The sequence below is a fragment of the Oncorhynchus tshawytscha genome, linkage group LG06, assembly GCF_018296145.1.
Source record: "Oncorhynchus tshawytscha isolate Ot180627B linkage group LG06, Otsh_v2.0, whole genome shotgun sequence".
Taxonomy (NCBI): domain Eukaryota; kingdom Metazoa; phylum Chordata; class Actinopteri; order Salmoniformes; family Salmonidae; genus Oncorhynchus; species Oncorhynchus tshawytscha.
Window position 1 is genome coordinate 50,950,572 of NC_056434.1, and position 144,179 is coordinate 51,094,750.

The following is a 144,179-nucleotide window of genomic DNA, read 5'->3' on the forward strand; positions in this document are numbered from 1 at the left end:
AATGTCAACTCGAGGTTAGCTACATTCTAATTATTTCAAGACATTTCATCAGATAAGCTATGATAGAATACTATATATTCTGCACTTAACAATCTTGTGTGTCAATCGCACAAAATGGCGTGCGAGAGGAAGCAAAACGATGCCAACACAATAAAATGAATGAAGCGGACCATCTTGACTCAACAGGCTGGGCAACACAGGTCCATGCTCACCCTTCCTGTACAGAGACTGAGTCAACATACAGCCACAAATAAAAAGGAGAGCAAATGGAGAGAAGTCCCTTGTTAAAGACCATACTAGCAAATACCCTACGTAACCCGGCAACCAGAAGCATTCCCACCACCAAGTTAATAACCAAGTGTGCTCATCTACCCTAACTGTCAGATTAGAATAATCAGATGGAGGTTCTAAACCAGGTGAAAACAACCACAGTGCACGGTAACAGCTTGATGTTTTCATCTGTTTATTGTTACGGTATGCACTATGCAATATATAATATAGTTGTACATCATATCTATGAAATATGCAGAGGGGAGATTCAGTGTTGATGAATGCTCCATTCCCACCACCACTGTATCTGGGTCCAGACTGAATCCATTGTTGCAGGCTTGACTTTAAGGCACGATGAAGCTCAGCTATTGTCGTAGCTAGACTCACACCGGAAACTTTCTCTCAATGAATAATGGAAACACACACAGAGAGTGAGAGAGCGATGGAGAGCTCTTTGCTTGAAGGGCAAAGCCTGCCCAGTGACATAGAGAGAGGGAGAGAGTAGCATAGTCACAGAGTTCTTATTGAGGGCTTGTGTCTGAGGGCTCAGAGCTCCAATAGGAAGTGTTCCTGAGGAAAACGATATCTTCCTTCTAATTGGACCAGGTTTGCTGGAAAGAGAGAGAGAGAATAATCTCTGCGGGGGACTGCCCTAAAGCTCCCAATCTTGTTAAAAGGATTAAAGATTTAGCCCAATAAAAGCGTTCACTTCTGTTCTGTCACAAAACCCAACAAACACAATACACAGCTGCAATGGAAAGTGTTTTTTTCCTCAAATGAAATTATGCCTCTCCATAGCGCTGTCCACTCACTGATCAAGTCATTTCAAAACCAGCCGTATATATTGGAACTGCTTAGCTTGGATATGAGTGATTGCTTAACTTGTCAAAGTGGTCCCATTGAAATTATTTGGGCTTGTCGGAGCTATTGCAAATGGAGCATTTTAGTCCAAGGCTTCATTTGTTTATGTGAAACCCTGTATGTAGCAGTGAAGAAGTCTCGCCGACATTCACACACCGTGAAACACTGCAAACTATGTAAGCCATCCTAATGGTTGACAGCCCAGTGATGCTGCGTTGTGAGAGCCTTTTTTTTTTTTACAACACTGCCATAAATATTGCATTAGATAAGCCAAAGATAAGCATTAAGAGAGGGACAAGATAAATGTTAGGAAAAAGGGTATGACATTCTGATCGAACCCGTCGTAGAGTTTGACATTCTGGTCGAACCCATCGTAGAGCATTAGGGCAGTTGTAAATCATATGGTAATCTTCTTCAGTGACCTTTCTGGAGACAGCATGCATGGCCAAGCAACACAGAACATTAAGAGGATCTGTGTGACTAATTTACAACCTTCACTGGTCGAACTCAACAGTTTCTTAACTTCAAGATACTGTAGAAATAATAGTTATGTGGAACTTGTTCCACTGTTTGTTCATTTTACCTCCCAGTCCACACTAAAATACTTTGAACATGGTTGGGTGGAGCTCTTTAGTATGTATCGCTGTTGTTTTTCAGAGGAAGAGAAATGGGGAAAAGAAACACACAGACAAAATATATTTCATTGAAGTGCAACGCCATGGAGAAATAGGCTACACATCCATCTGGTCCAGATGAAATCTGTCAGAGCGATGCACTCCCGTCATTGAACTCTGCAAACTGTGTGTGCACACGGGTCGAGATTGATTGACAGGTTTCGGCTTGCAGAACCTGGTCTCACTTATGATGCTTTCACACCGGCTGAGACGTGACGGTCAGTGGGTCATGACCTGGGTCAAACAATGACGGAGCTCCTTATTCCAATGTTAGGGTCAAAGGTCCTCCAATCAGAATCAACCATTTGTCACACGTATAATACACATCTAGTTTTTAGCTTTGATGTCCCATTTTGGAAAAGCGATGTGGTCACAAAGACCTTAATGCTGACCTAACGTTTGACCTTTTGGGCGTTATTTTAGAGTCAGCCTAGCTCCAGTCATTTTGGTGTATGCTAAGTGATAACAATCAATTATAAGATATTGCACTTATGCAGTGCTTTTGCAGATGCTAGTCAACGGGGTGGAGAATGCTGGAAAAGGATGGGCAGTAGTGGGAGTGAGTTCACTTACCAAGAAAGAACTGTCCTGCGGGTTTCATAAGAGAGTGAGGGAGAGAGAGACAGAGTTGAAGATTATTTTTTAATTTAATTGCAGGCCAATTCATAGATTAAACGATTTAATCAAATAAACAGCCTACATTTCGAATGACTAACCATTTATGATATGCTATAACAAACACTCTGGAAGAGTCCCAGTAAATGGAAACAGGGTAAACTCGCGGTTAAACCTTCAATGTTTTCCACACTACCAAGAATTCCATCCGTTTCTCTCTCTCTCTCTAGAATTGGTGGGGGTTGCTTGTTTAAGCCAATTGGCAGAGAGCAACGCTAATGTCATATCGGTGTTGGTCGTGAGCTGAGATCATTACGAACCGGAGATACGGTGACATTCGTAGGTGAACTTTACAAAGTAGACCCTTCACTCGTTTTGCCTACAACATGCAGTCGACAACATTTGGACGAATCTAACCGCTCAGTTCGGGACAAGTCTACCGGACAGCGGTGCGCTTTCTGGACATTTCATCATATGCCAATGCGACGTAACGTGAATCGTTTCTACAACTCAAGGAATATTGGTTCTGAACTCTTTGGGGGTAAGGTTAACATTTATATTGCGTCCTTGTATCAGTGTATTTCAAGTATCAAATGATCGCCTATAGATGGCATAATGGCAACTGTTTTTATATTGCCATTTCGTTGAACTTTTAAGAGCCTGAATTGAGCTCCCCGGTGAAATGTGTTTATTTGAATTATATATCACGAGTAGCATCGCTTTATTAGGCTACTATTCACAAGAACCATTGGGCAATTTTTCCTCTAGAGAAGTGAATTTTCGATTAGATGCTCTATCATATCTAGATGCACTGCTGTTGGCTATGCACGCTTGCCGGGCATTTTTTTTTTAGCAAGGGTCTGAGCGAGGGCTTTCTATATCCTATTTTACATATCAGATATGTCATTCATAATGTTTTCATAATCCCCATGGTCTGTTAATCATTATGAATGCTTTCCAGAATTGAAATAGCCTAGCCTAACCGCTTAATAAGATCACAAATACTTTCCTTCTCAGCGGTGGTCACAGGAACAAACCCTTTCTGTATGTACTTGTGGCTATGCGGTCTAAAATATAGTGTGTGTATGTGTCGAGCTTCGAGGTGTGGAGGCCCCCTGGGTTCCAGATGTATGGACTCAGCTGTTGCCTGTCAATTTCGTGACAACTGCTCGGCCAGGCACTGTGACTGTGGCCGCTGCTGCGCTGTCTGTCCGTCTCTCCTTGCGCAATTCCATCCCCGACTCGAAGCGAGCCGCCGTGCGCTCTGCTCAACTAGTGAAGTGAGATTGTGTTCGCGCTCTGTTCACAGTGTCACTTTTCAGTCCTTTTCTGTGGTTTCGTGTGTTTGACATTCTTGGTGGATGGATATACTGTTAAACTAGACTCTCTCAATGAGGGAATGCTGACACACGCACACACTCATCACAATATTTTATGGTAGCCAAAGGCACCAACACATGGACGTTTATGTTGTATTTAATTGACAAAAGCTTTCCTTAAATAATATTTGCTCCCAACGGGAGACAGTCAACATCAACATAAGCCACTAAGCACTGTATGTATGCTCTCTCTGGAGGCTTGTAGTGTATGGAGCCTAGTGTGGCTCTGTGGCAATCCCTGGGTTCAGTTTCTGCCAGAGGGAGAGCAGGACGACACACGCACGCACGCACGTGTGGGCAAGCACACTGACATGAACGGACCCAGGCAGACTGGCTTGAAATCTGTCACTGTGACCACAGCTGGTAGGCTGCATGGGGGAAAGAAAAACACAGATAGCTTTATTGGCATTGGAAACATGTGTTTACATTGCCAAAAAAAAATGAAATAGATAAGAACAAAAGTCAAATGAACCATCAGAAATGAACACTAAACATTACATTCACATACCTTTCAAAATAAGAGAGACATTTCAAATGTCATATTATGGCTATGTACAGTCTCTCGCTCTCTCGATCCATCTGCTGATCCCCTAGCACAGCCCTGTTTAAACCCTGTCAGCTTGGAGAGGTGAGAAAAGACGTACCAGTTCTCACACTTCAGATTGGTGTCTCGCAGTGTTATGCATGAGCAGTTTTAACTGAAGGTCTTATTGGACACTTGGTCAGTCAGTGATGGGGTACAATCCATTTGGGGTTGAGTTAGTGTAATCTCTGTCCATGTGAAAGTTATTAGTGAATCTGAGAGCAGAAACATGTGTGTTTGAAACACTATGGCATGCTGTGTGTGTGTATGTATGTATGTATGTATGTATGTATGTATGTATGTATGTATGTATGTATGTATGTATGTATGTATGTATGTATGTATGTATGTATGTATGTATGTATGTATGTATGTATGTATGTATGTATGTATGTATGTATGTATGTATGTATGTATGTATGTATGTATGTATGTATGTATGTATGTATGTGTTTCTTGGATAAAATAGGGCAGGGAGGGCTCAGAGCAGAAATCAAGGTAGGGGTGTCACCTAGTGGCCAGAAGAGCCACTCACTGCTTTGGTTGGCAGCTTTTTGGTCAGCTCATCAATGGCATTTAACTATGACATAATTACACTGAACAAAAATATGTCTTAGGTCAGTTAGGATCACCAATTTATTTTAAGAATGTGAAATGTCAGAATGATGTCTTGAGATGTTGCTGCAATATATCCACATCATTTTTCCTGCCTCATGATGCCATCTATTTTGTGAAGTGCACCAGTCCCTCCTGCAGCAAAGCACCCCCACAACATGATGCTGCCACCCCCGTGCTTCATGGTTGGGATGGGGTTCTTCGGCTTGCAAGCCTCCCCCTTTTTCCTCCAAACATAACGATGGGCATTATGTAATTTTCCAAGTTGTTTAAAAGGCACAGTGTGTAAACTTCTGACCCACTGGAATTGTGATACAGTGAATTATAAGTGAAATAATCTGTCTGTAAACAATTGTTGGAAAAATTACTTGTGTCATGCACAAAGTATATGTCCTAACCGACTTGCCAAAACTATAGTTTGTTATTAACAAGACATTTGTGGAGTCGTTGAAAAACAAGTTTTAATGACTCCAACCTCAGTGTATGTAAACCTCCGACTTCAACTGTAACACCATACACCAACGAATGTTGTGATTTCCTGTGATATAATATACTAAGTTGCTTATATATGAAGTATTCTATACATTTCCTCACAAGCACATCTCTTTAGGCCTAGACTGAACAGCAGGGTTCATTTAGCTGTTTAGATCATCTAGGAGGAGAAATTAAATCTGTAGAAACCAAGCTTGCTTACAATGGTTTGCAGAGGGTGCAAATCCTCTCATGAATATGTCGTTATTTATGGAGAAAATATTAACTAAGAAAATGCCCAGGAAAGGGTTTCTGGACCAGCCCCAAACGTCTAGTAATGTTTGAATGTCTCATTTTGGAAGATTTAGCTGAATACCATGAATATATTTATTTTTTCATTTTTCCATCTAATATGAATCAGAATATAATCCAAGAAGGAAAATAAAAGTTTGGGTTTGTTATAAATTCTCATGGACATGGCCTTGGAAACATTGTAGATGCACCATGGCCAACTGAGTGCCAGCTCAATAAATCTTAAGTTTGTAGAATAGATGGTTCTTCATTAGATTTTTATATGCAGCAGTGTATTGTTCAGTCCTCACAGGATCAGGATTGTGTAGTTTATAACCCTGCCTGCTTATTCTCATACGAATACCCCAAATTACAGTATATTAGGCTGGTCCCAGATCTGTTTGTACATTATTGGCCTATATAGCCAACTCCTATGATCTTTATTAATCGCCTGGTCCCATATCTGTTGGCGCAGTATAACCAATTCTTAAAGTCGTTGTCAATGCCAGTAGGAGTTGGCTATACAGCACAGACAGATCTGGGACCAGGCTACTCAACTCAAGTAGACCTTTCATCCTGTGAAAGTGACTGGTTCCATAACATTAGTGCTGTGGTGTGCCAGTGCATTAGTGTGTCATCAGCTAGAGGTGTGGAGAACTGAGGACTGATCACAGACATGAATCCAATCTTAGACATAAAGTCAGACACGTCGGCGTGTGTGTGTGTGTGTGACAGACCCACAGAAAAGTGTGTTTGTGCACTTTTGTTTGTGTGTGTGTGGGTGTGAGTGTGCTGCTCACGTGTGTGTGTGTGCGGCTGCCGTCTAGCCGAGTGCGAAAGAGCAGAAATGTAAAGCCCCGGTGCCTGTATGTGTATACGTTTCCTCTGTTGATTTAATACCCCTAGCAGTGAAATGTACACAGAGCTGTGTTTGTGCAGGACTGAATGAATCACCCTCACGTCCGTGTAAATCGCTCTCAAGTCAAACACTCTGGCACTGGGCTGGCAGGCTTTTATCCCCAGACAGAGTGTGTGTGTCTGTGTGTGTCTGTGTGTGTGGGCTCGGCCAGCTCTCTGCATGCCTGTCGAATGGCCTAAAAGCAGTAGGGTATTTCCATGTAAAAATCCCCATGAGCACTAACATGTGAAGTTCATAGGTTCATCACATTTGGTGTCAAATGAAATCTGAGAGTCAAAATTTTTGAGATAGTGAGCCATATATATATATAAGTTGTTCAACCATTTTCCATCCAAAAAATGTGTAATACGCAATGGCTTTGATTTCTGGTAAAACATATGGCAAATTGGTCTTCGATAAACATCTAGCAGAAAACGTCTAAAAAGGTAGAAATACATCAAAACACAATAATGTTGAAGTAAAGACTCTTGCCAGCTAATATCAACATTTACATTTAGCTTGGGAGAAATGATTTGCCGTCTTTAAGTTTAATAAATATTGCCTAGTGTCTTGTCATTCTGTTACCAAAACCCCACATATGTTTAAGATATATTCCAAATTGTCTCTCCCTCGTGAAGAGAAAGGATAACGCAAGTTCACAGAAGTAACAAGTAAAGGGAGACCTACCAATTAGTTAGTGTTTTTACTGATAACAATTTGGTTTAGGATTTATTAAATGATTAAAAATGCATCATTCTGTAGCCAAATCATAACGGTTTTCTTTCTCTTTCTGTTGCATGGTGGTCAAAGCAAGAGTGTGAAAACAGTCTGGACAACCCCTCCCTCTCTCTCTCTCTCTCTCTCTCTCTCTCTCCCTGTCCCTTCTCGCTCTCCAGTTCATGTAATCTCTTATTTTGGAAAGAGGGACCATCAACAGGGAAGAGAAAGGAGGTACTAGATAGAGCAGCAATATTTAGATGTTGACTCGCAATTAATTTATTTTAGTCTTAACAACATTATTCATTTTTAAAAATGTTGCAAAACCTTGTCAAATGTGAAAGAAATGCAGAGGTCCGGACCCCGGTGTCCTCATATGTAGCTACGGCCCTGAGAGAGAGAGAGAGCGATAGGCTGTGAGCTGTGGGGAATAACCCAGTATTTCATGGCCAGACTAGGGAGAGGTGGAAGTCAAACCATGGCAGTCAATACTGCAGAGTGACTGCAGAGCCCGTCGGTGGCCTCGGCCATAAACAGTTTGTGGTAGGATGGCGGGGAGCTGAATGAATTGTGACTTGTTTAAACGCTGGTGGTCCCTACACACACGGTCACTCACAAACTCACTCCATGTAAAACTGCTTGAGTTATCATTTTTAGGGCAGTGCAGCCAGAGTGTGCTCGTTCGAAGAGAGGCGATTAAGATACACTATTATCACCGATCTTCTGTAGTAGTTTAATCACAGGTTCGCCTCATGTTTTGTTTGTGCTGAAGATGTTCCTCTTTAACTTTGAACTCAAACAGTTACACTAGCACAAGGTCCTCTATAGGAGTTTTATCATAAATGTATGTTTTCTTTGCGTTTCTTTCTCAAACTTTCATCTCCCAACCTGCTAAGGCTAAGGCCATGTGAGATCTGCCTGCCTAAGCTGTGCCCCACATTGAATTGACATGCTTAGCATTTTTGTAAAGTGATTAAAGGTAGTTAGTGATTTAGCACTTCCAGACACAACTCTGTTTATTAGGAGTTGCAGGATGATGTGGGGGGGGGGGAAGAGACCTGGCACACACATTGGAGTTTTATGCCCTACCAGATCTGTGGTGCTCTAACCACACACACACACACACACAAAGTTTAATGCCCTACCAGATCATCTGTTGCTGCTAGAACCACACACCCAGCGTAATTGTGGGTATAAACATCAGACCACCACGATGATGAAAGTCATACTCCAGCCCACACACACATATTTCATTATTTCCCTATACATACTCAAGATGCCCAGCTCTGAGGGTGGAATCTTAACCCTTTGACGCGTACAATCTTGTATTTGTGATCATTGTTGAGTGGTCCCTGCAGCGTACGATCTCAAATGTGTGATTGGAGCAGTAACAATGGAACGTATGACGCAGCAAACACATCTAAAACACCATTGTTGTCTGAACAGCATTTTTATATATTTTTGTACCGATGGAAAATAAATGTCTTAACTTTATTCCTCAATTTGACCTTTTATTGTAAGAGATAAAAGCAAACTTCATCATCCAAGCATCACACGGAACACATCCACAGCCAAACTCATTCCATAATCCAATTTAAATAACAAAACATAAGTTAGCGACCTAACAGCGAGACTAGTTTACAATGTACCACATCTCTGGTGAGCACAAGAGACTAATGTAATGTTGTTTAGAAAAGAAATGCGTGTCAGCTAAGCTAACAGCAGCTAAATTCTTCATGATGGCAGCCATGTTTGTTTATGTTTGACTTGGCGAAAACTCCCTAGTTCCAGAATGCGATTCACTATAAAACACAAATAAACAAAAAGTCAAAGATGGCTGTGCTCATTGCCTGAAAATATTAACTTAGTTTTGCCACTTTTTAGCATATTACAAAGTGTCAATGTACTTGCTACATTGTATACAAGAACCGGAGCACATGACTTGACAAGTCGTTTACAGTTTTTGACAAATCACAAAGCAAATACATTTTTTCACCTCGCAGATCATCACACCAAATACAAGCCTGCTGCCTAGCCTAACTGTAGTGCGAAAGATAAACGGGGATGAAAACATTTTAGGGGGTTTTGTGTGTGTGTGTGTGGGGGGGTTCAAGTCCATAGGGGGTAGAAATGGGGGAAGGTATCGGAGGGGGACATGATGCAGGAAATATTACTATCATGGGGGATTTATCAATAAATGGAGGGCAAACACAAGAGAAGTTTATATGCTAAATAAAAATGCAACCCCTGGAAAGGGGGGTCTGAGCTGGCAACCCTGAGGTACCAAAGTTACAATCTGATGCCGCTTTCAAAACAACTGGGAAATCTCCGACTTCAGTGCATTCAAGACAACTGGCAACTGGAAGAAACGGTCATCCAACTCAGATTCCAACGCGGGAACTCTGGCCTCTTTTTACAGCTCTGACTTTCCGACCTGAAGATCATTGACGTCATGATTTTACCAAGTTTCTTTCAGAGTTCACAGTTGTCTTGAAAGCACCATAAGTCATTAGAGTGAACTATCCCTTGTTATAACATCTTTGGTCTGACAGACGCTTACGTGACAACCCGGCCCGCCACAAGAGTCGCTAGTGCGCGATGGGACAAGAACATCCCTGCCGGCCAAACCCTCCCCTAACCCAGATGCCGCTGGGCCAATTGTCCACCGCCCCATGGGTCTCCCGGGTCGCGGCCAGCTGCGACAGAGCCTGGACTCAAACCAGGATCTCTAGTGGCACAGCTAGCACTGTGATGCAGTGCCTTAGACCGCTGCGCTAGTTGGGAGGCCCATCAAAAAAGCATCTTACACACATCACATGTGTGTCCATTAAAATCTATTCAATAATCGGAATGCATGATTTGTCACCAGTACTTGAAAACATGTGAATAAAACAGTAAATGCATTATGATCCATACATACATATGGTGTACTACAGCAGAAACGACAACACGATATACAGAAAATAAGGCACAAACTCTGATAGGAATACACACAATTTGTAGGGAAAACAACCAGGAAGGCAATGCGGGAGCCAGCCAGAAAATGTGCTGGGGCAAAACGTTGTTCTGTTCTGACTAGAGATGCGCAATGTCTTCATACTTGATCTGGGGAAACACTAGGGAAGTGTTTGGACTCTCATTGAAGAGAGAAGTTTGTCCGGCTCGGTAAAGCCTCAAACATAAATTGTACGCAACAGTGAAATGGGCTACTTCTTATGTGAATTATTGAGGAGGCGGAACACACCTCAATTCAAACTGTTGTTAGAAAATAAAACTTGTTCGAAAATCATTTCAAATTGACAAGTTAAAACAGCCTATAGATAATTAGCAGGCAGCTTGCCTTGCTTTAACTTCTTATGGACGGTAGCGTCCCACCTGGCCAACATCTGGTGAAATTGCAAAGTGCTAAATTCAAACTACAGAATTATAAATATTTAACTTTCATAAAATCACAAGTGTAATACATCAAAATAAAGCTTAATTTCTTGTTAATCCAGCCACTGTGTCAGATTTCAAAAAGGCTTTATGGCGAAAGCACACCATGCGATTATCTGAGGACAGCACCCCGCATACAAAAGCATGAAAAACATATTTCAACCAGGCAGGTGCGCCACCAAAGTCAGAATTAGCGATATAATAAATGCCTTACCTTTGATGATCTTCTGTTGGCACTCCAAAAGGTCTCAGATACATCACAAATGGTCCTCTTGTTTGATAATGTCCTCCTTTATATCTATAAAACTCAGTTTAGCTGGCGCGCTTCAGTCAATAATCCACCATAATCCACAAAAATGCATAAAAAATGACGTTATCAACGTTTATAATCAAACCTTAGGTACACTAATACGTAAATAAACAATACAATTTAAGACGGAGAATCGTTATTGTCTTTACCGGAGAAAAATACCAAAGGCCGCGCTCTCTTCCACGCGCTTGGAAACACTACAGCCAAAATGGGAGCCACCTAGAAAAACGTTACATTTTTTCCAAAAACCAGCCTGAAACTCTTTCTAAAGACGTTTGACATTTAGTGGAAGCCCTAGGAACTGCAATCTGGGAGGATTTCGCCTTATAATAAAAGTGTCAGCCATTGAAAACAGTGTAAGGCTAAAACATTTTTTGGGAGGGATGGTTTGTCCTCAGGGTTTCTCCTGCCATATCAGTTCTGTTCTATACATCATTTTAACAGTTTTAGAATGTTTTCTGTCCAAATGAACCAATTATATGCATATCCTTGCTTCTGGGCCTGAGTAACAGGCAGTTTACTTTGGGCACGCTTTTACTCCGGATGTGAAAATACTGCCCTTTACCCAAGAGAGGTTAAGGGCAGGGCTGGTAACTGTCCTGTTGCATAACAATCACATTTTGGAACAGTGAGCGCATTCTGCCATCACGCACATGAAAAAACTCACTTTGGGGCAACGGTATGAGAGATTTGGAACTCACATGTGAAACTGTTAACCTGATATGCGCACACTTAAGTTGATGATAGCATAAATCATGTGTTGATTGCAATGGAGCATTTGCGCATAAACTTAGATGGAAAGTTGGTCCTGTCCAACCTGATCCAGACTACACACTTAGACAAAACGGTGCGATCTAGAACATTAAATGGTCCTTTGGCTGTCCCCATAGAGGAACCCTACGAAGAACACTTTTTGGTTGCAGGTAGACGAACCCTTTTGGTTCAATGTAGAGATTTTTCTACACAGGGTTCTACATGAAACCCAAAAGGGTTCTCCTATGGGGACAGCCGAAGAACCTTTTTGGAACCCTTTTTTCTAAGAGTGTACTAGCCCCATAGGAGGGCCTGTTTTTCCCTTCTCCTCATCTATGGGGTTCCGAGTCTTACGTGGCCATTCTTACAAATCTTGTCTTGGTATGTGAGAAGCCTGGGCTTCAGAGGTTATGGGGTTCCTACTAGTAATCACAGTAGCATCACAAGGATAGGAGAGGAGAAAAGAAAACATCACCCTGAGACATGGTCATTAAAGAACACAGCTTATTTACCTGGACCCCAACAGGAAAGTAATCTAGAGCCTTCTGTCCCTGCCGGACCCCTGGCTGGAAGTATGCAAAACACTCTTCCCCTCCCCTGGTCCTTCCTGTGTTTCTCATTCCAGACCCGCCGGCCTGTAGTCCAGCCCCCAGTCTGTTGTCATTGTCAGGAGAGGTCATGCCAGGGAGAATTGATGATATGGAAAAGGTCAGGTATTTAATGGATTCTATTGGGTGTGGGGTTTTATACATGCTGCAGTGAATGTATTTTCTGGGATTTACTAGGTTGCGAGCTCTAGTAGACAATACAATACTTTTATCTAGAATTTGGGTGTTATTAGAACTTATGTGAGACATTCATTTTGCCTATAGGCCTAAAGTAAGTGTTGATGAGGTGTCTTCAGTGGCTGGTAACATACATAGTGGTCTGGTCACATTGTCATTATTTAGCTAAAACGCATAACCACAAATGCCAAAAATGGTAAGGCATAGAATGGAATGATATTCAGTAATTCTAAATGGTTCTGAGAAAGAATCATTAGATTAAAGCCCTAAAATGAGCAGACTCAGATAAATTCTCCTTCTTCAAGATTTAAAGCGGCCTCTTCTCATGCATTCCTCCAAGGTCTAATACTGCTACTCATGTGAGATCATCTCTATCTCCTGGTCCAGAGATAATTCTCTAGTGTGATCTTCAAGCACACGCCTGCTGATAGCCTCAAGTGTGTGTGTGTGTGTGTGTGTGTCTAGCCTCCAGCGCCAGAAGGCCATAGCATGCTTATATAGCCACTTGACCTCATTCACCATTCTCCATGTGAACCTCTGAATTAGATTACAGTCCAGAAGTGTGGTTCACTGATGTGTGTTGCGTGGATAAACAAACATAGAACAGTAGTGACTGAGGAGAGGTTCTCACAGGCCCTGCACGGGAGGAGAAGATACAAAGACAGAAAACTGTCCCTTACTTCCTCCCTTAATGTCTTGCATGGTCCCATATCCTCCTGACATAAGTGAGTTCTCTATCTCTCACTGCACATCAATTAAGTAGCTTGCTCTCTCACTTTCTTTCTGTTACGGGTCATTTTCTCCCGAATCAAAGAGCACGACACCATTGAGGGTGTCAGCTGATCCAGGGCGAGAGCGACGGTTTAGTCCATCCCCTCCCTGCCTTCCCCTTCAAAGTAGTTGACGGACAGTGAGATGGAACAAGGGAAGGCCTGTGTAAGATCTCGCGCTCTCTCTGTGTGAATTATCAATAGCAGCCCATTCAGGGCTCCCTAACACTTGTTGTGGAGCTAACATCTTGCCTTCCAGTTGATCATTTATGCAGGACATGAATCATCTCATTGCAGTAGGCTTCATCCTCCATGTGTATTTTCCTTTGTGTGCTAACTAGTGTTTACACCCATGTTGTGAGTAGACTTATCTTTTGTCATCTGGTGGAAGTGACTATAAGCCACAGTTGAAGGTGGGCTGGAGGCTAACCTAGAGGTGGGTCAATATTGACACGAGACTAACCGAGGATGACATACCTAGCAGAGTAAACCCCAGGGCCACAATAGCCCCAGCCAGATGACAAAGAGAGGTTTGTTTGCCCTGCTACGACCTCCATGGCAGCTCCTAGAGTGTAGAAGAGCGAGAGAGAGAGAGAGAGAGAGAGGAGTTCAAAGAGCTGAGGCTTTGTTTGGTGTGCTCACACTGTCTTCCTGTTCTGACTGTTAGGGTGGTGGCAGTGGCACTAGCTCCAGATGTAGATGTAATGCGTGGGGTGTGTGTGTATGTATGTGTGGTTGTGTGTATGTGCACGTGTGCATTTGCACAACCACAGTACAGTCAGCTCAGAAGATGACTCAACAAAGCAAAGAACATAACATTTCTTGAAGGCAAATGAATAACAGTTTGTTTTTAATCGAATTGCCATTAAAATGTTACGAAATCCTTCAGCATGTGTCCACAAAGCACATTCCCACATGGTAGACCATGTCATTCCTTAAAGTTGATTGAAACGTTTAGATGTCATTAGTGACCTTAGAAGGTAGCAGTTCCAACAATAACACAGAGACGCTGACAGAAGAAAACATACATAGCCGGTGTCCCAAATGGCACCCTATTCCCTACGTAGTTCATTCTAAAGGGGAATAAGGTGCCATTTGGGATGCAGTCATAGTGGCCTGGGTTCTAAGAATAAGAAGCCCCGTGCCATGGGAATGACATGTGTAATCTGTGAGGTGATAAGACAGGGTCTGGTGTCCTGTTTTCCATTCCTCACATAGCCTAGCCTGCACACTGTTAAAGCTGTGCGTTCAGTTTAACCTCCCGGGCCCAGGGCACTATAATGGTTATAGCTTGGCCTCCGTCGGCTATGTCTGTTCCTCTGTAATCTCCCAGAATCTAAATCTTGTGTGCACTAACTAGCTAGCTACACACTTTGAGTCAGCATAATATTTATTTTAACAGTCCGTAATGTTCTTCTGACTCAGGGTTCTGTGGGCTTTCAGCAGACTTCAGAATGGCTCTCTGAATGGATCTCTCTTAAAGCTCAGACACACCGGTAGGATTGTCCAACGTTTGCCTGCCGACCGTACAAAAGTATGTGGACAGCCCTTCAAATTAATGGATTCGGCTATTTCAGTCACACCCATTGCTGACAGGTCAAGCACACAACCATGCAATCTCCATAGACAAACATTGGCAGTACAATGGTCTTACTGAAGATCTCAGTGAACTTTCCAATAAGTCAGTTCGTCAAATTACTGCCCTGCTAGAGCTGCCCTGGTCAACTAAGTGTTATTATTGTGAAATGGAACCATCTAGGAGCAACAATGGCTCAGCCGCAAAGTGGTAGGCCACACAAGCTCACAGAACTGGACCGCCGAGTGTTGAAGCCGGCAGCGTGTATCGTCTGTACTTGGTTGCAACACTCACTACCAATTTCCAAACTCCCTCTAGAAGCAATGTCAGCACAATAACTGTTCGCCGAGAGCTTCAAGAAATGGGTTTACATGGCCGAGCAGCCGCACACAAGCCTAAGATCACCACTCACAATGCCAAGCGTCAGCTGGAGTGGTGTAAAGGTTGCCGCCATTGGACTCTGGAGCAGTGGAAACGCGTTCTCTGGAGTGACGAGTCACGCTTCACCATCTGGGAGTCTGACAGAGTAATCTGGGTTTGGTGGATGCCAGGCGAATGCTACCTGCCCGAATGTGTAGTGCCAGCTGTAAAGTTTGGTGGAGAAGGAATAATGGTCTGGGGCTGTTTGCCATGGTTCAGACTAGGCCCCTTAGTTCCAGTGAAGGGAAATCTTAACGCTACAACATACAATGACATTCTAGACGATTCTGTGCTTCCAACTTCATGGCAATAGTTTGGGGAAGGCCCTTTCCTGTTCCAGCATGGCAATGCCCCTGTGCACAAAGCGAGGTCCATACAGAAATTGTTTGTCGAGATCGGTGTGGAATAATTTGACTTGCCTGCACAGATCCCTGACCTCAACCCCATCGAACAGCTTTGGGATGAATTGGAACACCGACTGCGAGCCAGGCCTTAATCGCTCAACATCAATCCCCGACCTCACTAATGCTCTTGTTTTTGAATGGTAGCAAATCCCCACAGCAATGTTCCAACATCTAGTGGAAAGCCTTTCCAGAAGAGTGGAGGCTGTTATGGCAGCAAAGGATGGACCAACTACATATTAATGCCCATGATTTTGAAATTAGATTTTTTTTCGACAAGCAGGTGTCCACATACTTCTGGTTATGTAGTGTATCTACGCAAATGTTGCTATTTTGTAGAAAGCCTGTGTTGATACTAGCCAGATGGCCACAGCTAGATAACTACCTAGCAAGATGATGAGGAAACAATTTAATTCAGTCTCCATAATCCCATACTGCCAGTGCCAGCCCATAGCCAAATGTTTAACAAGCTAACATTAGCATATTTGCTAGCCAGCGCAACATCGCTAGCTAGCTAGCTAAGGACTGCACTAACTCAGAAGCTAACACAGACAACTGTTTCATGGAAACTAGATAATCCTTTGTCATTTAATTATAATGTCAATACTAGCTACAGTGGTTAGCTACCTTGGAGGAATTATTTAGTGTTGTGTGCATTGCGTCTGTGCTAGCTACCAACCCATAGCCTACAATACATATGAAATGTTTCTGGCTCATCCGTGGATATCACTGGCAGCCGGTCCCATTTAAGATGAGGGAGGACAAATACATTTTTATGAGCATGGCCTTATTTCTACTACAGCATATTCTATTCACCTAGCTCAATGTAACATTGACAGGTTTAGGCTACTACATGATACTAAAATGTTCCCTATAACCCACCATGAGGTTGATACAGCCTAGCCAAGGAATGAAAGTTTACAACGCAGGTGCACAGGTCAAGATAAATAAGAGTAATCAAGGTGATAGGCAGTGACATCTAGCTGCTGATCTAGGTTTTAATCATTAGTACAACAGTTGCAAACAAGAGTTTCTATTGGATAAAGCCAGGTATGTTTATCCCCGTTTCGCCCCATTTAATTCCGTTTAAGAAATGTTTTTCAACAGAATCGGCAGAATGATTAGACCCCTGATCGCAAGCAAACACAGAACTAGCCGCCACATATAAACCGCATGATAACTTTGCTCGTTGTATATATAATTCCTTCTCGCATCTACGCTCTCTCCTCCTCTCACCTTTTCCCTTCACTTGTGGACTTCCGTGCACAATACAACAGCTGTATGTGACCAGGCGAAAAAACCTTACGAAGCCAAACTTTCATACCATGACGCTAACTGTTAAACACAGCCTACATAGTTTTCACCATATTAACGTCATAGTCAACATAGCTAATAGAACTATAGCTTCATAAAAAGCTGCTTCTTGGGACTGACCCCAATTAGTCGACTGGTCAATATCACTTCCCTATTAAATACATCGCCAGTAGTACATTTACCGTTAATCCCTGTCATTTCTAATCTACAATGTTTGTTTGGTTATGGTAATTTCTGTTAATCCATTCAATATATTATTATTCCAGTCTTACCTTTCTTATTGTCAGAGTGGACACATTATTTGCAATGTTGAATAAGGACTCACACCTGAGAACGTATAGGCTACCTGGCCAGCGTGCAAATACAGGCACAAATGTGCCCATTTGTGGATCTGATAGTATTTCTGATTGGTATAATGCACCACCACTAATGAACTGTGGAGATTCTCAAAGTTATGTTTTCTTCACCTCAAAAAGCAAGCAACAAAGTCTGTTTTTACATCTGTTGAGAATGACAATAGTTCCTCGATGTATTTGAAAAATCTTTCCAGCTCTCGTCCTTTCGATAACAATTCAGTGTGAAAGTGAAAGATGTCATGCTCTGATCCAGTGGAAACGTCATAAAATAGGCCTACCTGATTTACTTATCAGTGCTTGACTTGGACTGAAATAGGTTCCAGTACTCATTTTGGGTGCTGCTACTGTTTATATTTAGGTGCAGGAGCTCCACAATACTTTTGAGCTAATATTCTATAAGAGGAACAGGAGCTTAAGCAGTAGAACATTTTAGGTGCTGGTACTCAGCTCCGGTGAGCTCCTGCCCAAGTCAAGCACTGCTTCTTATCCCTTGCACAAATAGCCTACAGCTGTGTCTGTCCCGAGCTCACTGGCACAGGAAACTCTGAGGGCCTAGAATATTTAATACAATGTTGCAAGTTCGGCAGCAGAAACTTCACTTCAGGCTGGACCCAAGTTAATAGTTGATCAAATGTTTCAGGTTTGTTGCAGACAGGCCATACGCATGTGATTTGTAGGATTTTTTAAAATCAGGATATTATCGACCTGCAGGCTGCAATGTTTTTATTTGTTGGCTTTAAGTAGGCTATTTTTTTACATAGTTGGCAATGGCAATAGAAGTAACTTTTAAGGTTTGAATCATTTTCATTTAGATTTGGATAGAATTTTGATTATCTACATGACAATGATTTTGAGAAATGAAGACATTATTATAAGTGAAATAAAACTGTTCCACGAAAATGTGCATATGAAAACCATAACTGGCACGCAGATCGGAAGAAATGGCAAGATAAATTGGCATTCCACATGAGAAAGGTTGAGACTACTGTAATCTATCACTGGCAACTTCTGGAGAGTAATTGCAGAATCTGCAAAAGCCAGCAGGAGTGTTTTTCTTCAGGTTATCTAGATCTCTGGCTCCCTCTTGAGTCATTTGTGTGTTATTTCATCAAACCGTAAGCTTGAAGCATCAGACAAGCTCAATACATATAGTTGATTTCATTAAAACACGTAGGGTGTGTCTATATATGGAAATTGATCGAAAGAATAGACAACTTTCGGTCGAACAAGATTTTTTTTAGTCGGGGACCGCCCTAAACCAACTACAATCATGCAGTACAGTGTACAGCAAGCAGTTTAGCAGTTACACCGACGGGCCCCGATGGCAATAAATTAATAAAACCAAAAGCTTACCTTACTTGGAAGAGTTCCAGTGTTGGATAGCCATAGCCAGCTAGCTAACATAGCATCCCTCTCTGTTTAAACCAGGTGTTTGAGTATTCTAAACTAGCTAGCTGCATTCTGTAGCTAAGTAAGTGAAAATAAAAGTTTAAAAAATACTCATACTATGAAATATAGCTCTCTCTCTTGCTTCTCCTTAATTTGGGAATAAATGAATTTGTTCAAATCTGTTCAACTATTGTCTCTCTCTCTTTGAGTCAACTACTCACCACATTTTATGCACTGCAGTGCTACCTAGCTGTAGCTTATGCTTTTAATACTAGATTCAATGTCTGATCCTTTGATTGGGTGGGCAACATGTCAGTTCATGCTGCAAGAGCTCTGATAGGTTGGAGGACGTCCTCCGGAAGTTGTCATAATTAGAGGTAAATACAATATAGCAATTAAAACACTGGAATGGTAGATTTGACTGTAGATGAGTGTGCAAAGTAGAAATACTGGGGTGCAAAGGAGCAAAATAAATAAATAATAAATACAGTAGGGGAAGAGGTAGTTGTTTGTGCTATTTATAGCTGGGCTATGTACAGGTGCAGTGATATGTGAGCTGCTCTGACAGCTGGTGCTTAAAGCTAGTGAGGGAGATAAGTGTTTCCAGTTTCAGAGATTTTGTAGTTCGTTCCAGTCATTGGCAGCAGATAACTGGAAGGAGAGGCGGCCAAAGGAGGAATTGGCTTTGGGGGTGACAAGTGAGATATACCTGCTGGAACGCGTGCTACGGGTAGGGGCAGCTATGGGCAGGACTTTACCTAGTAGGGTCTTGTAGATGATCTGGAGCCAGTGGATTTGGCGACGAGTATGAAGCGAGGGCCAGCCAACGAGAGCGTACAGGTCGCAGTGGTGGGTAGTATATGGGGCGTTGGTGACAAAATGGATGGCACTGTGATAGACTGCATCCAATTTGTTGAGTGGGGTGTGGGAGGCGATTTTGTAAATGACATCGCCGAAGTCGAGGATCGGTAAGATGGGCAGTTTTACGAGGGTATGTTTGGCAGCATGAGTGAAGGATGCTTTGTTGCAAAATAGGAAGCTAATTCTAGATTTAACTTTGGATTGGAGATGTTTTATGTGAGTCCGGAAGGATAGTTTACAGTCTAACCAGACACCTAGCTATTTGTAATTGTCCACATATTCAGAACCATCCAGAGTCAAAACCATCCAGAGTAGTGATGCTGGACGGGCGGACAGGTGCAGGCAGCGATCTGTTGAAGAGCATGCATTTAGTTTTACTTGTATTTAAGAGCAGTTGGAGGCCACAGAAGGAGAGTTGCATGGCATTGAAGCTCGTCTGGAGGGTTGTTAATACAGTGTCCAAAGAAGGGCCAGAAGTGTACAGAATGGTGTCGTCTTCGTAGAGGTGGATCAGAGACTCACGAGCAGCAAGAGCGACATCATTAATATATACAGAGAAGAGAGTCGGTCCAAGAATTGAACCCTGTGGCACCCCATAGAGACTGCCAGAGGCCCGGACAACAGGCCCTCAGATTTGACACACTGAAGTCTGAGAAGTAGTTGGTGAACCAGGCGAGGCAATAATTTGAGAAACCAAGGCTGTTGACACTGCCGATGAGGATGTGGTGATTGACAGAGTCGAAAGCCTTGGCCAGGTCAAAGAATACACCTGCACAGTATTGTTTCTTATCGATGGCGGTTAAGATATTGTTTAGAACCTTGAGCGTGGCTGAGGTGCACCCATGACCAGCTCTGAAACCAGATTGCATAGCGGAGAAGGTATGGTGGGATTCGAAATGGTCTGTGATCTGTTTGTTAACTTGGCTTTCGAAGACCTTAGAAAGGCAGGGTAGGATAGATATAGGTCTGTAGCAGTTTGGGTCAAGAGTGCCCCCCCATTTGAAGAGGGGGATTGAAGGTTTTGTGTTGAGGAATGTACACAGAGGAGGACAGAAGCTAGCTCTCCTCCGGCTACATCATGGTGCTACCCTACAGAGTGCTGCTGAGGCTATGGTAGACCTTCATTGCAAAATAGTGTTTTTTAATCTATTATTTGATTACATGAACATATTTAGAATAGTGTTATCTAAAAAGGATCACTTTTTTAATGTTTCACTATTTTTATTTTAATGAAATTCTCTGAGGATGGTCTTCCCCTTCTTCTGAGGAGGAGCTTACACTGGTGGATATATACGTAGAAAATGTATGTAATTGCTCCCCCATGTGGGGGTTTGTGCTCTCTGATTGGCTCAAAGTCAAGTTGTTGGCCACTGATGAGCATTGCGATTCTACAAGTATAATCGGTAGATCGCTACCGGGTCAGAACACAGCAGGTACCGCTTTTGTTATAGTAAGAGAAGGAACGGCCTCCCCCTGTGATAAGTACCCATCAGCAGTCTATCGGCAGTGAGATTCTTGGTGTGTTTCATGAATTTCCCCTCTGTGGCGACCTCTGACCTCTTCTGTTGTCCACAATGCGACCCCCAGCTACAGACAGGCCTGGACACTGGTCCCCCGAGCCCAGCCCAGGGCCATGGTCAAACATAGCTGTCTACTCAATCAGCGCAAACTGTCTGGTGACGATGGACGTCTCATACTTCACCCCTGTCCCCTGGACAGAAGTCTAATAATGGGGTCTGGGACTTCTATGTCCCCTGAAGCTTAACTCTAGGCTACCTGTGACCGCTAGCTAGCCATCCACATTTAGAGGTGAAGAGGTCAACATCAGAGTCAGGGGAGGAAGGCCATGGGGGCTATGGAAGGAGGGGTATAATTCAGCCTCTTTTCCTTTCTCTTCTTCTTTCTGTTCTGTTTTTTTTTTACTACCACCTTAATGAGAATGAAGCATCCTTACTGACTGTGTCAGAGTTCCCTCTGTGCAGTGGTACTGGAGCATGTTAAATTAGCCTGTTATAAAATACTGTAGCTAACAGAGCCAGTGTTCCTCCAGGAATGTTAATGATTGTGTTAAGAATGGCGCCGGAGCTATTATATGGAAGAGTAACACTCCGCCAAGCAAGCAGATGTGGCTAAAATAGCTAAATTCCTATATTCCATCTGAAAAAATTACATACAATTTACATAATAAACTCTTTGAACTTACTGATGTCTGGGGGGGACTTTCAGCAGTTTCTAGAGACGTCACCTTAGCTGCCTCATTATTATTTTCTTCATTAATGCATTGTTATTATTATTTGTTTTTGCGTTGAATAATTTATTTTCTAGCATTGGATGTGAAGGTCATTCTGTCTCATTTTTTTCTTGTTAATCATTGAAGCGTGTGTTGGGGAGGGAAGGGTTTTGCACGATGTGCTCCCATGTAGCATGCTGTGTAGGTGGAAGGAATAACAGGGCATTATCTGTGTCCTGTTTTTGCTGATGATTGTAAAAAATGACAATAAATATGTTGTTAAAAAACAGAATAGCGCCGGAGGGGATGACCGCCGCTTTATGGGCTCCCAACCAATTGTACTATTATGTGTGTTTTTTGCACAGTTTAAAAGAAATGTTGTAACATAATTTGTCTGCCATCGTTTCATATAACGGAAAGGAGCTTCTGGACATCAGAACAGCAATTACTCACCTCTAACTGGACAATGATTTTTCTTTAATGTGTTGGGCGCGAAGGAAATACTGCTCTTCCCAAACCAGGCCCATATCCCTGACATTCGTATGAAGAGGAGACGCTGTTACAGAGGTCGAAGAGCCGGATGCCTGGTGAGACTGCATTGATGAGTGGATAATCCGCCTTTACCCTCCAATCTACTGGCGACCGTGTAATAACTGGAAAATAAACTGGATGAGCTCCATTCGAGACTATCCAATCAATGAAAAACAGTAATATCCTATGTTTCACAGAGTCGTGGCTAAACAAGAACATGGATAATATACAGTTAGCGGGGTTTTCTGTGCATCAGCAAGACAGTACAGCAGCCTCCGAGGGTGGTGTGTGTTGCATTAGCCAGAACAGCTGGTGCGCAATCTCTAATATTAAGGAAGCCTCAAGGTTTTGCTCGCCTGAGGTAGAGTACCTCATGATAAGCTGTAGGCCACACTATTTACCAAGAGAGTTTTCATCTATATTCTTCGCAGCTGTCTATTTACCACCACAAATCGATGCTGATCACAATCAATGAGCACACTCAATGAGCTGTATAAGGCCATAAGAAAACAAGAAAATGCTCAACCAGAGGCGGCGCTCCTAGTGGACAGGGACCTTAATGCAGGAAAACTGAAATCCATTTTAAGTCATTTCTACCAGCATGTTACATGTGCAACTAGAAAGAAAAAAAATCTAGATCACCTTTACTCCACACACAGAGACGTGTACAAAGCTCTACCTCGCCCTCCATTTGGCAAATCTGACCATAACTCTATCCTCCTGATTACTACTTTTAAGCAAAACTCAAACGGAAAGTAACAGTGATGCGCTCTATACGGAAGTGGTCAGATGAAGTGGATACTAAGCAAACAGGGCTGTTTCACTAGCACAGAATGGAATATGTTCCGGGATTCAATCGATGGCATTGAGGAGTAATACCACATCAGTCACCGGTTTCATTAATAAGTTCATCGACGACATCGTACCCACCGTACGTACATATCCCAACCAGAAGCCATAGATTTCTGGAAACATCCTCACTAAGCTAAAGACCAGAGCTGCCCAGATAATGCCAAGAGTGTGCAAAGCTGTCATCAAGACAAAGGGTGGCTACTTTGAAGATTTTCAAACATAAACTATATTTTGATTTGTTTAGCACTTTTTTTGGTTACTACATGAGTCCATATGTGTTATTTCATAGTTTTGATGTCTTCACAATTATTCTACAATGTAGAAAATAGTAAAAAATAAAGAAAAACCCTGGAATGAGTAGGTGTGTCCAAACTTTTGACTGGTACTGTAGACTAACCCGTACCCCTTCCCATTGACTCGGTACTTGTATATAGCCTCGTTATTGTTATTTTATTGTGTTACTATTTTACTTTTAGTTTATTTAGCAAATTTTTCTTACTTTACTTTTTTTTAATACACCTGTTATATTCAGCATGTGACAAATGCAATTTTATTGTATTTTATTTGTGCGTTTGATGGGATCCCTGACTGTGCTGAGAGAAGAAGTGTTTAACTGTTTCACTCAAGAGTATTGTCGAATGCCATAGTTTGCCTTTTGAAGGCCTTGTGGGTCGTCGGGGAAACGTTTCCATGTGTGGGAAGGAAGGGAATGGATTTGAGTTATTTATTTCATGGCCTCCTTCATTACAACGACTAGCCACGGAGCGCTCACACCCTGGCGGGTTCAACTAGGCGGTCCAGAAAATGTGCCAGTTTAGCTTTGGGCTAGAAACGAACAGGAAATGGTTTCCCTCCTCCTTGGTGTGTGGTGTGTGTGTGTGTCCCTCACCATGCAAGTGGATAAAGTGTTTAACTCTGAGGAGAGCTGGAGGAAAAGTAAGTCCCAGATGTGTTTAGTTGCAGTTTTTTTTGTGTCTTTTTGTGTGTCAAAATGTTGCGGGTGGTGTATCCTTCTGACGCTGAGTTCAGCTAGAAGTCTGGTCAGAGGTTAGAGGTCATTCTCAGAGAGCAGGAGTCACATCCTGAACCTGGATGTTGACCTACTGAGTGCTGTTCCAACAGGAACAGAAGCAGGAAAATTAAAAGTTGTCTCTCAGATACGGAAAGAAATAGCCTTTTTCAAAAGAAAGACATTCGAATTGAACAAAGTTTCAAGTTCACTTGCTATATGTAATACTGTATACATTTTTACTCACCAGAGTTCTCAGAAACTCACCAGAGATCTCAGCTTAACCTTAACCAAACTGTTGAACTGTCATTTTAAAGTTAACAAGAGCAGGACCACACATGACAGGCTTTGCTCTGTTACTATGGCAGCAGCTTTTATGCTAGTAAGTGTGTAGTATACTTCCCATTTAGCTTTAGTCTCTGCTGTGTGTAGTATAAGACATTTCCTTTCAGCCCTAGTCTCTGCTGTGTGTAGACTGCCATGGTCCTTTGTTCAGTGATAGTGTCCTCAAATAAAGGTTATTCCTCCCTTTAACAGCCCTGAGGAGCTCTGTCGCTCTATACTTCCCATTGTATCCAATGAGCTCCCCACTTTACAACTGGGTGAGAGGGTGTCAAATTGAGGGTGAAATACGATGACCAACCTATCCCTGACTATCCTAGGATACATCCCGAATGGCACCCTATTCCCTATTTAGTGCACTGCTTTTGACCAGGGCCCAACCATTAGTGCACTATATAGGGAATAGAGTGCCATTTGGGATGCAGAACCTAGATTGTACTGTAACAGTGTTGGTGATGCAGTTAGACAGGAGTGTTGTCGTTATAAAGTGGCGGCACATCTAGACTATGTGATGTTTTGACAGGCCACTCACAGATGTGTTATGTGGGCATTGCTTTTGCGATGCAATTAAATGCCATTCAATGCCATTCAATGCAATGCATGGAGGAGTTCCATGATTGGAACAATATTCTGGTACTCCAGTTACATCTAAATATAATGGAATAGAATATACCTGTACATTCCATTCCTTTACATACTTAATTAAATTAAGCAAATTAATTTGTTACATATTCCCTCACACTGTCTGACATCATATACTAGAAACCTTATTTTGCTTGTATAACTTAATACCATTATGGAGCGTAATCCATTTGCAGTCAAGGTTTAAAAGTTCAGATGCAGCTATTGCAAAATAGAAATAAAAAAATGATTTTAGAATATTTTTCATTATGATTAATGATGGAGTGATGAATCACACAATAATCCCTTTCAGAAAGGTTAAGTGTATAACACATTTGTAACGATTACTTAACCAAATGCCCAATCCCAACATGACATTAATACCAATGTAGTTTGACATTAAAATAGCCAGGCAGCGATGTGTTCTCACTGTTCTCAATGCTCTGTATTCAAATGCACCGGCGACGTGCCTGCCCAGCTGTGTGAACTGTTAAAATGGGTTATCTGAGGGTTAGAAGGCTAACAAGCCTCTAAGCCCCATCCCACCATGGTCTGTCTGACCTGGGTTTGTCAGCACCAATCTAGCTAAGTCAATATCAACGCTGCCTGTTCCACCAATGACTGTTCTGCTACTGTAGCTCCACCACCACTACCAGTTGACCTTTTTCTCCCCCCCTCTTTCTGACCCCTTTTCTCCCACTCTTTCAGTGCGTCAAATGGATTGTTATTACAGTAGAGTGATAGGGGTTTATAGGGTTTATTTATCTTTATGACTCTGGGGCTTTGTGTCAGGCTCCTCTCCTGGTGATACCCTAGGTGCATTGGCAGGTCATTAAAAGCCTCGAGAATGAGACAGTCAGGCTTCTAGCTTTTATGATAAGGTAACTCACACATCACTGGGTGCTATTCTCAACAATGGACCCTGAACGACGACAGTAAACTGTAAACTAACCCTAACCCTAAACTGCCAGGGTATACTACACTGTGCTGTGCACTGCGGGGGAGAGGAGTCCCATAGCTGAGATTGTCATGACCTTCTCGTTGCCCCTACACTGTTTCCGCTTTATAGCCTCGGTGATGGGGTAGAGTTGAGGATATATGATAGGCTATATGCCACTTAGCAGACGTTTCTATCAAAAGAAGCCTACAAGAAAAGCAGTGCACGTTGTTAGTATGTGATCCCTGCGGGAATTGAACCCACGACTTTACCAACTGAGCCGCACATGACCACTAGTGTGATGACGTGAATTGCGATACGTAGGCCATGAACTCATACAACTGCACAGTTGTGAAATATTTTACTGGGCATCTTATAACCCCGTGGGATTGTGCTTGCTACCCCAGACTTTTTGGTTTTGCGAGTCCGTGTTCAAGGGCGAGGCCTGTTTGACCACTGAAGAATGTTGTGTGTTGTTTTATTATTGTTTGGTGTTGGTCCCGCCTCCTGACTCTTGTCGTTAGTCCTGTCCTGTCATTGTCGAGGCATGCTATAGCTAGACTCTAACTGGAGGGCAACGACAGCGAGGTGAGCTTGTGGGGTTTCGTTTAACTGCATTAGAAGGTGATACGGACCAGAGACCAGGTGTGAGGTGCAGCTTGGTCGTGTGTGTGTGTGTGTGTGTCTGTGTGTCTGGGGCTGTAAAGCCCCCGGTGGTAGACATTTATGGATGACCCCTAAGGGTCACAGGTCAGGGGTGTGTGGAACACATACACAAGTGAGGGATGTTGGGCTTGTCTTGTGGTCAAACCTTGAACTGTGAAATTGTCAGAGACCCCTTTCTAACAATAGAGTTGTACCGCAGCCAGCTTCAGAATGGAAGACAATGTTTTTCTTGTTTATGTACTGTGTCTGGTAGAGTGGAATAAGAAACATATGCATGAAACACATGATGAACACATGGCCGAAATGGTTGACGTCTTTTGACATTGACTTGAAATTATGTATTGATAGATTCAGTCATCAAACTTAAAAGAGTTGTATAATTGATGAAAGATTGGGCTCACGAGTGACACAGCGGTCTAAGGCACTGCATCTCATTGCTGGAGGCATCACTACAGACCCTGGTTCGATTCCAGGCTGTATCACAACTGGCCGCGATTGGAATTCCCATAGGGCGTCACACAATTTTCCCAGCGTCGTCCGGGTTTAGCCGGGGTAGGCCGTCATTATAAATAAGAATTTGTTCTTAACTGACTTACCTAGTTAAATAAAGGTTAAATAAAAAATGTAAAAATTCAAATGTGTGGGATAAGATTCAATTGAATGTATATGGATTCAGGCAAATTTCAGATCCGCATTGAAGTGACTTGCAATCCACGAGTGCCACTGCAACACTCTTCCATGTGCATTGGTCCTTTGAACCAGTTAGTCAACTTTCTTCCAATCACGATGAGAAGGAAGTCTGACAATTTCAATATCACCACATAGCCAACGTAGAAATCTACAGTCAGATTTCCATAGTTTGTAGATATTACATCCCGTTTAGTGACTTTCTGTTAAAACCACTTAACAATTTGTATCTGTTTCTTATCGCTATTCTATAGAATTTCTGGAACTGATGTTTTTCCAATTCAACCTTGTCTTGGCCTGAATAGCCTGCAGGCAGGATGAAGAGTTGTCCCTCCCTCTATGACTTGCTAATGAGGCAGGGGCAGAAGGTCATTTGGGTCGGTACAAAGGGCTGTGGCCTGCACTGGGACCTGCTATGTGGTGTGTCAGTGGGGCTCCCCGGCCTTGGCTGCAACAATGGCATTGTCCACAGACACACACACACAGTACACACACTCAAACAAAAGCATACACACAATATTATGTTCAGTGAAATCAACAAGCATCCATATTAGGATACAGCCTGATATTTCCCTAACTCTGAGGTGGCTAGGCATGTGGTGTCCCCCATAATGATGTCCCCAGAGTAGCTAGGAAATTTGTTTAGACATGGACAGATCTCCAGCCACCACAGAGGAAGCACAGGGTGACAGTCTCCACAACCTCAGCCTCTGCCTGAGGCAATAGACAACAGGAAGACCTTCTACACCTTTTACACATTCCTTTCCTCAGGACAGGAAGGAGACGGGGAGGTCAACTGTCCTGTGAAGTTGGGTTCAATTTCATTTCAATTCAATTCAGCCCAGTCAGGGAGTTTGGAATTTAATTGTACTTCCTGAATTGACTGAATTAAAATGGAATTGACTCCAGACCTGCTGTCCTGCTTGCTCATATCGGGGGGAGTTTCTGTCAGTAGTTCCTTAGTCAAAGGCCACTGAACAGGGGCAATACACAATACTCAACACATCATAAATTCGGTACAATGGTTCCAGCACGTTTGTCAGTGAACTGGTGCCAATGTGACCTTTCAACCCTACACAGATTTCAGAGATGAAATTGTAAGTTTATGATACTTAGAAAAGTGTATTATCCTCTCTCTGTCTAAAATGTCTGACCTCCTACCCCCTGAGACTAGCTGATAATAGAGCTTCCTTGTGGAAGTGGTTCATTTGTATTGAGACTATAGAGACTACTTCTGTTATTGTTATGTAAAGCACCCCTGTGGATTGAATCCAGAGTTGCATTATTCTTTCTCTGTGATGCGGTCTTGCTGACGTCATTGTTGACTGGGAACGTAAGGGAGGACTTTCAGCAAGCAGTTCAGTATCGTAGGGGACAGGGAGAAGTGGTCAATGGTCATGTGATGGAAAATGTTTTCTTAGCACACTCAAACTGAGACTGCCTGCATCTTACAAGACTACCCTCCTTAAAGAAGCAGGTCACATTGTATCACATCAGGAAATACAAGACGTGAGGTTCTAATAAAAGAAGATTAACAACACTGAACACTTCCCACAGTTCCTGCAACAGTTTAATAGGGGAAGGAGAGAGGAATGTCATGTGAGAGCCATTGTCGTAGTGGGGTTGACCACCATCAGTCTGGTGGTAACCCAAGCTGTGGCATTTGTCGCTGATGTGATGTGATGCGCTCGTCAGTGAAAGAGTTCCTGTGGGGAAGGCTCACTGGTGGTTCTCATTTGATGTGTGTTTGAAGTGTGAGAGGAGGGTCACCAAAGGGCGGAGACACCCTGAGCCTGGCCCTGCCTCTGAGTGGCTGGGTTAGGGGGTGGGAAGAGGGGTTAGGGTGTGGGATACGGGGATTTACGGAGGTGGAAGAGTGTGGGAGTAGTGGGATGATCATCTGGTTGAACAGTCCTCCACACACACCCTCAAACATTCAGTTTACACACACAGAACACACACCTCTCTGGTTTTACACTCTTTCCCTACTTTGATATGGAATGTGGCTGTGCTGACAGCTCTGGAAGAGGGAGAGAAGGCAGAGGAGGGGGGGCTAGGCTGCTGTGAGCCTGTTACTGTCCTGGATTTAGTAGAGCTACAGTAGAGGGAAACTGGAGAGAGGAGAGGAGGCTCCTGTCTTGGATTGTGAGTTACAGTAGAGGGAGACTGGAGAGGAGGCTGAGCCAGCAGAAGCTGAAGGAGGAGAGGTTGCTGTCCTGGATCTTTGAGCTACCGTAGAGGGAGATTGAAAGAGGAGAGGCTGAGCCGAGAGCCATGTAGCCCAGAGCCAGTGGAGAATAACGGACAGGATTTAGTAGTGATAAGAGCCTGCTCAGGAGAGCTTTCTGCACAGAGGTAAGACCACTAAGGGCTCTGCCAAAGGAACTTTACAGTAGTGGATTTTTAAAAAAAACAGATTTTCAATGGCATGTATCCTAGTTGTACCGGTATGGCAGAAAGAAAAAAAAATGACATTTAAAATGGGACATTTTGACATTTTTAAATGTCTCACATTTAGCAGTGACTTCTAGGTTTAAACTGGATTTAAATAGTGATTTTAACTGTTTTATTGGTAAGATGGTCGCATTTATTTTTTATGTTTTGTACTCAGTCCCTTCTTTTTAAGGAAAAAAATATTTAATATGAATGCATTCTATCTAAGTGGTGTGCTAGTATGGACATTGGTAATCAGAATTTAGGCTTACTGAGTCTGAGATTTTGGGTCCTGTAATGCTATATGTATTTGATCAGTAGTGTGGTTGATGTTGAGCTAGCTGTGTGACAGCTGCATGTGTGTTGAGAACCGGGTGCAGGCCAGGCAGGCTGTCGCGTGCAGGTGGTCCTTCTCTCAGTCCATGGCAGGCAGGGTTAGAAGTTCTGAGGGTTAGGAGTTCCCTCTCTCACACCCATTTGATCTTGGAATAACACCCCCCCCCCCTGCGATGGCGGGAGGCACAGAGGTCAGCCAAACTGTAGCCTGCCGGCAACTCTTTGATATGGGACAGACAGAGTTGTGAGGAACTTGTCAAGTCATTTGGACAGTTCTTTCTGCTCATGTTTTCCGTACATTGGATAGTTGTATAATGGATGTATTGGATGACACATTTTTATTTCATTCATGTGAAAGAATTGCGGAGTTGATTCCCAAAGATCCAATTGTTTCAAATCTGAATACTTGTACCTTTTCCAAATGGTTTATATGTAGGCTAGTGTTTCTTTATTTAAGTGCCAGGTATCGTACATGGGGCTGGTTTTATCAAGTGCCAACAGGTGACAAGTCGTAATCTGAGTACACGTGCTCATTTGATTTGAAATCATCTGTTCTGCACATCTTGATTAGAGAAACATCTTGTTCGACAGACGGAGGGGGAAAAAAAAGAGACTTGTCTGAATATGAACTGGAGAACCTGAGACTTTTGAACGGAATATAATTGTTTTCTCTGCAAGTAGACCAAGGGTCCATCCTTACTGACACCATATTCCCTGTATGGTGCACTACTTTTATTGGCCCTGGTCAAAAGTAGTGCACTAAATAGGTAATAGAGTGTCATTTGGGACGCACGGGTAGACCCTATCCAGAATGAGTCTGTGGGTGAGTCTGTGGGTGAGCCTGCGCCAAATCAGACATGTACAGTCCAGACCCGCTGACAGAGACACATGTGATCAGTGTGCTTGTTGGGTTGTGGGCTTGTCCGTCACGCGTCTCTTTGAGGAATTATGACAGTAATTCAGACCAGCAGCTGGTTATCTTCCCTCTTCCTCTCACAAAGGGTTGTTTATCTAACGTAGTAGACTATTTTAGTGTGTGTGGTAACAGAATAGTTTCCTTATTTGGAGGACACCTTTTCAACCGATGAGTTTAGACAGGGGGATGTCATTGAAGTGAGTGGCTGCCAATCATGACTCGTGGTTTAAATGATCTTGCGAGACTGTCACTGTCAGGTGGTATCGCCTCTCTATGCTGGCTGTATGGCAGTAACACAGCCCCTGTCATTTTCCTCATACCATGACGGAGGTTTACTCTTCGTTGTAAATCATAGCGCATTTAGCATTTCCATAGGAGTCAATAGTCACTGGTTAGCATGGTCTACCTCTACCTGCCAATCCCCCCTCCTCCCATACTACCCAGACCCCTGCAGTCTTGAATGTTTAACAGCCTTTGTAAAGATGCTTGTTAACAGGGCTTTACTCTTTCTTTCTTTTTTGCCTCGGATGCATTTCTGACTGATTTGCCAAAACAGAGACCTTGTAGCCCCCAGCCGGGAGGGACTGGGTGGGGGGTGAGCGAGAGAGGGCAACAGGAACTAACCACAAGTCCCTTGTGGGAGCTATCTTTTCAACTCAGCCCGTAAAGGTTTGAGAGTTTGTCAGAATTCCGTGTGTGTACGATGGCCTGTACAGTCAGTCAGTAGATTGAAACAAAGTTGGCTGACATCTGAGGTGAGAATTAGCATACTTGCCGATGTGGTTCAAGGAATGGCATTGCTAAACACATGAGGTATTGTCTCAGTATCCTGTATTCATGTTTCACCTATCTGGATCTGGCTATATCTCCGACTTGACATTCTGCTGAGGGAGGTTCTGCTCTGAGAGATCAGTGAAGAGAGGCTTCGTCTCTGACATGTGAAAGCAAACATCTCTCTCGTTCCCTCTCTTTCTCTCTAATGAAAGTCATATGTAACCCCCCCCTCATAAAGCAAAGCCCATGCTGCTAGTCATCATGTTCTCTCTCTACTCTGCTCTACGCTCTGGCTGAACTTTCTCTATAGTTAGCCTCTATCTCCCCAAACAACTACACTCTCGCTCCTCCAACAAGGCCACATATTGTAAAGTTATTGCAGTCTCATTTGCTAGTCATCTGCAAGTCAATAGATGTGAATAGAACAAGAAGTGTCTTATTTCGCACCTCTGACTCTGACACGTTATCTTGGTTTTGAAAGACTCCAACCGCCATGAATGCAGCAGAGATAACAGAGATCAACAGACGGAGAGAGAGCGAGACACAGAAAGAGAGACTGTAGAGAGAACCAGGCTCTTGATGGAACATGCCTTCCACAGTTGATTCACTATGAAAGGCTCTATTGTTGAAGGCTGAAGCTGCTTCGCAAGGTGTTTTAAAGTGGGAGGTGTCTATCGTACCAACCCCATCTGCCTGACTTGACACCTCCTAGCACAAGGCAGACATGCATCATGGTACAACGCTGAAGCATCCACTTCTACAGGCGTCATCCATCATGCTCGTGTCTGAGTGGATGCACTGTGTGTCTTGTTGTGTGTGAGCAGCCTTGTGGAGGGCAGGCATGCCAGGTGTTGGCATGAGTGAGATATGGGTTATTGGAAGGAAGGGTGTTCAGGCAGGCAGGCTGTCCTTAAGTGGAGTGCCTCTTCTGTGGGTATGAATAGCTGTTTGGTAGCTGCCAGTCTGGCTGCCCTGTGTTGGGCAGTTAATCACTCATTCCTCAGGAGGTCCAGGCACTAGGCATGCGGACTGTGCTGCTCTGTGTGTGTGTGTGTGTGTGTTCTGCTGCTGCTATCTCACAAAGAGTCGTAACTAAACGAGAAACAGGACGCAGGGCATACAGCTGACACTTAAACAGTTTGGCCTCTTGTCAGAGGAGGGGTGTGTGTGACTGCTTGCCTGCCTGCATATCTGTCTTTGTGTGCGAGAACCACACTCAGGCATTCATGCATATATGCCATTCTGAGAGAGAGACTATATATGACATTTGAAATGTCTTTATTCTTTTGGAACATCTGTGAGTGTAATGTTTACTGTTAATTTTAATTGTTTATTTCACTTTTATTTATTATCTACTTCACTTGCTTCGGCAATGTTAACATATGAAACACATGTTAAATTTGCCATTAAAGCCATGGAATTTAATTTCATTTAATTGAGAGTGAATTCTGGCCCACTACTGTCATGCCTGACTTCTTCAAAGGCACCAGTCAAGTGTGGCTGGTTTTCTCAGCTGTGTCCCCACGGCCCTCCCCAGCCCTGTGTGCCTGCCCAGCCGTGGGGGGGTGGAAGCAGGGGTACAAGGGGGGTGTGCTGACCACTGGCTGGGGAGGGATGTGGAGTCTCACAGTCAGAGCTGTAGAGCTGTGGCCCTTCCTTTGAGAAATGGCCACAACAGCCTATTCATTTACTCCATGCCTATATGTCATACAAGGCCTTTCAGCATGACTTGTACAGCTCAGAGTAGCATTTGTATAGTATGTAGTAGTTGTAGTCGCCTCCACCTCTGCAGCAGTAGTAGTATTGGCAGAACTGTACTACTGCTACTTGAGCGTTGTATGAATGTGTTTTCCTTCGATCCTCACAGAGCAAAAATGTCTTGTATGTCAAAGCTGTTTTGTCATTGCTCTCTTGAAATGTAGGCTACACGCAAAGAACTGAGGAGGCCCTGAAACCTTCTGCTGCCTCAGCTCAGTGATTTCAGTGACAAGACAGATTAGTCCCCTTGCTTTTCCACTTCTCAATGTATCTCCCTGGACACACACTGCTCTCCTGTGTGGCCCGGTCAGCTGTGTGGGTGAGTGTGGGTAGGTTTGTGCATGCGGGTGCAAGCCTGCGTGCGTGTGGTGGGTCAGCGTCGTGGCGAGTCATTCTTTGATCCATCTGCCCTATTTGTGTCTCTCCGTGTCAGGGTCCACTCTTCTGTCATCCCCATCTTTCCATCCATCCCTGACTTCCTCCCCCGAATCCCCTCTGTCTCTTCCCTATATCCATTCCAAAGAATAAAGGATGATCAGAGAGACAGACAGACACCCTTCTTCCCCCTCTCGCTGTGGCAGGTTGAAAAACAAAACAGCTGAGGAGAAGAAGAGAGAGGGAAGGAAAGAAAAAGTAGAGCGAGGGGGAAAAGAGCAGGGGCTTTGGACGTTCCCCATATGGCTCTGGGATCCACAGGGATTTGTGCCTCCTAAGGCCAGGGTACTGTTGTTTATACAGAGCTACAGTGAGGGAACCCTTTTATCTTGAGATCTTTTTTCCTATTCATTAGCCTCATACAGAGAGATCCCATTTGATTTGTCACATGCTTTGTCAACAACCGGTGTAGGCTACCGGTGAAATGCTTACTTTTACGGGCCCTTCCCAACAATGCGGAGAGGGGGGAAAAAAAGAAATAATAGAAAAACAATAACACAAGGAATAAATAAGAAATGAGGAACGATAGCTTGTCTATATACACAGGGTACCAGTAGAGTCATTGTGCAGTGGTACGAGGTAATTGGGGTAGATATTTACATATATGTAGGGATAAAGTGACTAGGGCAACAGGATTGATAATAAACAGTAGCAGCAGTGTGTGTGATGAGTCAAAAGAGAGTTAGTGCAAAAAAGGTCAATGCAGATTGTTAAGTAGTTAACCAATAGCTACCCGGACAAACTATTTAGTAGTCTTATGGGTTGGGGGTTGAAGCTGTTGAGGGTCCTGTTGGTTCCAGACTTGGTGCATCGGTACTGCTTGCCGTGCGGTAGCAGAATGAAGAGTTTTTAGGGCCTTCCTCTGACACCGCCTGGTATAGAGGTCCTGGATGGCAGTGAGCTTGGCCCCAGTGATGTACTTGGCTTTACGCACTACCCTCTGTAGCGCCTTGCGGTTGGATGCCAAGAAGTTGCCATACCAAGCGGGGATGCAGCCAGTTAAGTTGCTCTCAATGGTGCAGTTGTAAAACGTGTTGAAGATCTGAGGGCCCATGCTAAATATTTTCAGCCTCCTGGGGAGGGAAGAGACGACTGTGTTGATGTGGGTGGACCATGATAATTTCTGAATGATGTGGACACCTAGGAACTTGAAGCGCTCAACCTGCTCCACACTACAGCCCCGTCGATGTGGATGGGGGCGTGCTCTGCCCTCCGTTTCCAGTAGTCTGCGATCAGCTCCTTTGTCTTGCTGACGTTGAGGTAGAGGTTGTTGTCCGGGCACCACACTGCCAGGTCTCTGACCTCCTCCCTTTAGGCTGTCTCATCGCGTCAGTGATCAGGCCTACCACCATAGTGTCGTCTGAAAATGTAATGATGGTGTTGGAGTCGTGCACGGCCACACAGTCGTAAGTGAACAAGGAGTACAGGAGTGGACTAAGCACACCCCTGAGGGGCCCCCATGTTAAGGGTCAGTGTGGCAGATGTGTGGTTGCCTACCCTCACCCCCTGGGGGTGGCCAGTTAGGAAGTCCAGGATCCAGTTGCAGAGGGAGTTGTTTAATCCCAGGGTCCTTTACTTAGCGATGAGTTTGGATGGGAACTATGGCATTGAACACTGAGCTGTAGTCAATGATCAGAATTCCCACATGTTCCTTTTGTCCAGGTGGGAAAGGGCAGTGTGGAGTGCAATATAGATTGCATCATCTATGGATCTGTTGGGATGGTATTGGAGTGGGTCCACAGTGTCTGGGATGATGTTGTTGATGTGAACCATGACCAGCCTTTCAAAGCATTTCATGGCTACAAATACGAGTGCTACAGGGCGATAGACATTTAAACAGGTTACCTTAGCGTTCTTGGGCAAAGGGACTATGGGAGTCGGCTTGAAACATGTAGATATTACAGTCTGGGTCAGGGGAAGGTTGAAAATGTCAGTGAAGACACTTGCCAGCTGGTAAGTGCATGCTCTGAGTACGCGTCCTGGTAATCCATCTGGCCCTGCGGCCTTGTGAATGTTAACCTGTTTAAAGGTCTTACTCACATCAGCTATGGAGAGTGTGATCACAGAGTCGTCCCGAACAGCTTGTGCCCTCATGCATGGTTCAGCGTCGCTAGCCTCAAAGCAAGCATATAAGGAATTTAGCTTGTCTGGTAAACGCGCTTCACAGCTTGTAATCCATGATAGTTTGCAAACCCTGCCACATCTGCAAGCATGAGAGCCAGTGTAATAGGATTCAATCTTGGTGCTGTATTGATGCTTGGCCTGTTTGATGGTTCGTCAGAAGGTGTAGCGTGATTTCTTAGAAACTTCCGGATTAGTTTCACGCTTCTTGAAAGAGGATGCGGATGTTGCCTGTAATCCATGGGTTCTTGTTGGGATATGGACGTACGCACACTGTAGGGATGACATCGTCAATGCACTTATTAATGAAGCCGGTGACTGATGTGCCTTAATGCCATCAGATGAATCCCAGAAACATATTCCAGTCGGTGATAGCGAAACAGTCCTGTAGCTAAGCATCTGCTTCATCTGACCGCTTCAGTCATCTGGTACTGGTACATCCTGTTTGAGTTTTTGCTTGTAAGCAGGAATAAGGAGGATATAGTTATGGTCAGATTTGCCAAATTAAGGGTCAGGGAGAGCATTGAATGTCTCTGTGTGTGGAGTAAAGGTGATCTAGTTGTTTTGCCTCTAGTTGCACAGGTGTCATGCTGGTAGAAATGAGGTAAAACGGATTTTAAAGTCACCGGCCACTCGGAGCAATGCCTCTAGGTGAGCATTTTCTTGTTTGCTTTTGGCCCTATACAGCTCGTTGAGTGCGGTCTTAGCATCGGTTTGTGGTGGTAAAAATTTGGGGAAATAACATGGTCCACAACTTATGAGGTATTTTAACTCCGGCGAGCAGAACCTCAAGACTCCAGAAGCTCTTTTCGGTCATAGGAAACGATGGCGGAAACATTACGTACAAAAAAGTTGATCGGCAAAATAGAACAATTGGTCAGGAGCCCGTAAAACTGACACTATTCCCTCCAGCTCCATTCTTCAGCTGTAGAGAATATCCCCTATATAGTGCACTACTTTTAAACATGGAGTGTATACTACACTATATACTCTAGGGTGCCATTTGGGATGTAACCATTGCTTTAGCCTAACATTTGTTAAATGTAATTATGCAGCATTGAAGGTCCCCAAGAACACAGTGGCCTCCATCATTCTTAAATGGAAGAAGATTAGAACCACCAAGATTCTTCCTAGAGCTGGCCGCCCGGCCAAACTAAGCAATCAGGGGAGAAGGGCCATGGTCAGGGAGGTGACCAAGAACCCGATGGTCACTTTGACATTGCTCCAGAGTTTCTCTGTGGAGATGGGAGAATCTTCCAGAAGGAGAGCCATCTCTGCAGCACTCCACAAATCAGGCCTTTATGGTAGAGTGGCCAGACGGAAGCCACTCCTCAGTAAAATACATGACAGCCCGCTTGGAGTTTGCCAAAAGGCACTTAAAGGACTCTTAGACCATGAGAAACAAGATTCTCTGGTCTGATGAAACCAAGATTGAACACTTTGGCCTGAATGACAAGCGCCACGTCCGGAGGTAACCTGGCACCATCCCTATGGTGAAGCATGGTGGTGGCAGCATCATGCTGTGGGGATGTTTTTCAGTGGCAGGGACTGGGAGACTAGTCAGAATCGAGGGAAAGATGAACAGAGGAAAGCACAGAGAGATCCTTGATGAAAACCTGCTTCAGAGTGCTCTGGACCTCAGACTGGGGTAAAGCTTCTCCTTCCAACAGCGACCCTAAGCACATAGCCAAGACAACGCAGGAGTGGCTTCGGGACAAGTCTCTCAATGTCCTTGAGTGGCCCAGCCAGAGCCCGGACTTTAACCCGATCCAACATCTCTGGAGAGACCTGAAAATAGCTGTGCAGCGACACTCCCCATCCAACCTGACAGAGCTTGATGGGATCTGCAGAGAAGAATGGGAGAAACTCCCCACATACAGGTGTGCCAAGCTTGTAGCATCATACCCAAGAAGACTCGAGGCTGTAATAATCACTGCCAAAGATGCTTTAACAAAGTACGTGGAAAAGGTTTAAATACTTGTGATATTTCAGTAGATTTTTTTTATGGGGCAAAAAATCCCAAAAAACTGTTTTTGCTTTGTCATTATGGGGTATTGTGTGTAGTTTGATGAGGGGAAAAAAACAATTGTATACATTTTACAATAACGCTGTAACAAAATGTGGAAAAAGTCAACGGATCTGAATGCATTCCGAATGCACTGTGCATTCGTGGCCAAAGGTTTTGAGAATGACACAATTATTCATTTTCAAAGTCTGCTGCCTCAGTTTGTATGATGGCAATTTGCATATACTCCAGAATGTTATGAAGAGTGATCAGATGAATTGCAATTAATTAAAAAGTCTCTCTTCACCATGCAAAATCAGTTGCACTGCATTTCAGCCCTGCCACAAAAGGACCAGCTGACATGTCAGTGATTCTCTTTTTAACACAGGTGTGAGTGTTGACGAGGACAAGGCTGGAGATCACTCTGTCATGCTGATTGAGTTCGAATAACAGACTGGAAGCTTCAAAAGGAGGGTGGTGCATGGAATCATTGTTCTTCCTCTGTCAACCATGGTTACCTGCAAGGAAACACGTGCCGTCATCATTATTTTGCACAAAAAGGTCTTCACAGGCAAGGATATTGCTACCAGTAAGATTGCACCTAAATCAACCATTTATCGGATCATCAAGAACTTCAAGGGGAGCGGTTAAATTGTTGTGAAGAAGGCTCCAAGAAAGTCCAGCAAGCGCCAGGACCATCTCCTAAACTTGATTCAGCTGTGGGATCGGGGCACCACCAGAGCTTGCTCAGGAATGGCAGCAGGCAGGAGTGAGTGCATCTTCACGCATAGTGAGGCGAAGACTTTTGGAGGATGGCCTGGTGTCAAGAAAGGGCATCAAAGAAGCCACTTCTCTCCAGGAAAAACATCAGGGACAGACTGATATTCTACAATAGGTACAAGGATTGGACTGCTGAGGACTGGGGTAAAGTCATTTTCACTGTTGATTCCCCTTTCCGATTGTTTGGGGCACCCGGAAAAAAGCTTGTCCGGAGAAGACAAGGTGAGCGCTACCATCAGTCCTGTGTCATGCCAACAGTAAAGCATCCTGAGACCATTCATGTGTGGGGTTGCTTCTCAGCCAAGGGAGTGGGCTCACTCACAATTTTGCCTAAGAACACAGCCATGAATAAAGAATGGTACCAACACATCCTCCGAGATCAACTTCTCCCAACCATCCAGGAACAGTTTGGTGATGAACAATGCATTTTCCAGCATGATGGAGCACCTTGCCATAAGGCAAAAGTGATAACTAAGTGGCTCGGGAAACAAAACATCGATATTTTGAGTCCATGGCCAGGAATCTCCCCAGACCTTAATCCCATTGAGAATTTGTGGTCAGTCCTCAAGAGGCAGGTGGACAAACAAAACTCTAAGCATTGATTATGCAAGAATGAGCTGCCATCAGTCAGGATGTGGCCCAGAAGTTAATTGACAGCATGCCAGGGCGGATTGCAGAGGTCTTGAAAAAGAAGGGTCAACACTGCAAATATTGACTCTTTGCATCAACTTCATGTAATTGTCAATAAAAGCCTTTGACACTTGTGAAATGCTTGTAATTAGACTTCAGTATTCCATAGTAACATCTGACAAAAATATCTAAAGACACTGAAGCAGCAAACTTTGTGGAAATGTATATTTGTGTCATTCTCAAATCTTTTGGCCACGACTGTATATCTGTGGTCTTGCCTGTTCACCCTCTGAGTGGCACACATACACAATCCATGTCTCAATTGTCTCAAGGCTTTAAAATCCTTCTTTAACCTATCTCCTCCCCTTCATCTACACTGATTGAAGTGGATTTAACAAGTGTCATCAATAAGGGATCATAGCTTTCACATGGATTCACCCTGTCAGACTATGCCACGGAAAGAGCAGGTGTTCTTAATGTTTTGTACACTCAGTGTATAACTCATCGGTCTCTGAAGCATGTGCTGTACAGATAAGGTGATAAGGTGAAATTTTAAAGTGTGAGTCTGCTCGGCCTGGTTTTGCTCTCACGTCTGTGCTGAAAGGAAAAGTAATTACAGTATGAAGGTGGAATGTGCAGTCCGTTGTTGAAGTCGATGTAGAATTCAGGTACTGTAATACAAGCAGTCTGTAAAGGTCTCACAACAAGTCAAGACATCACCTCGTAAAATGAACTTGCGAAACTGGGGGAGTTTTATAATGGTTTTCGACCCAAGCCACATGAGGGGGACCCATCATGATGAAACACTGCCACAATGGCAAAAAAATAGTACCATTGTGATTTGTGAATCGTAAAGGCAAATCGTCACCAGAAGAACTTAAGTGTTACCCAGATCCCCTCTCAGTGCCTTTCGGGGAAAACATCCCACATGAAAGTGGTGGTATAGTGACTCAGTGACTGCTGAGACTAAGATTCCTGGAACGATAAGGGGAGAGGGGTTCAGCGTGTTTTATAGCTTCTATCGTGGATGGGTTACCAGTCCATATCAGCACAGCTTGGTTCGGCTCGACTCAGTAGTGTGAAAAACTTAATACTATCGCCCTGACGTAACACATCCCTCTCTCTCTCCCGCTCTCCTTCTTTCTCTCTGCAGTAGAAGGCGTGGTGTGTGATGAACCCGGAGAGTGCGTGTGGTTACCAGGTCGGGGTGCGGGGCCCACGGTCTGTGATGGAACAGAAGGTCAAAAGTCGACTGAACTATGGCTTCCAGAGGAGCTCCACGTCCGATGACGACTCCGGATGTGCCCTGGAGGAGTATGCCTGGGTGCCGCCCGGCCTCAGACCCGAACAGGTGAGACGCGCCAAAATCTACACAGCACCCCCCAGTTCTAATGCATGCCCCTTAAATTCAACACTATATGCCACTAATATGCCACATATGGAATACAACCGCTGTTCCCCTGTTCCACAAAATGACAAAGCAGTATGTGATGATTATTTGTGGGAATTGAACCCACCGACCTTGCCGTTTCTAGTGTCATGCTGTTACCAACTTTTATTTTAATTTGACCTTTATTTAACTAGGCAAGTCAGTTAAGAACAAATTCTTATTTTCAATGACGGCCTACCAGGGAACAGTGGGTTAACTGCCTTGTTCGTGGCAGAACGACAGATTTTTACCTTGTCAGCTCGGGGATTTGATCTTGCAACCTTTCGGTTACTAGTCCAACGCTCCAACCACTAGGCTACCTGCGCAAAAGCCCAGAAGCAGATTTGCTTGTTTAGATAGGAGCTGAAAAATACCACAGTAGCTTTCTCTATCATTATTCTCCTTGTCATAACTCCATTAGGTAAATTACCAGGCCTCCTCAGGTTTTTGTGGTGGTGGGCAGTGCAGCGGGAGGGCTTGTCAACCTGAAGCAGGACAAAGCTGCCTGTCTAACTGTCACCGTGGCACTTTGACCCTTGGGGCGACTGGGCTGGTTACTACTTTGCCCCTCTAGGCCGTTGACCACCACTGAAGGCTACTTTACGGGGAAGGGTCATTACAGACACCAGATAAAAAGGTGGGATGTTCTTGTCTCCTGTTTAGAGGGGGCTTCCTGCTGCTCTATTGCCCCCTATATCCACCTCCCCAGGCCAAGGGTTACAGAACAGTACACTGACAGACGCCCTTCCTCCGGGGCTGTGTGTTTCTCCACTGTAGTGATCACCCCATAATGTGCACTACAGGGCCATTCCACAGAATAGCTGCTGTAAAGGCATTACAGTTAACCCATGCATTTACACACAAAGGGGAGGCTTTAGAGGCAGGGTTCTCCCTGTTGCTTCGGTCCCTTCTCTCCCCTTTATCTTTCTCTCCCCCGATCACCCTTCATTGCTTCCATGTGTGCTTTTTAAAAGGGAGGGAGAGGGGGATAGGGTGAGGGGAGTAAGGGAAGGGAGGGAGAGAGTGAGACCGATGAGAGAAGGAAGGGAAGGAGGCCTCCCCGGTACTTGGGAGAGTGCCACATAGCACAAGTGGACTCTGTTTGTGACAGGTCTGTAAAAGGCAGCCGTGGCAATGCCCGCTCCGAGCCGAGCCTGGTGTTGCCAGCAACCAGCAGGACGGGGTGAGCAATGGGGTCCTGATCCACGACTAAAGGCCTTCTCCAGCCTTCTCTGATCTGCCAAGATTTCTACTAATCACTAGCAGACTTTTCCATGCCCGAGTGTGTAAATAAAAATATACACATCCTGTCTCTAAGTGGCTTTGGGGTGGTGCTTGGTGCTTGACAAGTCACAAGAAAGGAGCCCGCGATGTGCTAACTTTTAGGGTAGGGACACACAAACGCACGCACATACACGCACGCAGCCCATTATCCAGGGGCAGTCTGGGTAGGTATATTATTATTCCTAGTGTACTGAATAACATCTAATCTGGGACAGTGAAATAGGTTAAGATAAATCTGTGACGGTGCTCTTCTTTCAACAGGGAGCTAGAAAAAGGTCAGGGCTGTTTTCATGTTCTTAGCCAAGAACATTTGATTTCCGTGTTACTTCACAGTATAGGCAACCCTCCGAGCTAATTTGTTTGTGTGGTAGGTGGAAGCATGGCGCTACCAACGCCAAGGTTCAATTCTCGCAAGGATCAAATACACATACTAAAACAAAGATGAATTTGTTACTGTCTCTAAACATCTCTCTTTTGCTGTCTATGGTCCAGGTCCAGCTATACTTCTCCTGTCTGCCAGAGGACAAGGTCCCATATGTTAACAGTCCCGGAGAGAAGTTCAGAATCAAACAACTCCTCTATCAACTGCCTCCACATGACAATGAGGTAAGACTCCAAAGAGTTTGTATGTGTATGTGCATGCATGGGTGTGTGTAGTTCATAAACTGTGAGTGTGTGTGTTTATGCAGGTGTCATAAAATGCATCTCAGTGAGCCCTCTCATTAAAGGCATCGTAACAGGGCAGGTCTCACAGAAGGATAGCACCCATTTCCCCCAAATCCATCCCTCCCATCCCCTTTTTTTGGACTCAATGTTGTTTGAAGGGCTGTGTCCAACCATTGTCCTTCACTGCCTTTCAGTGAACCTCTGTTTAACACCACCTTACTACCTACCAGGGTTGGTGTCAATTCCATTTAAATTCAGACTAAAAATAAACTTCCAAGTCCAATTCTCCAAGCAACAAACATTTTATTTAACTTCCAGTTGATTTAAGTTGAAATGGAATTCACTCCATCCCAGTCACCTATATCTCCACGCCATTCTGGTCATGTGTGGGAGGACAAGACATTCACGTTGCCGGCGTCACAGAGTTTAGTCCCTTGGTCCCACACTGGGTCACAGACTGAAATGGCGTGGGCACAATACATCTTTTGACTTAATGATGTGCTGGGAGCCCCCGCTAGCAGGATTCCTGTCCTAGATGTGGTCTTTATGGGGACAGAACTGTGGGACGGTGAGGTATTATTGGGACGGAACTGTGGGACGGGGGACACTGCTGAAAGAGAAAGTCTTTCTTTATGCCACCGCCACTAACAGTGGCACCACTGCCCGAGCCGCCTACTCTGTGTCTCTTTGTTGCTCGCCCTCTCGTGATTTCACTCTAAACACAACCCTTGTTTGTGTAAATTGTTAATGTCTGCCTTCCCTAGTTAGCGGTTTAGGAGGGAGACATCAAAAAGGGGGTGTTAAAATAGTTCTGTCAGAGCTAAGCCAGGCTTAGGTTTAGGGTGGAGGATTGGAGTGGGGATGACGGAGGTGGGAGGGCAAGAGGAGGCTTTGTTGAACATGCCCTGGTATGCAGCTCAACGTTCTCTCTGTCTTATGATGATTGAAGGACTGACCTGTGTGCGTTTTACTAAAACACTAAAATATTGGTTGTCACTCTTTGCTCCATTTGTGGTTGTACAATAAAAAGTCCACTTTCCCTGTGTTTGACTGTTTCTTCTATCCCTCTCCCTCCCCCCAGGTGCGGTACTGCCAGTCTCTCAGTGAGGAGGAGAAGAAGGAGCTCCACATGTTCAGTGTCCAGAGGAAGAAGGAGGCACTGGGGAGGGGCTCCCTCAAACTGTTGCCGCGGGCCCTGCTACACAGTGTCTGTGAACATGTACGTCCCCGCTCTGCCTCTCTCACCTTACCTCAGTCCCTAACAGGACACACTGATCCACATTACTCAAGTAACTTATGTATACTATTGAGAAACCGATTACAGAGAGATGTAGCCTTTTTGTTTATCCCATTGTGAATAGAAGGCTAAAACCCAGACAAGAAGCTCCAGGTCAACCATGCCATGCCAGAGATCCCTAAACATATGCTGGATTTTCAGCCATGCAGTCGATAATCTAAAAAGCCTCTCAGTGGCTTGGAGAGTCGTTAGAAGGTTGGCGGACTGTGCTGTGCTCCACATTCAGTGTTTTATTTAGTGAATTTAAAATGGGTCCTGAGCAGCCTGAGGTTGGCCACCATTTTTATTTAATTTCTTTCAATTGAACCTTTATTTAACTAGGCAAGTCAGTGAAGGACAAATTCCTATTTACAATGACGGCCTACCCCGGCCGACGCTGGGCCAATTGTGTGCCACCCTATGGGACTCCCAATCAGGGCCGGATGTGATACAGCCTGGATTCGAACCAAGGACTGTAGTGATGCCTCTTGCACTGAGATGCAGTGCCTTAGACCGCTGCGCCACTCGGGAGCCCTCTTGTCAAAACACAGCTCTCTGGTGGCTCTCCCTCCAGTCAACATCACTCACTCCACTCCAAGATAAAGGCTGTTTTCTCATCAACGCTGATGCTTGTTCACTGCCCGCTTTAGCTTTTGCCGTGTGTGAGAGCGAGAGAGAGAGCGAGAGTGCATGTTAAAAAGCAAGGCCTGTGTGTCCCCACATGGCATACAGAGACAAACAAACAAGAGCCTGACAACCTGACCGCAGTGGGACCGTAGTGGACCACAGTTAGCCTCACGGTCATAATTCCCATAACAACACCAGATGCCATGTTCTCAACACAGATGGAAGGGAATTGGCCACGTCTCCCCCTTTTCTCCTCAGTCCTCAGTAGGGCATGGAAGCTACTCTGACAACACTGTATAGTTTAACAAGCTACACTAAAGCTACCCTTCAGAAAAATATATTTTACTTAGCTAAAGTTACTTTGAAAAAGTAAGAGAAGACATCAAAACTAGGAAATAACACATATGGAATCATGTAACAAAAAAAAAGTGTAAAACTAATCTAAATATATTTGAGATTCTTCAGAAGTAGCCACCCTTTGCCTTGATGTTGAGATGTGTCTGTTACATGAACTCTGTGAAGCATTTATTTGGGCTGCAATTTCTGAGGCTGGTAACTCTAATGAACTTATCCTCTGCAGCAGAGGTAATTCTGGGTCTTCCTTTCCTGTGGCGGTCCTCATGAGAGACAGTTTCATCATAGGGCTTGATGGTTTTTGCAATTGTACTTGAAGAAACTTTCAAAGTTCTTGACATTTTCCAGAATGTCTTAAAGTAATGGACTGTTTTGTTTCTCTTTGCTTATTTAAACTGTTCTTGTCATAATATGGACTTGGTCTTTTACCAAATAGGGCCATCTTCTGAATACCACACCTACCTTGCCATAACACAAGTGATTGGCTCAAACGCATTAAGGAAATAAATTCCACAAATGTACTTTTAAAAAGGCACACCTGTTAATTGAAAAGCATTCCAGGTGACTACCTCAAAGCTGGTTCAGAGAATGCCAAGAGTGTGGAAAGCTGCAATCAAGACAAAGGGTGGCTACTTTGAAGAATCTCAAATAAACTATATTTTGATTTGTTTAACACCTTTTTGGTTACTACATGAGTCCATATGTGTTGATGTCTTCACTATTATTCTACAATGTAACAAAGTCAAAATGAAGAAAAACTCTTGAATGAGTAGGTGTGTCCAAAATATTGACTGGTACTGTATACCGATTAATTCTAAACTAAAATGAATGTATAAATATTTTATGAGCTTAGTAAAATACTACAGTATACAACCTCTAGTTTGAGAGTGAAACTCTGTTCCTGTCCGTGTTGTTGTTTTCATTACAGTGTGGGGAGAGCGTCAACGGTGGAGAAATGGCGGTGTTTGCCTCCAGAGCGGGTCCTGGGCTGGTCTGGCACCCAGCATGCTTTGCGTGCTCCATGTGTAGCGAACTGCTGGTGGACCTCATCTACTTCTACCAGGACGGAAAGATCCACTGTGGCCGACACCACGCTGAACTGCTCAAACCACGTTGCTCAGCCTGCGACGAGGTGAGACGTTTGTGTGTGGGGTGTGAAGAGCCATTGTGGCGGCACACCAAGCATTGTTCCTAAAAACCATGCTGGGTCGGAATTGAACTCACACCAACACTGACATATGTTCTCTGAAGGCAACGGCAATAACCGCTAGACCAAACCAAGCCGCACTTCTCAAGCTACTTGTTTGTGTGTCTGTCTTCAGGTTATCTTCTCTGATGAGTGCACAGAGGCGGAGGGGCGTCATTGGCACATGAAGCACTTCTCCTGTTTCGAGTGTGAGACGGTGCTGGGGGGACAGCGTTATATCATGAAGGACGGGCGGCCATATTGCTGCGGCTGCTTCGGCTCGCTCTTCGCCGAGTACTGCGAGGCCTGCAGAGAACACATCGGTAAGCCCTGACCACTGCAGACAGACCTGCTTCTGCCATTGTAAAATAAATGCCAGAAACTACAATAAACTGAAATCGTGTTAGTCATCCAATGCAAAAGATCCAAGTAAGGTAACATGTCATTATTCTCAGCCAGTATAAACATGTTATATGACATATGCCTAGGAGGAACTTGACAATGATCCAGGGAATCGCACCACAAAAGTGTTTAAAAAATACACAAATTTTCCTCTCCGCTAGGGGTGGACAATCCCCAGATGACGTATGACGGTCTCCACTGGCATGCCACCGAGGGTTGTTTCTGCTGTGCCCAGTGTAAGAGCTCTCTACTGGGCTGTCCCTTCCTGCCCAAGCAGGGCCGCATTTACTGCTCCAAGGCCTGCAGTCTGGGAGAGGATGTCCACACCTCAGACTCCTCCGACTCCGCCTTCCAGTCTGCTCGCTCCCGCGAATCCCGCCGCAGCGTCCGCATGGGCAAGAGCAGCCGCTCGGCTGACCAGTGCCGCCAGTCACTCCTCTTCTCGCCCTCCGTCAACTACAAGTTCCCTGGGTTCACCGGTGATTCCGGCAACACAGACACCCTCACCAACAAGCTGGCCCACCTGGGTATAACCAACGAGGAGCAATTTTGGAAGGGGAGGGAGGGCACTGAGGCCCCCGAGGACCGGGAGGAAGAGGAGTGGGCCGAGCACGAGGACTACATGACACAGCTGCTGCTCAAGTTTGGGGAGCAAGGTATCTTCCAGCAGGGTGAGACAGTCGACTCCAGACCCCCAACAGATCTGTGGATGACCGAGGCAGAGGTCAAGATGAAACAGTGTGAGCCTCAGGGCTCAAGGGCTGGGAGAGGTGGAGGAGGGTCAGGCAGCCAAAGCCTGGCCAGTAAGAAGTACCAGGCAGATATGTACTGGGCTCAGTCCCAGGATGGGTTAGGGGATTCAGCCTACGGTAGCCACCCAGGCCCTGCTAGCAGCAGAAAGCTCCAGGAGCTGGAGATGGAGCACAGAGCTGGTAGCATCGGGGATAAAGGCTTCCAGAGGGAGGAAAAACAGTGGTATGATGACTCTCTGGAGTGTATCACAGATGGGCTGAAACAGACGGATCAGAGCGTCAGGGACTCGATGGACTCACTGGCACTGTCCAACATCACCGGTAAGACATGTTACATCTCTATTGGAATAGCCTTTTAGTCCAGGACTAGGCTTAACCAGGTTTTGATCTGTGTAGCATACTACGTTTCAATGTTCTGTGAGGGCAGATTGTTATTTGAAACAGCATTGTGGTGAATAGACACCTTGTACAAACATATTTTCTCATTCTCTCTCCTTTTCTTCTTCTTACAGCAGCATCAGTAAACGGAGACAGTAAAGAGCACCCTCTGGTCTACTCCTTACAAAACTTCCAGGAGCTTGAGGCAGAGAACTGTGAGAACACAAGCAACATGGGAACTCTCAATTCCTCCACGTTACACTGCAGTGCCAATTCCCTGAAGAGCCTTACATCCGAGCTGGAGCAGGTGGAGGAGAATGTACCAGAGGAAGAGGCGGCTCCTCTTCCCTCTCCCCCAAAGCCACCCCACGTCCCAGAGTTGAGGAGGACTCGCTCCCAGTCCCGACCCCAACAGGTCAAGTTCTCCCCAGACGTCATTGACAACAGTCACTATGGTGACCTGCCAGTGCGCCAGCCCCCCATGAGCGAGCGGACGCGGCGGCGTGCCTATCACTTTGAAGAGCAGGACCCGGAGCTTCTTGGTTCAAGCTCCGGCCGCCATCACAACCACCACCATCACCACAGGAGGCGCCGCAGCCGCAAGTCCCGCTCCGACAACGCTCTCCACCTGGTGCCCAAGGAGAGGGCCAACCGCATGTACTTCAGAGAGGACCATAGAAGCCATAGGAGCCACGGCCACAAGGGTCCTCAGCAGCAGACCTTCCTGCCCAACCAGCAGAGGTATGGCCAGGGCCAACCTGGTCACCCCCATCCCCACCACACCACCTCAGATTACGGGCTCCAGCAGGGCCCAGCCATGGAGAGGTTCCTGGGGATGTGTGGGGACAGGGGCGAGGATGACTGGTGCTCCACCTGCTCGTCTTCCTCCTCAGAGTCTGAGTCTGAGGAGGAAGGCTTTTTCCTGGGGCAGCCCATCCCCCAGCCACACAGACACTACTATGATAACCTGCCCAACACTAGCCACGTGGCAGGCCTGCTCTCCCCGCCTTACGGGGGAGTCCCGCGGACTAAGTCCAAAAAAAAGAAGGGGCACAAGGGGAAAAACTGTATAATTTCATAATAAGTTTTTGTGGAGTACCCTTTTAAATTATACTCTGTCTGCATTGCAACCCCCCTCTAGATCTCTCGTTGTCACTGTTCGGAATATGGAAATGGCCTGCCTGCTTGCAACAAATGCCCAAATTCTTTTGCCAACAGACATGTTTGTCAGTGGAATGGCATTGAAAGACTAAACAGATTGCATTTTTTTTTTTTTACCTTTACTTAAGTAGGCAAGTCAGTTAAGAACAAATTACAATGATGGCCAAACCCTAACAACGCTGGGCCAATTGTGCACCGCACTATGGGACTCCCAATCACATCCGGTTGTGATACAGCCTGGAATCAAACCAAGGTCTGTAGTGACACCTTTAGCACTGAGATGCAGTGGCTTGGACCGCGGCACCACTCGGGAGCCCCAGTTATTAAAGAATCTACTATTTTGCTAACCAGGGTTTTAAAAATGAAAGTATGATAGTTTCTGCCAGCAAAGGTATTATAGAATACAGTAGGATGACATCAGCTATTTCCATGTATGTGCTTCTTTTGTATTTAGGCTTACCAGTATGCATTTGCAGCCCTGACAAGTGGGGATAGCATATGTACTATAAAGGGCCTGGTTGGGTTGACTATTTTATTTATGGGTCATATTATATTGTAAACAGAGCACAGTCATCTGTATAAATGTAAAAACTGAAATATAAAAGGCTAAGATAATAATTGTAATAAAAAAAACATAACATGTCAGGTTTTTTGTTTATTTTAAAAGGAGAGCAATGTCCCCCCAAAAGTTTGTACAGAACGAGTATGTGTATGAAGAATGAATATAGTGTAGAGGAACAGAAACTCCAGAAAGCTTGTTAAATACTTTATCTGTTAGGTAATAAAAGTTAAACAAAGAGAACATATACAGTATCAGTCAAAAGTTTGGTTTGCGCTTAGTGGGACTATCATTTGTTTTTCAACAGGACAATGACCCAGGGAACTCCTTCAAGACGATTGGAAAAGCATTCCAGGTGAAGCTGTTTGAGAGAATGCCAAGAGTGTGCAAAACTGTCAATGCAAAGAGTGGCTACTTTGAAGAATCTCAAATAGAAAATATATTTTGATCTGTTTAACACTTTGTTTACTACATGATTCCATAGTTTGTCTTCACTATTATTCTACAATGTAGAAAATAGTAAAAATAAAGAAAAACCCTTGAATGAGTAGGTGTGTCCAAACTTTTGACTGGTACTGTATGACAGTAAACACCATAAAATATGCAAAACATTGGTTTTCGGACAAGTTTTCTGGAGAGAACTAAACGGTATTGAAACAACTCAAAACTCTTCATTACGGTACACAAATGTTGATGACTGAACTCCAAAAAGCGTATTCTTTCCATTCCTTCTGTGTACACACACACACAGTGTACCTTTAAAAAAATCTGTGTGATTTGGTTGTTTAACAGTTGGTCAGAAAGCCAGAAGTGGAGTTCTTGCAATGTGTCTAACTAAGGAGTGAAGAAATTACTGCTGGACATGAGGTTTAAAGGAACGACACCTGAAATCTATATAAACAGCATGGAAAAAAACAAAAATATTCTTTCAAATATTAACACCATAAAGTGACCTCAAATAAGCATGTTTCCAATAATAAAATATTTTTTAGTGAACAATTGTTAGTGTTTTTTCTTGAAAATGTACTTCAATATCTTGGCAGGGTCGTGTTTCAGAGGATGCATGGCTCTCGACCTTTGCCTCTCCCGAGTCCGTACGGGAGTTGCAGCGATGGCGACAAGACTAACTATCAATTGAATATCACGAAATTGGGGAGAAAAAAGGGGTACCATTCTTTTTCTATGAATATGATTTCTTCTTAATCACAGTGTGGAGAGGATGCCATACTAGGTTGCCTCCTCTCACAGTCTTCTATGCCACCACACAAACGCCACCTCTGGTCCATCAATACCTGCACGTAATAAGGGCTTTGTGGTTCCCCCTCATGTTGACGGTTCTGGCTTCATGACCTGGTCCAGCTCTATGATAAAGTGTCGGAGGTCGTCAAGGCAAAGCTCCCTGATCTCAATCAGGTTGTCCTTCAGAGGGTTCTGGAGCAGCTTCTCCAGACTGGGCTCCTTGACCACCAGCATCTTGACAACCGTTCCAAACGTCTCGCAGTCCTGCTTGTATAGCTATAGACACACACACACACGGCAACAAGTCATTACATTAGAAATGTGTACAAACCATAAAGTGAACACTGTTCTGAAACATAGTAGTTAGTATTAGTAAAATAACTCCATTGATATCAAGAAAGGAAATTGCCTGATCGCCACCACAGAATCGACAATACGAAGTACAAAGACAGACATCAATCAATACTAAATGATAAACACATCGAACTATGAATAAAACAAATCAACACGTGCACTATTAGAAGCAGGGGAAGCCGGCGTCCTACACAAATAGAAGTGAACATGAAGTTGTGCAGTGACACCTTTGCTTCAAAGTGTATTTAATAGCTGTAACACAGTTATGGGTTCAGACTTAGTCCTTGCTCCAACACTTCACTGTGAACTTCATGAACCCACATTTCTGGCAAGTAGGTGTATTCAACAAAACAGGTGTGCGAGCGAGCCTGTGTGTGTCCAACTATTCCATTGGAACAGAAGGGAGTGAAGGTGTTATATTAACAGGCTGTTAGCATTAGCTGCTCAGTTCTTTCACACCACATGGTAACAAAACAGGCCCTCAGGTCCAGGAGGCAGCTCTGGTTTTACTACCACACTAGAAAAAGGGCTGTTAACCTCTATTAAAGCAGGGCTGGGGTCCCAGCCAGGTGCTCGCCCATTGGGCACTAGGTCTTTAACACCTGGGGGTTGACGTGAACAGACCCACTATGTGTATGTGTGTGTGTATATATATATATATATATATATATATATATATACACACACATACACACACACCCTAATTTGATCCTTCCTGGAGGTCAGCACTCAGTAGGTCTGGCCCTGGCTTTCACACCAAAGTGCCTTATGAAGTGCCCTTAGAAAGGGAGCAGCCTGGGAGAAGGGTTCAGCTCCAGGGTTCAACGAGTACTGCCAATCTTTCTCTGAAGTGCCCTATAAAGTGCCCTAACAAAGGGAGGGCATGGGGAGCAGGGAGCAGTCTGGGTTCAGCTGTAGGGTTCAGTGGATTCTAACAAACCTCTGAAGTGTACTATACAAGTGCCCTATGGAGTGCTCTTCCAAAGATGGCACAGGGCACTCAAGGGTTCAGCTAATCTAATCCTGCCAAGTTTCCACCATCCTCACCATAGCGAAAACGCTTGATGAAAGTTCACTGGAGCTGGCTGGTGCCAAGTTGAGCTTTACTGTTCCTTTTTACCACCAATAAACTCTTTGTACCGTGTGTGTAATGTGCCTTGAATTCATGTCTCGGCGATTTAGTCTCTCTAAAATAATCACAATAACTGTATGCTAGCTTCATTAAACATTATGGAGATAGTGACTACAAAACACTGAGCTGCAACAGTCTCAAACTATTTTTAGTCAGTGGCAAACTTTTTTCCCCCCAGTGGTAAAAGCTGTTTCATCACAGGAACAGACTTCAATTACTTTGTCGTCAGACAGTGCCATTCTCCACATCAATTTCACGAAACAGCAAGAGATTCCTGTGACCTATTTCTTTAGAGTAGTGTTCTAATCAAGAAGTCCCAGGAAGCTTCCTTAAGAGGTAAAAGTGTGTCATGTTAAGACCCTGTAGCCATTTTGGGAATCTGGGCTTTAGTAGTATTTTTTCCTACTTTAGAACAGCTAAGCAGATTCGTTATCTTCGGACTGTGCAGACTAAATATATTAGTGTGTTTGCGGCATAAAGAGGAGTTGTTGAGTGGTCTAAGGACAAATGGACTTATACAAAAAAAATATATATATATATATATATATATATAAAAAAACTGGCCTTGTTGCAGGACACTTTCAGCTAGGAGCAAAACAGTGTGTGTGAGGGTGTGTGTGTGTCTCTGTCTGTGTGGGAGGCGAGACTGACAATGCGGTACAGATAAAGAGGAGGATGTGATGTTTAAGATGCTGTAACTCACAGGTTCGGCACAGGACAGAGCCTGTCATACTGCATCCTGGATGAAACTTGAACTGCCCCATGGTCACTCGCAAACAACCACAAGGTTCTCAGAAGGACAAACTCTGACACAGAGAGACTTCCTGCTGGGTGGGCCAAGCAAAGCCATACAGAACTACAGTACTTTCAAAAGGTCAGGGGAACCGTGAAACAATAAGTATATGACAATAAACCAAGCTAGATGCAAGGGAAAAAACCCTCTGTTGTATAAAACGCCTAACAAGCACATTCCAGGTAGAGTAACTACAAAAGCACAGAATTAAGTCATACTGCTCGTTAACTGACCATTTGGTCTACATTGTGGTTTAAGCGCATCTTGAGCCATATGCTACTGAAGATTCCTGTTCATGAACTGTCACAACTACCACCTGAGGGATTCTTTAGGGTAGGGTGGGGGAATCGCAAAGTGGGGCAAACTAGATGAAGATGGTTAGGTGAAATGACATACACTCCACCATACTCTCCAGAGAGACTAAATGAGGGGTCTCCTCTGCTCTACCTGCCAACTAACTAAATGAAAAGAGAATCAATGACTCCAAATGTCTCAAGGTCTCCAGTAGACTTCTCGCTCTCTCTCTTGTTTGAGTCTCTCCTCCACCCTGAAAATACCCCCAGCTCAGCTCAACTAGCTGCAGCATGTTGAGGTAGTTAACACAGACACAGCTATCTGCTCATTCCCGCATCTCTAACCCACATTCTCCTCCCTGTAGACTGCTCTTCGAACTGCTATGACCTGCAGAGGTGTTTGCTGATGTAGACAAGGATCTAGAACAAAGAACCGGGTTCAATTCTAGAGAGAAAATTCGACACGATTGTCGAGTAAAACCTGCGCACAAAGTACCAACAACAAAAAAATTGACAAAATGTGGCATATGTTGGCCTGAGAGACCGATGCTTTAATGTCTGTATCCCATCATGTCAACCGTAGCTACTGGGCCACATAATGACAGTGTTGGACAGGCACCAACCACAGAGAAGTGAGAGACCAGGAACACACTGTGTGGCCAAGGAAGCCCCGGGTCAAGTTCCTCTTCAAACAACTTTCTCCTGCAAGTTAAAGAGGGATAAATAATTTCTACTTCATTTGGAACAATTTTTACCAAAACATGGAATACGCACAGTTTACAAAACATTGGGAACACCTTCCTAATATTGAAAGCTTTCCTCGTTTAACTCAGCAGGAATAAGCATAACTGTGAAGAGAGAGAATTGGTGCCATGTTTAAAGGTGCATGAAGAAACCAGTAACATTAACAAGACAAAGGCATGCAGCGCAGGGTCACGTCTCATAGTACCCACTACTCACCATTAGGGCAGTGATTGTCAAGCAAATAACTGCCGACAGACATGACAGCTCTGCTTCTAGCTCCTAAGCAACTTTGTTGTATGTTATTTCTTACATTATTAGAAAGTTTGTGTTACCACATACAGCCGGAAAGAACTTTTGGATATCAGAGCGGTGGTAACTCAGCAGCATTATGACCAGGAATAAGACTTTCTCGAATTGCATCCTTTGTTCGTACCCCCCAATTGAACTTATCCCAAACGCTGCTCCAAGACGCCGCCGGCAGAGAAGAGGTATTCGGAGGCGACTAGTAGTCTGACTGAGGAGGCGTGCACACCATCCACCGCGTCAGAGTATATTACTCGCTAATGTTCAGTCTCTGGACAATAAAGTATACAAGCTTAGGGCGAGGATCTCCTTCCAGAGACATCAGGGACTAACATACTCTGTTTCACAGAATCATGGCTCTCTCTGGATATACTGTCACCGTCCATACAGCCAGCTGGGTTCTCAGTACATTACGCAGACAGGAATAAAGAACTATATGAGAACAAGAAATGCAGGGGTGTATGTTTCATGATTAACTACTCATGGCGTTAACATTGTTAACATTATGCATGTTAACATTAGAAGCCTCCTCCCTAAGTTTGTTTTATTCCCTGCTTAAGCACCCTCCGCCAATCCTGATGTCATAGCCGTGTCTAAATCCTGGTTTAGGAAGAGGACACCAAAAATCCTGACATGTCCATATATACATATACACATAAATGCTTTGAGGCTTTGAGGAAGAAGTGGGAATGGGTGAAAAAAGGGTCTCAAAACGAAATAATTTCCCTCGACATCACTAGAGTTTCAAAAATACTGTTTCTTAAGGACGCACACACAGTTGGGAGTGAGCGTTTCAATGCATGTGTGAGGAAGTGTCACGCTGGATTTGTAACAATAGAGAGTATTTAGGGAGTAGTGTTTCCTCAAACTGTACTGTGAACTCTCAAGACAGAACCGGTCCCTGGTTACTTAATCAAACAGGAAGGGTGGTTTGACCTGAACCTGCTCTGTGTGTGTGTGTGTGTTTTTTCTCTCCCCTGGGTTCCCTCCCTATCTCCCAGCGGAGGGAGCCAGGGACAGATCTCCAGACCTGATACTAGAGAGAGGTAGGGCCACACAGGACGGGTTAAAAAGCCATGGCTGAGAAAAGGGAAGAAGGGATGAGGGGGCGTTTGGAGCGGACATGGAGGTCTGAATTAGAGGGGTACAGTGGGTGTGTGTCTGCTTGCTTGTGTGTCTGCATGCGTGTAAGCGTAACGGAGACAGAGTTGGGGGTTTCGTCTTTAGGAGATTATACATACAAAGCTGTGATTCTATACTGGAGCTCTGCTCAAAAGAGCCCTGATGTAGGCAGAGAGGCAGGGGTCCTGAGTTAATAAGGGAAGTGGAGTAATGAGTGGATGTAATGACTGGAGGGCCTGGTAGACAGAGGATATCATTAAAACAGCCATTTAATCATTCAGCCTGGACTGGATGCAGACCGGACCGCTTAGTCTAGGTTCCAAATGGCACACTATTTCCTTTATAGTGTACTGCTCTGGTAAAAAGTAGGGCACTGTAAAGGGAATAAGGTGCCATTTGGGAAGCAGACTTCATGTAATGGACTAATAGGGAAGAAATGGATAAGTTTAGCTTACACTGATTGAAATGATGAATGGAGGGACTCCTCAGAAAATCACTGCCAGCAACTTTTCGATACTCCCATTACGTTAAATAGTTTCTCTGATACTTAATCTAGGTTTCCAACCAAAAATGTAAATAGTCGTACATCCATCCTCCAAAAATCGGAGAAAAACATGTAGGCTAATGCTTTACAGTGTAGTACCATCAACCAAATCGGAGAAGATGGGATACAGGCTTACAAGTTCAAGGGTTGCTGCTTGCTTGTTTTCTGATTAATTTGATTGTCGTTTCAAGAGTAATTCCTCTAATGTAACACAGGAGCCTTTCAAGAGGAAGTTACTGGAACATAGCATTAATAAATGTCTTGGCTTTCTCATTTGCTTTCCTAGCCCGTAATCGGCCCCATATTAAATGGGTACGGTAGCTCTAGAGTAAGGTATTTTTAGAACATGAACCAGACAAACAGCTACCGACCTGACTGACCCCACTGAGTATCCAAATAATATGGAGAGTTGTGTATATTTCTAGTCCTCATCCTTCAGCATTACTGCAAATGTGCTCATTCAAACCAGCCTCCTCTGAAGATCAGTATTGGATAGAGGAGTGAGTTCTCATGGCTCAAGGGTAGTAAAGGACAGTCTCCTCCCTCCACGTAGAGTTGAATAAACAGCTATTGACAGGAGCCATCACACTAAATCAGCCTCAATGGAGGTATGAACCTCGTGCCAACGCCCAGCCCCAGCCACCTAGCACCAGCTCTATCCCAAACACTATCCCCATGCCCAGCTCCAGACTTTCTGCCCCAACCACATCCCTGGTGTTAGCCACATCTCTATTCCAATCCCCATCTCCAGCCGTAGCCCTGTACCCCCAGCCACATCCCCATGCAAACCCAGCTCCATCCCCATGCATCGTGGTTTCCATTTGGTCTGGTGAGTTTGGCTTGGCCCTCCACTGTACAGGGATGGGGATCAGACTGCATTTGGCTAAGGTCAATATCGATGTTACAAGCCAGTGCCTCTCCACACAACTGCTGCTGTGAACTGGTTAGGAAATGGCAGGGTAAGCATGTGTGCTATGTGTGCGTAAGCATGTTTGTAATGCCAAGAGAAGTACCCACACCGTGGGTGGCCCCCCCAGAACCCTGCAGGGCAATTCCTGCCCTGGTTTAACGGGAACAGATAAGTGGTAGTGTAGTGCAGTGTGTGTGTGTAGGGAAGGGCCGGGCAGGCAGACTCAAATAGCAGGCCCTGTGTAGAGCGTCACAACCTGAGATGCTTAAGTCCTTCCTGCCAACTCATCCTCCCTCCCTGTGCTCGCTCTCTCAAATCAAAATGACATGTTTCCCAAGCCGCCATATGCAGGCAATAGAGCTTCAGAGAGCCACTAATCCAAATGGAGGGAAGGTTCAGGCCTAGGAGTTGGACAAGAGATAGCATTCTTGCACGGGTCAGTTCTTTGGAGTCACACCCGCCCCACGCCGGCCACATCAATTCCAAGCCCCACCCGATATCCGACATCAGGACAATGGCTGCAAATGTGTAAATTTGGCTACCGCCAAATTTGGCTGCCGGTCAATAAACGGTTACATTTTTTCAGTAAAATGTAAAACAGTAAAATGACGTGACCAACAGAAAAGTACTATTTGAGATCTGTATATAATGACGCAATGCTTATGTTTCCGCGCTAACAGTGGGAAGGCGGCCCTAGGCGAGAAGGCAGGCGACAAGCTTAGGCACAAAACAAGCCCATAGAAAAGTATTGGGCTTATTTTGGACAGATTTTGGCGAAAGAAAAACCTCTCGCTTTGCCTCTTCCTCGCTGATACTATGCATGCATACACGGACAGGACATTTTTCATTAAGAGCTTACTGGGAACATGCAACAATAGCAAGCCTTATCGTATAACAGTTCAAAAGGCTATAGTCCATTGTTGAACATGCAACCTCTGTGATGAAGCAGCTAATAAAACATTTTCCAAACCGCAATTTGCGGGAAACACCGCTCTTAACCTAATGCGAACAGTTGTGACAGAGATAAATAATCTCTGTTAGAAATGTAGAAAGAGGGGAAATCTAATGGTTGTTGCAATGATGGGTTGCTAATACGTTCGAGGGTTGTAGCTTTGGCTTCTGGACAACAAAATGAAGTTGATATGAAAATCAATAGAACAGGAGAGAAATGCTGGTTAAATGGCACGAGGAAGTCTTTATAAAATAATTGCCTCCATGTTTCTACAGGTGGATTTTTCGCAAGACTACTTTGAAGCAAAGTAAGACATGTCTCATTATTTGAAGTAAAGTAAATCGTTTCAAACAATTCCACTGCCTCAAGCACACATTGCAAAGTGGTGGGTGACGTGCTGGTAGTCAACGCTAAGCAGGCTATAGCCTACACACCCGAATGGGAGGCGAGCTTTAATTACGAGTTGAGATTGAGAAACAAAAATAGCTCCTTTTAAAATCGTGGCCACCAAAGTTAACACGCGATTGCATTCAGAATTGTTATTTGTTGCGCAATGACTGGGCATGCAAAAGCAGGTTTCACTCCAGTAGCCAACAGACTGAGGAGCTACTCTCACACTGTCTGACAGTTTGTAGGCTATTCCACTCCTCAAACTAGGCTCTGTATGCTGTGTGATAAATTAGATGCATGGCCAGTAACGAAAATACAAACGCGCCAATTGAATTCCACAAAATTATGCAAATGATCCTATAGACTGATAAGGATGACCGGTCAAATGTATTTTCTGCAGCTAACCGATTAACAGTCAGCATCCCTAAATCAGGACAGATTTTTCTACGCAACCTGACCCATCTGCATAGAATTGTTCCGGAGAGCCGATCAGTGACCCGCCAAATAACACATTTCATTAATTGTTTTTATGATTCCAGAGTAGTAGGCTATTATTCCCCTTCCTGCATGAATTAATTTGTCTGCATGTCTACATTTGGATAAAAGGCTACCTTTACCAGCATACCGTTTTTAGACATATGGCCTGCATATGGTCTAAATGCACAAAAGCCTGAATTAACCTAGCAATTAACTGATATTAAACTGAATTTACCTATCGTAAACAAATACCTGCTTGCACTTTTTGCTGGCTGTATAGCCATCTAGCGGCTTGTTGTCCTTGTCCACAATGACACAAAAATCCTTCCAAATCAGGTGATTTTTTTTGCGGGTCAACCGCTGGGAACCGTTGGTATCCAACCCTATGCAGGACTCTACCACACAGCCAGCAGAGAATGACTAGCTAGCAGTTGAGTGTTGTTGGATAGTGGGATCTCTATTACCTTCTCAATTTCGAGGGCTTTAGCTGCGATGGCTTGAGAGCGCCGTGTCTTGAAGTTGGCCTTCTGTGTCTGGTCGGTCTCATCCTTGGCCGGCACTGTGTCCTCAGGCTCTGCTAGCAGGGCTGGGGTGGGGTCAAGTTCCTCCTGGGAGGGTAAAGGTTACAGCTAATGGGTTAGCGCGCCAGGCAGGACACAGCAGTTCAAATGGCTTAACTGATTCAGGTTTCAAATTCAAAGCGTGTGAGGGCAACACTGATTAGAGTCAACGAGGTTGTTGTTGCTGTCATTTTTTTTCAGCACATCAAACGCTTTAAAATGCATGCAGCATCTCAACAACGATCTAGAATGTTTTTCCTTCAACATCTTTGATCAAAGACCGTCGACAGCTGAAGATGAAGGCCCACGCCCACCGACGTCAGCGCATCATACTGCATCATTTAGTGTTAAAAGGGAAATGAGACACAAAAACATAACATCTCTGAATGTCAATTTGAACAAGAGGAGGCCTTTTGTGACCGCGTTAGCATTGAAAACAAACAACTTTTTGAAACGCCCATTACTTTTAGTTTACAGAAATCCAGAAAGCTTTCATCCATGGCAAGGAAATGGGTCACGCATGGTGAACGCAGTCTTCATCTATCGTGACCTCATCAGACCACAAGAAAGAGACAGGCCACTTAAGGTACATCAACTGTTCCTCTGCGATGTGGGTTCTAGAATGAATGACATGAACAGGGATTTGCAACAGATTCCACACACCATGACAGGGCAATGAATTGTGTTGATAAACTGTGTATCCATAGGAAGGTAGGTAAAATGTGATGGTCAGACAATGTTGAAACGATGACAAAAGAAAAAAAAATAGTCTGTATGATAACAAATCGGATTTCGACTATGTATCGAGTCTCATGGAATTCCATCATCCAACCAAGTAATGTAAAACAGTTGTGCAGGTCTTTTCTACCTTTTAGGACTAGTACAACGCTAGTAAAGGGTATGCTACTACTATGACAGGTAGCCTATCGTTTTGATATAGGCCTAATGAATAAATGATCATATCAACTGAGAGGCTGAACTGAATCAGGAGCAGCGAGCTATGTCTGACAGTTACGCAGCCGTACCTTGATTGAGACAGCGCTGTGTGGAGAACCGTCTATGGAGGCAGTCTTTGTGTGGCCTAGCAACCTGGGCTTATCTGTGAATTGAAGGAGAAGAGGAATGAAGAAAGAGACGGGGGACAGAAGGAGAAAGAGAAACACTCGCAACTCATGCATACACAGTAAACTAAGAAGCATTGTAAAACAAAAAGGAAACATTTAAGAAAAAGGAGGGCACTCAAAATAAAATCAGGGCCACCAGGCGCCTAGCAACCTGGGCTTATCAAAAGGCTATAGTCCATTGTTGAACATGCAACCTCTGTGATGAAGCAGCTAATAAAACATTTTCCAAACCTTAGTTTGATGTACAATTCCATTTAAATCCTCTCAGTATTAAAAACACACTGGGGAACTACCACCCCTTATTCTATATTGTCATCCACCGTGCAATCACTCATTGCACTCGTACAGTGAACAATGGATAGGACAAGATGCTGTGGGACTGACGACAAGCAGAGCCCAGACAAATCGCTGTTAATTTTACGTTCTTGTTGGAATAGCTTGCACAATAGAGGTCGACAAGTTCAGCTGTGACTAAATTGAAATATTGTGCTCCGCCGGCTCCAATATGTCTATAAAAAAAACAAATATGGCTGGGTGGAAATGTTTGTTTTTATTCCCATGGCGATGAGACTGAGCCAAGGTGAAATTAAAAACACACGTCTTCCAGGAAGTTATGAAAAAAATTCCAAGTAAACCATGAAAAAGTAGTTTGTTAGTTCAAAATGCAGCAAAATTCAAAATTGATTGAGTGCTGGATTTCCTATGATACTATTAACAGATGATTCTTTGAATGAGAGATGTTTACTTAGGCAAAAATGTCTGTAGGCTGAATTTATAATAAAATGGATATTTGCCATATTAAAAGAACAGAGTAGCACAGACATAGAACTCTGTATGGCAGACCAGGCCTTTGCATTTTGAGGAAAACCTGGTTAACTTGGAAAGACACTCACTCGCCAGACACACTTGAATCTGTGGAGAAGAAACTAGGCTGCTGTTTTAACTTAAATGATTAGTGACAGATGCTCGTGAATTGCAAATCCAGAAGAGGAGCATCCAGAAGATTGTGTGTGTTCCATCAAAGAGACACGTAATGGCATTAGTTAAACAGCAGCAAAGGAATCTAAGCAGATTAAACATCAAACCTCACTAACGGGTAATGAATGAATGAAAGTCAGAAACAGAACCCTGCGGATAAGAAGTCTAATCCCTACCAACAGTCAATGTGCTAGAGCAGGGTATTTCTGCCAACTTCAATTGGCTAATTGTTCGTGTGTGTTATCAAGCCAAACAAAGAAAAGTTAGGATATATTGTACAGTTTAATCATTAGGGCAGGGAATTGCCAGGGACGTCACGGTACGATATTATCACGATACTATATGTAATTGCGGTTCGAGACCGCAATTTTATTGCGATTTGATGCTCCAAATACATTGCTTACTATATAAGTAAGTCTGCTGCAGAGAGAAAGGGACCGTGAGAAAAATGAGCTTTAAAATCAGTAATGGAAGTTTTTTTTAAAGTGCTAAAAACATGTTGGCTCACTATTTCATAAGAAGATGGAGAACAAGCTATAGAATGTTAAATACTAGGCGTTGCACAGGTTCAGCATACAAACCCACTTCTTATTTTACAAATCGATACTTGGAGTCAAAGTATCAATATAATATTTGACCAAAATAATATTGTAAACATATTCAGTTTATCCCCCTCCACTACTAATCATGAAAGCTAGGCTATACTTCACCAAAACATTGTGGACACATGCTCTTCAAAACATCTCATTCCAAAATCAAGGGCATTAATATGGAGTTGGTCTCCACTTTGCTGCTATAACACCCTCCACTCTTCTTGAAAGGCTTTCCCTTTCCACTAGATGTTGGAACACTGCTGCGAGGACATCCTTCCATTCAGTCACAAGAGCATTAGTGATGCTGGGTCTTGTGCTGAAGCCGCTTCCAGAGGCAGCTTGGAACTTGGTAGTGTGTTGATTTTTACATGCTCCAGCACTTGGCGGTCTCGTTCTGTGAGCTTGTGTGGCCTACCACTTCATGGCTGATCCGTTGTTGCTCCTAGACATTTTCCACTTCACAATAACAGCACTTACATTTGACCAGGGCAGCTCTAGCAGGGCATAAATTTGACAAACTGACTTGTTGGAAAGATGGCATCCTATGACGGTGCCACGTTGAAAGTCACTGAGCTCTTCAGTAAGGCCATTCCACTGCAATGTTCGTCTATGGAGATTGCATGGCTGTGTGCTAGATTTTATACACCTGCCAGCAACGGGTGTGGTTGAAATAGCTGAATCCACAAATTTTTCCACATACTTTCGTATATATAGTGTAGAATAAATAGTCTTCTTCAAGAGGTACTTAAAAAAAATACTATTTGGGAACTAAAAACCTGAACCATAACCTATAGGCAGCAGGCTTTCTCTAAGCCATTGTATTCCAAATGCTCACTCAGAGACATTGTACAGGATTCTCTACAGTAAAACTAGGCCTACAACTAGACCCTGTGTGGTGTGCATTCCTTATATCGTCCCTCCCAAACAGTTTCTTTCTGTGCACTTTGATGTGTTGACCTAGCCAAATTAGTGTTCCAGACAGGGGTGGTGGACAACTGTTTTCTACCTGTTTTACTGCATCTTCAAAAGGGGTTAGAATAAGCAGCCCAAACATAGGGGTGGGGGGAGGGGGGTTCTTCAGGCTAAACTGAAGGCTTCCTCTGTGCTCTCTTTACACCGTAGCATAACGGAGAAAAATAAGGGATTTAAAACCCCTTTGCAGTGATTATGAGAAAGGACTTCTTAAGTCAAAAAACAATATGTGAAATGGCTGCATTAGACATAGGGATATTTAAGGACACTCCCTGTTACTTTCCTTTATTCTCCTACTATCCCAATATTCTTAATCTCAAAATCTCCTCACTTCAATTGAAGGTATGCCTAACTTAACCTACGCAGATTCCTGGTAAATCCACACAGAGAAAAGGTAATAGCTTACCCAGGTTGTCCATTGAGGTCAGAAGACCTCTATGACAAGGGAGACCTGGCAAGACCTGACTGAATCATTTTGAAGCTCATAAAGAAAGTTAGGCTACAACATAATGGTATGCATGCACCACTCAAAGGGGAAGGTAATGGGACTGGGAGTGAGTGCTGGTTTGATCTTGAAGACATCTGCTGGCTCAGTGCGCAAGCCAAGCAAAGGTTAGACCTTGAATCAAAAGCCAAATCATCTCAATAAAACAAGGCTATTCTTTTCCCAGCCTTATAGAACCTGCGTGTGTGTGTGTGTGTGTAATTAAAAATGTTCCAGCACCTCCATTTAATACACACCTCCACTGAAAACAGATGCTCCTCTCAGAGAGCGGCCGGGCCTCTACATATTAGTTTAAGCATCACTTCAAAACATGCCAATTTTCTTTTAGGGATATGAAGTGTAGACTTACCAGGCTCTCTGCTCTGGCTGTGAGGATCTTCTTTATACCCTGGAGAGGGGCGAGAAAGAAAAAGGTCACCAAAATAACTGACAGCAGATAAACACCAAGGTTACAGTATCCACACTAGTGGATGCATGTCCTTTACATTGCATCATTCCAAGTGATATGCTAGAATGGACACTGGATCAGAGCCAGACTCTAAAGTGATTGATTAAATGTGATATTATTAAATCATTGACAGCTGAACTAAATGCCTCAGTAGAGAAACCAAAGGAAACTTAGGATGCTTCCCTATGAGACTTGGTCAAAATAAGTGCGCTACATAGGGAATATGGTGTCATTTGGGTTGCAAAATTACTCTTCTGATGGTAGGGGAAGCCCGTCTGGTCCCTGTCTGGGGAGTAGCTCCTTCTGCTGGTGTTGGACCCGGAGCGCATGAGAACGGAGCCTGTTATTGGTGGAGTATCCCTTCTGATAGGAGAGCGGTCCCGTAATCTAGTGTAGGAGTCCCCGGAAGGGCTTGCAGGGTAGGGGCCCAGGACTCTCCGCCTGATACCCTCAGGGTTCTCCCTGAGAAAACAGAGAGCGAGAGAAGGGGATTCAAGGGCCCATCCATTCAGGTCCACTCAATGACAGAACTAAAGCCACGGCTCTACACGATGAGAGCCGGGATTCTAATTACCTAAGTGTAGAGTGAAAGAAGAAAACCACTTGATATGAAATAATGAAGTTGATGGACATAAAACAAAATAAGTAGTGCCTTGGATCTTGAAAAACAGTATACAACAACTGAAGTCACCATGTCAGTCCCATTGGTGCTTGGCACTTTGGTCTAATAACTAAATGCACTAGAAAGAATGGGCCTACCCTCGGCCAAAGTACACGAGGGCCTACCTCAGGTTGGGGTAGGCTGGAGACATGGTCCTCGAGAGAGGAGCTATCACTTGAACTCTGCTGCTGGGATGGGAGCCCACTCTGCTGCTATTCCTAAAATTTCAAAATAAAATAGACTTTGGAAACACTTTACTTGACACCCTGCGTCAAAACCATGTCATAATATGTCAACAGCTGACATAACCTGTCATTGCTGGACTTAGAACAAAATAAGTAGTGCCTTTTATCTTGAAAAACGGTATACAACTGAAGTGTAGTGTCATTCCACTGCTACATCCGCAATAATCTGCTAAACACATGTATGTGACCAATACAATTTGATAACACATTTAGACCGGTTGTGACATTGATCGCATTATTTTATGGCTGGTTAAAAGACACCTACATAAGAGTGTCAAAACCCACAAAACCACACCAGGCATTTCATTACACGATAGCCTACTTGTCAACAGTATGTTCGTTAAATAACGTTTTCTTAAATGGACCATATTAAATCATCATTGTAATTGTGCATTAATGGTTAGGTCAGACATGCACCGAATCCAATGCTCTGTTGCTGATAACTGTGTTGAACGCAGGAGCAGATTTCAGGTACAGGACAAGACACCCTCTTGATTGATGACTGACATAAGGACATGTATGTGATATGGCATATCTGGCATATTTGATGAAATCTGTCATAATGCTTCATGACAGTGTCAAAGTGTATTTTCTTAGTCCAAGTAAAGTGACATAGGATGGTCATAACGCTTCCTGTCAGTGTATTTTCACAGTCCGAGTGACAGAATCGTCATAATGCTTCATGACAGTGTAACAAAGTATATTTTCTGCAAGTTAATTCAAATATGAAAAAAACATGACAAAAGAATTCATTACAACAGACTTAAGAAACAAACTTTCAAAATGAAACAAAACCTATTGGCAGGGAAAAATAAATTTGAATAAATGTGGGTTGACACTTATGTACGTGTCATTATCAGCCATAAAAAAAACAATATGTAACAGCTGTAAATATACTGATCATGACAGTGTTATGACAGGTTATTTGTATTTATTATGGTTCCCCATTAGCTGCTGCTTTGGCAGCAGCTACTCTTCCTGGGGTTTGGCTTAATGAAGGTAGTTAAACAATTTAAAAAAACATTACAATACATTCATTACAGAATTCACAACACACTAAGTGTGCGCCTTCAGGCCCACACTCCACTACCACATATTTACAACACAAAATCCATGTGTACGTGAGTATATAGTGTGTATGTTATCATGTGTGTGTATGCATGTGTCTGTGTTTGTGTTGCTTCACATTCCCCGCTGTTCCATAAAGTGTATTTTTATCAGTAAAAAATAATAATCTCATTCTACTGCTTGCATGAGTTACCTGAAGTGGAATACAGTTCCATGTAGTCATGGCTCTATGTAGTACTGTGCGCCTCCCATAATCTGTTCTGGACTTCGGGACTGTGAAGAGACCTCTGGTGGCATGTCTTGTGGGGTATATGAATGGGTGTCTAATCTGTGTGCTAGTCGTTTAAAACAGACAGCTCGGTGCTGTCAACATGTCAATACCTCTCACAAATACAAGTAGTGATGAAGTCAATATCTCCTCCTGAGCCAGGAGAGATTGACATACATATTATTAATATTAGCTCTCTTTGTACATCCAAGGGCCAGCCGTGCTGCCCTGTTCTGAGCCAATTGCAATTTTCCTAAGTCCCTCTTTGTGGCACCTAATCACACGACTGAACAGTATTACAGGTGTGACAAAACTAGAGCCTGTAGGTCCTGCCTTGTTGATAGTGCTGTTCAGAAGGTAGAGCAGCGCATTATTATGGACAGACTTCTCCCCCTCTTAGCTACTGTTGTATCAATATGTTATGACCATGACAACTTGTTCAATTTCCACATTATTTATTAACATATTTAGTTGGGGTTTAGGGTTTATTGAATTTGTCCCAAATAGTTTTTGAAATATTTAGGACTGACTTATTCCTTGCCACCAATTCTGAAATTAACTACAGCTATTTGTTATGTGTTGCAGTCATTTCAGTTGCTGTAGTAGCTGACATGTATAATTTACTCAAAGCCAGTGGCATGTCGTTAGTAAAGATTTACCTTTTTCAAGGGGCCTAGACAGCTGCCCTGAGGAATTCCTGATTCTACCTGGATTATGTTGGAGAGGCCTCCACAAATACAGGTGTGCCAAGCTTGTATCGTCATACCCAAGAAGACTCAAGGCTGTAATTGCTGCCAAAGGTGCTTCAACAAAGTACTAAAGTAAAAATTTAGTTTATTAATACATTTGCAAAAAATTATATTAGTCTGTAACGTAACAAAATTTGAAAAGGCCAAGGGGTCTGAATACTTTCCAAATGCACTGTATTAGAGGTGGACCAATTATGATTTTTCAACACGATACAGATAATTGGAGGACCAAAAAAAGCCTATAATGATTAAAAATCGGCCGATTTTAAATATACACACACAGTTGAAAATCGGGAGTTTATATACACCATAGCCAAATACATTTAAACTCAGTTTCACAATTTCTGACATTTAATCCAAGTAAAAATGCAGCTGTTATTTCTTTCACACATTCCCAGTGGGTCAAAAGTTTACATACACTCAATTAGTATTTGGAACACACAGAAATACGAGCCCTTGGTCATTAATATGGTCAAATCCGGAAACTATCATTTAGAAAACAAAACGTTTATTTTCAGTGAAATACAGAACCGTCCAGTGTTTTATCAACCAGGTGTTAACCCTAAGTCTAAATATTGCTGTTACATTGCACAACCGTCATAATTATGTAAAATTCTGGGAAATTAATTGCGGTCTTTGTTAGGAAAAAATGGGCTTCACACAGTTCGCAACGAGCCAGGCGGCCCAAACTGCTGCATATACCCTGACTCTGCTTGCACTCAACGCAAGAGAAGTGACAATTTCCTTAGTTATTATTTCCTATTAACATTCATTTATTTTAACTACATACGCAGGTTTAAAATAATATACTTGTGTACTGATTTTAAGAAAGGCATTGATGTTCATGGTTAGATACATTTGTGCAACGATTGTGCTTTTTTCGCAAATGAGCTTTTGTTAAATCACCTGTTTGGCAAAGTTGAAGTAGGCTGTGATACTTATGCAGTTGTAAAACCCTTTGCAAAGATTGAATGATAACAGTTTATAGGATGCTCTCGCCCTCAAGTTAGGACTAGATAAACCTAATAACATCCACAATCAATTGTAGGGACAAACAACTTCAAAAATGTATTCCAAACCAGGCACTTGTGTGTGCGTGTGTAAGTGAGTAGTATTCTTCTGCCTACAGCGTCTATGCCTGCGGGGAACCATGGTCGTCCAGGCTATGGGCTCCTCCACAACCTCTTTCTCTAACTCCTAGGCCTCTTCCTCTGCAGGCTAGAACTTGATCAGGATCTGGGTGGATCTTCTCCAAACAGTCCCTTAAGGCTGACCGGGGCATCCAGAAGGCCCAACCTCTCCTAGTTTGGCAGCTCAGTCAGCGAGCCAAAGGTGGCGCTCTGCTGCTCCCATGGCACATCCCAGGTCCTCAGCTATCAACTGGGAGCCTATCATCGCTTTCTCTGTGGCCTTGCTGAACTCAATGATCATGTCCTGGTCGATAGGTTTGACGATCTTAATACCAGTGTCCTTGTCATTTGGTTTTGGAGGGTGTTCACTTTCCTCTGGCTATGTATCCTTCCTCTGTCTTTTTGTCCATGACCATACAGGCACTATGGATGATCCCAGGAGCTTATGGTTACCTCATGGAGGTCAGGGAGGGAGGGCTAAGGGCCCAGGGATTGCCTTTGCAATGGGGGTTCGAGGTCAACACTGTCCTTTCTGGTTAGGACAGCGGGAGGAAGATCTGGCGATGTCTCACTTCTCTCCCTCTCCATGGACATTACAGTGGAGAACGGATCCTCTTTTACAGCTAGCTAGAACTTCTTAGGCAGTATCTGCGGTGCTTCTTCTCCAAAGTGTCCCGGTGCGCTGGAGTGCAGTACAGTCACATCAAAGGTCAGACTGGGATCTGCTCGACACTCTTTGGTGACAGTACAGGGACCAGATGGGGGCAGACCGTTTGCAGCGCAAGGGTGTGTTTCTTCTTTCCCCGTGTACACTTGGTTCAGCAGACACTGTCACCATACAGGGACCAACTACAGAGGTCATGGTTAACCGTTTGCGGTGCAACAGTGCCTCTTCTTTCTCCTTGTGGTATACACTTCCCTTATTTATGGCACCCTGACAGTTCATCTCAACAACTGTTCAGAGGAGACTGCATGAATCAGGCGTTTTGGTTCCAACCACTGTGTCTTTGTGAGACAGAGTAGGTAAACGGATGATCTCTGCATGTGTGGTTCCCACCGTGAAGCATGGAGGTAGTGTGATGTGTGGGGGTGCTTTGCTGTTGACACTGTGTGATTTATTTAGAATTCAAGGCACACTTAACTGCATGGCTACCACAGCATTCTTCAGCGATACGCCATCCCATCTGGTTTGCGCTTAGTGGAACTATCATGTTTTTCAACAGGAGAATGACCCAACACACCTCCAGGCTGTATAATGGAAAGGGGAATACCTAGTCAGTTGTACAACTGAATGCATTCAACTGAAATGTGTCTTAGGCATTTAACCTAACCCCTCAGAGAGGTGCGAGGGGGCTGCCATAAATCGACATCCACGTCTTCGGCGTCTGGGAAACATAGGGTTAACTGCCTTGCTCAGGGGCAGAACGACAGATTTCTACCTTGTCAGCTAATGGCTATTTGACCAAGGAGAGTGATGGAGTGCTGTATCAGATGACCAGGCCTCCACAATCACCCGACCTCTACCCAATTGAGATGGTTTGGGATGAGTTGGACCGCAAAGTGAAGAAAAGGTAGCCAACAAGTGCTCAGCATATGTCGGAAATCCTTCAAGGCGGTTGGAAAAGCATTCCTCATGACGCTGGTTGAGAGAATGTCAAGAGCGTTGCAAAACTGTCATCCAGGCAAAGGGTGGCTACTTTGAAGAATCTAAAATATATTTTGATTTGTTTAACAGTTCTTTGGTTACTACATTATTCCATGTGTGTTATTTCAGAGTTAATGTCTTCACTATTATTCTACAATGTAGAAAATAGTACAAATAAAGAAAAACCGTTGAATAAGTAGGTGTGTCCAAACTTTTGACTTGTACTGTATGTCTTTTTTTTTACCCAATAGGTGCTCTTCTTTGCGAGGCATTGGAAAACCTCTCTGGTCTTTGTGGTTGAATATGAACTCAGTGCTCAACCTTACAATTATTTGTATGTTTGGGTTAGAGATGAGGTAGTCATTCAAAAAAATAATGTTAAACACTACTATTGCACACAGATGTTTACTCCTGCTTATTTAGGCTAGACTTAAATACTTATTTGAATACTTATTCACCCAAGAGATTTCAGCTTTTCATTTTTAATTCATTTGGAAATTACAAAAAAACATAATTCCACTTTGATAATATGGGGTATCGTATGTAGGCCACTGACCAAAACATCTCAATACAATCAATTTTAAATTCAGGCTGTAACAACTAAAATGTGGAGAAAAAAAGGGGTGTGAATACTTTCTGAAGGCACTGTATGACATGCATTATCTGAATTAGGCCACAGAGTCATACCTACGGAGGAACGGCTTCTCTGGAGGAATTTTTTTATGTCTTCCCGAACTTCCTAGTTGGTTTTAACATTAGACCAGAGCAAGCTAACAAGCTTGTGTGTGCAGAGCAGCACTATAATTAAAAACACATCTTACCTTTTTGTAGTTAATAAATCCAATGTGAAAACGTGATAACTATAGTATCCCTACCTAGCATTGAAAAAGTCTAATTCATTCTTCTCTTTCTTCAAATTAAAAAATCTCTCCCTAATTTCTGAATTACACTTGTAACGTTGTCAGTAGGCTACAGTTGACCTACTCCTCCCCTCTGAAGCATAGGTTGACTACACACACACACACACACACACACACACACACACGCAGGCAAAGATTTCCAGCTGGCAGGCAGACGCTGGAATAAGTTTGAGTGACAGAGTGAAAGCTTTGCAAAGGCTCGTTATTGTGATTTTTGTGGGATTGGGAAAAAATGCCCGGAGCATAAAATAACTTTCGTAACCAGTGGCCAGCGAAGAGTCCAAATCTGAATCACATCCAAACACTATGGCAAGAGCTGAAAACAGCAGTTGGCGGAGGGCACTCCTCAAACGTTGAAGAATTAGAGCAGTTTGCTGCTGAAAACTAGGCCAAATTGTCAATAAAAAGGTGCAGCAAGCACATTGATGGGTACAAGAACCATTTGTCTGTAGTTCTCTTTGCCAAAGCCTATGCAACCAAATACTAGTACGAGGGCACCAATAATTCTGCCCATGACATCTGTCTTTATTTTCTAAATAATAAATTGCAAACTTCAAAATTTACTAAAATACATTTGGTTCTGCAATGTTGAAAATTTAAAAGGTGTGGAGACCAAAACGTCTCAATTTCAACTTATTTTTAAAGAAATAGGGAATTATTTCATGTCCAGGTAGCAGATAATAGACCTTACTTGGTTCTAACTTGAAAAAGTCTGTTAATTTACAAATGTACAATTTATGCTCCCCACATATAAAAACCACAAAGAAAGCCTTGAATGCAAGATAGTAATTTATATGATTCACAAGGTGGAGGATCATATTGCCTGTAGCCTACTGTACATGGTAAGCAGGTGCGCACCAAGAGGCACTTCACTTTTTAGTATGGGAAACGGCTGTGAGGATTTTTATACAATATTCACAACATAGACACAGAGAGCAATAGTAAATGGTGTCTTTTTGTAACTCTGCCATGGTTCGTTGGACAAAGCCTATGAGAGAAGGGAGGCTTTGTAGGGGTTTAGGATGAACGGCGCAAATAAGGTCTGTGGTAAACACAGGTTTAGGATGTCATACATTTTGTTGATTTAAGAGTAAGTCATTTAGGAATGTTTTCTTGGGGTGCAGGAAGTTACTATTATATGCGTTTCTGGAATTAAGAAATAGCTAATACACTGCCTTTAAGAAAAGTGCAAAGACGCTAATATATTTGGCCGCAACTGTATAAATTGACCAACTAGCGGCACCTGGTTTTCATGACCCCTGCTTGAACTTCGAGGGCCAGGTCCCAAACAAAGATCAGGCCTAACAAGGCCTCCAGCATTTAGGCCCCCAGGCCCGTTTGAAGTAGCCAAGGTTCAGCCTGCCAAATAAAGTTTATTACCACCGTTGCAGTGAGTGATCCTACATCTGCAGTGCTTCTACATCTGCATTGCTTGCTGTTTGGGGTTTTAGGCTGGGTCTTTGTTTAGCACTTCGTGACTTCTGCCGATGTAAAAAGGGCTTAATAAATAAATGTGATTGATTCCACCTTAAAAACTCACCTTGCGTCTTTCCATAAGAAAGCTATGAAAAGGGAATTCTGTGGTCGCTATATATAAAATGTAATCTTAAAGAAAAGTCCTAGTTGTAATTGTTGATTAAGTATGTCTATAGCTGCATCTTCAAAGCTGTTCTTCCAAGCATAGGAACAGGTTCTCTAAACGCAGGTTATATCCTTACAAACTAAAAAGAAAACGCTGATCTGAGAGCAAGAGTAACCAAAAAAAAACAAGAGTCGAAGCAACTGGGTGTCATAGTCCCACCTGCAATAACAGGAAAACTAAACACAAGCTCTTTCAGGTCCAGGAAGAAAGACAACTGCAGAATACCAGAGGGGGAAAAGGAGACCCTGGCCTGACTAAGCTAGAAAGTATTCAAGAGGTTCTGAGAGAGTGTCTCTCTACAAGGTCAGCATCCTAAATGACACCCTATTCCCTATAGTTCACTACCTTTGACCAAAGACTCTACACAGGGAATACGTAGCCTCCCTCTACAAGGTCATGCCGTTAAAGCCAATCCATTACATTGAAAGTGTTACACAAACAAATTAAACATGAAATTAACTCATTTTGAAAACAAATAACATAAACCCCAATATCAATCTAGGTAATTGGTTTTAGTCATAAGGATATTACAGCCAATGCCTCCCTCTCATCTTCCTGAATAGTGAAATCAATAATATATCATTGCAATCAGCCCTGTGCACAAATATAATATGAGTGCACTTAATGGGCTTCCCATTTCACTCATCTGCCATCATCGCATGAGGTCAAGAGCTCCACAAGGGAGCAGATTGAGCAATCCACCCGCCGCCGCCCACCTGCCTCTATTGCAAAGGCATACCTGCAGTGTGCACCCCCCCCCCAAAATGTATGTGTCGGAGTCAAGTGAAGGCCCATGAACAGCAGCCCCCAGGCCCGGGACTCTGTCTTGTGTTGAGGGAAAAGGGATAAGGGTGTGGTGCTGGAGAGGCCTTGCTGTTTGTCTGGTGTCTGGCCACCTCAGTCTTCAACACCTCCGGCCAGGTGAGAGAGACCCAACAAAGAGTTCCTGACCGCTGCTTCTTGTGGACTACACTGCAAGGGTGAGGCCTCCAGTCAACCTCCTTACCACACTAATGGCGGAAAAATGGACCCAGATGCCCGCCTGCTGCCCTGTCAAAACCACACCACGAGTCTCTCTTTTAGGCTCCATTGCCAACAAATCAAGGGAGCTGAATGACAATGGTGAACCAACTAGAACCAACGAGGAGACAGAATTGCAAATGTCGGTGATAAATGTGTGAGGTGTCATACTATGGATCGTGAAAATAACTGGACTGGTGGCAGTAATGAAGGAAGAGGTGAGAAACTAGACCATAGTTAGCTTGCTCTCCCACAGAAGCCAGCATAGAGAGCGTGTACGCTGTACAGAGTCTGAGGAGAGCCGAGAGTGTGGTGGAGGTTGTCTGGCTGGAGAGGGAGTGGCTGGCGGCCCAGATGGTTTTCCTGTGGGGGTTTAGCCTTGTTGGCTCAATGAGTTGACACTGGTGCCCTTTGTCCCTGTCTGGAGTCTGGTATGACACTTGGGTAGGAGTGAATGGGGAGGGGTGGGTCTTGGCCTGTGAACTGTTGGCACTCTGTATTGGGTCACTGCTAGACGGCTGTCTCGGCAGCACAGGGGCAGAGGAGATCCACGGGCTTTAGCTGTGCTCTGTGTGGGGTCAGGCTGACAAGCTCCCCAAGGCAAGGAATCTGGTGGTTGATAAGTGGAATATGGTATGAAACGAGAGCCAAGAACCTCCTCTCAGTCTTTCCCGCCCAATACCTCAGAGACAGGTTGGCAAATTAGCTTCAGTGTGTTTTCAATCCCTCTTCAAAATCAGTGACTGTGCGATATATGTCAAATGTAATATCTTGAGTGGGGATTTACACTGAGTATACAAAACCTTAATAACACTAGCTCTTTCCATGACAGATTGACCAGGTGAAAGCTATGATCCCTTATTGGTGTCACTTGTTAAATCCACTTCAAACCAGTGAAGATGAAGGGGAGGAGACAAGTTAAATAAGGATGTTTAAGTCTTGAGACATGGATTGCATATGTGTGCTATTCAGAGGGTGAATGGGCAAGACAAAAAATGTAAGTGGTTTTGACCAGGGTATGGTATAAGGTGCCAGGTGCACCGGTTTGTGTAAAGAACTGCAACGCTGCTGGGTTTTTCACGCTCAACAGTTTCCCATGTGTATCAAGAACGGTCCACCACCCAAAGGACATCCAGCCAACTTGACACAACCGTGGGAAGTATTAGAGTCAACATGGGCCAGCAACCCTGTGGAACGTTTTCACTGCCTAACGAGCTGCAATAATTAAAAAGCAAAAAATTGAGAGTTTAATCAATGCTAGAAGTTGTGCTTTAAACAAAGACACATACATGATCTGAAAAATGCTGCTCAAAATGCTGCCCAGTGTGGCAGCCCCCCACACCACTCCAAAACCTGTATATACTTGTCTCTTTTGGAGGGGACCTCGTGTGCAATTGACCAATAAAGTGATCCTAATCTTAATCATTATGGTGGCTTCAGAAATGTAGAACTCTGCTGCCATCTGGTGGTTCATAGAATAGAACCACACCAGTATTTTAAACAGGTCAATAACAAAGTATTACTCAACGTCTCTCAATCTTATAGATGTGGTCAAGTCTGATTTACCTCATCCCTCCTTGACGGCCCATCTGAGAATCAACTCTGGATCCCCTGTAGTATGGATCCCTGTAGTCCTCCTGCATACAAAGATAGAGCATGTGTTGAAACGTGTGAATAGTACAGACTGCTGAAAAAGACAATCTACTGATAATCAACATACATTCAACAGCTAGGCTAACACCTAAATGGTCAGTTTTATATTAGTCCAACTGCAAAGAAACTAAATCTTACTTTTCTGAGATCAATATGATAATGGTCATGTTAAAGCTTTACCGACCTGTCGGGGAGATGGGGAGTTCCTCCCTCGGATGCTGCCTACCACGTCACCATGGTATCCACGATCACTTCCTGTGTGAATGTTGTCGCTAGGGTATCCTATCTGGTCATCGTCATGGTAACTTTGAACGCCACCATACCGCTTGGTTTCATATTCAAATTCTCTGTCATATTCTTGCTCCGGTCTTGTCACAGCAGTCCTCCTCTCGACAACATTCACAACTCTCTGGTACGTTCCCTAAACAAGAAGCATTACAACATTGCTTAGTTTATTTCAAAAACACAAGTGCAGAGAGACAATCTACTCTATGCATGAACGAATAAGTTGTACATCTATTTACATTGACAACTCCATGAAGGATGGTCGATGGCCTAATAAACACTCATGTGATGACAATACATACGTGAAAATAATCGTCACCGTCTGCCCAAAGAGTGCATTGTGCAAAGTGCTAGAATGACCAGTCACTTACCGCTCTCTCTGAAATATGCTCATCGGTGGCCTCTCTGATTCGGCTTCGGTCTCGCCTGTACGCCACTGCAAGGGACAACAAGCATACAGCCATGACAATAAATAACACAAGGGGACGCAAACTAAAATGTGTTAATTGTCCACAAGTAGCTGTCATTTCAAACAAGTATGTAAACTAATGCGGCGTTCACATAATGTTGGAGTAATCAGAAGTTCTGCGTTCCGACTGGGAAGTTTAACTTGAACGACCCTCCAAGTCATAATTACAAGTGGGGAAACTCAAAGAAAATGTTGTTCCAAGAGTTGTCAAGTTGTGACGTTTCGCCGCTGACCTTTCAAATTTTTTGACCAAAAGACAACAAAACGGGTTTGAGGAGCAGGTAAAAGTAAAAAAAACTTATCATTCCTCCTTCGTATGGCAGCGACTGCTTGTCAAAACAGTTATTTGGGCTCCACAGGAGCATCCAGGAAGTCTGGAACGAGTAACGCAGTCAACGAACCTCACTGACTGTGCTCTTGCGATGGGTTGTAAAAATCATTGGCTGCAGAGCAACTCGGCTGTCCTCAGAACTGGATCATTTTAAAATGATTCACATTTTCGCCTCCTCCCTTATTAGGCTACTATAAAAGTTGTAGGTAGGTTGCATGTTGCTAGAATAATATGGATATAGGCCTAAGCCAACAACGCATAATCTTTTTCACAAGCTTTACTCAGCTGTAACCTAAGTTTTTTTATTTTCTTCTCCTCATTAGATTTTTCCATCTTGGCATTGTTTGCTCAATTTCACTTCTTGTGGCAGAACATACAGTTGAAATTGGAAGTTTTACATACCTTAGACAAATACATTTCAACTCAGTTTTTCACAATTCCTGACATTCAATCCAAGTAAAAATTCACTGTTTTAGGTCAGTTAGGATCACCACTTTATTTTAAGAATGTGAAATGTCAGAATAATAGTAGAGAGTGATTTATTTCAGCTTTTATTTCTTTCATCACATTCCCAGTGGGTCAGAAGTGTTCATACACTCAATTAGTATTCGGTAGCATTGCCTATAAATTGTTTAACTTGGGTCAAACATTTCAGGTAGCCTTCCACAAGCTTCCCACAATAAGTCGGGTGAATTTTGGCCCATTCCACCTGACAGAGCTGGTGTAACTGAGTCAGGTTTGTAGGCCTCCTTGCTCGCACACGCTTTTTCAGTTCTGCCCACACATTTTCTATAGAATTGATGTCAGGGCTTTGTGATGGCCATTCCAATACCTCGACTTTGTTGTCCTTAAGCCATTTTGCCACAATATTAGAAGTATGCTTGGGGTCATTGTCCATGTGGAAGACCCATTTGCAACCAAGCTTTAAATTCCTGACTGATGTCTTGAGATATTGCTTCAATATATCCACAAATTTCCTCCCTCATGATGCCAACTATTTTGTGAAGTGCACCAGTCCCCCCTCCTGCAGCAAGGCACCCACACAACAGGATGCTGCCGCCCCTGTGCTTCGAGCCTCCCCCTTTATCCTCCAAACATAACGATGGTCATTATGGCCAAACAGTTATATTTTTGTTTCATCAGACCAGGTGACATTTCTCCAGAAAGTATGACCTTTGAGGCACTGAGTTTGAAGGTAGGCCTTGAAATACATCCACAGGTACACCTCCAATTGACTCAAATTATGTCAATTAGCATATCAGAAGCTTCTCAAGTCATGACATCATTTTCTGGAATTTTCCAAGCTGTTTAAAGGCAGTCAACTTAATGTTAACTTCTGACCCACTGGAATTGTGATACAGTGAATTATAAAAGTGAAATATCGCCAACCTAAGTGTATGTAAACTTCCGACTTCAACTGTATTTGTCACTCAATATAAATCTGTGAATGAGTATAGCATAGAATCCAACTTTCATAATTATTCCCATAGAAAGCTGCAACTTTAGGACAATAAACACTTTATAGGAATAATTTGGAAAATACTCTTCATAACTTTAATTTGTCTTAATGCTTTTAAGATATATCAGTGAGTAGGATTAGGCTTTTAGTCGGTTCGTAATGGCAAGGAGGGATTTTTTTTCCATACTTGAATGCATGCATCATTTGTTTAAATACTTTGCTCAACTGTAAGGTTTGTTCAAATTTCTCATTAGATTTGTATCTCTCATTAAAAAAAACTTAAACTTTCAAAGATTCACTTATTCAATGTTTGATCATGAATACGGTAATACGGTCACCACGACAGCCCTACTTGTGTGACAAGAAGCTGTAATCCTAAGGTCGGCAACTAAATCCTTGACATTTCGCCTGTGAACTGTTAAGTTGGAGACCGAGTTTGCACTGAGATCAAGCTAGCTAAAATCCTATTGGTTGAAGAATTGGTCCGACTTCAAAAGCAACTAAACACAATCATGTCGGAATACCCAGTTTCCCACAAGCACATGAATGCCTCATTAGATAGTAATTTTGTGCAGTGTGTACAGGCAGTGTAGTGTGTGCACTAGGGAGACTTAAGTAACATTTATACTCTGACAAACTATGAAAGTATCTGAGCTAGGCATCAGGGTTACAGTATGACTGTCCCTTCATATTGTGCACACTGATTTTTCAGTTACCGTACTGGAGTGTGGGAGAGCTGTAGCTAACTTACTCCAAGTTGCTGAAGGGCTCCTCGATGTGGGACTTGGAGAATGTAAAACCTGCAAATATTGATGAATATTTAGGAATTATTGGAGTTGTCTATGGAGTGTATTGACACAAATGTTGATATTCAAAAACTAGGATACAAGACACAGAACGAAAAATTGCACATGTAAAACAAAATCAACTGGGGCATATTAATTACGACGTCTCTTAAACAGAAGGACCTACCTGAATTACCGCTGGGGTGTAACGTTAATAATTACGGCACATAATTTCTAACGACAGAATTCAGGCAGCTAGGGCCCTCCGTTTAATTACGTTTGGTTCCGTTTAAGAAACGTTTCGCAACAGAGTCTGTGTAATGAATACGACCCTGACGATTAATAATGTTTCTATATGAACATCCCAAGTCAATTGCAATGATAGTGTCTCTAGCTAGTAATGTACAAACAATTGGATAGATACTGACGTTAGCCTAGCTAGCTTGCAAAGAGATGCTAGCTAGCGTACACAAGCTGTTGTTGCTAGGAAAAACGAACTTACCAGCTGAACGTGCTCTGTGTATTAAAAGGTAGTTTTGCACTTTTTGCGATAAAGTGGTTGATTTTTTTATACAGTTCCAACCCTTTCTGCATGTGCAACATTTGACAACAAACACCACGAGTAAAATTCAACCTCTTCCTCGTCGGTGTTTGATTGGCGGAGTGCAGTATGTTACGCGGAGTTTACCGCCGCCTATCTTCTTCTTCGACCTTTTTGTCTTCGGCGGCGTGGGTGTCCAAAGTTTAACACTCTTATACTTAGCTTGAATAAAAATATATATAATAATAAAATAATAAAATACCATACCATCTAACACTATACTCACAATTTGTATTTATGTTTTATAATAAATAAATAAACATCATACTCAACAATTTCAAAATATTTTGGCCTACTTCGGGCCAACAGCCTTAAAGGATGGGATACCACCACTTAACACACTCTTCCGATGTCAAGTCTCGCACAACAAAATACCTCTGCAGCTGCCACCACAACCTCAATTTTCAGAGACTCTAACCATTGCTATTAAAGCTAAAAATCCAATCTGACTGAAACATATATTGGGGTGGCAGGTAGAGCCTTGGGCCAGTAACTGAAAAGTTGCTGGATCGAATCCCTGAGCTGACAAGGTAAAAATCTGTCGTTCTGCCAATGAACAAGGCCGTTAACCCACTGTTCCCTGGTAGGCTGTCATTGTACATAATAATTTGTTCTTAACTGACTAGTTAAATAAAGGTTTTTTTTTTAATCACTTGTTGGTTTATCCTTCTGTACTGGTAGAAATCTTTGCAGGATCCCTCCCATCTCCCTCTACATTCTTCATTGCCTCAGCATTTGACAACTTCTGCACTACTCTAACCCTGGAAACCTGAACCTGCCTCTCGCACTGAACATTACTGATCCCCAGCCCCATGGGCACCCCTACAATTAACACATACCGCTACACATTCCTTTGTCTCATGCATGGAATATCAATATCTTCTGCACACTTCTCACACCAAGCAGATTGCCTCCTACACACTGCTGCCACATGCCCATAAGCTTGACAACTGCAATGTATTCGGCACAAAAGCTCGTACATGATAACTTATATATCCTTTGCCGGTCAAAGACTCAACTTCAAAACTCAAACCGCCAACTTTCGTTCCAGAATTCGTCTTTTCCCCCGAAACGAGTTAGCCGAAGCCCCATTTCGTCATTGGTCAACAGCATGAGTGTTGTGATTGGATAGAGTCAGAGAGCCTCAGCCAGGCGTGTGCGGTCAAAAGCGGGTTAACAGACAGAAGGGCTTTAACACAGATACATCACAGGGACTATGTGGTAGTGAGAGGAAGTCCAATGGGAGAGGCATTCTACACAGTTTTATAAAATTGCGTTGTTTAGAAAGACTAGCAGGTCGAATTGAGTTTGTCCACACAGATACTTCACAGAGGTGGCGTTCCCTAACGGAAATATGCAAATACATGCTAAAAAGCCCAAATAGGACCTCGCTAGCTTGTGCTTGGCTTTACCCACCTCCTTGCTTTATTTGCTCCCACTGTAAACGACACAGATGAACTGTCTTGGGTTAGTTATAAACATCTTTGGTACCGTCAAAAAGAAAACCCTCATCTGCACACCTATGGGTACCCCCCCCCTGATTAATGGAATGCTGAATGTTTTAATTGTACTTTTAGTTGTACAATGTTTTAGTTGTAGTTAATACAAATATTGTTGTTGATCATTTTAATGTACGTAATGAAGGAGTAAGTCAATTTAAAGAGTGGCTACAGAAGATGCAAGACTCAGGAGTCATTTGGAGGGTTGCTGTCACAAAACCAAGTAAAGGACAGCATGTGCTTTTTAAAGTAAGGCCACATCATGAACACTATCATGTCACACACAGTCTCACTCTCACTCACTCACTGACACACACATTTCTTGTTTGTTTAGTCTCTTGCTATTTATAGTATCCTATGCAATCCCAGTAAATAGTTTTGCTGTTTTGAAGAAATTAAAAGAATAAACTCCATACATTTTGTTCAGACTCATTGTAAGCGTCAATACAATGTTGCTGTCAGTTCCCAAACAGCCAATGACAGATGACTGTCCATTGTCAAACTAATTAATTACTGTATGTAATTATAAAAAAATTATGTAACAACATTCCAAACTTGTTTAACATTGTCTAGTCCAAATATGGCACGATTACGCTGTATGTGTCGGCTTGCGACGCTTTCAATTGGGGACTTTTATTTTGAAGGCAAACCACAAACTCAACACCGAGGACGACGATCACCGTGACCATGGCAACGGAGTAAACACAACATTTCAACGTGTGAAAAGCATGTATAAAAACGTTTTTACAGTCAACAAAAATGATTTACCCCAAAATAGATTAGAAAACAATTGTGTGTATTGTTATATGTTATTCTGTAAACCTGTGATGTAATGTTAGACTGCTAATTAGCTAGTTAGTGTGGCAAAGCTGATACTTTTTTCTTATTTTATGAAACTTTTAAAAGTGTTTAAAAATATATGGAATTGTAATTATACGTTCGAAATGCATATTTAGCAAAGTACATAACTCATGGCGCGTTCACTATAACCGGGAACTCGGAAAAATACGAGGTGAAATCATGACTTCTGTGATTTTCAGGTTGGAGCTCGAGAAAGAGGCCCGAGGTCCGGAGTTGGAATTCCGAGATGGATGACCATTTGAAACGAATTTTCGCAGTCGGAACTGTTTGTTTTTTTCGAGTTCTCAGGTGTCTTCAACAATTTAAGTCGGAAATCAGATGTTTCTGAGTTCCCCGTTTTTGTGAACGCTGCACAAACATGTTACGTTGTGTCGAGCGTGGGTAAATGCGAATGCACCTCAACCAATAAAAACGTATGATGGGCGGGACTGGTACGTTTAGAGTGCGTCGGCGAGGGGTACTTTGAGTGCCTTGAGAGTGATTGGGTAGGCGTTGCCACGTGATCATCATCCTTCCACTGGAGTTCTACGACAGCAGAGAGCGGCGTTGGTAATTTCCCCGTCAAATTAATCTATATTGAGTTCAAACAAATAAAGGTTTTATACGATGGGAGACAAGAAGAGCCCCACAAGGTAAAATTACATATTTATCTAGAAAAATAACCAGAAAATGTGATGAACACTTGTAAACATAGGGTACGACCAATGGATGCGTAGCGCTAGCTACATTGTAGCTTCATGGCGGCTGACTGGCTCTTTTATGCCGGGGCCACCGTGTGTCAAATAGAAGAGTTTTACCTCGTAAATCTGACCAAACGGCTCAAGAGAGTCATTTGTAATTGTTGTGTTTTTGTACAAATACACATCAATGAATGTTACCTAAAATGGCTATGCTGACAGTGTCGCTCCCCTTATCGTGTGTGTGTGTGTGTGTGTGTGTGTGTGTGTGTGTGTGTGTGTGTGTGTGTGTGTGTGTGTGAAGGCCGAAGCGGCAACCCAAGCCCTCTTCTGACGATGCCTACTGGGACTGTAGCGTATGTACTTTCAGGAACACCGCCGAAGCTTTCAAGTGTATGATGTGCGATGTCAGAAAGGGAACGTCAACACGGTAAGAAGGGTTTCCACTAGATACCACAGCCACAAGTCTAAATAGTCTATATCTTAACAATTTATGAAAATAAACATTTGCTTTTTGGTCTTAATTTAAGGTTAGCAGTGTGGTTGAGATTAGGTTTAAAATCACATTTTAAGAACGTATTAAAGAAATATGCTGGTTTATAACATTGTGGCTGTGGTAACTAGTGATGACTGGGAAGAAGATCAAAGATGATGTCCAGACAGTTTGACTTTTGGATGTAAAACTATTGTGCAGATTATTCATAAATCATTCTAATTGTTGCCTAAATTCAAGTAGTTATTTTGAGTGAGACATTTCTATTATGGGGACATTATTTGACAGATTCTATGGTGTAGTTTGTCTGACAGATTGTGTCAAATTTGTTGTTTTTATCAATAAAGGGATAAAACAACAAGTTTGAACATTTCTCAAGATGTCCGGAGCCATGCACAGAACTTAACCCACTGAGCACAAATGTCAGGTGTATGCGTTCCTGTACCCTCAATATGTTGTCGCTATGCAGCATTTGTCTATGTGCAGTGTGCTTCCTTATGATAGTTTTTCCCCATACATACAATTCATCATACACTAGAAATCTAGAAAAATGAGTCAGTGTGCATAAATATGCAGTGCATATATGTATGTACCTGCTGCTCATGGCCTAATATCCAATGTTAATAATCACTAATCTGTTTCTAGGAAGCCTCGCCCTGTCTCCCAAATGGTTGCCCAGCAAGTCACTGCACAGTTTGCTTCACCCACACAACCCAAAAAAGAGAAGAAGGAGAAATCGGAGAAAGAAAAGAGTGAAAAGGAACCAACACAGAAAAAGAACAGCCACAAAAAGACGAGGTAAGGAGGGAACTGTTTGAACAAAATATTCGCAAAGATACTATGAAGGTTGGCGAATATTTTAACCATCTCATTTTATTATGATTATTACATTTTATCAAAATCATTTACAGCTTCCAAGTGACTATCCTACTAGCCATACTATTGACTCTCATCCTGTTCTATTAATGACAATATACAGTGGGTATCATTACAGTGGGTATCAGTATTCACCCCCTCTGTATTTTTTTTCACATTTTGTTGCGTTACAAAGTGGGATTGAAATATTTAATTGTATTTATTTATTGATCGATCTACACAAGATACACTATAATGTTGAAGTGAAAAGAACATTCACAAAGTGTGTACTAATATTTATTTATTTTTTATAACAGCTATATAGACTTTGCTTAAGTATTCACCCTCTTTGTTCAGGCAAGCATAAATTAGATCCGGATTAAACAAATGACATCCCGATACATAAACTACTGTTCAAAAGTTTGGGGTCACTTAGAAATGTCTTTGTTTTTGAAAGAAAATCCCCTCTTTTTGGGTGGGGGGGTCCATTAAAATAACAGAAAATTGATCAGAAATACAGTGTAGACGTTGTTCATGTTGTAAATGACTATTGTAGCTGGAAACGGCAGAATTTCTTTAATGGAATATCTACATAGGCGTACAGAGGCTCATTACCAGCAACCATCACTTCTGTGTTCCAATGGCACGTTGTGTTAGCTAATCCAAGTTTATAATTTTTAAAGGCTAATTGATCATTATAAAACCCTTTTGCAATTATGTTAGCACAACTGAAAAGTGTTTTGATTAAATAAGTAATAAAACTGTCCTTCTTTAGACTAGATGAGTATCTGCAGCATCAGTTGTTTCGATTACAGGCTCAAAATGGCCAGAAACAAGGTACTTTCTTCTGAAACTCGTCAGTCTATTCTTGTTCTGAGAAATGAAGGCTATTCCATGCGAGAAAATGAAGATCTCGTACAACGCTGTGTACTACACCCTTCACAACAGCGCAAACTGGCTCTAACCGGAATAGAAAGAGGAGTGGGAGGCCCCGGTGCCCAACTGAGCAAGAGGACAAGTACATTTCAGTGTCTAGTTTGAGAAATGGTCCTCAACTGGCAGCTTCACAAGTCCTCAACTGGCAGCTTCGTTAAATAGTACACGCAAAACACCAGTCTCAATGTCAACAGTGAAGAGGTGACTCCGGGATTTCCTCTGTCCAGTGTCTGTTCTTTTGCCCATCTTTTCTTTTTATTGGCCAGTCTGAGATATGTCTTTTGCCTTGCAACTCAGCCTAGAAGGCCAGCATCCTGGAGTCACCACTTCACTGTTGACGTTGAGACTGGTGTTTTGCGTGTACTATTTAAATGAAGCTCAAAGTTGAGGACTTGTGAGGCGTCTGTACGAGATCCTCAGTTTCTTGGCAACTTCTCGCATGGAATAGCCTTTATTTCTCAGAACAAGAATAGACTGACGAGTTTCAGAAGAAAGGTCTTGTTTCTGGCCATTTTGAGCCTGTAATCAAAACCACAAATGTTGATGCTCCAGATACTCAACTAGTCTAAAGAAGGCCAGTTTTATTGCTTCTTTAATCAAAACAGGTTTTTAGCTCTGCTAACATAATTGCAAAAGGGTTTTCTAATGATCACTTAGCCTTTTTAAAATGATAACCTTGGATTAGCTAACACAATGTGCCATTGGAACACAGGAGTGATGGTTGCTGATAATGGGCCTTTGTACACGTATGTAGGTAAGCCATTAAAAATCAGCAGTTTCCAGCTACAATAGTAATTTACAACGTTAACAATGTCTACACTGTACGTCTGGTCAATTTGATGATATTTTAATGGACAAAAAACGTGTTTAAAAAAAAAATGTAACAAGGACATTTCTAAGTGACCTTAAACTTTTGAACGGTAGTGTACAGCTAAGGTCCCTCATTGCATTTCAAGCAAAGATTAAACTAAAATACCAGGGAGCTATTCAAAAGCCTCAATGAAGGGCAGTGATTGGTAGATGGGTAACAATAACAAATCAGACACTGAATATCTCTTTAAGTGTGGATGATGTATTAAACCACCCAGACAAATCAAAGATGCAATTGAACTGAGCTATAGGACAGGACAGGAAGGACACTGCTCAGACTGTTTTGACTTAAATCTGCTGTAATGTCAAGACTTAAAAATTGCTGTCTAGCTATGATCACCAACACCTTGGCAGAGCATAAATATTGTGAAAATGTCTTAGATTTAGGGCTCACATGCTGACCAGACTGGACACGTCGCGTGCGCCGCAAAATACATGTAGAAATCCATGTTATTCAATTATTGAGCCAACGAGCGTCTACGATGCCAAGGGCTAAAATGGAACTCCTATTTCTGACGCAGATTGCGCTTCAAGTCCTGCCTCTCCCATCTCTCATTGGTTTATAGAAGCAGGTACCCACGTGCCATCTCCTCATTGGTTATACCCATGTGGGTGATTGAAAGACGAACTGTTTTGCCGGTCGTCGTGGTAATACTATGAAAGTTTAGATGCCGATCACCATATAAGTTCAAAGATGAGAGAACCTGGAAGGAGGAGAGATGACTAGAAATGATTCGGTTGGCCGTTTTATTTGTGGATTAATTGTCGGAGTAGAGGACCTTGTGCATTTTAGGTAAAATAACAACTCAATGTTTATATCCCAGGACAAATTAGCTAGCAAGTGCAAGCTAACTAGCTAAAATACCATACATGTTTAATGCTCTTCGACCTGTCCCCAAATTAATGTAATTGGTTCAGAGTTTTGATATTTTAACCTGCGTGTGGTGATCGCCTTTGGTGTAGGGGGACAAAATACATTTATGCACGATAGCTTACGATGGTGCACTCGCGCAGCCGGTTTGGGTTCTGTGTTAGAGTACTTAGCACCTCTGCACAAATTACAAATCACCGATTTTACTAAGGCCGAAACTTCTTTAGAAAACAGCCCTAATGTTGGAAACCAACCTCATTATGTTGTCATCCAGAGTCACATTTGATTTATTTTCCAAGCTATAGCACACTATTTTACAGCAGTTTTTTAAGGACCCAGCCAAGATTGGTCTGCTTCATGTATTCGTTTTTTGCCATGGAAACTATTTTGAAATACTAGTGGGGTGCGTGCAGGCAACTACGTATTAGGAAGATGTTTTTAATATTGAGAGTTTTGCGTAGTTCTTTGACAATTTACCATTAAATACATTCCAATCCCACTTTGTAAGACAGTAAAATGTGACTAAATCCAAGGGGATGAACACTTACGATACCTACTATATATCCATCCATACTTCTCTGTCCCCATCCCAGGCCCAGGTTAAAAAACGTGGACCGGAGCAGTGCCCAGCACCTAGAGGTAACGGTGGGTGACCTGACGGTCATAATCACAGACTTTAAGGAGAAAACCAAGCCCGCCTCCACTCCTTCCAGTGCCGCCTCGGCAGACCAGCACAGCCAGAGCGGCAACACCAGTTCTGACAACACTGAAAGGGGGGTGTCCCGGTCGTCCTCGCCGCGGGGGGAGGGGTCCTCAGTTAACAGCGAGAGTCACTAATCTCCCTCTCTCTCCTATTTCCTCCCTCACCTAACATAGTCTTGTGGAACCAGACAAGTGTGTCTCTGAATATTGCATACAAGTCTGGCATGCAAGATTACACCCAACGCTACATGCACACTTATGTGTCCCCCATATCCATCACCCCACACTCCAACCCAACATTTCAACATGCACACATTGTAAAAAAAGAAATAATAATAAAATAAAATGTATGTATTATGAGGCTGGTGCTGGGAGGACGCTGTGTATCATCAACGAATTGGTTTCAGCCAATATCTGGGTCGTGTTCAGTCGGCAGCAAGCAGAAGAAAATTGACTGAAACTGGAAGGTAAATGCCTGGACTTATCCAATAAATAAGAAACGATCATGTTTGTTTTCTGTTGCACAAAAATTGAAAACATTTTGTTATGGTGTGCCCTAATGAAAACGACCATGGCCTGAGTGAACTGAACTGAAGCTGGGTCTTGACTGTGTTGAATGAACCCTGCCTTGCATGCACAGCTAGCTGAGTGATGCCACGGGATCTGATGGTATTTACTTACAACACCTCAGTGTTATCGTGTCATCCCTCATCACACACTTAGTGGTTGGTTGGTTTCTGTCTCTTACCAATGTGGACTATTGCAGAATAAGAGAGTGCTTTAGCTACAGAGGAATATGAATATGCATTATGAGTAGGGTTGCAAAATTCTGGTAACTTACCCAAAATCCATAGGTTTTCCAGAAATCACCTGGATGATTCCCCGACTCAGAGAATAAGTAGGAAATTCAGGATTCCTCCAACTGAGAGAACTGGAAAACCTGGGAATTCTGGCAAAGTTACCAAAATTTGCAACAACCCTAATTATGAGAGAATAAATGTGAAGCGAGTGGTCCATTTCTTGATTGTAGATTGACAAAGATTAATTTTGTTAGCAGCAGATTGCACCTGCTGGCATATGGTGTGCATTAATTAATGAGAAGATATTGGACCAGTTTCCCAGATACAGAGTAGTCCTTGACTAATCACTTTGTTCAATGGAGATTCTCCATTCATTCTTCTTAGTCCAACAGTCGGCTGAATCTGTGTCTGGGAAACAGGCCCATTGTTTTATAAAGCATTTCAGTTTGGCCAAAATTTTACTGCACATGTTACTGAATCATATCACTGCTTTATGTTACTGGTTATAGCCAGCCATGTTGTCATATGTACATCAATGAGCATCTCAATTATTGCGTTACTATTTAATGTTTGATTCAAAATTGAGAATATTGTTAAGTATGCTTCTCTTCCACAGTTTGTAGAGTCAAGCATGCTGTCATCCAACAGTGGTTTATATTGAAAATATGAAATAAAACTAAACTGATAGGTTCATCAGTCAGACTTGAGTTTCTTCCATTTGTGCTCAGTGGATGGCAGATGGGTCTTAACCATATACTTTTATGGCTGCGTTTAAACGGGTAACCAATTTCTGATATTTTTTTCCATTAATTGGTCTTTTAACCAATCAGATCAGCTCTGAAAAAGATCAGATGTATGATTAAAAATTAGTGGAAGAAACATCTGAATTGGGCTGCCTACTTAAATGCAGCCTAAGCTCCTCACACAGGAGACTATTTGGGATATTCATGGGTAGCCCTCATTTTATAACCTATTTACAAGTACTGTATCTGCTAGAGTCTGGATAATTGACACGCTTGGGAATTTTGTTAGAAATGGGTCTTTATGGGCCTCCTGAGTGGCGCAGCGGTCTATGATTCACTGCGTCTCAGTGCTTGAGGCGTCACTACAGACCCGGGTTCGATCCCATGCTGTGTCACAACAGGCCTTGACCGGGAGTCCAAAAGGGCGGCACAGAATTAGCCCAGCGTTGTCTGGGTTAGGGGACGGTATGGCCCGGGGGGCTTTGTTTGGCTCATTGCGCTCTAGTGACTCCTTGTGGCGGGCTGGGTGCCTGCAGGCTGACTTCTGTCGTTAGTTGAACAGTGTTTTCTCTGACACTGATGCTTCTGGGTTAAGTGGCCGGGTTATTAAGAAGAGCGGTTTGGCGGGTAATGTTTCAGACGACGCATGCCTCTCCCAAGCCTGTTGGAATTGCAGTGATGAGACAAGATTGAAAAAGGGGGTAAAATAAAATGTTTTAAAACTATATATATAATAAATAGGTATTTATTTTAGTTCATGTATGTTATAAATGTGTACACTGGTATACATGGTGGTATTGTATTGCAGATGTTTATAAGGCTAATCTTTCCTTCATATCTAATTACTAAGGTATTTAGCTAGCTAGTATCTAGTAGGAAGCTATTTGATCATAGTTCAACTTGTCCTGCAAGCCAATGGGTGCTTTCCAGACACCCAGATACACACATACTTTTGGCCATACTTTTTTTGTGTGTGTATTTGGACACCCCTTCAAATGAGTGGACTCGGCTATTTCAGCCACACCCTTTGCTGACGGGTGTATAAAGTTGAGCACACAGCCATGCAATCTCCATAGACAAACATTGGCAGTAAAAATGGCCCGTACTGAAGAACTCGGTGACTTTTAACGTGGCAACATCATAGGATGCCACCTTTCCAATTAGTCACTTTGTAAAATGTCTGCCCTGCTAGAGCTGCCCTGGTCAACTAAGTGCTGCTATTGTGAAGTGGAAATGTCTAGGAGCAACAACTGCTCACCACGAAGAGGTAGGCCACACATGCTCACAGAACGGGCCCGCCGAGTGCTGAAGTGTGTAAAAATTGACTGTCCTTGGGTTGCAACACTCACTACTGAGTCCCGCTGGAAGCAAAGTCAGCACAAGAACTGTATGTCGGAAGCTTCAAGAAATGGGTTTCCATGTCCGAGCAGCCACACACAAACCTAAGATCACCATGCTCAATACCAAGCTTTGGGTGGAGTTGTGTAAAGCTCGCTGCCATGGGACTCTGGAGCAGTAGAAACACTTTTTCTGGAGTGATGAATCATGCTTCACCATCTGGCAGTCCGACAGACAAATCTAGGTTTGGCGGATGCCAGGAGAATGCTACCTGCCCGACTGCATAGTGCCAACTGTAAAGACTGGTGGAGGAGGAATTATGGTCTGGGGCTGTTTTTCATGGTTTGGGCTAGGCCCCTTAGCTCCAGTGCAGGGAAATCTTAATGCTAGACGATTCTATGCTTCCAACTTCGTGGCAACAACTTTGGGATGAATTGGAGCGAATCGCCCAACATCAATGCCCAACCTCACTAATGCTCTTGTGGCTGAACATCCTGACAACAATGTTCCAACATCTAGTGTAAAGCCTTCCAAAAAGAGTGAAGGCTGTTATAGGAGCAAAGGGGGGACCAACTCCATATTCATGCCCATGATTTTGGAATGAGATGTTCTATGGGCAAGTGTCCACATACTTTTGACCGTGTGTGTATTAAATAATATCTGGAACAGTAATTAGGGGTGTATTCATCACGCTGATTCTGTTGCAAAACGTTTGCAATAAACGGTTTACTCCAAACCGAAAACGTGTTACAACGAAGACTACAGTTTCTATTGGACAAATGCAGGTAAATCCCTCCGTTTCGTCCCGTTTTCTTCCGTTTGGTTAAACTGTAAACGATTTCATTTGCAAGACGTAATGAATACACCCCTGTGCTTTGGTTTCTTGACAGAAGGTGGAGCTCAAAGTTGACGTAAACACAACCCTAGTTAGTCAATGTAAATCCACATCTGAAAGAATGTTACGGTAGCACGGTTACGTGCATTTTTTTAAATTCACAAAATGCGATGTTATCTTCATGCACTTCTACTGTGCATGGTCTTTGCTGTCTTTTCGGTGCTGTATGTTTTTAATCAACTACCGGTAGCCTCGTCTTTTGAGTCGCAATATGAAGACGGATGGACCGACAGAAGAACAAAAAAATCCAGTGGCAGGCAACCCCAATTTGGGGCCCAAGGCACTGGGCACATAGTCAGGAATGGTGGAGGAGTGCCAAGCCTTTTTGCCCACCAAGAACATGACAGGACCAGGTAAAATAACAATTGATTAGCCAACTAGGTAGTTAGTTGGCTACAAAAGTCAGCCAAGTAACTAGCTAACACGCTAAAGCTAGCCACACTTGTAAAATACTAGCCACAACTCTTCGCTAGCAGGATTACTAGCTAACGTTAGCTAACCAGCTAATCTGTTGATTTTACAGATAAAACATTGCCCCGTACCGTAAGGATGACGGTGTACAACCACAGATCAATGAGCTAGTGGGTTAACTAACCAACGTCATAATGCCATGGGGAGGATGTTGATCATCATTGCCTGCTATAAATCCATTAATTTGCTCATTCACCATTATCCACATTGCAATTTCAGTTTTTTTCTCCCCCTGTTAGGTAACGTTACCTATCATTAGATGTCCTGCTTAGTTCAAGAAGATGGGTTCTTCCCTAACTAGTTATCTATTTCTGCAAATATTAGAGAAACTCAAGCAGCTTGCTCGATAACCAAGCTCTCTAATCTGCCCCTATCATGATTCAATCACCATGGAACCAAAAGGCATTCAACTTGTTGTTCTGTCTTGTGTAAGGCATTGTCAGGCGAAGTCCACAAACCATATTGCATGTAACAAACAGTTATGTTATGTACAGCAAGTTAATGTTAACATTTTTGGACTACTTATTTTTTATTTATTTCACCTTATTTAACCAGGTAGGCAAGTTGAGAACAAGTTCTCATTTACAATTGCGACCTGGCCAAGATAAAGCAAAGCAGTTCGACAGATACAACGACACAGAGTTGTTACACATGGAGTAAAACAAACATACAGTCAATAATACAGTATAAACAAGTCTATATACGATGTGAGCAAATGAGGTGAGATAAGGGAGGTAAAGGCAAAAAAAAGGCCATGGTGGCAAAGTAAATACAATATAGCAACTAAAACACTGGAATGGTAGATTTGCAATGGAAGAATGTGCAAAGTAGAAATAAAAATAATGGGGTGCAAAGGAGCTTAATTAATTAATTAAATACAGTAGGGAAAGAGGTAGTTGTTTGGGCTAAATTATAGGTGGGCTATGTACAGGTGCAGTAATCTGTGAGCTGCTCTGACAGTTGGTGCTTAAAGCTAGTGAGGGAGATAAGTGTTTCCAGTTTCAGAGATTTTTGTAGTTCGTTCCAGTCATTGGCAGCAGAGAACTGGAAGGAGAGACGGCCAAAGAAAGAATTGGTTCTGGGGGTGACTAGAGAGATATACCTGCTGGAGCGTGTGTTACAGGTGGGAGATGCTATGGTGACCAGCGAGCTGAGATAAGGGGGACTTTACCTAGCACGGTCTTGTAGATGACATGGAGCCAGTGGGTTTGGCGACGAGTATGAAGCGAGGGCCAGCCAACGAGAGCGTATAGGTCGCAATGGTGGGTAGTATATGGGGCTTTGGTGACAAAACGGATTGCACTGTGATAGACTGCATCCAATTTGTTGAGTAGGGTATTGGAGGCTATTTTGTAAATGACATCGCCAAAGTCGAGGATTGGTAGGCTGGTCAGTTTTACAAGGGTATGTTTGGCAGCATGAGTGAAGGATGCTTTGTTGCGAAATAGGAAGCCAATTCTAGATTTAACTTTGGATTGGAGATGTTTGATATGGGTCTGGAAGGAGAGTTTACAGTCTAACCAGACACCTAAGTATTTGTAGTTGTCCACGTATGCTAAGTCAGAGCCGTCCAGAGTAGTGATGTTGGACAGGCGGGCTGGTGCAGGTAGCGATCGGTTGAAGAGCATGCATTTAGCTTTACTTGTATTTAAGAGCAATTGGAGGCCACGGAAGGAGAGTTGTATGGCATTGAAGCTTGCCTGGAGGGTTGTTAACACAGTGTCCAAAGAAGGGCCAGAAGTATACAGAATGGTGTCGTCTGCGTAGAGGTGGATCAGAGACTCACCAGCAGCAAGAGCGACCTCATTGATGTATACAGAGAAGAGAGTCGGTCCAAGAATTGAACCCTGTGGCACCCCCATAGAGACTGCCAGAGGTCTGGACAGCAGACCCTCCGATTTGACACACTGAACTCTATCAGAGAAGTAGTTGGTGAACCAGGCGAGGCAATCATTTGAGAAACCAAGGCTGTCGAGTCTGCCGATGAGGATGTGGTGATTGACAGAGTCGAAAGCCTTGGCCAGATCAATGAATACGGCTGCACAGTAATGTTTCTTATCGATGGCGGTTAAGATATCGTTTAGGACCTTGAGCGTGGCTGAGGTGCACCCATGACCAGCTCTGAAACCAGATTGCATAGCAGAGAAGGTATGGTGAGATTCGAAATGGTCGGTAATCTGTTTGTTGACTTGGCTTTCGAAGACCTTAGAAAGGCATGGTAGGATAGATATAGGTCTGCAGCAGTTTGTGTCAAGAGTGTCCCCCCCTTTGAAGAGGGGGATGACCGCAGCTACATTCCAATCTTTGGGAATCTCAGACGACACGAAAGAGAGGTTGAACAGGCTAGTAATAAGGGTGGCAACAATTTCAGCAGATAATTTTTAGAAAGAAAGGGCCCAGATTGTCTAGCCCGGCTGATTTGTAGGGGTCCAGATTTTGCAGCTCTTTCAGAACATCAGCTGAACGGATTTGGGAGAAGGAGAAATGGGGAAGGCTTGGGTGAGTTGCTGTGGGGGGGTGCAGTGCTGTTGACCGGGGTAGGAGTAGCCAGGTGGAAAGCATGGCCAGCCGTAGAAAAATGCTTATTGAAATTCTCAATTATGGTGGATTTATCAGTGGTGACAGTGTTTCCTATCTTCAGTGTAGTGGGCAGCTGCGAGTAGGTGTTCTTATTCTCCATGGACTTTACAGTGTCCCAGAACTTTTTTGAGTTAGTGTTGCAGGAAGCAAATTTCTGCTTGAAAAAGCTAGCCTTGGCTTTTCTAACTGCCTGTGTATAATGGTTTCTAGCTTCCCTGAACAGCTGCATATCACGGGGGCTGTTCGATGCTAATGCAGAACGCCATAGGATGTTTTTGTGTTGGTTAAGGGCAGTCAGGTCTGGGGAGAACCAAGGGCTATATCTGTTCCTGGTTCTAAATTTCTTGAATGGGGCATGTTTATTTAAGATGGTTAGGAAGGCATTTAAAAAAAATACTACCAAACAACTGTTGAGTTAGAAACACGAAGAGTAACTGCAAATCGCAAAGAACAGGAGCTGCACCGTTTCAACACCATCAAATCACAGATGCTTAGTCTAAAACTAAAAGATACCAAAAAGAATGTAGTCCAATCAATGTAAGCTAAATATGATTTGGCTGTCTATGGTTCTGATTTGTCTGTGTGTGTTTGTGCAAGTAGATCAACATTTTGACTCACCCTACTTGTAGAGCAGGGATGGGAAACTTTGGTGGGGGCTTCAAAACTCCTGAGGGGCTGTAGTTGCTTGTGGGAATCATGAGAAACGCCAATGCCTTCCTCTTTCATGTTGACTAAACGGTCTATGAGTTCAACATACAGTACGCTTTTAGTTTTTGTCATAGGCTAGCGAGCAAGAATTTTATCCAGGTAGTCTAACTTCCTTTCATGGGCAACAATGAGCCAGCTAGTTTAGGAAAGGGCCTATTTTAGCTAGCAACAACACAACGAGATGCAACAATTCAAGTTTTCTGTAAATAACATTTTGCTCTCGGTGGGATTGGTGTGATGCCAAATCCAAACTGTCTTCCCTCGACACCATTACACAGTTTAGCTCAACGCTGATTGACTATTTTATACTTTTTAAAAAATGTATCAAGGGAGGCCAAATGCTCGCTGGCTTCCCTTGCATTTAATTCTACATGCTGCAACAATGTCCTACTCTTTTTGACCAGACAGCATCAGATAGATGGGCTACACAAACAGAGACAGAGGGGCACGGTTTCGCTCGCTCTGATGCTTTCTCCGGTGATATACATTCATCCTCTTGCGAATTAAAGGAAAATTATGAAACACTGTTGAAAGATGAATTATATATTTTTCTGTTTTTTCTTGGTAAATGTTTTGGGGAAGCCTGGCTTCCCTTGGCGTCCATGAATACACATCACTGCAACCTGGACACGGTTTCCCAAAAGCATCTGAAGGCAAATGCATCGTTAGAAAAGAGGAGTGGGAGACCCCGGTGCACAACTGAACAAGAGGACAAGTACATTAGTGTCACGTTTGAGAAACAGACACCTTACAAGTCCTCAACTGGCAGCTTCATTAAATAGTACCCGCAAAACACCAGTCTCAACGTCAACAGTGAAGAGGCGACTCTGGGATGCTGGCCTTCTAGGCAGACTTGCAAAGAAAAAGCCATATCTCAGACTGGCCCCCCAAAAAATATTAAAATGGAACTCTACCAAGAAGGCCAGCATCCCGGAGTCGCTTCTTCACTGTTGATGTTGAGACTGGTCTTTTGCGGGTACTATTTAACGTATCTGCCAGTTGAGGACTTATGAGGCGTCTGTTTCTCAAACGTGACACTAATGTACTTGTCCTCTTGCTCAGTTGTGCACCCTACTCTTTCTATTTTGGTTAGGGCTAGTTTGCACTCTTCTGTGAAGGGAGTAGTACGCAGCGTTGTATGAGATCTTCATTTTCTTGGCAATTTTTCGCATGGAATAGCCTTCATTTCTCAGAACAAGAATAGACTAATGAATTCAAAGAAAGTTCTTTGTTTCTGGCCATTTTCAGCCTGTAATTAGACTACATCTGAGCTGCGTCAATATTTATATCCATTAGGCCTATAGGCTACAACCATCAAAAAGCTCACAAATTACACTGTAGCCTAACCAATAACCTAAAGGTTACCATGTTAGGTCTATGCCAATGTCGCTTGACTTGGCACTTAATGTTTTAATATCTGTAGGCCTACTTGAAGCCCAATTCCTGCCTGCCGTTAGACTACAATGATTTGTTCAGAAATTGCGAAAACCATTGTCATCTTATTTTTTAGGTCACTTTGATATTTTCTATAGCAACGAGGGAACGAGCGATTTGAATTTGGCTTTATTCATGCTTGCTCCCAGTTTGCACACACTCAAGAAATACATAATTTACTAAAGTCAAACATTGCATACAAAAGATCAGGAGAAAACAGAATACACGGCAAACATAACACAAAAACATGAATACATAATAGGCTAAATTCTGGAGTAATTTTCAAAGTGACAGCTCCTGTAACGACACAGTTAAATGTAACTTTGTATCGAGTGCACAGCATGGTGTTTTGGGAAACGGGTGTGTCATTTTCGGCCCGTTGTTTTTACGATGCATCATTTAAACATTTGTAAATTCCATCCATTCCATTTTTCCATCGGGAAACCTGGCTTTGTAGTGTAGTCTACCACAGTAGGAGTCATAATACCCATTAAACCCTAGCGGTCAAACACAGACATGGTTCCAATCATTTTTTCCACCATTCATTTGATCCATTGTGGATTTTTAGAAACACTTCAAAATAAGGGTTGTTTCTCGTTCGTTTTGAAAACCGTGTAAATCTCTCTGACAATGTGACTTTTTAAAAATAAATATATTTGCCTGTATTTAACCCCCGAAATTGAAATGCTAATGTGGCTATCATACAGAACTACAAATGCCTGTCTCAAGCTTCACATCACTCACCAGGGCTATGATGATCTGGACGAGACTGACAAATCGAGGCAAAGGTAAGAATCTCTGGATGAACTATCTAATGTTAGAAAAAATGTAATTAGTAAATTGGCTAAAGTTGTTTAAATGGACAATTCTGTTTACTGTCTTGAGCAAGTTTTTTTAAAAACGGAAAATGCCTGTTAGCTAGCTAGCTCATGGTTAGCTAGTTAGCAACGTTATCCTGGCTAGATGGCTACGTTAGCAACGTTATCCTGGCTGGATGGCTACATTAGCCATTTTTGTCTAGCCATTTAAATGCTTGAGGAATTCTTAAAAACGATTTCTAGCTTTCTTCTAGCTCTTCTATTTCTTCAATCTAGCTGGCTAGTTAATTGAAATTGTCACAGGTGTTCTCCAATCAAGTTGTAGAAACATCTCAAGGATGATCAATGGAAACAGGATGCACCTGAGCTCAGTTTCGAGTCTCATTAGAGTCATAGCAAAGGGTCTGAAAACTTATGTAAATAAAGGTATTTCTGTTGTGTTTTTCGCTTTGTCATTATGGGTTATTGTGTGTAAATTGAAGATTTTATTTTTTAAATCCATTTTAGAATAAGGCTGTAAGGGGTCTGAATACTTTCCGAATGCATTGTGTGTCGCAAATAAAAGCCCTGGGTAGCGAGTTGCTACAATTCCAAGTCTGGAAGGTTAAAATCACCTTCAGGCCGTGTCTAGACTTGACAGTTCATGCAGCTTTAGTATTCTGATCATAGAGGTCTGATAATTGAATTCTGAGCGCGTCTTGCATCGACACCTACATTTAAATGTGTCTACCTTGTCCGGATTCCCTTTTCCTCGCGCCATATTCAAATGCCTAGAATGCATTCAACAAATGGTGTAATAGGCAAGATATGATAACACAACCACTGATGGTAACTACTGTGGCAAACTAGCCAGCTAACCTCTGTAGCTAGCTAGCTAGCTAGCTAGCTAGCAAGCGATGCTAAAGGGATTGTAACTGGGTTAGCATTAGCTAACTGGTTAGCATTTATGAGGCCAGCAAACACTTTCCTCCCACGTCACCCACTGTGCGCTTTCGGTAGGTAGCCTGATTTGCGTCCAGACAGGAGAAACCTGGTCTTCCTGATCTAAATACAATCAGTTCACGAAGCGATTTTTTTTGTGTGTCTAGACCCGCGTTTTCAATATGATCTTCATATTCTGATAGCAGAAGTCGCATTGTAAGTGTCAAGTGTAGCAACCACTTCAGACTTCGGGAATATGTGCAGCATTTTTTTATGTCTGTTATGACCGAGTATACTTTTTTATTTATTTTTATTTAAAGAATGTCTTCGGTGGGGTAATTGGTATTGGATTTGGCAGTCATGCCATTCTAAAGAGGTTTGTTCTACCTGTACGATTTATGGGAAGATGATTCAATTAGATCTGCTTTCATATCATTGAGTAATGAATGCAGCAAAAAAAGAAACGTCCTCTCACTGTCAACTGCGTTTATTTTCAACAAACTTAACATGTGTAAATATTTGTATGAACGTAAGATTCAACAACTGAGACATAAACTGAACAAGTTCCACAGACAGGTGACTAACAGAAATGGAATAATGTGTCCCTGAACAAGGGGGGTCCAAATCAAAAGTAACAGTCAGTATCTGTTGTGGCCACCAGCTGCATTAAGTACTGCAGTGCATCTCCTCCTCATGGACTGCACCAGATTTGTCAGTTCTTGCTGTGAGATGTTACCCCACTCTTCCACCAAGGCACCTGCAAGTTCCTGGACATTTCTGGGGGGAATGGCCATAGCCCTCACCCTCCGATCCAACAGGTCCCAGACGTGCTCAATGGGATTGAGATCTGGGCTCTTCGCTGGCCATGGCAGAACACTGACATTCCTGTCTTGCAGGAAATCACGCACAGAACGAGCAGTATGGCTGGTGGCATTGTCATGCTGGAGGGTCATGTCAGGATGAGCCTGCAGGAAGGGTACCACATGAGGGAGGAGGATGTCTTCCCTGTAACGCACAGCGTTGAGAATGACAACAAGCTCAGTCCGATGATGCTGTGACACACCGCCCCAGACCATGACGGACCCTCCACCTCCAAATTGATCCCGCTCCAGAGTACAGGCCTCGGTGTAACGCTCATTCCTTCAACGATAAGCATGAATCCGACCATCACCCCTGGTGAGACAAAACTGTGACTTGTCAGGTGATGTCTGGTGAGGACCTGCCTTACAACAGGCCTACAAGCCCTCAGTCCAGCCTATTGCGGAAAGTCTGAGCACTGATGGAGGGATTGTGTGTCCCTGGTGTAACTCGGGCAGTTGTCGTTGCCATCCTGTACCTGTCCCGCAGGTGATGTTCAGATGTACCAATCCTATGCAGGTGTTGTTACATGTGGTCTGCCACTGCGAGGACGATCAGTTGTCTGTTCTGTCTCCCTATAGCGCTGTCTTAGGTGTCTCACAGTATGGACATTGCAATTTATTGCCCTGGCCACATCTGCAGTCCTCATGCCTTGTTGCAGCGTGCCTAAGGTGCGTTCACGCAGATGAGCAGGGACCCTGGGCATCTTTCTTTTGATGTTTTTTAAAGTCAGTAGAAAGGCCTCTTTAGTGTCCTAAGTTTTCATAACTGTGACCTTAATTGCCTACCGTCTGTAAGCTGTTAGTGTCTTAATGACCGTTCCACAGGTGCATGTTCATTAATTGTTTATGGTTCATTGAACCGCATGGGAAACAGTGTTTAAACCCTTTACAATGAAGATCTGTGAAGTTATTTGGCTTTTACAAGTTATCTTTGAAAGACAGGGTCCTGAAAAAGGGACATTTCTTTTTTGAATATAGTCGTCTTTATATAAAAATATAGTCTTTATATATTTGTTTGTCACATATTAATCATCCTAAGAATTAAATATTTGTTGTGGTCCACTTAAAGGATTCCCCCCCCCCCTGCGTTAATTTTTATATCCTGAGATTTTTGAGTATTCTGAAAATAATTTTTAGCAAGGGGGGCATTGAGTTTTCAATATTGGTCAGGTATATCTGGAGATCATCTGCAAAACGGTTAAGTTTATATTCATGTTTTACCAATACTGATACCTGTTATGTTTTGGGTCCTGTCTAGTTCTTTCTGCATGCGGTAGAATTGCCAGTGCAAACAGGAGGGGGTGAGGGGACATCACAGTCTTGTGCCTCTTTGTAAAGCAATTTAATCAGATATTGTTTGTGTACATTTTAGATTTAGGAAAATTTATACAATATTTTTAGAAAATGTGTTATTTCATCTGGAAAGTTGAAAGCTTCCAAAGTCTTTAGTAGAAAAGGACATTCAAGATGGTCAAGCCTTTTCGGCATCAACAGCCATTTTTGAGATATATATATATATATATATTTTGCATATTGTATTAAACTGAAACTTGCTCTTGAATTGAATTCTATGGGAAAGCCGCTCATTCCTGGTACTTTTTTCCGTGCAAATATTTTAACAATATCGAATATTTATTCTTGGGTAATCTCTGTTTTTAGTGATTTTATTTTTTGTCTGCTGATAATTGCTTCAAGAGTTGTTTAGATTAAACAATGTACCTACAAAGGTTCTAACGATGAACGATGCTATTGGGAAACCGGATCCTGGTCTCAGTATGCCAACTCCTATGGTCAACGGGGTGACAAACAGTGACCGTTAGTAGTTTGCAAGATAGCATATCAAATCAAGCTTTATTTTTACAGCACGTTTTTGACATGGAATGCAACGCAATATGCTTTACAGATAAAATAAAAGCTGAAATATTTACTACACAACAAACATAAGATAAACAAACAAAAGAGAACTAAAAATCAGGAAAATCAAAGCTAAAAATGTGTTTGAAGATCCGTTTTAATTATGTCTACCGTTTCAGCCTCCCTCGGGTTCTCTGGCAGGTTATTCCAGAGGCTGGGTGCATAATACCTAAAGGCTGCCTCTCCATGCCTCTTGGTCCTAGGCTTTGGCTAAAATACCAGTGCCAGAGGACCTGAGGCACCCACTGGGTGCATAACTTAAAAGCATGTCTGACATGTATTGGGGTACACAATCCTGGATTGATTTTAAAAACCAATAGAAGACTCTTTAAAAAAAAAATGTATTCAAAAACTCACAGGCAGCCAATGCAGAGACCTTAAAAGCGGTGTAATGTGTGCTCTGGTCTCGGTCAGTACCCGTGCTGCAGCATTCTGTATGTTTTTTTTCAGTTGACCAACAGCTTTCCTGGGTAGAACAGACAGCAGAGCATTACAGCAGTCAAGCCTGTTTGTAATAAACGCACGGATGAGTCTCTGGATTAGCCCGAGAGAGAAACGGCCGCACCTTGGCAAAGTTCCTCAGGCGGTTAAAAAGCTATTTTGGTCACATTCCTGAAGTGTGATTCAAGATTTTGTTCAGAATCTAAAACAACACCTAGGTGTTTTGCCTGCTGTTTTCTCTTTTTTTATGGCCTGTGAATTAAAATTTGCTGCTAGATTCTCTCTCATTGCTTTGGCTCGAACAACAAGTACCTCGGTCTTGTCTTGATTTAGCTGGAGGAAGTTGTGAGCCATCCCAAGTATTTAAATCCCCAATACAGTCTCATTTATCCGTGGAGCTAAAAATCCTCCGGTCACACAGAAATGTAAAGTTGTGTATCGTCTGCATAGCCGTGAAAATCAATGCAGTGCTTCCTGATAACGCTGCCAAGAGGTTACATATATAATCTGAACTGTACCGGACCCAAAATCGAACAATGTGGAACGCCACATGTAATATGTAGTTTCTCTCTCTAAGTTATGTTCACCAAAGTTTGACAAACTCTCGACCGGTTAAATGCGTCCTGAACTCGTGTAGAACTGGACCGGAGAGGCCAACCCTCCTGTCCAGAAGGACATCATGGTTAACGGTGTCGAATGCAACTTTAACTAAGGCTGTCTATGTGCTGTGGTGTGGACAAAAAGCAGATTTGAAATGTTAATTTTTTTAAATGTTGCCACTTAAACAAATATTTTGTTTTGAATGCCGATTTCTCCGGAATTTAGCTTAAGAATGAAAGGTGGGGGTTGCCCCAAAAAAATCTAGATTACTTTGGTTCAGAGGGGGTTTCACCATAGCAGTTTTTAGTGCAGTGGAGAAAGGAGAAAGTGCCTGTGAACAATGAGTGATTTTAATAATAGCTTGCACTTCTTCAGATATACAATTAAAAACAGTTTTGATGAAGGTGGTGGGCATAGGATCGAGAAGGCAGGTACACAGCTTAAGTTGTGATCTCACTTTCCTGAACATGTCAACTAGGGAAAATAAATCCATAGTGCCTTTGTGGTAGTCTAGGGCACATATCATCATTCTTCTCATCAGGTCTTGCTTGAATGATACCCAGCCTAATGTTGGTTATCTTATCTCTGAAATATGCTGCAAACTCATCACATTTAGATGAGGGAAGTCCACATAAATTTGTACCCTGGCAAAACTATCAGGCAGTCAATGGTCGAGGAGCACTCTCAAATTATTCTGATTTTTTTTTATAGTGATCGAGTTAGAAAAATGAGCTCGCCTGGCATGTCTTATTGCCATGAAATATCATAAAGGACCTGCAACTTTCTTTGATTTTCTCAAGTTCCGCTCTGCCTTTCTGCAATTTCTCTTTTTTAATTGATTATAGTTTCCTCACTCATCCAAGGGAGTTTCCTCACTCCATTTGGATGAGGCCCTTTTCAGCTTTACTGGAGCTATGGCATCAATGGTTGCCCTTTAATTAGCTATTAAAGTTATCAACTAAATCAGCAGAATAGGTGGAGTATTGTTCATACAGTTCAATAAAATCTGTAGCAACATCAGAGGTAAGATAGTGTTTCTTAATAATGCGTTCAGTATTACCCTGTGCAATAGGCAAGAAGGTAGTAAAAAACTCCACAGTGGTGATCAGATAAAGCAACTTCAACATTAGAGGATATGTCAATAGAAAGCCCATTGGTAATAACCAGGTCCAGAGTATGGGTGTGATTGTGGGTGGGCCCAGTAGAAAACCCCTTGGTAATAACCAGGTCCAGAGTATGGGTGTGATTGTGGGTGGGCCCAGTAGAAAACCCCTTGGTAATAACCAGGTCCAGAGTATGGGTGGGCCCAGTAACATGTTGGATAAAGTTCATAGAGCTCAAAAGATTAATATGTTGTGAATTCCCACCATCCAATACTTCCCACAATCCAATGCTTTTAAATCCATGACGGGGACTGTGCAAGTGGTGCCCTTCTTCTAAAGTGCCCTAAGATGCTGCCCTCCTCCCTTTTTTAAAAATCTCTTACTATCTCAGGGAGAAGCCAGCCTCCGCCAGCGTCCAGGAGGCCACTAGAGATGAGCGGCTCCATCTGGCTGTAGTGGCCTGTGGTCCCAGACTAGAGGAGACTCTCACCATGTTAAAGTCTGCGCTCCTCTTCAGCGCCAAACCGCTACACTTTCACATTTTCGCAGAGGACCATCTGCATGGCAGCTTTGGAGAGTCTGTAAGTATGGAGAACAGGAATTAGTGGCAGGATGAATTTTGGTACTAAGTGATATGGCCCTAGCAGTTAAGAGGATGGAACAAGAAGAAGAAGAAGAGGGAAGCTGTTGAACTAGATGTCTGTACCTGTGCCGGTGTGTGGTTGTCTCTGTCAAAGCGAACCTGTTCACTTGTGTCTGTTCCCTGCGTATTTTCCCTCAGCTGGACTTGTGGCCCAGTGTCTTCCAGACCAGGTTTAACTACACCACGTACCCCATCACCTTCCCCAGTGAGAACGCCAAGGAGTGGAAGAAACTCTTCAAACCCTGTGCTTCTCAAAGGCTCTTCCTTCCGGTGAGTCCTCAGGGTTTGATGAGACTGGCCATAATAAAACTCAATTAAACTGTTCAGTGCCCCCCTTGCTGAGAACAATACACGTTTGTTCATGAGATATTGGACCCAGATTAAGCCCATTCCTGGACCTCAACAACTTTCATTGAAGATTCTCCATTTGAAATCTGGGTCAGGGAATCAGGAAAATGGCGTGCTGTCAGAGTAATGTGTGTAATGTTTGATTATGTTCTTGGGCATTCTAACCTTTTTTTTGCCTGCTCTCCAGTTGATCCTAAAAGACGTAGACTCTCTGCTGTACGTGGACACCGATATCTTGTTCCTTCAGCCTGTAGAGGAGATCTGGTCCCTGCTCTCCCTCTTCAACTCCACCCACCTGGCAGCCATGGCCCCTGAGCATGAGGAGCCACGCATTGCCTGGTACAACCGCTTCGCACGTCACCCTTACTATGGAAAGACCGGGGTCAACTCTGGCGTCATGCTCATGAACATGACCCGGATAAGAGAGAAATACTTCAAGGTGATTGTGTCTTTGTGTGTAGGTGTTTTTGCTTGAGAAGAAATACTTCAAGGTGATTGTGTCAGTGAGAATGAGTGTCTTTGTGTGTAGGTGTTTTTGCTTGAGAAGAGGTTGTCAGGATCTCTTGAACTTTCTCAGCTTATTTTTTTGTATGTTCTGTTAAAGCATTTTATGTCTAGAAAGGCCAAACTGTTGAAGGTACAGTAGCAGTCAAAAGTTTGGACACACCTACTCATTCAAGACATTTATTTATTTTTACTATTTCTACATTGTAGAATAATAGTGAATACATCAAAACCATTAAATAACACATGGAATCATGTAGTAACCAAAAAAGTGTTTAACAAATCAGATTCTTCAAAGTAGCCACCCTTTGCCTTGATGACAGCTTTGCACACTCTTGGCATTCTCTCAACCAGCTTCATGAGGTAGTCACCTGGAATGCATTTCAATTAACAGGTGTGCCTTTTAAAAAGTTTTTGTGGATTTTCCTCCTTAATGCGTTTGAGCCAATCAGTTGTGTTGTGACAAGGTAGGCGTGGTATACAGAAGATAGCCGTATTTGGTTAAAAAAAAAAAAAATCCATATTATGGCAAGAACAGCTCAAATAAGCAGAGAGAAATGACAATCCATCATTACTTTAAGACGTGAAGGTCAGTCAATTACGGAAAATTTCAACAACAAAAAAAGTGCTGTCGCAAAAACCATCAAGCCTTATGATGAAACTGGCTCTTATGAGGACCGCCACAGGAAAGGAAGACCCAGAATTACCTCTGCTGCAGAGGATAAGTTCATTAGAGTTACCAGCCTCAGAAATTGCAGACAAAATAAATGCTTCACGGAGTTCAAGTAACAGACACATCTCAACATCAACTGTTCAGAGGAGACTGTGTGAATCAGGTCTTCATGGTCGAATTGCTGTAAAGAAACCACGACTAAAGGACACCAATAAGGAAAAGAGATGGGGCCCAAGCCGGCTTGGGCCAAGAAACACGAGCAATGGGCTTTTAGACCAGTGGATGGTCTGAGTCCAAATTTGAGATTTTTGGTTCCAACCGCTGTGTCACATAGTAGGTGAACGGATGTGTGGTTCCCACCGTAAAAGGAGGCGTGATGGTGTGGGGGTACTTTGCTGGTGACACTGTCAGTGCTTTTATTTAGAATTCAAGCCACACTTAACCAGCATGGCTACCACAGCGTTCTGCAGTGACACGCCATCCCATCTGGGTTGTGCTTAGTGGGACGATCATTTGTTTTTCAACAGGACAATGACCCAACACACCTCCAGGCTGTGTAAGGGCTATTTGACCAAGAAGGAGCGTCACCCGACCTCAACCTAAATGAGATGGTTTGGGATGAGTTGGACCACAGAGGAAAAGCAGCCTACAAGTGCTCAACATATGTGGGAACTCCGTCAAGACTGATTCAAGGTGAAGCTGGTTGAGAGAATCCCAGGAGTGTGCAAAGCTGTCATCAAGGCAGAGGGTGGCTACTTTGAAGAATCAAAAATGTATAAAACACTTTTTTGGTTACTACCTGATTCCATGTGTTACTTCATAGTTTTGATGTCTTAGCTATTATTCTACAATGTATAAAATAGTACAAATAAACTCTTGAATGAGTAGGTGTGTCTAAACTTTTGACTGGTACTGTCATTTGTAAATGATCGTAGTTGTGTTCTTCAATTTGTAATGTTGGCTAAGGCATTTTCTGTAAGTCTTCTGCACCCCCATTATTGACCAGAGGAGGTCACTGTTGCCATTCTTCTGCGTAGCTCACCAGCTGTGGCTCACCAACTGTGTACTGTAGGGTTTCCCAAACTCAACTCGGTCTTTGGGACCCCTATCAGCTAATCATCAAGCTTTGAATGAGCTGTGTAGGGTTAAGGCAAGAACCAAAATCACTTGGCGTCCTCAGGACCAAGTTTGGGAAACGCTGGTGTACTGTTATAAACATATTGCCATGCCTCAGACACAGAAAGGATGAAATAATTTATTCATTGTTTGGTGTCAGTGAGGAGTTTGGCTGTTTTTTTAGTTTGCCATTTATATTGTGTCACATTACCCAGAATGAATGTGGTTCACACTGTCATTTAACATATTTTTGGTTCTTTCTTTACTATGACTTGTTATGACAGAATGACATGACGTCAGTCCCCCTCAAATGGGTGGAGCTGCTGATGCCACTTCTCCAGAAATATAAACTCAACATCACCTGGGGAGACCAGGACCTGCTCAACATCATATTCCATCATAACCCAGGTGAAACTCACCTTCATTAGGTCCCACCGCCTCATACCATTGTGCAACCAAAACAAAAATGTGCATTTCTTATTGGACGGGTGCAGCTAGTACTTCCATGTTTCTGATCTTTTTATTTTGTTTAATTCAAGTGAACATGACCCAGACAGACACATTGCTTTATTGTTGAAACGATCTATTCTTCTTCCTCTAGAGGAATAACTGTTTTCCTGTAAGTATACAACTCACGCAATGGTGTAACAGAAACCCTCAGCTACCTCTCTCCCTCCTGTATTCCCTTGTGCAGAGAGCCTGTATGTGTTCCCGTGCCAATGGAACTACCGTCCAGACCACTGTATCTACGGCAGCAACTGTCTCGAGGCCGAACAAGAGGGCGTCTTCATTCTCCACGGAAATCGAGGTGTTTACCATGACGACAAGCAGCCAGCGTTCCGGGCCGTCTATGAAGCCATCCAGAAGGTAACGACATCCTCAGCTATGCCTGTAACCTGGGAATTCAGACAGGGGGAGGGGGATATTGAAGTAAAGAACATAAGACCTGAGGGAGGATGTGCTTCCTGATGCATTTAACTAAACTCAGCAAAAAAAGAAACGTCATCTCCCTGTCAACTGTGTTTATTTTCAGCAAACTTGACATGTGTAAATATTTGTATGAACATAACATTAAACAACTGAGACATAAACTGAACAAGTTCCACTGACATGTGACTAACAGAAGTGGAGTAATATGTCCCTGAACAAGGTGGGTCATAATCAAAAGTAACAGTCAGTATCTGGTGTGGCCACCAGCTGCATTAAGTACTGCAGTACATCTCCTCATGGACTGCACCAGATTTGCCAGTTATTGCTGTGAGATGTTACCCCGCTCTTCCACCAAGGCACCTGCAAGTTCCTGGACATTTCTGGGGGGGATGGCCCTAGCCCTCCATCCCCGATCCAACAGGTCCCAGACATGCTCAATGGGATTGAGACCCGGGCACTTCGCTGGCCATGGTAGAACACTTGCATGCCTGTCTTGCAGGAAATCACGCACAGAACAAGCAGTATGGCTGGTGGCATTGTCATGCTGGAGGTCATGTCAGGATGAGCCTGCAGGAAGGGTACCGCATGAGGGGAGGAGGATGTCTTCCCTGTAACGCACAGCGTTGAGATCAGTCGGGCTGTTTGTCAAATACCCTTAGTGTGGGAGTTAACATTTCCTCTCCTGTCTTTCTGTCCTCTAGGCCCAGTGCTGTCAAACATGATTTTCCTATGTCTTTATATACATTTCCACACTGAGGTTGAAATACTACTGTGAAATTGAGAAAGTTAATAATACCTTTTTTGTGTATGAGCTGTTTGAAAAGACTGCCTGAAGTTTCATCCTGATTTGGTGCGATAGAGTTTTGGCCTGCCTAGTGCCATCACCAGGCTGTAGCCAATAGACCAATAAGAAATAGTTCCGAACCCCTCTGCCAATAACGGCTAGTTTTCACTCAAAATTTCTGGCTTGAGATATAGCTTCTTAAATAAGCTATTTTTGTTTATTTTCATTAAAATGGTCCAAAATAAGAATCACAGCAAGGTACTTTAATTTCAAAAATGATTTGAAATTGAGATAAAAAAGTGCTGCGTTGGACCTTTTTTAATAAACAACCTATCCTCTTAACATTTGCTTGATTACATCGTCAGGGCACTCCGGGCCATTGCTTTTTATTTGGTGGACTTCCATCCATCCAGATGAAAATGCTAAATTGATAGTCCCTTTAACGTCTCTGTAATTCTGCCTCCGCTCTCCCAAAGCCAGGCTAATCCCTACCTACCTACTAACCAGACCTGCGTCCACCCACCGATCACTCCTAGTACTGGCATTTTTCGAGCAGGGTTCCCTAACTGGCGGTCCATGGGTGATTTTTATTTAGCCCCAAAGTTTTCTGAGCAAAAACAAAATGGCATAAAATAATGTAAAAACACCAGCAAATCAGCTCCATGTGATTCTAATTGATTATAATAATACACACACACAGCACACACTCACTCCTACAGCGGGGAAGCCCAGGTGCATTCTAACCCAGAGTCCACTCATGAACAACTGAGAAGGAAATAGTTTGTTATTGAAACTTGCTGTGTGTTAACTTAAGCCAATAGTGCTCTTTAGGTTGAGAATTATTTATCTGTTTTCTTATAGTTGAAGCTGTGTTTAGTATTTAACCAGCCTTTCAACAGCTTGTGTTCCGTCTGTTGAGCATTTGGAAGAAGCTCTTACCAGTTCTTCCTTTGCTGCCGCTCTATCTTTCATTCTCTTCCTTTGCTGCCGCTCTATCTTTCATTCTCTTCCTTTGCTGCCGCTCTCTTTCATTCTCTTCCTTTGCTGCCGCTCTATCTTTCATTCTCTTCCTTTGCTGCCGCTCTATCTTTCATTCTCTTCCTTTGCTGCCGCTCTATCTTTCATTCTCTTCCTTTGCTGCCGCTCTATCTTTCATTCTCTTCCTTTGCTGCCGCTCTCTTTCATTCTCTTCCTTTGCTGCCGCTCTATCTTTCATTCTCTTCCTTTGCTGCCGCTCTATCTTTCATTCTCTTCCTTTGCTGCCGCTCTATCTTTCATTCTCTTCCTTTGCTGCCGCTCTATCTTTCATTCTCTTCCTTTGCTGCCGCTCTATCTTTCATTCTCTTCCTTTCCACCTCTTTCAGTTTCCTCTCTCCCTGCTCCCCCATTCCCTCCCCTCCCAGTCCTTTGAGGACAGCAGGCCTGAAGCCCATACTGTAGCAGGCATTTCTGGAGAACACTCTCATTCTCAGCACACAAAGAACTCAGTCAGTGTCTCTCCCTAGACGACCTATCCCAGCTTGCACTGAGGCTGCTTGGCAATAAACCCGGGCTCACCATTACTGATATGAGCCAAATCCACAGAAGAGTTGTAAAAAGGTTAGTGCTGATGATGCTATGTTGAGACACAATGATGGGATGTTGTGGACAAGGAACACGAAACACACACACACACACACACACACACACACCAAGAAGACCGCCATCACCACCCAACAGCATCCACATAAAAATCAATAAGAGACAGTTAATGCTGCTTTATGGCCTGCTGTTGTGTATGATAGATGATAAAGCAAGTGTGTGTGCATCCTTTGAGTGACCTAATGCTTAGCCAAACTGGGTTCCAATGAGCCCTCGTAAAAAGGTCATTTCCTCTACTGTGCCTGCTGTAAAAGTGCGGCTCACCCACGGAACGTAAAAAAGCTTGATTCTTTATTCATGGCTATAACTGAAGAGATTGGGTCTGCAGTGACTGAGAGATGAGGCGGAGATGCCGTGATGAGTAACCGAAGCGAGGGTCGAAGCCTGATCTTTTGGGGGCAATTTGTGGTCGTCCAGAGTTGACCGCAGCAGTGCTACCACTAGACCAAATTCCTGCACTGACATGTAATCATATACATTTTGTTTTCTTCTCCACAGTACACATTTGGGGACAACCTAGTCCAGTCCCTACTCCTCCCCCTGGAGGCAAAGCTTCAGGAGACCAAACACACCTACTGTGGAAGAGCCAGCCACATGTTTACCAAGAGGTTAAAACGGAGCATCAGCATACTTCAACAGGAAACCATAGAGGGAAGGTGACGCCTACCACTCTCCTATTACCATCGATGGCTGACTGACACTCTGTGGCACACCTCGAAACTATGCCCCTAGGAGTACAGGGAAGAGCATGCATTACTGGCATGTGTATATGATCCCGGGCGGGATTTAGCCCACGCTCTTTCCTTTCCGTCCATGCCCAAAGTTAGATGAATCCGTCTTCTGTTTACAAACGGGCAACAGCTACCGGCGCGTCGACACTGCTCCAAAGACAATTTCGAGGGGAAGATGATCAGTGTAACACCGTGTCTGTTTTCCTGTGGAGCCATTGTTCCTCAAAAAACGTTGTCCTGTGAACGTGATAATCATCAGGTTAGGGAACTGCAGTCAAAACGTGTGGGAAAGCGCTGAAATTAAATCTCTTTGACCTCTACAGAATTGGACATTTCTATCATCTGACTGCAAAAATGGTACACTTCACAATTGGGTTGCTGTATGTTTTTCACCTGTGGTGAGAATGTCAGTCTGACGATCACATTGCAATCCTCAGAAGTATTCAAGGAAGAGAACCCATCACGGTTCTTTATATGCCCCGCATGAGCCAAAAGTATATATTTTATTTAAAGTAATATGTTAATATTATATCAATTAGATTTAAATGTTAGAATTAGATTGAAATATACACCTGCAGTGTCATGAAGAATGACAACACACCGGTTAAAGTTTGTCATAACTATTCCATGAATGCAGTTTCGTTGGTACAAAACTTGATTGTAAAACAAATGCTAAAGAGAAGTATTTTGAGGTTAGAATCTGAGGATATCAATATTGGTGTTATACGGTGCAATTCGGAAAGTATTCAGACACCTTGACTTTTTTCAAATTTTGTTACGTTACAGCCTTATTCTAAAATGGATTCAATTGTTTTTTTCCTCCCTCATCAATCTACACACAATACCCCATAATGAGAGAGCAGGTTTTTAAATTTTGGGGGGGCAAATTTATAAAAAAGAATCTAACTGAAATCACATTTACATAAGTATTCAAGCCCTTTATTCAGTAGTTTCTTGAAACACCTTTGGCAGCGATTACAGCCTTGACTTCTTGGGTATGACACTACAAGCTTGGCACACCTGTATTTGGGGAGTTTCTCCCATTCTTCTCTGCAGATCCTTTCAAGCTCTGTCAGGTTGGATGGGGAGCATCACTGCACAGATATTTTCAGGTCTCTCCAGAGATGTTAGATCATGTTCAAGTCCGTACTCTGGCTGGGCCACTCAAGAACATTCAGAAACTTGTCCCAAAACCACTCCTGCGTTGTCTTGGCTATGTTCTTAGGGTCGTTGTCCTGTTGGAAGGTGAATCTTCGCCCCAGACTGAGGTCCTGAGCGCTCTGGAGCAGGTTTTCTTCAGTTATCTCTCTGTACTTTTCTCTGTTCATCTTTCCCTCGATCCTGACCAGTCTCCCAGTCCCTGCCGCTGAAAAACATCCCCACAGCGTGATGCTGCCACCACCATGCTTCACCGTAGGGATGGTGCCAGGTTTCCTCCAGATTTGATGCTTGGGAGTCAGGCTAAAGAGTTCAATCTTGGTTTCATTAGTCCAGAGAATCGTATTTCTCATGGTCTGAGAGTCCTTTAGGTGCCTTTTGGCAAACTCCAAGTGGGCTTTCATGTGCTTTTTACTGAGGAGTGGCTTCTGTCTGGCCACTACCATAAAGGCCTGATTGGTGGAGTCCTGCAGAGATGGTTATCCTTCTGGAAGTTTCTACCATCTCCGACGAGGAACTCTGGAGCTCTGTCAGAGTGACCATCGGGTTCTTGGTCACCTCCCTGACCAAGGCCCTTCTCCCCAGATTGCTCAGTTTGGCCGGAAGAGTCTCGGTGGTTCCAAACTTCTTCCATTTAAGAATGTGTGAGGCCGTTGTATTCTTGGGGACCTTCAATGCTGCAGACATTTTTTGGTACCCTTTCCCAGATGTTTCTCGACACAATCCTCTCGGAGCTCTACGGACTATTCCTTCAACCTCATGGCTTGGTTTTTGCTCTGACATGCACTGCCAACTGTGGGACCTTATATAGACTGGTGTGTGCCTTTCCAAATCTTGTCCAATCAATTGAATTTACCACAGGTGGACTCCAATCAAGTTGTAGAAACATAAGAAAGGATGATCAACGGGAAAAGAAAAAAAATCTGTTTTTGCTTTGTCATTATGGGGTATTGTGTGTAGATTGAAGATGTATTCATTCAATTTTAGAATAAGGCTGTAACAAAATGGCGAAAAGGGGAAGGAGTCTGAATACTTTCCGAATGCACTGTAAATGAGATTACATCTATCAACATAATGCACTTTTAATGTCTGCCATATTATAACTCAATAATGATTATAACTACTGAGTAAATGATCCAAGAATACGTCCATAGTCTCCATGTAAACATAGATAGAATTCTATAATAGCCATTAATCAATGTTTGTGTGGAATTAGGCATGAAGGTTTACTAAAGAGATTTAATCATAACATGTTTGGTTTTAGCTAAAGTTGACATGCGATAGGTTGTTATGCTCTGTGCATAGAGCATAAACCTGGGGGATAGGTTCAATCTGAAAAGTACGTACTGTACTTCATTATAACTTAATGTTTTTGGATTCACATGTGAATCTTATAGGTCGTATAGGTACGAAAGAAGCAAACATGCAATCAACTGAAAATAACTTTTTAATATGTATTGAATACATTTTAAATAACATACATTTTCTCCAATTGTACATTGACTTAACACAACCAAACTGTATTAAGAAGTGATTTTTTTTGTCACTCTTTCCCTCCATTTCTAACTAATGCTAAACACAGATTTTGCACTACTGATTGTACAGATCATGGATTACGTCTTAAAATATCAATGTTAAAATCTGACCGTGTATGACATGTTTTATTGAGTATAGCCAATCTGTGGTAAAACAAATTTGTTCATTGTGATGTTATAACCATATATTGTTTATAATAAATATTACACCTTGTTGTGAACTTGGTTGTGCTGCTTGACCGACCAGTAAATGTACAATATTTCATATATAAAAGGCTACAATCGATAGAACAGTGTTGGTGGAATTAAGCAGTCTTTTTTTTGTAGTTGTCTTGGGGTTTCGCAAAGAGAAATGGAGGGAGATAATTAGTTATATAATATGGTCTATGGTATAGACATGGTATTTTTGTTAATTAAGTCTACCTCAAAGTTGATATCATGTGTATAGGCTACAATCATTATATGGAGTATATACAGTGGAACGAAAAAAGTATGTGAACCCTTTGGAATTACCTGGATTTCTGTAAAAAAATTGGTCATATAATTTCATCTGATCTTCATCTAAGTCACAACAATACACTGTCTGCTTAAACTAATAACACACACACAATTATAGGTTTTCAGGTATTTTTATTGAACACCTTATAAACATTTACAGTGCAGGGTGGGAAAAGTATGTGAACCCTTGGATTTAATAACTGGTTGACCCTCCTTTGGCAGCAATAACCACAACCAAACGTTTTCTGTAGTCGGGAATCAGACCTGCACAACGGTCATGAGGAATTTTGGACCATTCCTCTTTACAAAACTGTTTCAGTTCAGACTTCCCAAGAATATTGCTGGTGTGAACTGCTCTCTTGAGGTCATGCCACAGCATCTCAATCGGGTTGAGGTCAGGATCAGACTGGGCCACTCCAGAAGGTGTATTTTCCTCTGTTGAAGCCATTCTGTTGTTGATTTACTTCTGTTTTGGGTCGTTGTCGTTTTGCATCACCCAACTTCTGTTGCGCTTTAATTGACGGATAGATAGCCTTACATTCTCCAGCGAAATGGCTTGATAAACTTGGGAATTCATTTTTCCGTCGACAATAGCAAGCTGTCCAGGCCCTGTGGCAGCAAAGCAGCCCCAAACCATGACGCTCCCTCCACCATACTTTACAGTTGTGATGAGGTTTTGATGTTGCTGTGCTGTGCCTTTTTTTCCCCCTCCACACACAGTGCTGTATGTTCCTTCCAAACAACTCAACTTTAGTTTCATCTGTCCACAGAATATTTTGGCAGTAGTACTTTGGAACATCCAGGTGCTCTTTTGCGAACTTTAGACGTGCAGCAATGTTTTATTTTTGGGGGGACAGTAGTGGCTTATTCCGTGGTGTCCTCCCATGAACAACATTCTTGTTTAGTGTTTTGCGTATTGTAGACTCGTCAACAGAGATGTTAGCATGTTCCAGAGATTTCTGTAAGTCTTTAGCTGACACTGTAGGATTCTTCTTAGCCTCAGTGAGCATTCTGCGCTGTGCTCTTGCAGTCATCTTTGCAGGATGGCCACTCCTAGGGAGAATAGCAACAGTGCTGAAACTTTCTCCATCAAGGTTTTTAGAGATACTTTTGTAACCCATTCCAGCTTTATGCAAGTCAACAATTCTTAATCTTAGGTCTTCTGAGATCTCTTTTTTGTTTGAGGCGTAGTTCACATCAGGCAATGCTTCTTGTGAATAGCAAACTCTCAAATTTTGTGAGGTTTCTTTTTATAGGGCAAGGCAGCTCTAACCAACATCTCCAATCTTGTCATTGATTTGACTCCAGATTAGCTGACTCCTGACTCCAATTAGCTTTTGGAGAAGTCATTAGCCCAGGGGTTCACATACTTTTTCCAACCTACACTGTGAATGTTTAAATGATGTATTCAATATAGACAAGAGAAATACAATAAGTTGTGTGTTATTAGTTTAAGCACACCGTTTGTCTATTGTTGTGACTTAAGAAGATCAGATCAAATTTGATGGCCAATTTATGCAGAAATCCAGGTAATTCCAAAGGGTTCACATAGCTTTCACCTGGTAAGAAAAAGTATATGATCCCTTGTTAATGTCAATCAGTGTAGATGAAGGGGAGGCGACGGGTTAAACAAGGATTTTTATGCCTTGAGACAATTGATACCTGGAGTGTGTGTGTGTGTGTGTGTGTGCGCGTGCTATTCAGAAGGTGAATGGGCAAGACAAAAGTTTTAGTGCCTTTGAATGGGGTGTGGTAGTTTGTGTCACAAACTGCTACGCTGCTGTGTTTTTCAAGACGTTTCCCATGTGCATCAATGGTCCACCACCCAACGGACATCCAGCCAACTTGACACAACTGTGGGAAACATGTGAATATGAAAAAGATAATTGATGTTAAAAGACTTATGGGTGTTTGGCTTGCTTGTATGACATCAAAGCGGTATTTATTATAATCCTCAATGTTTCATCTTTCAAAATATAGTGAGTCTTCTTCATTTACAGCATTTTCCTCACTCAAGACAACATGTGCAAGAGTTTTCCAATTACCGCCGCTTTGAAGCAGAGCCAGAGCTCTGACGTCATGTCTATCCCGTAAAGCCACTACGTTCCAATGTTAGGCGCTTATCAGTGCCCAAATCTGCCCGTATGTATACGAGTACCAGTATAAAGGGTTTAAAGGTCAACTGCCCCTTCAGAACCAACTTCTCTGGTTTTAAAAATACTGTCGCATCAATATGATTCCCGTAACATGAATTCTAGTGTCATAATTGACTACAAAATCATTTTGATTGTAATGTCAGTCTCTTCCAAAACAGAGTTTTGTAAATTAGTTCGTCACGACTTACTTGATTGTTGGGTATGGATTACTTATGCCTGCTTTTGCCAATGATGACCACGTTGTGGTCCGCCCCCAGCTGCTCTGGAAGCCTGCCTGCCTTCCTTCTGCTCAATAGCACTTTAAAAGCCCAGACGTTAAGTATGAGGTAAATGGCCTAACACAGTAAAGTAAAAGGGGTGGGGCTGGGGCCTCAATGTCAGCTGGTATGTAATAAGCTATATCTATCATTCACAGGGTTAGATACAGGATCTTCTCTCTTTTTATTTGACGAGGCAAGTCAGTTAAGAACAAATTCTTATTTACAATGATGGCCTAAGTGGGTTAACTGTCTTGTTCAGTGGCAGAAGGACAGATTTTTACCCCGTCTGCTCCGGGATTCAATTCAGCAACCTTTCGGTTACTGGCCCAACGCTCTAACCACTAGGCTACCTGCCGCCCAGAACCGATCAAAAGGATATAATAATGAATCGTCATGCATGCTATTAGTTACCAATTGGGTACACAACAAGGACTGGTTCATTTGACCTTTTACTAGAAAAGACTGCACACTACTGTGAAAGGATCTTTGAATCTTTTAGAGAAGATGTTTGGGATCAAATAGGAAGGTCAAGAAAGTGTTGATGAGATGTTGGATGTAATGTCAGTTTAAAAAACAAATTTTGTCTTTGAGAGTCACAGAGCAAGACCTCCTGTAATGTGAAAACACCTTCCCCCATCCACCCACCCACCAAACACATTTTCTTTCTCGGAGAATGATGAGTCTTGTTAGCTGAGAGAGACGGAGAGCTCCCTGCCAGCCATGTGTCTTGTTGCGGTGTCAACGAGCTGAAGTGACAAACTGGAGATGAGGAAACACAGAAACTTTGTCACAACCAGGCCCGGGAAGAGGACATTTTTGTTTTCTCCGCAGCACATCCGTCTCCCTCTTTCCCTTCTTTCCTTCCCGCTCCAGGCGTAGTAGGATATCATTTTTTTGAAGAGAGAGACGTTTTGATCAATAATACATTACTATCGCGCTGCTGAGAGCAGGTATAATTGTGCTGATATGTCAGGGCTTAGAACAATTAATATAATTTACTATTGTACATTAGCTATGCATGGGCTGTGTCCCAAATGACTGCCTATTTCCTATGTAGAGCACTACTTTTGACAATAGCCCTGGGCCCGGTTTCCCGATAGCGATGGAACTTAATAAGCTTTGTGCGTTTCCCAAAACACCATGCATAGATAACGTTCACTAAGTGTGTCGTTGGAGCATACTGATAGGATCCAAAGAACGATATCGCTGCTGTCGGCTCAGCTTTCTCCATTCAAATCTTACCTTTTAACATTATAATTATTACACAATGCTGATGATGGATCAGCTCCTAGAGAGATATTACCACCTATATTGAGGCAGCTTATTCCAATGCTAACCCAATAATAATGCACAAAATCACAGATTTGGCACAGCAATGCACACATTAAACATAAGGCAAAAATGATAGTACGCTAGCCTACAATTAGCTAAATAGATCTCAATTGATTCAACAATACATGTATTTCAATTTTATTCAAATACACTGAGTATACCAAACATTTGAATGAGAACTTGTTCTCAACTTGCCTACCTGGTTAAATAAATGTAACATAAATCAAATGGAACAGCTTCCTAGTATTGAATTGTTACAGCCTGAATTCAAAATGGATAAAATATGTATCCCCCCCCATCTACACAAAATACCTCATAATGTTAACATACATTTTTGAAAACGTATTAAAAATGAAATACAGAAATGTCTCATTTACATAAGTATTCACACCCCTGAGTCCAATACTTTATAAAAGCACCTTTGGCGGCGAATACAGCTTTGAGTTGTCTTGGGTATGTCTGTATAGGCTTTGAGTTGTCTTGGATATGTCTGTATAGGCTTTGAGTTGTCTTGGGTATGTCTGTATAGGCTTTGAGCCGTCTTTGCTACGTCTGTGTCGGCTTTGAGCCGTCTTGGGTACGTCTGTATAGGCTTTGAGCCGTCTTGGGTACGTCTGTATAGGCTTTGAGTCGTCTTGGGTACGTCTGTATAGGCTTTGAGTCGTCTTGGCTACGTTTTTGTCGACTTTGAGCCGTCTTGGGTACGTCTGTGTCGGCTTTTCACATCTGGATTCAGGGATTCTTTTCCTTGCAGGTTTTCTCAAGCTCTGAGTCTAAGCCAGGAGGGGAGGATTCTACTAAACTGACCTATGGAATTGTTATTAAGATGGTCATGCCAAGGATCGTTTACCTATTTGTGTTTAAATGTTCGGACCCCTTTAGGTCTAAAAAAATATATATATACAAAAATGATTTGAAACATTGAATTTGGCTTTACTGCTTATTAGCCCATAGAAACACAGTCATAAATACACCAAATACATTTGTTTTAAAGTGTCTGTCCTATATCTGAGAGATATAAGAAATATCAGGGTTATTATAATTTGTTTGACCCATTTTAAACCAATTTTGTTAAGGGCACTAAACTACTTATATACACCCACTTTAAACTGGTACTGGGCTACCTTCAGACTAGTCTTGTGGGCATCCTAGAGCAAAGCCGACGTGTTCGTGAGAGTCTCACCTTTCCATAGAGTGGTCATATTACTTTGTAGGCCAAACCGTTCGGACTCCACAGACCTTTTCGTTTGAAGACCATTTTTCCTGATGTCTCATGTTCTGACACATACCACTGTAGCAAGGCCCCCTTCCACCGCAGATGCGGAAGGCCGCCTAGTTTAAATGCGGAAGGCCGCCTAGTCCCAAAATCCGGACAGTTGCTGCTAATATGCGATATTTGACTAGAATGGCATTGTAAACATTTTATCTCTGGGTCCCAGAGAAAAAATGTTGGGCAGTTTCATAAAATCTATTTTTATATCCTAACACAATTCATGTTGTATACAGCGTTTCACATGAAATCCGACTCTTTCAATTTGCAACAAAAAAAATTAAGAAATCTAAATCTGCTAAACCTTGTCTCACCAGGTCAAGTTCAGTTTCTATGCAATCCTCAGACACTCTAGAAGGCAACCAAACCGTGTTTCATCATTCTACGTTACATATTGGCTACACAACACGTTAATTAGCCCATGAAGGTCAGCTATCATTACGCACCAATGAGATGAGTGTTGTTCACTTGATTGACAGTGTCTTGGTCCAATGTTTTGAAACATAGCTAGCTAGATAGCCAATGAGCTGGTCTTTCCAAGAGTATGTGATCGCCCTTTGTAAGGGAAATGGCTGTTATGCTGGATTTCTGCATAAGACAATTAATTCTCAATTGAAAATCAACAGTACGCAGGGAATGTTTGCGTTACGCAGTGGTTCGCTTTCTTCTACAAACTTTTCTAAAAATGGAAAAAGTACAACATGGCTACTTAGAGTGGATAAGTCCAAGTATACACATTTGGATGAGATTATTGCAGAAATAGACCAGGAGAGTGACAGAACAAAGGATGAGTTCAACACGCAAGAAAGATTTTTGGAGGATGATACTTTTAGATCAGTAATTAAAATAAATTTTTTTGCTTCTCATGCTAATGCAGTTGTTTAAATGGTTGCATATTCATTTAAGATTTTTATTTGATTTTTATATATATATATATTAGACCTGAGGCATACAATGTATTAGTGTATGTTTTGTTGGCTATGATAGACCAATAGTCTTATTGCCTATTGGTCTACATATTTCATTATGGTTGTGTTCCCCATACTCTATCATATACACTACCAGTCAAAAGTTTGGACATAACTACTCTTTCCAATGTTTTTCTTTTATTTTAATTTATTTTATTTTCTACATTGTAGAATAGTAGTGAAGACATCGAAACTATGAAATAACACATGAAATCATGTAGTAACCCAAAAAGTGTTAAACAAATTCTCATATATAAAATATATTTGGTTCTTCAAAGTAGCCACCCTTTGCCTTGATTGCAGGTTTGCACACTCTTGGCATTCCCTCAACCAGCTTCATGAGGTAGTCACCTGGAATTAATTTCAATTAACATGTGTGTCTTGTTAATTTGTGGAATTTCATTCCATTATGCATTTGAGCCAACCAGTTGTGTTGTGACAAGGTAGGGCTAGTATACGGAAGATAGCGCTATTTGGTAAAAGACCAAGTCCATATTTGGTAAGAACAGCTCAAATAAGCAAAGACAAATGATAGTCCATCATTACTTTAAGACATGAAGGTTTGTCAATCTGGAACATTTCAAGAACTTTGAAAAGTTTCTTCATGTGCAGTCACAAAAACCATCAAGCGCTATGATGAAACTGGTCCTCATGAGGACCGCCACAGGAAAGGAAGACCAAGTTCACTCTAATCCTCTGCAGCAGAGCTAACTGCACCTCCGATTGTAGCCCAAATAAATGCTTCACAGAGTTTAAGTAACAGACGCATCTCAACATCAACCCTCCAGAGGAGACTGCGTGAATCAGGCCTTCATTTTCGAATTGCTGCAAAGAAACCACTGCTAAAGGAAACCAGTAAGATGAAGAAATTTGCTTGGGCAAAGAAACATGAGCAATGGACATTAGACCAGTTGAAATCTGTATTTTGTTCTAATGAATCCGAATTTTAGATTTTTGGGTTCCAACCGCCGTGTCTTTTAGTAGGTGAACGGATGATCTCCATGTGCCTTTTTGGTTCCCACTGTGAAGCATGGAGGAGGTGGTGTGATGGTGTGGGGATGATTTTCTGATGACACTCAGTGATTTATTTAGAATTCAATGCACACTTAACCAGCATGACTACCACAGCATTCTTCAGCGATATGCCATCCCATCTGGTTTGTGCTTAGTGGGACTATCATTTGTTTTTCAACAGGACAATGACTCAACACAGCCTGGAAGTGAGTTAAGGGCTATTTGACCAAGAAGGGGAGTGATGGAATGCTGCATCAGATGACCTGGCCTCCACAATCACCCGACCTCAACCCAATTGAGATGGTTTGGGGTAAGTTGGACCGCAGAGTGAAGGAAAAGCAGCCAACAAGTGCTCAGCATATGTGGGAACTCCTTCAAGACTGTTGGAAAAGCATTCCAGGTGAAGCTGGTTGAGAGAAGGCCAAGTAACCCTGTGCAAAGCTGTCATCAAGGCAAAGGGTGGCTACTTTGAAGAATCTGATTTGTTGAACACTTTTTTGGTTACTACATGATTCCATATGTGTTATTTCATAGTTTTGATGTCTTCACTTTTATTGTACAATGTAGAAATTAGTAAAAATAAAGAAAACCCCTTGAATGAGTAGGTGTGTCCAAACTTTTGACTGGTACTGTATGTTTATAGATAAGTGATGGGTATTTTATGTACTGATGCAGGGCTCATCCCCTGCTAAAATAAAGGTTAAATGAAATAAATAAAGTAAACTTGTTCCAACTGAATAAAAAAAATTAAAAACTCAATAGTGATAGAGACAGATGACATCTGGGAGCCCCAAAGAGACCATTTTCAAGTCCTCCAACCCCCTCTCATTCAAACGTGGGAACGGGTTCCTCCAGTCTGACCCCTCTGCTGTCTCTGGCTCCACACCCACCTCCGCCCGGCCATCTAGAGGTGTGAAGGTTAGTACTTTTTATGTAGGGAGGCTAATGATCGGTCATGTATGACATTCCTGGGAGTGTGTAAACTGACATTTTTTATTTTGTATGTTCTCTATAGTTATGTACTTAAAAATGTATCGATTGATCAATTCAGCCACTTGGGTACATTTGGGAAAACTTGAGGGATACCTGGGAGACTTCATACAAAATATTACGTAGCCCTCTCATTCTTGAATGTATCAGTCTGAAACTTTGCACACCACTGTTGCCCTCTTGTGGACATCATCTAAATCATTTCAAAGATGATGCGATAAAAATCGAACGCATATTTGTTTAAATCTTTTACCAGATCTATTGTTATATTATCATACATTTAATTTCACTTATCCTCAAACTTCAAAGTGTTTCCTTTCCGGACATTGACTACTAGGGGAGTAAGTTAAATGGGGAGCGGCAGTGAACAATGATCTTAAGTCTTTCCACAGATTTTCAATGGGATTCAAGTATTTGGCTTCATTCATTGTTCCCTCTATACTTACCGGTCTCCCAGTTCCTGCTGCTGAAAAGCATCCCCAAAGCAGGATGCTGCCAACCACCATGCTTCACGGTAGGGATGGCGTTAGACGGGTGATCAGCTATGCCTGGTTTTCTGAAGACATAGCGCTTTGCATTCAGTCCAAATGTTGCATTTTTGTCTCATCAGACCACTGAATATTTTGCCTTATGTTCTGAGTCTTTCATGTGCCTTTTTGCAAACTAGACGTGCTGTCATGTGCCCTTTTCTCCAGAGTGGCTTCCACCTGGCCACTCTCTCATAAAGCCCAGATTGTTGTCCTTTTGGCAGGTTCTCCCATCTCAGGCAAGAAACCCTGTAGTTCTGTCAGAGTGGTCATTCTTGCCCGGTTGCTCATTTTGGTCGGACGGCCAGCTCTAGGCAGAGTCTGTGGTTCTGTATTGTTTTCAATTTCCCAATGATGGCGATCACTGTGCTCTTTGTTTTTAACGTATCTTTCTCGAAATGTTGTTTTATACCCTTCCCCAGATATACAGTGGAGGTCGAAAGTTGACATACACTTAGGTTGGAGTCATTAAAACTCGTTTTTCAACCACTCCACAAATGTCTTGTTAACAAACTATGATTTTGGCAAGTTGGTTAGGACATCTACTTTGTGCGTGACACAAGTCATTTTTCCAACAATTGTTTACAGACAGATTATTTCACTTATAATTTACTGTATCACAATTCCAGTGTGTCAGAAGTTTACATAAACTAAGTTGACTGTGCCTTTAAACATCTTGGAAAATTCCAGAAAATGATGTTGTGGCTTTAGAAGCTTCCAATAGGCTAATTGACATCATTTGAGTCAATTGGATGTGTACCTGTGGATGTATTTTAAGGCCTACCTTCAAACTTGGTGCCTCTTTGCTTGACATCATGTGAAAATCAAAATATGTCAGCCAAGACCTCCACAAGTCTGGTTTATCCTTGGGAGCCATTTCCAAATGCCTGAAGGTACCACCACGTTCATCTGTACAAACAATAGTACGCAAGTATAAACCCCATGGGACCACGCAGCCGTCATACCGCTCAGGAAGGAGACGCGTTCTGTCTCCTAGAGATTAATGTACTTTGGTGCGAAAAGTGCAAATCAATCCCAGAACAACAGCAAAGGACCCTGTGAAGATGCCACTCAGCAAGGAAGAAGCCGATGCTCCAAAACCGGCATAAAAAAAGCCAGACTACGGTTTGCAACTGCTCATGGGGACAAAGATCATACTTTTTGGAGAAATGTCCTCTAGTCTGATGAAATAAAAACTGTTGGGCCATAATGACCATCGTTATTTTTGGAGGAAAAGGGGGGAGCAAGCCGAAGAACACCATCCCAACCGTGAAGCACAGAGGTGGCTGCATCATGTTGTAGGGGTGCTTTGCTGCAGGAGAGACTGGTGCACTTCACAAAATAGATGGAATCATGAGGCTGGAAAATGATGTGGATATATTGAAGCAACATCTCAAGACATCAGTCAGGATGTTAAAACTTCTTGCGACTAGCAATCCCGTATCTGGGAGCGTAATCATAGCCTCAAGCTCATTACTATAACGCAACGTTAACTATTCATGAAAATCGCAAATGAAATAAATATATTGGCTCTCAAGCTTAGCCTTTTGTTAACAACACTGTCATCTCAGATTTTCAAAATATGCTTTTCAACCATAGCAAAACAAGCATTTGTGTAAGAGTATTGATAGCTAGCATAGCATTAAGCCTAGCATTCAGCAGGCAACATTTTCACAAAAAACAAGAAAAGCATTCAAATAAAATCATTTACCTTTGAAGAACTTCGGATGTTTTCAATGACGAGACTCTCAGTTAGATAGCAAATGTTCAGTTTTTCCAAAAAGATTATTTGTGTAGGAGAAATCGCTCCGTTTTGTTCATCACGTTTGGCTAAGTAAAAAAAAAACAAATTCAGTCATTATAACGCCAAACTTTTTTCCAAATTAACTCCATAATATCGACAGAAACATGGCAAACATTGTTTAGAATCAATCCTCAAGGTGTTTTTCACATATCTATTCGATGATATATCATTCGTGGAAGTTTGGTTTCTCCTCTGAACCACATGGAAAAATGCATGCAGCTGGAGATTACGCACCAATTTCTACGGAGGACACCAGGCAGACACCTGGTAAATGTAGTCTCTTATGGTCAATCTTCCAATGATATGCCTACAAATACGTCACAATGCTGCAGACACCTTGGGGAAACGACTGAAAGTGTAGGCCAATTCCTGGCGCATTCACAGCCATATAAGGAGACATTGGAACACAGCGCCTTCAAAATCTGGGACATTTCCTGTTTGAAATTTCATCTTGGTTTCGCCAGTAGCATCAGTTCTGTGGCACTCACAGATATTATCTTTGCAGTTTTGGAAACGTCAGAGTGTTCTTTCCAAAGCTGTCAATTATATGCATAGTCAAGCATCTTTTCGTGACAAAATATCTTGTTTAAAACGGGAACGTTTTTCATCCAAAAATGAAATACTGCCCCCAGAGTTTCGCAAATGGGTCTTCCAAATGGACAATGACCCCAAGCATACTTCCAAAGTTGTGGCAAAATAGCTTAAGGACAACAAAGTCAAGATATTGGAGTGGTCATCACAAAGCCCTGACCTCAATCCTATAGAAAATTTGTGGGCAGAACTGAAAAAGTGTGAGCGAGCAAAGAGGCCTACAAACCTGACTCCGTTACACCAGCTCTGTCACAAGGAATGGGCCAAAATTCACCCAACTTATTGTGGGAAGCTTGTGGAAGGCTACCCGAAATGTTTGACCCAAGTTAAACAACTTATGCTACCAAATACTAATTGAGTGTATGTAAACTTCTGACCCACTGGGAATGTGATGAAAGAAATGAAAGCGGAAATAAATCATTCTCTCTACTATTATTCTGACATTTCACATTCTTAAAATAAAGTGGTGATCCTAACTGACCTAAGATGGAGAATGTTTACTTGAATTAAATGTCAGGAATTGTGAAAAACTGAGTTGAAATGTATTTGGCTAAGGTGTATGTAAAACTTCCGACTTCAACTGCATGCCTCATCCCAATCTCGGAGATCTACGGACAGTTCCTTGGACGTTATGGTATAGAGCAGAAGAAGGCACAGTGATGCCAAAATGGTGGTGGTTTAGCCAATTATTATTTATTTTTTATAGCTTATGGTTTCTGCTCTGACGTGCACTGTCAGCTGTGGGACCTTATCGAGACAGCTGTGGGACCTTATCGAGACAGCTGTGGGTCCTTATCGAGACAGCTGTGCGTCTTTCTAAATCATGTCCAACCAATTGAATTGGTCACAGGTGGACTCCATTGAAGTTGTAGCGACATCTCAAAGATGATAAAAGGAAATTCGATGCACCTGAGCTCAATTTGGCGGGGTCATAGCAAAGGGGTGTGAATACTCATGTAAATGAGATATTTCTGTATTTAATTTTCAATAAATTTTCTGACATTTCTAAGAACATGTTTTCACATTTTGAATTCAGGGCTGTAACGCCACAAAAAACGTGTAAGTCAAGGGGTGTGAATACTTTCTGAAGGCACTGTAGCTGTTCTTGTGGTCTAAGGCATTTGGTAAATAATGAGCGTTTTCAAGTGCGGCTTTAGTAAGAATGCTTTTTGGAAACAGCTCCGAGATTTATTGATGCTCCTACGAAGGTTCTAATGAGGATCTTCGCCTTTTAAGATGCTTTTGGGAAACCGGGCCCTGGTCAAAAGTAGTGCATTAAATAGGAAGTAGGAGCCATTTAGGACATATCGGTTATTTACCATTTAAGCATTAGCTATGCATGGCTTATTCTTCTGTAATGTTGATCTGGGAATGTCCTACAGTAAGCAAGGACATGTTTGAAATATGCATAATGCAAATGTGATGAAATGGCCAGTTCAGTGACAAGCATGGAGGTCGTGCAGATCTCATCTCACCATGAGCACTGGTTTATGAACAAAACAGGGATCCCCTGCCCATTCACATCCCTTACCTGTCTTTGTATGTTATTTCAAATGAAGTGGATGTTGTATCTGTATTAAGTTTAGTTTTACCTCACCTCTTGTCCTGGCGTGTTCAATTCTTCTTCATAAGGGTTAATGGCCAGTCTTTTTCACTTAACACAAGTTGTCACCTATCGACTGGAGTCCTTGCATTCAATGTTTTCATCAATGTGCAAGTTCTATTAATTTATTCCTGAAAGAACATTGGTGGGATAGATGAATGACAAATTGTTCAACAGCAGCAAATAATCTATCCATAGGCTACCTGGGGGCACCAGTCTCTCTCTCTCCCTTGCTTTGGTTGGCCCCTGGTATCATTTAAACACACACAAGACATGGATAATGTTGTGGAATTGCAGGTAATTAGCTTTAAAACAGCAAAACTAGAGGGCGTGAACAGTGTGGGGTTGCAAGGTGGGCGTTTGTTACTACGACGATAAATGACCATATCCATCCGGACCTTTGCCACCTAGGAATTTTGTGTTACCGGACCTTCTCAAATAGTACTTCAGTACCCCTGCTCTATACCCTATATAGTGCACTACTTTTGACCGCAGCCCAATGGTCAAAAGTAGAACACTATATAGGGAATAGGGTGCCATTGGGGACGTAACTGCACTCTCACACGTTGGGTTTTATGGTCCAATTGTACCACACGTCAGCCTGATTCATCATACAGAATGCACCAAGTAATGCACTGTCTATTACCACACATAAGAGGTTATCAATCACTTCAATTGACTATTTTTCTTTCTTCTTTTTCTTACTGACGAAGTGGCTTGTCAATAAGCCACCCCCAATCCCAGAGCCTGTGGGGTAGAGACTATTGACTGGAATCAATGGCTTGTCAAGTACTGTTCTCTAACAATATGCTCCATGATGCAATACTTGCTACTGTCTTGATTTCATTGTCATTGCAGACTTGTACTGAAATACAACACAAATATATGAATAACTTGAGATGACTGTGTGTGATGTATGCCTCTCACATGTTACAGATAGCCTGATGTGTTTTATACCCCAGTGTCTGGCAGAGTTGGCAGCAGAAGGAGATAGAAATTGTATTGACTTGTCAAAATGCCAACTGGGTTTATTATGTTATAGCACTTTGATTTTACAGAATATGTGTGTGTGTGTGTGTGTGTGGGTGTACTGCATGCATACATGTGACCATGTGTGTCTGTGTTTTGAGCTGTGGAAGTTTTGGCCCACATGCCTGTTTTTAGTTTGCTCGACATTTTAGCCAAACATGATGGCTGGTGGCTTTGGATGATGTGTGCTGTGGTTGAGCTGGCCAGGAGTGAAGATTCACCATGGGCTAGCCAGAGTGCAGACTATATGGCAAGCCAGAGTGCAGACTATATGGCAAGCCAGAGTGCAGACTATATGGCAAGCCAGAGTGCAGACTATATGGCAAGCCAGAGTGCAGACTATATGGCAAGCCAGAGTGCAGACTATATGGCAAGCCAGAGTGCAGACTATATGGCAAGCCAGAGTGCAGACTATATGGCAAGCCAGAGTGCAGACTATATGGCAAGCCAGAGTGCAGACTATATGGCAAGCCAGAGTGCAGACTATATGGCAAGCCAGAGTGCAGACTATATGGCAAGCCAGAGTGCAGACTATATGGCAAGCCAGAGTGCAGACTATATGGCAAGCCAGAGTGCAGACTATATGGCAAGCCAGAGTGCAGACTATATGGCAAGCCAGAGTGCAGACTATATGGCAAGCCAGAGTGCAGACTATATGGCAAGCCAGAGTGCAGACTATATGGCAAGCCAGAGTGCAGACTATATGGCAAGCCAGAGTGCAGACTATATGGCTAGCCAGAGTGCAGACTATATGGCTAGCCAGAGTGCAGACTATATGGCAAGCCAGAGTGCAGACTATATGGCAAGCCAGAGTGCAGACTATATGGCAAGCCAGAGTGCAGACTATATGGCAAGCCAGAGTGCAGACTATATGGCAAGCCAGAGTGCAGACTATATGGCAAGCCAGAGTGCAGACTATATGGCAAGCCAGAGTGCAGACTATATGGCAAGCCAGAGTGCAGACTATATGGCAAGCCAGAGTGCAGACTATATGGCAAGCCAGAGTGCAGACTATATGGCAAGCCAGAGTGCAGACTATATGGCAAGCCAGAGTGCAGACTATATGGCAAGCCAGAGTGCAGACTATATGGCAAGCCAGAGTGCAGACTATATGGCTAGCCAGAGTGCAGACTATATGGCTAGCCAGAGTGCAGAATCTTATAGGTCTGGACCATGAATGTGAACACTCTCCCTCGAGCCAGACTGACCCTCTCCCTATGTCTGACCATGGGGCAAGCCAGACTGGACTATGACTGGATCATGGGCTAGCCAGTACAGACAACCTAGAGTGGAGACTCTCCCTATTATCTGAGCACACAGGTTCCTTACCATATAATGATTTCATAAATTCTGAGACACTCTTTTTGTGTCTATCTGTGGAGATAGGAAGATAAACCCAGCACACCACCTTCACCGTATGTTTTTGCCAATCCAAATTGGAAACATATTAGATACAGCTCAATATCTCCCCGCTCTTCCAACATAGTCCCGTGAGTCCTCAACCTTCTAATATAGGTCATTTTAATTGTGTCTAGTCTACCACACATCCATCCCTCTCCTTCGTCCCTGGCAACTTTTAATGAATCCATTGTTCACAGCACCGCACACAGACACTGCTTTCCAAATGGCACCCTATTGCCAATATAGGGCACTACTTTTGACCAGTGCCCATAGGGCTCTGGTCAAAAGTAGTGTGCTATGTAGGCGATAGAGTGCCATTTAGGACGCAGGCAACCAACTGTTGCTTCATTGACTATCCGTGGAGCTCGACCTGTATGTGGAACCTTTAATTGTTTTTCCTGTGAGCCTGACAGCTGTCTGAACATGATGGATTGGCCTCAATACTCATCTCAGATGCTCCGAAAGGACAATCTCCTGGATACCTAGAACAATATTTACATTAAAATGAGACATTTCGGGATGCTTGAGTGGTGGTAGCTGTGAGGTGAGGCAGTACACTGCAAAAAGTGAAATCTAAGCAAGTAAAAAATATCTGAGTGATGATTCACTTAATTGGTGTATTTCTTGTTTTTCCGTACCAAGCTAAATGATCTAATGTAACTGCCAGATCATTTCGCTTATTTTAACCTAAATAGGCCTAATACCAGTAGTTTATCTTATTTCAAGACATTTTTCTCAATATTTTCCTTAATCGCAGTATATAAAAACCATCGTTTTCCTGTACCGTTGAAAACTGTTTTGCTACTGTGTGACCTAATGAATGCCATCTGCTTGTTCTATTATGGCTGGAGGAACAGAGTCTGAGACCATTTAAGTGATTTCAATGAAACCCCTGCGGTACTCTGTGGCTGACCTGAACTGGTAGCATAATCACCCCACAGTCATTATGGCAGTCTACCGGGTGGCATGGAATCCTCTACAATAGGCACACACACACACACACACACACAGAAAGAGAGCTGTTCTCGGGCTCTGTACAAGAAACGGGCAAGGCACTGGAACTCTTTACAGTCTCCCGGGTCCTGTGGTCTTCGCAATGACTGCATATATGAATGGACATTAATCCCGTGACACCAATCATTCCTATGTAAAGACTCAATAGCACATTGAAGCCAAATGAAGTTGGTTACGATGGCCTCTCATGGAGAGATAACGTGCAGTTTGAGCTACTCCAGGAAGTGACTTTGCAGGCTAGCTGCCCTCTCTCATTGAGTACCTCAATTTGAAGGCCGATCAGGGTACTGCATGCTACCATTAGCAACTAACTTATACTTAACCTTTTCTGTGTGCGATTTTAAAATAATCGTCTCAAGTACATACATCTGGTGGAACACTGGTCACTCGACTGTTTACGTAGTTCTTTTCCCCATTTCATATGTTTTAAACTGTGTTCTAGTCAAGGCCATCATATTGAACTATTACTGTACACTTCTATCCTACAGTATGTATTCTTCAGATATACTACATTCTATCCACATACTGTCCATAATGTCTAACGTCTGTGTGTGTGTGTGTGTGTGTGTGTGTGTGTGTGTATGATGAGAGATATAAACTCATTAAAAAAGTCCCTTTTTCAGGACCCTGTCTTTCTAAGATAATTTGTAAAAATCAGATATTCATTGTAAAGGGTTTAAGCACTGTGTTTCCCATGCTTGTTCAATGAGCCATAAACAATTAATGAACATGCACCTGTGGAACAGTCATTAACAGCTTACAGACGGTAGCCAATTAAGGTCAGTTGTGAAAATTTAGGACACTAAAGAGGCCTTTCTACTGACTCTGGAAAAACACCAAAAGAAAGATGCCCAGGGTCCGTGCTCATTTGTGTGAACGTGCCTTAGGCATGCTGCAAGGAGGCATGAGGACTGCAGATGAGGCCAGGGCAATAAATTGCAATGCCAATACTGTGAGACTCCTAAGACAGCGCTACAGGGAGACAGGACGGACAGCTGATCATCCTCGCAGTGGCAGACCACGTGTAACAACACTTGCACAGGGTCGGTACATCCGAACACATCTGCAGGACAGGTACAGGATGGCAACAACAACTTCCCGAGTTACACCAGGAATGCACAATCCCGCCATTAGTGCTCAGACTGTCCGCAATAGGCTGAGAGAGGCTGGACTGAGGGCTTGTTGTCTGGTGAGGACCTGCCTTACATCACTGGCAACAATGTTGCCTATGAGCACAAACCCACCTGCGCTGGACCAGACAGGACTGGCAAGAAGTGCTCTTCACTGATGAGTCACGGTTTTGTCTCACCATGGGTGATGGTCGGATTCGCGTTTATCATCGAAGGAATGAGCGTTACTCCGAGGCCTGTACTCTGGAGCGAGATTGATTTGGAGGTGGAAGGTCCGTCATGGTCTGTGGCGGTGTATCACAGCATCATTGGACTGAGTTTGTTGTCATTCCAGGCAATCTCAACACTGTGTGTTACAGGGAAGACATCCTCCTCCCCTCATGCGGTACCCTTCCTGCAGGCTCATCCTGACATGACCCTCCAGCATGACAATTGCCACCAGCCATACTGCTCGTTCTGTGCGTGATTTCCTGCAAGACAGGAATGTCAGTGTTCTGCCATGGCCAGCGAAGAGCCCGGATCTCAATCCCATTGAACACGTCTGGGACCTGTTGGCTCGGAGTGTGAGGGCTAGGGCCACTCCCCCCAGAAATGTCCGGGAACTTGCAGGTGCCTTGGTGGAAGAGTGGGGTAACATCTCACAGCAAGAACTGGCAGATCTGGTGCAGTCCACGAGGAGGAGGTGCACTGCAGTACTTAATGCAGCTGGTGGCCACACCAGATACGGACTTACTTTTGAGTTTGACCCCGCCCCCCACCATTTTTCAGGGACACATTTATTCCGTTTCTGTTAGTCACCTGTCTGGAACTTGTTCAGTTTATGTCTCCCGTTGTTGAATGTTATGTTCATACAAATATTTACACATGTTAAGGTTGCTGAAAATAAACACAGTTGACAGTAAGAGGACTTTTTTTTTGCTGAGTTTATATACAGTTGAAGTCGGAAGTTTACATGCACTTAGGTTGGAGTCATTAAAAACTAGTTTTTCAACCACTCCGCAAATGTCTTGTTTAACAAACTATAGTTTTGGCAAGTAGTTTAGGACATCTAATTTTCCCAACAATTGTTTTCAGACAGGTTATTTCACTTATAATTCACTGTATCACAATTCCAGTGTGTCAGAAGTTTACATTCACCAAGTTAACTGTGCCTTTAAACAGCTTGGAAAATTCATGAAAATTATGTCAGGGCTTTAGAATCTTCTGATAGGCTAATTGACATAATTTGAGTCAATTGGAGGTGTACCTGTGGATGTATTTCGAGGCAGACCATCAAACTCGGTGCCTCTTTTTGCTTGACATCATAGGAAAATCAAAAGAAATCAGCCAAGGCCTTTGTAAACCACTGGAAGTCTGGTTCATCCTTGAGAGTAATTTACAAACACCTGAAGGCACCATGTTTATCTGTACAAACAGTAGTACGCAAGTATAAACACCATGGGACCACGCAGCCGTCATACCGCTCAGGAGGGAGACGCGTTCTGTCTCCTAGAGATTAACGTACTTTGGTGTGAAAACTACAAATCAATCCCAGAACAACTGCAAAGGACCCTGTGAAGATGCTGGAGGAAACGGGTACAAAAGTATCTATATCCACAGTAAAACGAGTCCTATATTGACATAACCTGAAAGGCTGCTCAGCAAGGAAGAAGCCACTGCTCCAAAACCACCATAAAAAGCCAGACTACGGTTTGCAACTGCACATGGGGACAAAGATTGTACTTTTTGGAGAAATGTCCTCTGGTCTGATTAAACAACAATAGAACTGTTTGACCATAATGACCATCGTTATGTTTGGAGGAAAAAGGGGGAGACTTGCAAGCCGAAGAACACCATCCCAACCATGAAGCACGGGGGTGGCAGCATCATGTTGTGGGGGTGCTTTGCTGCAGGAGGGACTGGTGCACTTCACAAAATATATGGCATCATGAAGATGGAAAATTGTGGATATGATGAAGCAACATCTCAAGACATCAGCAGGATGTTAATGCTTGGTCGCAAATGGGTCTTCCACATGGACAATGACCCCAACCATACTTCCAAAGTTGTGGCAAAATGGCTTAAGGGACAACAAAGTCATGGTTTTGGAGTAGCCATCACAAAGCCTTGACCTCAATCCCATAGAAAATGTGTGGGCAGAACGGAACAAGTGGTATGTGAGCAAGGAGGCCAACAAGGAGGCCAACAAACCTGACTCAGTTACGCCAGCTCGATCACGAGGAATTGGCCAAAATTCACCCAACTTATTGTGGGAAGCTTGTGGAAGGCTGCCCAAAATGTTTGACCCAAGTTAAACAATTTATGTCAGCTTTGTCATTGGTTTTGCACATCGCTGTTAAACTAGAACTTGCCGTTTTTAGCCGATATCGGCCGATTTCGATATGCTCACCGATTATATCGTGCGTCCCTAATAAACACTATGAAAAATGTTTGTTACCAAGTTCTCATAACTGAATTATCCCGAGTTTAAACACAAAGTCGAAAAACTCCTCTCAGCTCCTCTCTATTTTCACAAAACTGGTGAAAAATGGAATAAGTGGAAATAAACAGTTGACCTTTTTTTGATGTTTGATGTGATTGATGATTGATGTCCTCATCAAACGGTTACTTGTGACGCTACACCTTTCGTATGTGAGAAGACCTACATACCACTTGGCACACACTGGTTGAATCAACGTTGTTTCCACGTAATTTCAATGAAGTTGATTTAAGGCCCCCCCCACTTCAGAGGAGATCTCCTTATAGCCTCCTTTAGTCTCGCTGAACTTTGATCTGTAAGTAAACCAAGTCCCCAGTCCTGACATCTTGTGTAGATGTTGCTCAAATAACACAGTCCTAAGGAATGGAGTCCGGCATAGGCAAATATATTGATATCTAAATATAAGGCTCTGTAGTCTGGGAGAACCATGTTTTGAAGTAAAAAAGTAAAGAGACGTGATCTTTTGAAGAGTTGAAGGATCTATAAGACGGCGTGAGATGCGATACCTGTTGACAGATAGCGTCGCCATGGGGAAACTGATGGCTGCCAAAGGAAAACCAATTATAATGTTGGGGCCACTCATCTTATTATTCTCACTGAGAAGGGTATTCACAAGAGTTTAAATTGTTGCCTGACCTCTATGTGCTGTTTCAGCACAAAACTGTTTTTCATTTTGTGGCAAATTGAAGAAAAATGTTTCAACTTGCGTATGTTTGCTTTGAAGATTGGTTTCGACAGAAGTGTTGCACTAATCAGGAGTCCAGCAATGGTGTGCATGTTTGTAAAGTTAATACACATTCCCTAATTCCGCATTACAATGCAGCGACAGTTGATCGTCCTTTAGTTTCCAGTCCTACTCACGCTGTCTGGTCACGGACCCCTAATGAACAGGAGAGCATTTCCCAGCATCACAGTGGAAAGCCATGAAAGCATCATTTGAAATTTGTTTCCATTTTGAATAACCCTCATCGACGGTGTTCATCCTCTTAATTTCATTTAGAAATGAGGATGGTGAAAGGAAATAGAGTAACTCAACAGAGCCATCTACTTAATGTTCTTCACATTCAAATCAAATTAAATCCACCATGTCCTCCCTCCCTCATAGTCATACACCAAACCACCACACCCATTTAGCATCGAGTTTATCATGACTCCAGACAAATTTTCCAATTCAATTAACATTTAAGGGGGAAGTCGCTTCCTCCCTCACCATGATTATAGAACCTGGCAGTTACAAGGGTATCATGGCATAGCTGTAAAGTTCAATGCCCAGTTTAATCGGCAGCTGTACAGCAGGCTTATGAAAGTGCTTCGGGAACAGTTTTAAAGAGGATATGTCTGATTGAGTGTGAAGTTAAAGGGGATGGAGTGTGATTCTTCTCTCTATCAGCAGGATTAAAGGTGCAACTCCAGCGGTCAGGTTGAGTGGTACAGAGCTGATAAGCAGAGCGTTAGATAATGACTGTCACTTATCAGAGGTTTAGTTCCATGTGAAATCCTAGCTCTCTCTAATGTTGCTACTACAGCACAGTAAAAAAAAAAATTCCCAACAGATCCACAAATGACGCAATCTCAATCGCACTCCACACTGCCCTTTCTCACCTGGACAAAAGGAAAAGTTTGCTGACGACACAAAAGTGTTAGGCCTGATCACCGACAACGTTGAGACAGCCTATAGGGAGGTCAGAGAACTGGCAGTGTGGTGCCAGGACATCAAACTCTTCCCCCAATGTGAGCAAGACAAAGGAGCTGATAGTGGACTACAGGAAAAGCGGGCCAAACAGGCCCCTATTAACATACACGGGGCTCTAGTGGAGTGGGTCAAGAGTTTCAAGCTCCTTTGTGTCCACATCACCAACGAACGATCATGGTCCAAACACACCAAGACAGTCATGAAGAGGGCACGACAAAACCTTTTCCTCCTCAGGAGACTGAAAAGATTTGGCATGGGTCCCCAGATCCTCAAAAAGTTCTATAGCTGCACCATCGAGAGCATCACCGCCTGGTATGGCAACTGCTCGCCATCCGATCGTAAGCTGCTACAGAGGGTAGTGCGTATGGCCTAGTACATCACTGGGGCCAAGCTTCCTGCAATCTAGGACCTATATAATAGGCGGTGTCAGTGGAAATCCCATAAAATTGTCTGGGACTCCAGTCACCTAAGTCAGACTGTTTTCTCTGCTACAGCACGCAAGCAGTACCGGAGCGCCAGGTCTAGGACCAAAAGGCTTCTGCCCCCAAGCCAAAAGACCGCTCAACAATTAACCAAATGGCCACCAGACTATTACATTGATTTGTTTTGTACACTGCTGCTACTCGCTGTTTATTATCTACGCATAGTCACTTCACCCCTACCTACATGTACAAATTACCTCAACTAACTTGTACCCCTGCACAATGACTCGCTACCAGTACCCACTGTATATAACCTCTTTATTATGTTATTGTTACTTTTTATTATTTTTTACTTTAGTTTATTTGGTAAATATTTTCTTAACTCTTCTTGAACGGCACTGTTGGTTAAGTAAGCATTTCACAGTAAGGTCTAAACTTGTTGTATTTGGCGCACGTGACAAATAGTTTAATTTGATAACCACAATGGAAACCTTGGTTGTAGCCTATAACCACAATAGAAACATTTTTGTTGTGTGTACCCTGCTTAGCTATGGAAACAAACTGTGTTTAATTTTTCAGCTGAGCTATCATGTCAACACATTTAGACATTTATCAGCTTCCATACTCATTTGCGTAGACTACATAAAAAACATTGAATAGTTGAAAGGACCACCTAACTTTTCTTACAGAAGCGTCATGTTCATTTGGAGTGAGGTTGGGTTTATGTAGGCTACGTTGACATCTGATTTGCCCAAAGGACACCATCATTTCAACGTGAAGCTAGGTATGCTATCATTCGACCATGGTTGATTGGATCTTTTGAAGTTTAGAAGTAGTCACTGTACCTTTTTAGCCCTATAAATATGATGCCAAATTCATGATACTAATAACACACTTTTACCTTTGGATATTGTCTTGTATATGAAAGATGGTTGATTGATTTCAAATTTAATCTACAAGATATTATGTCAAATTCACATCTCCATTTGAACCAAAAATCTAAGTTGAAGAATAAGACTAAATCAAATCAAACTATTTGGTCAAGTTTATTTAGTGAAGTCCATTTCTTGCAATTCTATAACCTAGATTTTGGGTTGAGATGGAGACTTGAATCCAACATATCAATAATTAATTTGTAGACAAACTAGATATTGAACTGTGAATGCAAACAAATGACATCATTTGAAGGAGATGGATGTTCTGCTTGGATAGAATATATTGTCACGCCCTGGTCAAAGTATTTTGTGTTTATCTTTATGTATTTGGTCAGGCCAGGGTGTGGCATGGGGTTTTTGTAATTGTGGTGTGTTTGTCTTGGGGTTTTGGTGGTGGTATTGGGATTGTAGCTTAGTGGGTTGTCTAGCAAGGTCTATGGCTGTCTGGAGTGGTTCTCAATCAGAGGCAGGTGCTTATCGTTGTCTCTGATTGGGAACCATATTTAGGCAGCCATATTCTTTGAGTTTGTCGTGGGTGATTGTCCTTAGTGTCATATGTGCACTATCGTTTAGTTTGCACTAGATAGGCTGTTTCGATTACGTTTATTGTTTTGTGTAGTGTTCGTGTTTCTTTATTTGATTAAACATGAATCTTAATCGACACGCTGCAGTTTGGTCCGACTCTCCTTCATCACCACTAGAAAACCGTTACAGAATCACCCACCACCAACGGACCAAGCGGCGTGTCAACAGGCAGGAGCAGCCGAAAAGGAGATGCTCAACAAGGATTTCTGGTCATGGGAGGAGATCTTCGACGGGAGAGGACCCTGGGCTAAACCAGGGGAGTGTAGCCGCCCAAAGGAGCAACAGGAGAAGAGGCAACAGAGGCAGCAGCAGCAGGAGCAGCAGCAGCTACAGTGGGAGAGGTTGCACCACCTGGAGAAATGGACATGGGAGGAGGAATTGGACGGTAAAGGACCCTGGAATGAGCCTGGAGATTATTGTCGCCCCAAAGCCGAGCTGGAGGCAGCAAAAGCAGAGAGGCGGCATTATGAGGAGCTAGCACGGCAGAGCGGATGGAAGCCCGAGAGTCAGCCCCAAAAATTTCTTGGGGGGCTCACAGGGAGTATGGCTATGCCAGGTAGGAGACCTGCGCAAACTCCCTGTGCTTACTGGGGGCTGGAGAGACCTGGCAGGCACCGTGTTATGCTGTGGAGCGCACGGTGTCTCCAGTGCGGGTGCACAGCCCGGTTCGGTATATTCCAGCTCCTCGTATCGGCCGGGCTAGAGTGGGCATCGAGCCAGGTAAGGTTGGGCAGGCTCGGTGCTCAAGAGCTCCAGTGCGCCTGCACGGTCCGGTCTATCCAGTACCACCTCCACACCCCAGCCCTCCGGTAGCAGCTCCCCGCACCAGGCTTCCTGTGCGTGTCCTCGGTCCAGTACCACCAGTACCAGCACCACGCATCAGGCCTACAGTGCGGCTCGCCTCTCCAGCGCTGTCGGAGCCTTTCTCCTCTCCTGCGCTGCCGGAGTCTCCCACCTATCTAGCGCTGTTAGAGCTTTCCTCATCTCCAGCGCTGCCGGAGTCTCCCGCCTGTTCAGCGCAGCCAGAGCTGCCAGTCTGCATGAAGCAGCCAGAGCTGTCAGTCTGCATGGAGCAGTCAGAGCTGTCAGTCTACATGAAGCAGCCCGAGCTGCCAGTCTGCATGAAGCAGCCAGAGCTGTCAGTCTGCATGGAACAGTCAGAGCTGTCAGTCTGCATGGAGCAGCCAGAGCTGTCAGTCTGCATGGAGCAGCCAGAGCTGTCAGTCTACATGAAGCAGCCCGAGCTGCCAGTCTGCATGAAGCAGTCAGTCTACATGGAGCAGCCAGAGCTGTCAGTCCGCATGGAGCAGCCAGAGCTGTCAGTCTACATGAAGCAGCCCGAGCTGCCAGTCTGCATGAAGCAGCCAGTCTACATGGAGCAGCCAGAGCTGTCAGTCTGCATGAAGCAGCCAGAGCTGTCAGTCTGCATAGAGCAGCCAGTCTGCATGGAGCTGCCAGTCTGCATGGAGCTGCCAGTCTGCATGGAGCTGCCAGTCTGCAAGGAGCTGCCAGTCTGCACGGAGCTGTCAGTCTGCACGGAGCTGTCAGTCTGTAAGGAGCTGCCAGTCAGCACGGAGCCGCCAGAGCGGTCAGTCTGTAAGAAGCCGCCAGAGCTGTCAGCCTATATGGAGCAGCTAGTGCCGCCAGTCTGCCCAGCGCCGCCAGTGCCCCCAGTCTGCCCAGCGTCGCCAGTCTGCCCAGCGTCGCCAGTCTGCCCAGCGTCGTCAGTCTGCCCAGCATCGCCAGTCTGCCCAGCATCGCCAGTCTGCCCAGCACCGCCAGTCTGCCCAGCGTCGTCAGTCTGCCCAGCGTCGTCAGTCTGCCCAGCACCGCCAGTCTGCCCAGCGCCGCCAGTCTGCCCAGCATCGCCAGTCTGCCCAGCGCCGCCAGTCTGCCCAGCGCCGCCAGTCTGCCCAGCGCCGCCAGTCTGCCCAGTGCCGCCAGATCTGCCAGTCAGCCAGACTCTTCCAGATCTGCCAGTCAGCCAGACTCTTCCAGATCTGCCAGTCAGCCAGACTCTTCCAGATCTGCCAGTCAGCCAGACTCTTCCAGATCTGCCAGTCAACCAGACTCTTCCAGATCTGCCAGTCAACCAGACTCTTCCAGATCTGCCAGTCAACCTGACTCTTCCAGATCTGCCAGTCAACCTGACTCTTCCAGATCTGCCAGTCGCCTGACTCTTCCAGATCTGCCAGTCAACCTGACTCTTCCAGATCTGCCAGTCAACCAGACTCTTCCAGATCTGCCAGTCAGCCAGGATCTGCCAGTCAGCCAGGATCTGCCAGTCAGCCAGGATCTGCTGAAACCACCAGCCAGCCAGGAGCTGGTAGATCTATCTACCTGCCTGAGCTTCCTCTCACTCCTGAGCTTCCTCTCACTCCTGAGCTTCCTCTCACTCCTGAGCTTCCTCTCACTCCTGAGCTTCCTCTCACTCCTGAGCTTCCTCTCACTCCTGAGCTTTCTCTCACTCCTGAGCTTTCTCTCACTCCTGAGCTTTCTCTCACTCCTGAGCTTTCTCTCACTCCTGAGCTTTCTCTCACTCCTGAGCTTTCTCTCACTCCTGAGCTTTCTCTCACTCCCGAGCTTCCCCTCAGTCCCGAGCTGCCTCGGTCCCGAGCTGTCCTTCAGTCCCGATCTGCTCCTCAGTCCAGTGGGGTTCTGGGTGAGGACTACTAGGCCATGGTCGGCGGCGAGGGTGGACAATCCAGGGACGAAGGGAGAGGGGACTAAGACATTAAAGGAGTGGGGTCCACGTCCCGCGCCGGAGCCGCCACCATGGACAGACGCCCACCCGGACCCTCCCTATTGTTTTGAGGTGCGTTCGGGAGTCCGCACCTTAGGGGGGTCTGTCACGCCCTGGTCAAAGTATTTTGTGTTTATCTTTATGTATTTGGTCAGGCCAGGGTGTGGCATGGGGTTTTTGTAATTGTGGTGTGTTTGTCTTGGGGTTTTGGTGGTGGTATTGGGATTGTAGCTTAGTGGGTTGTCTAGCAAGGTCTATGGCTGTCTGGAGTGGTTCTCAATCAGAGGCAGGTGCTTATCGTTGTCTCTGATTGGGAACCATATTTAGGCAGCCATATTCTTTGAGTTTGTCGTGGGTGATTGTCCTTAGTGTCCTATGTGTACTCTCGGTTAGTTTGCACTAGATAGGCTGTTTCGGTTTCGATTACGTTTATTGTTTTGTGTAGTGTTCGTGTTTCTTTATTTGATTAAACATGAATCTCAATCGACACGCTGCAGTTTGGTCCGACTCTCCTTCATCACCACTAGAAAACCGTTACATATATACTGTACTACATATTATGAATAATATTAATAACATAAAGACTATCCAAAGGTAAAAGTTTATTATTAATATCATGAAGGGAAAAAGGTAACTACTTCTAAACTTCCAAAGATCCAATCAACCATGGATAATTGATAGTAGACCTAGCTACACATTGAAATTATGGTTTCCTTTTTTGGGAAAATCAAATGTCAATGTTGCGTACACAATCCCAATCTCATGGTGAATTTACTTTCATATACAGCGTATGTAAGACATGTTAGTTAGGTCCTTTCAGTTACATTATATATATACAAAAGTATGTGGACATCCCTTCAAATTAGTATATTCAGCTATTTCAACCACACCGTTACTGACGGGTGTATAAAATCGAGCACACAACCATACAATTTCCATAGATAAAAATTGGCAGTAGAATGGCCTTACAGAAGAGCTCAGTGACGTTCAACTTGGCACCGTCATCTGGGTTTGGCGGATGCCAGGAGAACGCTACCTGCCCCAATACATAGTGCCAACTGTAAAGTTTGGTGGAGGAGGAATAATGGTCTAGGCTGTTTTTCATGGTTCGGGCTAGGCCCTTTAGTTCCAGTGAACGGAAATCTTAATGCTACAGCATACAATGACATTCTAGATGATTCTGTGCTTCCAACTTTGTGGAAACAGTTTGGTGGAAGCCCCTTTCCTGTTTCAGCATGACAATGCCCCTGTGCACAAAGTGCGGTCCATACAGAAATCGTTTGTCGAGATCGGTGTGGAAGAACTTGACTGGCCTGCACAGAGCCCTGACCTCAACCCCATAAAACAGCTTTGGGATGAATTGGAATGCCGACTGCGAGCCAGGCCTAATCACTCAACGTCAGTGCTCGACCTCGCTAATGCGCTTTTGGCCGAATGGATGCAAGACCCCACAGCAATGTTGCAACATCTAGTGGAAAGGGGAAAAGCCTTCCCAGAAGAGTGGAGGCTGTTATAGGAGCAAAGGGAGGACCAACTCCGTATTAATGCCCATGAATTTGGAATGAGATGTTCGACGAGCAGTCGAACACATACTTTTGGTCATGTAGTGTAATGTTATTTATGTAGTCTATGGAAATTAGCATGGAAGCTGGTCAGTGTCTAAATGTGTTGACATGATATACAGCATGTTTCCAAAGCTAAGCAGGGTACATCGAGGTAGGCAGCTGGATGGAAGACTCGTTCTCACTGAAGAGCGTTACCCCTCATATACCAATAGGAGTCACTATTCAGGCAGAAAACACTGGACGGTGGCTTCATGTTTTATTTTAATTTAACTATTTTATTTAGGTTGGTAGCATGCCGTTGAAACGATGTACTTGGAAAACATACCATTTCACTGTCAACATTGAAACAAGGTCAAATAAAAATGGCTAATCAAATCTAAAATTCAATGTAATTTTCGCCAGCCAATTGAACGCAGGATGAAGAAATAAAAATGATATGTCAACGTATCCATAGTTGTGGTGATTGTTAAAATTTGATGTAACAACCTGTTAGTCAGGTTAAGTCAATGTGTTTCAGTTGACATTTTTAACACACGCTCATGTTTACAACGTTGGTTGAAATGAGATGAAAACAGTACTGATTGATGGCTGTCTATTCCATGTTTATTCTACGTCGTAATATGTTGACAAATCTCTCGCAGTTCTTTGCAACACTGATTTCCCCCCCCAATTGTATTTTCAATGACGAGGAATACCAAGCGCTGCCTGCTCTAATGCTCTCGCATGTGCTGATGTCTCAGACGGTGTAGTCGTTGGGTAAAAATGAAAGGGCTTTCTCAGCTTTGCGGTCTTGTTGTCACTGGGGACTTTACTGAGAGACGAGAACAGTGGATGTATTACAGTCCTCCGTTGGGAGAAGAGTGGTAAGCGAATAGCTAAACCCCCCCACCTACCTGAAGCTACTGTATAGTACATTGTTTTGCCCGCTGTCAAGGCTGCGGCTCATGTATTCTGGCTCAATGTTTTGGTTTGTTTCTGCTCTATAACATGTTTATGACTCATATCTAGTGGAGGAGGCACGTAAAATAAGTGAAGCAAAAACCACACTTTTAGTGCTCTTAAATGATGTTATCATTTCAAAACTGTAGAGCACCGGCAATGGGACATGAGTTTCTTTGTGCTCAGACAAGGTCCCACGAGGAACCAATACTGATCTGCATCTTTGGCAGCAGATGTTTTGATCCAAGAGAATCGTTTCTCCCCTCCACTGGCCAGTGAGATTGGTGATCATCAATGACGAACACCTCGCAGCGTGAAGTACAACACTTACACGTTCTGACTCCCTCCTCAAAAGCCCCTCTTTACAATAGTTTAACCAGAAAGTGTTACAAGCTATTGAAAGGAAATAGTTATTCATGTAAAGATGCCTGCAAGCTATGAGGTTTTCGTCTCTCCGACTTTGATGCTCCGTTGGGGATAGGAGTGTGGAGGATACATTTTGGAAAAATCCCTAAGAAAAGACAACTGATATTTTAGACAAACAGACTTCTGGAATATACTGTAGGTTATCTGGGGAGAGTCTATTAAACATGAAATGCACAAAGAGAAAACCCTACTCTGCACTAGGATGCTAGACTAGACTGCAATGCTCAAGGTAGATCCTGTTTCATCAATGTATTCCTTACTGAAATAGTTATCTTCAGCTTTTCAGCCCATAGGCTTTTTTAGTTGAAAAGATGGGAAGGCAATAAAATACAGAAATGCAACATTCTCAGCATCAATAGCACACAATAAACCAGATACTGAACTCTTAGATTATTTCTGTAATGAAAAACGCTATTTAAATGTAATAAATTATTATTAGACTAAATAGCATATTTTGTCTGCCACTAAAGTTTATTCCTTCCTTTCCAAATAAATGCATACTGATACAGTGCCTATTTTGTTTGTGTGCCCAGATGATTTTTCTTCAAATGTACTTGCAAATGTGTGTTAATTAGATCCCCTTTAGAATACATTTTAATGATATAACCATAAAGTTTTGGCACTATGAAAAATGGACTACCCCCATCGTCATATTTCAAGAGCACAGCAGAGGCTAATTTAATTGTAAAGAGCTGCATAAACCAGACAGCCACATTTCAATAGCATTGATTATTTAACCCATTGCTGGATCGCTCCATCATTGCCTCAGCCATTCAGTGGAGTTCAGAGCACCCTCAGTCTGTACACTGGGCTACATTTAAGCAAACAACATTAACAAAAAACAAGTTCTATTTTGACAACCTCTGAGTTAGACAGAGCGACTGTCATGCCAAAAGACGACCGTTTGCCAAAAAGTGTCTGGGCTACGTAACAATGGCTTTTTGAATGGCTGTTGGCGTGGTAAACAAATACCAACCGTTATGTTGACAACCATTCATTTAGATTTAGACAGAGCCAGTACCACACACACAGTGACTTTACCACAATGCCTTGTTCAGTCATTAAACCCCTGTACTGGGGAAATCTCCAGGCAGAGTACAACAGAACCTATTTGGCTAGCAAAAATCTTCCAAATCCAATATTTCAGAGCCTGGAGATCATGATGGTTTGGTTTTGGGCGACAGCACACATCATCAGGTTTGTAATTCCCCCTGCTTGTGCATGTCACACTTTGGCTGATTTGTTTACAATGAAGTCATGCTATGCACATGAACTTGACTTGCGACTGAGTGGCCATGTACAGAGTTTCTATAATTGATTAAGCTGCCTGGCCGATTTACATTTGGAGTGGAATGAGTGACACCTGAAAATAAGCCTGTAAGTCAAATCAATAGCCCAACTAATTATATTGTATGCCTACATGGAATTTATACTTTTTTTGCCTTGCCTTTCTCCTATTGGCTATTTATCGGAATTGACTCACCGGAGGTGCATTTTGTGGAAATAATGTATATCTATGCTTGGTTTATTTTATATCAACAAAGGTCTTTTGAATAGCAAAACTTGACCTAACAAGTAAAAATCATCTTCAGCGTTTGACATGTTGATGTTTTCGGATTTGTTTTGCTGCCAACTGCCAAGACCTTAAATTATTAACTATAAACTTGCAAGTGCGTCCAAAATCATTTTTTGCTAAAGAGAGTTGGTAGGAAGAGTAGCAGCAGAAAAGAGCCTTGGCAAAGAAACCTTTTCTGGGTCATGTTGACCAAAAGTCTGGGCTCATATTCCTAAAGCATCTCAGAGTAGGACTGCTGATCTAGATTCATTTTTTTGCAATTTAGATCATAATGAACAGGATTATATGGACAGTGGGGGACCTATTCCTAGATCAGTACTCCTACGACTCTGAGACTCTTTATGAATATGGGTCCTGATGCTGCATGGTGCCTCTTCTCCAAAATCACATTAATTTGTTCTGCACCTCCAACTGATTAATTAGGATTAATAATAATTGCCCCTTGAGCTTTTCCATTCCAGCATGAAGAGTAATTCACAATCTAATATCACAAGATCTGGCATTAAACAATCCGAATAATTTATTATCAAG

The 144,179-nt window shown here is 43.1% G+C and overlaps 4 protein-coding genes across 7 annotated transcripts; 3 read left to right on the top strand and 1 right to left on the bottom strand.

Annotated features, from left to right (window-relative positions):
• The first annotated feature begins 2,397 nt into the window (after nt 1-2,397).
• Nucleotides 2,398-50,877, top strand: LOC112252680 (prickle-like protein 1). Of its 2 annotated transcripts, none has more exons than XM_024424133.2 (8): nt 2,398-2,961; nt 40,961-41,158; nt 43,013-43,126; nt 44,268-44,405; nt 46,372-46,575; nt 46,766-46,952; nt 47,193-48,104; nt 48,296-50,877. In XM_024424133.2, exons 2-8 carry the CDS (start codon nt 40,979-40,981, stop codon nt 49,240-49,242), a joined length of 2,682 nt encoding a protein of 893 aa, XP_024279901.1. In that variant the 5' UTR covers nt 2,398-2,961; nt 40,961-40,978; the 3' UTR covers nt 49,243-50,877. The 2 variants fall into 2 exon arrangements, with proteins under 2 accessions (XP_024279901.1, XP_024279900.1); XM_024424132.2 differs by lacking the exon at nt 2,398-2,961 and adding an exon at nt 29,496-29,974.
• On the bottom strand, nt 50,076-79,360 carry LOC112252681 (periphilin-1). Of its 2 annotated transcripts, XM_024424135.2 has the most exons (11): nt 79,147-79,358; nt 78,611-78,659; nt 75,972-76,036; nt 75,500-75,736; nt 75,229-75,299; nt 65,101-65,193; nt 64,565-64,776; nt 64,216-64,254; nt 60,720-60,793; nt 59,599-59,742; nt 50,076-51,396 (listed from the first exon to the last, which is right to left on the bottom strand). In XM_024424135.2, coding segments are annotated over exons 2-11 (1,128 nt in total). In that variant the 5' UTR covers nt 78,612-78,659; nt 79,147-79,358; the 3' UTR covers nt 50,076-51,204. The 2 variants fall into 2 exon arrangements, with proteins under 2 accessions (XP_024279903.1, XP_024279904.1); XM_024424136.2 differs by lacking the exon at nt 65,101-65,193 and having other exon boundaries at nt 79,147-79,360.
• A 2,705-nt stretch (nt 79,361-82,065) lies between these two features.
• LOC112252682 (YY1-associated factor 2) lies at nt 82,066-88,509 on the top strand. Its single transcript, XM_024424137.2, has 4 exons — nt 82,066-82,237; nt 82,587-82,712; nt 83,421-83,573; nt 86,901-88,509. Exons 1-4 carry the CDS (start codon nt 82,212-82,214, stop codon nt 87,142-87,144), a joined length of 549 nt encoding a protein of 182 aa, XP_024279905.1. The 5' UTR covers nt 82,066-82,211; the 3' UTR covers nt 87,145-88,509.
• A 2,271-nt stretch (nt 88,510-90,780) lies between these two features.
• Nucleotides 90,781-111,004, top strand: LOC112252683 (glucoside xylosyltransferase 1). Of its 2 annotated transcripts, XM_024424138.2 has the most exons (8): nt 90,781-91,138; nt 96,686-96,766; nt 103,027-103,216; nt 103,417-103,548; nt 103,814-104,065; nt 106,204-106,327; nt 106,614-106,786; nt 109,773-111,004. In XM_024424138.2, exons 1-8 carry the CDS (start codon nt 90,891-90,893, stop codon nt 109,932-109,934), a joined length of 1,362 nt encoding a protein of 453 aa, XP_024279906.1. In that variant the 5' UTR covers nt 90,781-90,890; the 3' UTR covers nt 109,935-111,004. The 2 variants fall into 2 exon arrangements, with proteins under 2 accessions (XP_024279906.1, XP_024279907.1); XM_024424139.2 differs by lacking the exon at nt 96,686-96,766 and having other exon boundaries at nt 90,783-91,138; nt 109,773-111,002.
• Nucleotides 111,005-144,179: the final 33,175 nt, after the last annotated feature.

Excerpts from the sequence above, each read along its gene's own strand:
- LOC112252680 (XM_024424133.2), top strand. The coding sequence starts at position 40,979 with ATGAACCCGGAGAGTGCGTGTGGTTACCAGGTCGGGGTGCGGGGCCCA. Across the intron at positions 43,127-44,267 it reads TGCCTCCACATGACAATGAG|GTGCGGTACTGCCAGTCTCT; the intron begins GTAAGACTCCAA and ends CCCTCCCCCCAG. Across the intron at positions 46,953-47,192 it reads GGCCTGCAGAGAACACATCG|GGGTGGACAATCCCCAGATG; the intron begins GTAAGCCCTGAC and ends CCTCTCCGCTAG.
- LOC112252681 (XM_024424135.2), bottom strand. Across the intron at positions 75,737-75,971 it reads AGCATATTTCAGAGAGAGCG|GGAACGTACCAGAGAGTTGT; the intron begins GTAAGTGACTGG and ends CTTCTTGTTTAG. Across the intron at positions 65,194-75,228 it reads GGCCGTCAAGGAGGGATGAG|GAATAGCAGCAGAGTGGGCT; the intron begins GTAAATCAGACT and ends TTGAAATTTTAG.
- LOC112252682 (XM_024424137.2), top strand. The coding sequence starts at position 82,212 with ATGGGAGACAAGAAGAGCCCCACAAG. Across the intron at positions 82,713-83,420 it reads AGAAAGGGAACGTCAACACG|GAAGCCTCGCCCTGTCTCCC; the intron begins GTAAGAAGGGTT and ends ATCTGTTTCTAG. Across the intron at positions 83,574-86,900 it reads AACAGCCACAAAAAGACGAG|GCCCAGGTTAAAAAACGTGG; the intron begins GTAAGGAGGGAA and ends TCCCCATCCCAG.
- LOC112252683 (XM_024424138.2), top strand. The coding sequence starts at position 90,891 with ATGCGATGTTATCTTCATGCACTTCTACTGTGCATGGTCTTTGCTGTC. Across the intron at positions 96,767-103,026 it reads ACTGACAAATCGAGGCAAAG|GGAGAAGCCAGCCTCCGCCA; the intron begins GTAAGAATCTCT and ends TTACTATCTCAG. Across the intron at positions 106,328-106,613 it reads CATATTCCATCATAACCCAG|AGAGCCTGTATGTGTTCCCG; the intron begins GTGAAACTCACC and ends TCCCTTGTGCAG.